Here is a 105,000-nt window from a genome sequence, read left to right as displayed (position 1 = left end):
TCCCTAAGGTTTAATTATTGCTGAGCCCAGATCCTGTGGAAAAGCAGGGTGTGTTCAGATGATGTGCTACTTCTCCCCCCACCCACCCCCTTGAATCCCTCTGCTCTGGAATCTTCTCTTTTCCAGACGAGGGGATGAGGCTGATGTAACCTCTTTGCAAAGTGAACGACCGCAGAAACAGTGTCCGGGTGAATAATACACAACATCCTTCTTGGTGAAAGTTGGGGTAGGCGTAACAGGAGGGAACACTTTGAGGAGCTCAAAATGAACCCGGAGCTCAGTTTTGGGTAGCTCATGGTTAACCCTCTGGAACATCGTAACTCACATGGAATAGAGAATAACAGAGATGGAAGGGACCTTGGAGGTTTTCTAGTCTAACCCCCTGCTCAAGTAGGAAACCCTAAACTATTTCAGACAGATGGTTGTCCAATCTTTTCTTTAAAACCTCCAGTGATGGAACACCCACCACTTCTGGAGGCAAGTTGTTCCACCGATTAATTGTTCTCACTGTCAGGAAATTTCTCCTTAGTTCTAAGTTGGTTCCCTCCTTGATTAGTTTCCATCTATTGCTTCTTGTTTTGCCATCTGGTGTTTTGGAGAATAGGTTGACCCCATCCTCTCTGTGCAGCACCCCACCCACCAATATTAGAAGACAGCTATTTAGAATAGATTAGAGCTGGAGGAGACCTGGTCCAGCCTCCTTCTCAAGCAGGAGAACCTACCATCTCAGAAAAATGGTTGTCCAATCTCTTCTTAAAAACATCCACAACCTCTGGAGGGAAGCTGTTTCACTGGTTAATTGTTCTCACTGTCAGGAAGTTTCCCCTTAATTCCAGGTTGCTTCTCTCCTTGATTAGTTTCCACCCATTGCTTCTTGTCCTGCGTTCAGGTGCTTTGGAGACTAATTTTGTCTTCCTTTTTCCCGTTTGCCCTCACCTCTTTTATTTCTTCCTTTCCCTTTCCCCTTTCTTATTCTGTTTTAGTTTGTATTAATATTTACTCTTGCTTGTAAAGCATTTGATAAAATTACATTTAAAAAAAAGCTCTTATCTGATTTGCTTGGGCTGTCAGGTGTAGCACTTACGGGCAGTTGGATGTGCGGAGGTCTTGCAAAATTGTTGTGCTGGGGTGTCTAACAGATCCTGAGAAATTGGAGAAAGAAACAGGAATGTTACAAAAGAGAAAAATTTTAGCCCGGGCAAGGGAGACACACGAGGAAGAAAATCAGAGAAACTCTCCGTATAGGTTGATTGGGAGAATTGCTTTGACGGGCTTTCAAGATTCTGTCACATTAAGCTAGTAGCAACAAAGATATTTTTGAAGAATCTAAGTGGGTCTTGTTTCTTGAGTTTATTAACCTCACAGGACCTGCAAAAATTGGGAGGCGGATTGAAGTGCTGAGAGACGGACTGCCACAAAGAAGAGGGAGTCAAACTATCCTCCAAGGCACCTGAGGGCAGAACAAGAAGCAATGGGTGGAAATTAATCAAGGAGAGAAGCAACTTAGAACTAAGGAGAAATTTCCTGACAGTTCGAACAATTAATCAGTGGAACAGAAATTGCCTCCAGAAGTTGTGGATTCTCCAACACTGGAAGTTTTAAAGAAGAGATTGGATAACCATTTATCTGAAGTGGTGTAGGGTTTCTTGCCCAAGAAGGGGGTTGGACTAGAAGACTTCCAAGGTCCCTTCCAACTCTGTTATTCTAATATATATATATATATGTTTTCGTAGATTTTCACGGGTGGTAGGTATGCTGGTCTTCTTGTATTTGGGTCAATGTAAGATTGAGATTGTCTTGGCAACATTTCAGCGAGGGCTCACTCGCCATCTTCAGGCTGGTGTTTTTGGCTTGAAGTGTGATCAGAGCTGCCATCTTTCTATAAATCTTGGTGTATGTGTGTGTGGAGTGCTGGCTTTGTTTCAGTAAGTGGAATGATTGGTTGTGTGGTTGTATCATGATTGGTAGATTGGTGCTGATTGGTGCTGGCTGTGTGTCCGTTGTTGTTTTGTGTTGTAATGGCCTGGGTGGTGGGTGGGGCTCGTTTGTTGACTAGGGGCTGGTTTCCAGATGTCTGGTAGGCGGGAGGTATCGTCATGTTTATTCATGTTGTGGGGGTGTTTCTCTATTTCGATAGCTTCCATAATCATTCTCTTGTTGAAGTGTTCAGTTTTGAAAATTAACCTGGTTTCTTCAAAATTAATTTCATGTCCTGTAGCTTTCAGGTGCTGGAAAAGGGAGGTTTTTTTCTTTTTTTCTTACTGCGTTCTTGTGTTCTGCGATGTGTGCATTTATTCTCCTGTTCGTTTGTCCTATGTATGTTGCAGGGCAGATTTTGCATGGTATTTCATAGACTCCTTGGTTTTCTAGCTGGATTTTGTCTTTGGGGTTTCTTAAGATGTTGGCTATTTTTTGGTCAGTGTTGAAGGCTGTCTTGATATTGTGTTTGTGGAGAATTTTGCTGATTTTATCTGTGGTGCCTTTGATGTACAGGAGGAGGGCGATGCCGTTGTCCTGTTCTGTGTCTCGGTTCTTGGGGGGAGTCTCTCTCTTTGGATTAGGTTGGTAAAAAAAGAAAAGGGGATGTGAAAGGGGAAAGAAAAAAAAAACAAATCACAGTGATTTCCAACATTTTTTTTGGTGCAGAAAAATACAGGATAAAGTCCATAATCCACAAGCTTTTTACTTCTATATGATGACACTAACCTCTAAAGAGAAACTTGAGATGAAAATTGGGCTGGGAAGAAAAAGATATTTTAAGGGCTAAAGAGAAATCCGTTTATCCTTTTTTTATTAACAAATACCTTACAACGTTTGTCCATCGGATGACCCTGGGGAAAACTGATAGCAAACGACATTAAGCAATAGAACGGAGGATTAAAAATTCATCAGTGTCCCAAAATACGAAGCCGGCTCCTGAAAGTTATCACTTCCGTTGTCCTTGGAAAAGAAGCAAGCAATTGGATCCTTCCCTTTATTAATTCATTCTAGAGTATTTATAGCGTATATATGGGACGCGGGTGGCTCAGTGGCTAAGATGCTAAGACAATTAATTGCCTCCAAAAATTGTGAAAGCTCCAACACCCAAGTTGGACTAGAAGACCTCCAAGGTCCCTTCCAAACTATTCTAATTCCAATTGCTGCTGCACAAGGAATGGGTAAGCTGAACACTGTACCATGTTCTCAGGCTATCTACTTAGAAAAGTCTATGTGTGGGTGCAAGGATCTTCCCCCCCCCCAAAAAAAAATTCACAAGGACTTATTTTACCCACCTTCTGAAATCAGCAGAAGAGATTTTGTTTCAAATTAGCAGTTAGGGGTAGTGTTTTTTCATCCTTGGCCATCTGTAAGATGCATGGACTTCAGCTCCCAGAATTCCCCACGAGCTGTTTTAGGACGCATGGACCAGAGGCGGTATTCGGCCGGTTCGCTCCGGTTCAAGTGAACCAGTAGCGGCAGTGGGTGGCTCCTCCCACCTGTCTAGATGTCATCACGGACGTACTGCTCATGCACAGGAGGTTCTAAGCGCCGTGCGGAAGCGCTTCCAATTCTGAACTGGTAGAGAAGATAAGAGAGAACCATTACTGGTGTGGACTTCAACTCCCAGAATTCCCCAGCCTGCTGGCAGGGGAATTCTGGCAGTTGAAGTCCACACACCTTAACATGGGCAAGGTTGAGAAATACTGAATTATGTTTGCAAGCAGGGGTGAAATCCAGCAGGTTCTGGAGAACCGGTAGCAGAAATTTTGAGTAGTTTGGAGAACTGGTAGCGGAAATTTTGAGTAGTTCAAAGAACCGGCAAATGCCAAATTTGGCTGCCCCCAGAGTGGGGTGGGAATGGAGTTTTTGCAGTATCCTTCCCCTGCCACACCCATCAAGCCATGCCACGCCCACCAAGCCATGCCCACCGAACCAGTAGTAAAAAAAAAATTGAATTTCACCATCGGTTGCAAGGTCTTGGAGACAGTTAAATGCTTGTCAGACTTTGCCATTTCAATTCATTCTTATTTTTCCTGGTCCCAAAAATGTGTTGGGCCAGGTGGTAAACAGATGAATAATTGCACACCATTTTAAGCAGCTAGTCCTGTTGTTTGGCACATTGCTCTCTCAAAGGGAAAACAGTTGCTTACCATCAGTTTGAGGGACTTTATGTGCATTGGGTAGCAAAGTCAGGGTGGCATTAGAAATACCTGGCTTGATCATGGCTGAATGTGATCTTTTCTTTAGGATATTTGCCTGACTCTTCCTTTTTCCTTGTTATTTTTTTTCCATAGAGGTTCTCAAGATTGAGGTTTGTTTAAAAATAATAATAATAAAAAAAAAACTTGTGCTAAAATTGCCCTGTATCATATGGTTGGGTACTATAAACAGAGCAGAGTTAGTTGAGCTTTTCCAAGCTTTGCACTAGCCATCTGGTTAGTCCTGGATTCTTCCCACCAGCAATTAAACAGATGAAAATTGTTGGCTGTTCTGTATATTTATTTAGCAATATTCAGAGCTCAGGAATGTAGATATGCAGCTCTCTTAACAAAGAATTGAGCAGGAAAAGACCGCTCTTAGCTTTGTTATATACAGTCAGGAGGGCTACATAAGAAGTTAGTTAGTTAGTTAGTTAGTTAGTTAGATAGATAGATAGATAGATAGATAGATAGATAGATAGATAGAACCAATAAATGAGAGAGAGAGAGAGAGAGAGAGAGAGAGAGAGAGAGAGAGAGAGAGAGAGAGATGATGGATAGGTAGGTAGGTAGGTAGGTAGGTAGGTAGGTAGGTAGGTAGGTAGGTAGAACCAATAAATGAGAGAGAGAGAGATAGAAAGAGAGAGGGATAGATAGATAGATAGATAGATAGATAGATAGATAGATAATAGATAGATAGATAGATAGATAGATAGATAGATAGATGATGGATGGATAGATAGATAGATAGATAGATAGATAGATAGATAGATGATGGATGGATAGATAGATAGATAGATAGATAGATAGATGATGGATGGATAGATAGATAGATAGATAGATAGATAGATAGATAGATAGATAGATAATTGATAAATGGGAGAGTGGGAGGGAGGAGAGAGAGACAGACAGACAGACAGAGACAGAGATAATAGATAGAAGGGTGAAGTTGATTACACCATGACCAAGTTCAGATTTAGCAGATTTATAGGATCAAATGGTCACTTGTGTCTCTTCAGTTGATAACTGCCACTTACACCTTTGACATTTTAAATTAGGACGGTGTGACACCAAATCAAGGCAACTATTTCCTCCCTCTCTGAGTTTTTTTAAAAATAAAACATAAATAACTTGGATTTTAAATTTGATAAATAAATGAAATAGTAATGATTTGGGGAACTAAATGCAAACCAGGAGATTTTGGTCCTGTCTTAGGCGTTAAAGCTAGCTGGGTGACTATGGGCCAATCCTTTTTTTTTAATGTACACTGAGAGCCTATGCACCAAAGACAAATTCCTTGTGTGTCCAATCACACTTGGCCAATAAAGAATTCCTATTCCGTTCCATCAGGAAACTATGAGTTCTAGTCTCTCCTCTTAGGCACAAAACTGTCTGGATGACTTTGAGCCAATCACCAGGAGACTGTGAGTTTAGCCCTGCTTTAGGCATGAAAGCCAGCTGGGTGACTTGCAACCAATCATGTTCCTTCATCTCAATCCACCCTTAGAGTTGCTGCTGTTGTGGGTAAATTAAGAGAAGGAAGGAGTATTAGCTACGTTCTCTGCCTTGAGTCACTTAAAAATAAGTGGCAGGAGAAAATAATTAACTAAATAACCACCAAGCCCTACATTAGCCAAGCACACAATGGAATCTGATGTGCTGCCTGTCCCCTTCCCCGCCGTATGGTTCATGATCTTTTATGAACCCAGAAAAAAGTGGCTTTATCCAGTAAACGGGGGGGGGGGGGGTTGGACCCTGTTGGAGTACAATAGGTGACGAAGGACACTGTTAAAAAGATGCAAGTAAAATTTCCATTGGAAGTATTTTGCTGGATGGATGGATAGCAATGTCACTGATACCATAGAGGATGCGATTCCTGCACCAGCTGTTCACGTTTATCATTTATGACTCCCTTTTGCTGTCACGGGCTTCTAAATAGCCCTTAATTGCTTGAAATCTCAAGGTAAGCAGATGTCCACCAGATATGCAATTTTCCCGCCTCTCTGGAAACTGGAAGGCAACCAGCTAAATCGAGCTTGCTGATTACCAATTGAACTTAGGAGAAACTTCCTGACAGTTAGAACAATTAATCAGTGGAACAGCTTACCTCCAGAAGTTGTGAATGCCCCAATGCTGGAAGTCTTTAAGAAGATGTTGGATAGCCATCTGTCTGAAACGGTATAGGGTTTCCTGCCTAGGCAGGGGGTTGGACTAGAAGACCTCCAAGGTCCTTTCCAACTCTGCTATTGTATTGTATTGTAATAGCACAGACAGGACTGTGGGGTTTTTGATGCTCTCTGAGCTTGGTTGTTTTCTTGCAGACATTTCATTACCTCAGTAGGTAACATCATCAGTAGTAGAAGGAAGCATGGTTTCTTCTCTGATTGTATACTAGTGACTTGCCCTGTCAATTTTTATGGTAATGTTTCCTTCATTAGGCTGTTGTTTTATTGTTTGTTTTTTCTGAGTTGGTAGTTCTTTGATTGGGGTATTGTTTACTTCTTGATTGTTGGTTGGGTATCAATCTTGTTATTAATCTCTACTTGGGTGTTGATTGCTGTGAGGAAGTGTTTTGGTCTCTGGTTTCCTTTTTGGCTTTATTTATTGTCTCTTTTGAATGATGTGTAGATGTTGTTTATATCTATGTGCCTGTTGATGGCTGACAGACAAACAGACAGGGCAGTTCAGCCCAGAGGGATACAAGTGGAACAGAACTTGTGCAAAAGTCCAAGTAACAGATGAGAGGGCTTTGGTTCAGTACCATGGAGAGCAACCCTTCCATCATATCATTGACAAATCACTCCCTCATAAACCTGAAGCAACGATTGATATTTGTAGCTAACTTAGGCTGAATCAGGTTTTGTCATCCCCAGAGGTAAACCAGACTTGGAAATCAGCTCCGTAGAAAAGTTCAAACTAGTTTTCTTGAGATTGTCCATCCTTTCCCCATGAAAATAAGACCTCCCTGGATAATAAGCCCAATTGGGCTTTTGAGTGCATATGCAAAAATAAGCCCTCCCCAAAAATATTGCAACACAGCAGCAGCCATGAGGTGACCTCACTCGCCGCCTCCTGCACCTCAAAAATAATAAGACCTCCCTGAAAATAAGACCAAATGCTTATTTCGGGGGTCAAAAGAAAATAAGACGCTGTCTTATTTTCAGGGAAACACGATATAATAATAGAATCTTATTTTCTTTGTAACAACCTTCCTCCTGCAAATGGAGGATTTCTTCACTGATAACCCAGGTGTTTGCTGTTGGTTTTCTGCGCAACCATCTCCCAAATCTTTTTCAGTCCTGGAAACAACAATTCCACATTCTGGAAGTCCTCTTTCTTGGCTTTTATAACTCGTTGTCAAAGTCCAATTCATTGTTTTCCTCCTTTTTCTGTAGATGCTAAATGCATCTTGTGTGATGAATGATGAGAGCAAAAGAGCTTACCTCAAGACCATCTTGTGGAGCATAGAAGTCTGAGGAAGAATTAATTATGAGCCACAAAGTTAGCGTTGGTGCTTATATAGATACCTAGATTTTGCTTGTCCGATGGTTGCAAAATGAGATCACAGGACACAGCAGCTGTCATAAGTATGAGTCATTTCTCCTTCACTCTAGATTGCTTCTTTCCTTGATTAGTTTCCATCCATTGCTTTAATTGTTCTCCCTTTCAGGAAATTTCTCCTTAGTTCCAGGTTGAATCTCTCTTTAATAATCTTCCACCTGTTATTCTTGTCTTGGCCTCAGGTGCTTTGGAGAATAGGTGAAACCCCCCTCTTCTTTGTGGCAGCCCCTCAAATATTGGAAGACTGCTATCATGTCATCCCTAATCCTTCTCTGCATCAGATGAGACATACCGTATTTTTGGGACTATAAGACGCACCATTTTGTCTCCCAAAAAGGGGTGAAAATGTGTGTCTTATAGACCAAATGTTGCCGAAGCCCCACCTACTTGCGGGCCATTTGTTTGAGCTCTGCACGCCCCATACTTGGGCCTTTTTCAGGTTTTCTTTGGCACGCTTTTAGGCCTTTTTTTGGTCCCCTTTCCAGGCTTTTTTCAGCCTGTTTTGAGGCTTTTTCTGGCCTGTTTTTGAGGCTTTTTTCAACCCCGTTTTTGAGGCTTTTTGAACTGTTTTTGAGGCTTTTTTCTGGCCGTTTTTGAGGCTTTTTCTGGCCTGTTTTTGAGGCTTTTTTCAACCCGTTTTTGAGGCTTTTTTCAACCCGTTTTTGAGGCTTTTTGAACTGTTTTTGAGACTTTTTTCAACCCGTTTTTGAGGCTTTTTGAACTGTTTTTGAGGCTTTTTGAACTGTTTTTGAGGCTTTTGGGGGCTTTTTTTTTAAAAAAAACCAGCCCAACAATGCCTCAAAAATGGGCTGAAAAAAGCCTCAAAACAGGCCCCCCAAAGCCTCAAAATGGGCTGAAAAAAGCCTCAAAATGGGCCCCCAAAAAGTCTCAAAATGGGCTGAAAAAAGCTTCAAAACGGGCCCCAAAAAGCCTCAATATGGGTCGAAAAAAGCCTTAAAAAATGGCCGAAAAAGTTTCAAAAACAGGTTGAAAAAAGCCTCAAAACAGGCCAAAAAAAGCTGCAAAAATGGGTAGAAAAAAGGCTGGAAAAGGGCTGAAAAAAGTTCCCCACAAAGGGCTGAAAATGCAGCTCATGGAGGCCAAAAATCTTTTTGTTGTTGTTTTCCTCTTCTAAATTTAGGTGTGCCTTATACTCAGGTGTACCCAGTTCCCGACACCGTTCACCATACACTTTATCTCTTTTGTGTTATAAAGACAAATCTTGATGTTACTTTATTACTCATACCATCACAAGATCAGCCAAGCAATCCATTCCGATCATAACCCTGGTCTCTGGCATGCTGGGCATTTCTGACACGAGGAGAGAATCTCAGTCCCAATGTTCCTGGCCCCAACCTTTCAAGGGGAGGCTAACTTTTTTTTTAAGGCTACCGTTATCCCTTATTATTTATTTCCACGGTGCACTCAATCCACTTTAATTAAGAATTAGAAGCTTCACGATTACTCACACCGCAGGAGGACAGCATGATGGACGAGGGAAGTCTAGGAAAATGGAGTCATTCATTTTTAATAAAGGAGAAGCATACATCACCTAGGCACGGAAAAGACAAGGTAATAAGGATTGCAAGGGGGAACTAATGGAATGCAGCAGGGCCCTTCCTGGAAAGAAGTTGGATAATTTTTTAAAAACATTTTTTTTTTTGCAAAAAAAAAAAAAAGTTAGAGAAGGAACACTGTGTCAACGCTGAAGAGATACGTATTCTGGCCTCTAAATAAAATAGAATAACAGAGTTGGAAGGGACCTTGGAGGTCTTCTAGTCCAACCCCCTGGAGCATTCACAACTTCTGGAGGCAAGTTGTTCCACTGATTCATTGTTCTGTCAGGAAATTTCTCCTCAGTTCTAAGTTGCTTCTCTTCTTGATTAGTTTCCACCCATTGCTTCTTGTCCTGCCCTCAGGTGCCTTGGAGAATAGTTTGATTCCCTCTTCTTTGTGGCAACCCCTGAGATATTTTGAGACTGGTATCATGTCTCCCCTGGTCCTTCTTTTCATTAAACTAGACATACCCAGTTCCTGCAACCGTTCTTCATATGTTTTAGCCTCCAGTCCCCTAATCCTCTTTGTTGCTCTTCTCTGCACTCTTTATAGAGTCTCCACATCTTTTTTACATCGTGGCGACCAGAACTGAATGCAGTATTCCAAGTGTGGCCTTACCAAGGCATTATAAAGCGGCATCAATACTTCACGTGATCTTGATTCTATCCCTCTGTTGATGCAGCCTAGAACTATGTTGGCTTTTTTGGCAGCTGCTGCACACAGCTGGCTCATATTTAAATGGTTGTCCACTAGGACTCCAAGATCAAGATGTACTCTAAGAAGAGGAAACAGTTCAATCACCAACAATCTTAGAAGAAAGAGCTCAACCACGAGCCGTCTTAAAAGAGAAACTAAGTTGTCTAGTTCAGGGGTCATGAACCTTTCGGACCTCAGGGACCACTAAATTCATAATTTTAAATCCTGTGGACCATTAATATGAATTAGTGATGGGATGGGGTCCTTCAGGCACTTAGCTTGGCCTCCTGTTAGCGGAGAGAAGCGCCCGGGATCAATCCTAGGTTTGCTGTCCATTGCAGCTAGGAATCTCAAATACGTCAAGAATGAATGTTTGTCTTGTAGCCAGCCCATGCGCTAGAGTGGCCCCCTGCAAACTCTGTCTTTTGAGGAGCCTGGCCGAAGTCTTGTGCGCCACTCACTGAAGCGCCTGGACTCCCAGGGAGGGAGGAGGGATGGACTGGAGCTACTAAACAGGCAGCCAAGCTAAGTGCCTGAAGGACCCCCTCCCGTCAGCGAGCGGTAGTACTGTATTTTTCAGAGTATAAGACGCACTGGAGTATAAGACGCACCAAGATTTTGAAGAGGCACATTTAAAAAAAAACACTTGCAGATCTCCCAAAAATGGCCCATTTTTGTCAAAAAAGGGCATGCATAGCCTTTAGGAGGCTTGTAGAGTGCTCCTGGGGGCTGGGTAAGCAAAAACAAGCAAAAAATGGCCTGTTGTTCGTGAAAACAGGCCCATTTTTTTCCAAAAAAAGGGCATGCATAGCCTTTAGGAGGCTTGTAGAGTGATCCTGGGGGCTGGGGGGGGGCAAAAACGAGCAAATTGTTGCCCTCCCCAGCCCTCCCCATCCCCCAGGAGCACTCTGGAAGCCTCCTAAATGCTTTGCACGGCCATGTTTGCAGAGGGCAGGGTTTCGGGAGGCTAAAAATGCTCTATTCAGTATACAAGAGGCACCCCGATTTTCACCCTCTTTTGGGGGGGGGGTAAAGGTGCATTTTATACTCCGAAAAATAATTGCTTCAGTGGGCCTATCCGGCCCAGGGGCCGTAGTTTGAGGATCCTGATTTAGTGCAATATAAAAAACGTAATGCAAAGATTTTTCATCGTTTCTGTTTCTGTTTCTTTTCCAGCTGGTGGGATTTGTGTACGCCTGTTACGTTGTCAGTGTCTTTACAGAAGAAGAAGACAGTTGTGAGTACCTGCCCGCACAGTGTCTATTGATTAAATGACTTTCTTTTCAGTGTTTCAAGGACTGTAGCTGAAGACGTCGGTACAGGAGAAGAGATATTGTTATCAATGGGGAACAAATTGGTTCAATGGATATTTCAAGACAGGCGTTTTTTTTTTTTAAATGAGCCGAAACAAAAGGACGATGCTTTTCTAATCCACTTGTCCTCCCTGTCTATGGAGATTCTCTTGTCATCCGGGTTTATGGCGGTTGCAAAAGGTGCTTTTTCAAAAGGCAACTGGACTAACGAACAGAGGGCTGCAAGGAGTAGAAATCCTTCCGTCCTCCACCATTTAGTCAGAACCGAAGAAGCTCCTTGGTTGAGGAGCGAAACGTCTTCAAGGGAAAAAACAAAGCCCAGTTGTCTTTTGCAAAAAGCCACCTTTTGGGACAAGTTGTTCTCAAATTAAAATGTTTACAGAAAGGCATCCGTTGGTGGGATAATCCGCAAACTACATCGTAGGGGGAGGGAAATGATTTGCAGAAAATGTGCTTGTTTAGCAGAATTGGCCTTTAGGTGTCATCTACTGGGTCGTCTTTTAAGTCTTCAGTACATTTTATCGTATACCGTAATTTGGTAAACCAGGTAAAAAAATGAAAGAGGGTAGGTTGGAAGAAAGCAGGGTGAAATTCAAGCTTTTTCTTCCTTCTTTTTCTCAAAAACTCTTCAAAGAATTCCCTGACTTTATGCAGATGGGCAAGTGATCACCGAACACTATTTTTAACATGAATGTTAACAGTCAATATTAGATTTTAACTACCTATAATGCAGCCATTTGCTCCTTCCTTCCTTCTTTCCTTCCTCCCTCCCTTCCTCCCTCCCCTTCCCTCCCCATCCATCCATCCATCCATCCATATAGAGGAACTATAGGAGGCTGAATATGGAGGAAGAATACATTCATAGGCAAATAGCGCAATTTGAAGATGCATTAAAGAACAATCTGATGTTGGAATATAGGGAGGGAGGGAAGAGAGGGAAGGAGAGAAGGAGAGAGAGAGAGATGGATGAAGGAAGATGGGAAGGAGGGAGGAAGATGAGAGGGGGAGGGAAGGGAGCAAGGGAGAGGGGGAAGGAATGAAAGAAGATGGGAGGGAGGGCAGGAGGGAGGAAGGAAGGAAGATGAGGGGGAGGGAAGAGAGCAAGGGAGAGAGGGGGGAAGGAAGAATATGGGAGGGAAGGCAGGAGGAAGGAAAGTAAGGATGGAAGATGAGAGTGGGAGGGAGGGGGCGAGGGAGAGAGAGAGGGAAGGAAGTAAAGGAAGGGAGGAAGGAAGGAAGGATGGAAGGAAGGAAGTTAAGCAGAAGTAGATTCTACATCAGCCAACTTGAAATTTTGTTTTTGATTTTTTACACCTGAGTTTGGAATTCCTCTCTCAGCGTGAAAGTGGGGGGGGGGGGGCAAACTTTGTACCTGGGACACTTTCTCGGAGACTCTGCGATTGCTGCCTCAAAGTATATTGGCTGGCTCAGTAGATAATGGTCTTAGATCACTAATCCTCCGCTAAACAATGCATTAGCTTCAATTGCTCTGTGGCTATATTTTCTTCCAGCAGATCAGAGAACGAGTATTAGAAAACATGGGATTAGGGTTTAGAGTATGTCAATTACTTTTCAGAATTGCCTAAAAAAAAAACGTGTTCTTGATCGGAGAGGCTTTTATTGATCCCAATGGCAACAGAGCTGACCTCTGGATTTCTAGGGCTTTGCAATTAATGGCTTGCATTGTTCTCACCCTGAGCCAAGATAAATAACGGTAACTAGAGGACTCTGAAAGCAAATTGCATCGCATTTCATGCGCCTAAAATGATTTAGCGGCCAATTGGAGACAGCATCATCGTTTTTGAAAGGCGATGTCTCAACTTCTCAGACATTGTCTGGACCTGGGGAGGCAAACCTTTTGGGAAAACTTTGTGTTTTGCTTTTTAATTTGTTTTTTCAACCTTTTTTGAGCCAACCGTCTTCCTCAAGGAGGGATCCTGGGTGGTGTACAATGAAACGTTAGCATAGAAAAACACCACACAGGGAGTCCTCAAAATACAACAGCTCGTTTAGGGGACCATTCAAAGTTACAACGGCACTGAAAAAAGTGACGTGCCCGTTTTTCACGCTGACCACCGTTGCGACATTAACCCATGGTCACGGGATCGAAGTTCAGACGTCCGGCAACCAGCTCGTATTTATGACGGTTGCATCTCGGGGTCGTGTGAGATCCCCTTTTGCGACTTTCTGACAAGTCAAGTGAAGGGGGAAGCCAGATTTGCTTAACAAACGTGTTACTGACGTCACAACTGTAGCAATTCACTTAACGACTGTGGTAAGGAAGGTTGTAAAGTGGAACAAAACTCACTTAACCGCTGTTGTGCTTAGCAAACGGAAATTTCTCAGTCTCAGTTGTGGTTATAAGTCGAAGATTACCTGTATCCTCACGAACATTCAGAAGGGACCCTAAGGGCAACGTCGTGGCCTGTTGGACGCTGGCCCCTCTAACAGCCGAATCAGAGGAGAGGGAGGCGTGGGAGACAGGGTCAGCATCAACGCAACTTGAGAGCTCCGAGGGGGAAGAGGGAATGGAGCTGGCAGAGAGAGAGAGAGAGAGAGAGAGAGAGAGAGAGAGAGAGAGAGAGAGAGAGAGGTGAAGCCTGGGCCGTCCGTCAGCCCTCAGATGGAGAGTCAACAACCCCCAGGTCTGGAGGTGGCTGATGAGGAAGAGGAGGGACAGTTGGGTCCAGTGCCTGACACCTGAATGCACAGAAGGCAGAGGAGAGGAGAGCAGTGGAAATCTATGGGCCAGTCCTTGAGAAGGAAGAACCACCGCTGTTAGGGAAGCCTCACCCTAACTCTGGGGACAAGAGGCAGGGGGCAATTTGAAATTTACCCAGCACAGCACTATAATTCATTTGTTGGTTGTCTTTCTCCAAATTAATAGAGACAGAAAGAAAATTTAAGTAGCTTTTTTTCTTTCTTCCGTCCGCATCTCTTTGTCTCATCTCCTCTCTTGTTCACTTGTCCATTTAATAAATGGGCTGGCATTTTGGAAGGACAACGACGTGGGGCAGGAAGCGGAATTGAAAAGAGAAGAAGGCAGTTGAGTTGGAGGGGGGGGAACAATCTGTATTTCTCAATAACTTCAAATGGAAAAGCAACGATGTGGCGATGATTTATCAAGAAATCCATAGTTCATTTCAAGCCGTTTCCTCTGCTCTCGTCTTGCAAGGTGCCAAGTCACCCAATAATTTATACCTTTAAAAAACCACAGATATTTCAAACTCTGGAAGGACGTGGCCTTCCACTGACCAGAACTAATTGGCGGTGCTTTTATTCTCTGCAATTCTTTGAAATTGTTCCTTTGATACGAAGCAGGAGAGACAGAGAGGCACCTGGTCAGGTGATGTCAGCCCCACGGGATGGGCCAGACCAGAAACATCAAGTCCACAAAGGGGCCCCAAACTTATTTTATGGAGACGAGCGGTTATAATAGAGTCTTAGGAGTCTAATTCCCCTGCAGAAAAAGTGGCATATAAATCTAATGTTGTCACGGGGGACACCCTCCCGAAGACTTGGAGAAATGTTACGATTTAAATATTGTTTTTCTGATCCAGCTCTGCAAACACGACAAACCCTCTGTAGTTAACCAATATTCCCTTTATTTGGAGCAAAAAGTTTCTCTTTCCCCCGCAGGCTAAGCGGTCCGTCCGGCAGGGAGATGAATAGTTGTCTGCCACATCTATTCATCTCCGCCCCCTGCCTTTTATCCCTAGAGCTAGGGTGGGGCTTCGCTAGCAGCAGTGGCTCTTTTTTCCCAAGGACTGGCCCATAGATTTCCACTGCTCTCCTCTCCTCTGCCTTCTGCACATCCGTGCGTCAGACATTGGACCCAGCTGTTCCTCCTCTTCCTCAGCTTCTGGGAAAGCCTAGGTCAGAACAACAAGAAGCAACTAATGGAAACTAACTAAGGAGAGAAGCAACCTGGAACTAAGGAGGAATTTCCTGACAGTGAGAACCGTGAATCAGTGGAACAATTTGCCTTCAGAGGTTGCGAATTCTCCAACACCGGAGGGGTTTAAGAAAAGATTGGACAATCATTTCTCTGAAATGATACAAGGTGTCCTGCCTGAGCAAGGGGTTGGACTCAGAGTGAGATTCAGCCATTCGCACCACTTCAGGAGAATCGGTTGTTAACTTTCTGAGTAGTTTGGTGAACCGGTTGTTGGAAGAAATCATTAGGGAAGAGAACCGGTTGTTAAATTATTTGAATCCCACCACTGGTTGGAGTAGAAGACCTCCAAGGTCCCTTCTGTCCCTGTTATTTTGAAAAAAAGTGACTTACAACTGTTTTTTACACTTACAACCGTTGCACCATCCCCAGGGTCATACGATCAAAATTTGGGCACCTGGCAACCGGATCACATTTATGATGGTTGCGGAATAACCACATTTTCTGAGATAGTATAGCGTTTCCTGCTTGAGAAGGGGGTTGGACTAGAAGGCCTCCAAGGCCCCTTCCAATCTGTTAATTGTTGCCTGCTCTTCTGTTAATTAAACGGCTTGAATAGCATCCTATGATTAAAGTCTGTATCTGCAGGCTTTCATTTTGTAGACGCAGGCATTGCTTGTTTGCAAACGATTTGGGGGAAATTCCTAGCGCTATCAGGACCGAATTATTTAAAAACATGGGACAATTAAGTATGTGTTTAATTCTCCTGTGAAAATCATTGGGGCCTTTGCATGCTTCAATGAGTTCATGCCCTTTTATTTTGCACCCTTTGCTTTCATTTTGTGTTTTACGCCTGCGTCTTTTTCGTGCCCTCTTCCCTGCTGTCCTCCTCATCTTCCTTTCATTGTGTTTCAATTGTGCCATTGTTATTGCTTGTGTTGTGGATTTTTTTTTCTTTCTTTCAGTTGATTTCATTGGTGGATTTGACCCATTCCCTCTCTACCATGTTAATGAAAAGCCTTCCAATCTTTTGTTCAAGCAGACGTACCTGTAAGTATGCTGTAAGGAGGCTCCGAGGTTCTTTCCTTGGTGGTTCTTGAAATAAATCAGAGAATTTTATTAGGGGTGACTACAGGGTGTGGTTTTTTTAATTTAAAAAAAAAGTCAAAATGGCTTCCATAAGGGTACAATCTAAGTTTCACAAAGATACACTGCCCACAGAAAATGGGTAGAACTTGGATCTGTCTAGCTGTTTTTTCTAAATCTGTCTTTCTAAATCTGTCTTTCTAAATCTGTCTTTCTAAATCTGTCTGTCTGTCTGTCTATATCTACCTCTGCCTCGCTCTCTGTTTTATCTCTCTCTATCAATCTATAACATAATGTATGTCTGTCTGTGTGTCTATCAGGTGTTTGCACATAACATAGCTGCTTACATGTAAAATCAATCCATCAATCACACACTGATGTTGTTAAATATACTGCACTATATTTTGATAGTAGGCCCTGTAATGTTGTATTGATTCGTTGTGTGTAATAAGGACACATATTGTGCATTTAGACATTTGGAAATGGTTGTGAGTAAATCTGTCTGTCTGATGTCTATCATCCATCCATCCATCCACCTATCATCTATCCTATCAATCTATCTATCATCTATCTATCTATCTATCTATCTATCTATCTATCTATCTATCTATCTATCTATCTATCTATCTATCATCTATCTATCTAATTATCTATCTATCATCCATCCTCTATCTATCTATCTATCATCTATCTATCTATCTATCTATCTATCTATCTATCATCTATCTATCATCTATCTATCATCTATCTATCTATCATCTATCTATCTAATTATCTATCTATCATCCATCATCTATCTATTTATCTACCTATCTACCTATCTATCTATCTATCTATCTATCTATCTATCTATCTATCTATCTATCTATCATCTGTCTTCCTGTCTATCTGTCTTCCTGTCTGTCTGTCTACGTACCTACCTACCTAAACTACCTACCTATCTGCCTATCAACGACAGATGATAGCTAGCTAGCTATTATCTATGGTCTGTATCTCTCTCTATCATCTATTTGTCATCTATCGATCTGTCTATCATCTATTATCTATCATCTATCAGTTTGACTCTATCTATCTATCTATCTATCTATCTATCTATCTATCTATCTATCTATCTATCTATCTCATCTATCAGTCTGTATCAGTGTGTGTGTGTATGTGTGTGTGTCATTTATTGGTCTATATCTATTTATCAATCTTTCTGTCAGTTTGCAATCTATGTATCTCTCTCTCCCTCTCTCTCTATTTATAGCTATCTATCTATCATCTATCTATCTATCTATCTAATCTATCTATCTATCTATCTATCTATCTATCTATCTATCTATATCTATCATCTATCTTTCATCCATCCATCTATCTATCATCTGTCTGCCTGTCTATTAAATATCAATCACATTTTTAAATAGGTGGAGCTTGGACTGACCCTTGTAGCCACCATCTTGACTTCCGCCTAAGGCCACTTCTGAATCTTGTGATCACAAAGATTCCCCAACTAATTTCATCCGTTCTGCCAACTTTTTTTACTATGAAAATCCTGCGCAGACCAAGGGACTGGATTCGATTCTTCTATGATTCTAACCATCCATTTGGTGTTGCGTCTGAGAAAAAGCTTGCAGATTCATTTTCATTTTGCCTTACCAACATCAAACGATGATTAATAAAGAAATAAAAAATCAATAAATTATGGTTGTAGAGTGGAATGCAGTGTAAGAATGGGGTTACTGAGATGCATTATGGATAGAAGAGAAAGAGACAGGAGATGGTGAGTTCTAGTCCCGCCTTAGGTATGAAAGTCAGCTGGATGATTTTTGGGCCAGTCACTCATTCTTAGCCTAACCTACCTCACAGTGTTGTTGTGGGGAAAACAGGAGGATTATATTATTATAGTATCTATATATATTAAAATGTCGGTGAGTGTGTTTGTGTGTGTGTGTGTGTGTGTGTGTGTGTGTGTGTATTTCAGCACGCCACAAGCAATTTTAACCAAACGTGGTACACAGATGACTTACGCTCTGGAGAAAAATACTGTGGGTCAAACATTCCTAACACCCCTCGGATGTGTGTTCTGTTAAGATACAGCCTGTTGTGCCTTAAAATGGCTTCTACTGTACAGCGCAGTGGAGTTGCCATGGTAACAGCTTCACACTACTCCACAAGGGGGCTTCCTCTGGTAAGGGGGAAAAGCCAATATTAGAAATTACGTTTGGCTCGGACACTTTCCCCCTATAAATAAACACCTGGGCAACTCCGGGTTATCATCTAGTTATTTATAAAGTAATAAAGGCAGGATAAACATCTAATAAATAAAAATATGATGAGAATACTGAAAAAAAGAAAAAAAGGTAGGCAAACCTACAATTCATCATATTGTCTGTTCACTTTCCAATACAGTATAAGAAGAGAAAGCATCCAAATTTTCAGGGATCCTATTAATATTTCTGGGGTAGCTTCTGCAAATGCACTTGGGCAAAATTTAGAATATAGCATTTCAGGAAGAGTCTCCTTGTTGGCAAAGTGGGTGGCAAACAAATTTCGTTAATAAATAAACGAGGGGGAATGCGGGATATGGCAGTCACCCAGCTGCCCTCTTCCGAATTAGCTGGATGGAATGCAAAGCCTGTCAGACTTTTGGCACACAAATTGCATTCCTCTTGCATTCTCTTCTAGGCGCTGCGCTTAATGCCAGAGAGAAGGGGAAGGCTGAGCTAATTTGACAGAGGTCTAGCAATGTGGGATTTGGAGAAAGAAAGAAAAAGAATGGAAAGGAAAAGGGGGGAAAAGGGAAGGGAGGGGAGGCAGGAAGGTAGGAGATGGGATGAAGGAAGAAAGGGAAAGAGGGAAGGAAGGAAGGGGAAAAGGAAAGAAAGGGGAAAGAAGAGAGGGGAGGGAGGAAGGAAGGGAGGGAAGGAGGAAGGAAGAAAAGAGAGGGGGAGGAAGGAAGGAGGGAATGTAGGAAGAAAGGAAGTGTTGTGGCCTACCAGTGGCCAGCGGAGCAGTAGAGTTGGACAGTGAGGAGGTTGGGGAGGAACATGGGCCAGTCCTGGCGGCTGGGGAAGGCTTGGACGAGGCTTTGCATCAGAGGCAGAAACGGGGCCAAGGCCGTCTGGCAGTGATCAGGTGCCTTCGGAGCTAGACAGCAGTGAGGCAGAGAAACAGCTGGAGCCTGTTCCCAGTGTGCGCATGCGCAGAGCAGCCAGAAGAAAAGAACAGCTAAATCAGGGTCGACTTAGGAGTAAAGTCACAGGTAGAAGGTAATTGCCGCCCCCCCATAGGAAATAAAAGAGATCTGTTGAAGATCTGTCTGTGAACCTCAGAGACTCTGTGCCCAGCCTTTCCTTGCACAGCACCTCATTTGGAAAATATTCACATGGCAGCTTTCCAAGTCAGATAAGGTCCGTAGTCATAAATATTCCTTTGAAAGTCTGTTTGCCAGGCCTTGGCTGAAGGTGAATGAGAGGGATTCACATCCGTTTAATAAAAGGGGTTTTTGTCAGGACCAGGAATCTTCCTCATGCTTTTTGGGGAAGCCCAGATCAGAACAGGAAGGAAGATTGGAAAGAGGGAAGTGAGGAAAGGAGCTGGGCCAGTGTCTCGGGGCGTAGAGAAAGTCCCGCGTCTCCCCAAGCGACCAATGCTCCGTGTCGTAATGGGCTCCAGGAAGAGGAGGGGATGCCGTCTCCCCCACTGTGAAGTGCGCTAAATTTAAGTCTGCTGTGCAAGGCGCTGCAAGAGCAGCAAGCAGGCCATGGAGGCGGTGAGAGCACTGGCATCAGCTGCAGCTCGGCTCGGCCAGGGTCTCGGGGCAGAGAGAAAGTTGCAGGGCAGCCCAAGCGACTGAGGTGGGCACAGCACCAACAAGGGCTGGAAGAAGAGGTGAGTACAGGTGGTCGCATCACTCCCGTGCTGGAATATGGGGCAAGTATCCATCTGCTGCCATCGCCCTGGCCTTCTCAGGCGAGGAGTGACTAGGAGAGGGAGGGGCGGGGCCAGCCAGTGGTGGGTTCAGCTGGCAGGAAGCCATAGCAGGGGGACAAAAGAGCTTCATTTATTTGGGAACCTGAAATGACTCTTGATTTAAATCACATGGTAAAAATCATCCAAATTAGAAGAAAAAAAACAGCAAAAGGTTGCAGGAGGTTGTGGCAGCTGGAAACGGAGCTCAGGCGGGCCACGAGCGGCCCTGCCAAGGTTCATTTTCACCGGCAGAGGCACCTCCGGCCGGTACTTCGCTGTTTCCGGGGATGCCCTGCGGGCCAGAGCTAAGCACCCCGTGGGCCAGATCCCACCCACGGGCCTTGAGTTTGACACCTCTGCCCTGGGAGTTGGGGAGGAGGAGGAGTTAAATACTCTTTGAGTTTCAGGATTGAATACCTTCCAAATTGCTCCTCATTTGGATGGAGACAGCCGGAGATTAAATATTGATTTTTTTTTCCCCATGCAAAGTGGGGCTACATGATGCCTCTGTGGAGCAATGGGAAAGCTGCTTGCTTTACTAATCCGGGACGAAAGAAGCTCAGGGCCAAAGCAGGAAGGAAAGAGGGGCTTCCGGATCCAGGGGGAGGGGAAAAAAGGAGGGGGCCCGGTCGTTTTGCAAGCAAGATAGCATAAAAATATTGGTGATGAAGAATCGCTGCATGCTTACATCCTGGAACCAGCGGTGGGCTGCAGGGGAATTGCAGGGGTTAAAGGAGAACCTCTAGCTAAGATTCTGTGCCGTTCAGAGAACTCCCAAATCTCACTCCTAGCTGGCCCCGCCCCTCCCTCCCTGCCCCTCCCAGGAATCCCCACATGGCCCATTTTGGATGCAGGTAAGTGCAGGGCACGCGCGGAGGCTTGAGGAGGGCAAAAAACTGGCCTACCTGAAGTTCAGGAAGGCCAGAAACAGGACTGTATCCGGCCTCCAGAAGGCCTCCGAAGCCTGGGGAGGCCATTTTTGCCCTTCCGGAGGCTCGAAGAAAGCCTCTGGAGCCCGGGGAGGGCAAAAATCCCCCCCCCCCCCCGTGGTGCAGGAGGCTGACTAGACCCACCATGCCCACAGCAACCGGGCAGAGAACCCCTTGCTAAAATTTTTGAAGTCCATCCCTGCTGGAATCATATGAGCCCTGAGCACAGTGGTAAATAGGACCCTGTCAAAATGCCTTCTCGAGGCACGATGGCTGGCGCTTCGGCACTGCTCACCGACGCAACCAAGAGAGTCGAGCATTATAAGTAGCAGTGAGTTTGACACCAAATGATTCCCTTCTGTGGGGAACACAGAGTGCAGAATTTAGCAGATGGGCTGCCGATTGCAAAACCTGCCCTGGAAAACCGCAGGGATTCTACACTCGGCAAACTGACCGGCAGCCATTGTAAATGAGTGTAGTTTTCGCTCCTCTAATTCTTGCAGGTTTCTGGTGAATAAATCCCTTGCACGTATCATGAGGACTTTAGTAGAGCACAATTCTTTCTAGCATGTCTAACGGTCTCCCAAGGGGTGCTGCAAAAGGAAGGAGAGAGTGGGGGGGGGGAGAAAAACCCATCACTTATCCTGGCTGGATCTTTGGATTTGCACAATGAAGTCACTTCATGGTTGCAAAACTGAGCAGAATAATAGAATGGGAATAGGAATAAGAATGAATATAACAGGAAAATAAATAGGAATAGGAAAAGGAATAAGAATATAATAGATTAGAATAGAATAGGAATAAGAATAGAACAGAATAGGAATAGGAATAGATTAGATTAGGAATAGGAACAGAACAGAACAGAATAGAACAACAGAATTGGAAGGGACCTTGGAGGTCTTCTAGTCCAATCCCCTGCTCAGGCAGGAAACCCTACACCACTTCAGACAAATGATTGTCCAGTCTCTTCTTAAAGCTGCCAGTGTTGGAGCATCCACAACTTCTGGAGGCAAGTTCTTCCACTGATGAATTGTTCTCCTTCCATTTTAAAGAGCACGCCTCCATGGAATCACTATCCCCTACTTGCTGCTTCAGGCCTGCTGGCATTCCAATATCTCAGGGGCTGCCTATTCTCCAAAACACCAGAAAGCAGGACAAGAACCCATCCATGGAAACCAATCAAGGAGAGGAGAAATTTCCCATCAGTGAGAAGAATTAACCAGTGGATCGGCTTGGTCTCCAGAAGGTGAGGGTACTCCTTCACTGGAGGTTTTCAAGAAGAGACTGGATAACCACTTGTTTGGAACGATGTAAGGTCTCCCGCTTGAGCAGGGGGTTAGACTAGAAGACCTCAAAAGTCCCTTCCAACTCTGTTGTTTTGTTAAGAGATACTTTTTAGAATCTACAAGATTCTGTTAAGTCAGGGGTCGGCAATCTTAAACACTCAAAGAGCCACAAAGATCCTAACCCAGAAGCCCCCCCTTCAATTCTGGAGCTGACTGGAAGTCCGGTTCCCCCACCATAGAGTCTCCTCCTAGTGCGGCATTCTTTTTTCCTCTCCTGACCATAGGTCTGGTTCCCCCACCATAGAGTCTCCTCCTAGTGCGGCATCCTTTTTTCTCTGCTGACCAACAGTCCGGTTCCCCCACCATAGAGTCTCCTCCTAGCTCGGCGTCCTTTTTCCTCTACCTGTCCTAACCGAAAGCCCTATCAATTGTGGAGCCGACCGGAGACAGAGACCCGCAGCAGAGGGATGAAGAGCCGCAGGTTGCCGACCCCTGTGTTAAGGTAACATTGCAATACATTTAGACTTACCATATTTTTCGGGGTATAAGACGCATCTTTTTCCCTCAAAAAGGAGGGTGGAAATCTGGGTGCATCTTATACATGGAATACAGCATTTTTTTGCCTCCCGAAACCCCACCCCCTTTGCAAAAATGCCCATGCATAGCCTTTAGGAGGCTTCCAGAGTGCTCCTGGGGGCTGGGGACGGCAAAAATGAGTGAAAAATGGGCCATTTTGTGCTCGTTTTTGCCCCCCCGCTGCCCCCAGAGGTACTCTATAAGCCTCCTAAAGGCTATGCATGCCCTTTTTTTTTAATGGAAAATGGGCCCGCTTTCATGAAAAACAGGCTGTTTTTGGGAGGTCTGCAGAGTGCAAAAACTTTTTTAAAAATTTGCCTCTTCAAAATTGTGGTGCGTTTTATACGCCGAAAAATACGGTACTTCTGGATTTTGAGTTCTTTTTATCAGGTCTGCCTCACAAGACTGGCAGCAGCCTTGCGAGTCTGAAAATGCATTTCTCCCCCTTTCCCACCTTCACACGCCCAAGACATTAGGGAGGGTCCCTTCCGTGACATTTGCCATGCGTCTTGTCTGCAGTTCTTCCTCCTGTCTCCCAAAACCGTCTTCCCGTGTCTTTACACATCCTTGACACACGTTAACAACTTCCAGGAGAGTACGATGTTGCATGAACAATGGTGGCAAAGTGTGCAGATGGCTGGCGGTCTCTCACTCTGGGATCCCCTCTGTCTTCTCCTCTAAACTCTTTTTTTTTTGTGTGTGTTCACACTTTCTCCTAGGCCTGCATAAATGAGAAGGACCCAGTGACTGGATAGGCGGGAAGCATCCATCCCCATCCGAAACGCCAAATGTTCGGCCGGGTACTGTTGGCAGCCAAGGAATGGGAGATGCCTTCCACGTGAAAGAGCACGACGCCTCCATGGGATCACTATCCTCTACTTGGTGCTTCAGGCTTGCTGGCATCTGCTCAGACAATGCCTCATTAGTGGATTTCTAGGTTTTGTTATGAATGAATGAATATTTCCTTCTTTCTCTCTCCTCCCTGCCCAAACCCCCTACCTTCACTCCGTTGGGACTATGAAGAGAACCTTTGGAAAATACATATTTGACTCTTTTCTTCCGTATGACAATGAAATTGCATCGCCTCTGGATATTTGGAGGCATAAACTTTTGTCATTATCAGTGGACTACTTCTCACTCCCCTTCCAACCTCCTCACCTACCCTGAACTATCTCCAACTTTGTGGTTTCTTATTAATGGACAAGCTGTTAATTAAAATTATCTGTATCTGGGAATTCTTCTAAGTGTCGTAGGAAATAGGATTTGGAATAGCCTTAAGATCCCCACTCGCTCTCCAACTATTCTTCACTTAGGACAGGGGTGTCCAAACTTGGGAACTTTAAGACTTGCGGACTTCAACTCCCAGAATTCCCCAGCCAGCATGGCTGGCTGGGGAATTCTGGGAGTTGAAGTCCGCAAGTCTTAAAGTTCCCAAGTTTGGACACCCCTGACTTAGGACAATTAAAATTGATTGGAAGCTTCGCCAGGTTCTAGGCCAGGGCTCAGCAATCTGCAGCTCTGGAGCTCCTCTGCTGAGACTCCCTGTCGCCAGTCGGCTCCACAATTGATCGGGCTTTCGGTTAGGACAGGTAGAGGGAAAAGGCTGCCGCACTAGGAGGAGACTCTCTGGTGGGGGAACCAGCCTTCCGGTTGGTCCCAGAACTGAACCCGTGGCTTCCAGTTAAGACCTTTGTGGCTCTTTGAGTGCTTAACGTTGCCGACCCCTGTTCTAGGCAAACACATCAGGGCCATAGACAACCGGCCAATTTTAGCTCCCCTCCATTGTCTTGACGTACTCATGATTTATTGCATTTTCATTTAAAATAAATATGTGTTAGTTGAAAGGTGCTTTGTCAAAAGACAACTGGACTTTTTTACCCCCCCCCCCCCCGGACGACATTTCGCTTCTCGTATAAGAAGCGTCATCGGTTCTGGGGGGGATGGAGGGAATCATGTTTCTTGACATCTTCTGGTTGTTTGCATTCTCTCTGAGAGCCATTGAGGCCTCTTGAGAGTTGTGGCCTCAGGGTCACCTGAATTAGAGTGCAAACCGGTACGGAATCTTCTTGAAACCGCTAAAAGGACTACCTTGTAGGCATGAGATATGTGGTGTCTTATCCCTCCCTCTCTGTTGAGGAGGGGGCTGTTCAGTTTTAACCAGGGGTGGGCTTTTCTCTGCCCAGTTGCTGGGTGGGCGTGGCCATTGTGGGCGTGGCCTAGTTGACCACCTGCACCATGGCGGGGGGGGGGGGGGCTTTCTGCCTTCCCTGGGCTTTGGAGGTTTTCCTCAAGGCTCTCCGGACACCGGAAATGGTCCCATTTCTGGCCTTCCTGAACTTCGGGTAGGCCCGTTTTCACCCTCCCTGAGCCTCCACACATGCTCTGCACTTACCTGCATCCAAAATGGGCTGTGTGGAGACTCCTGGGAGAGGTGGGATGGGGTGGGCGGGGCCAGCCAGGAGTGGGGTTTGGGGGGTTCTCCGAACTGCACAGAATCTTAGCTAGAGGTTCCCTCGAACCCCTGCGGACCACCAGCAGTCCACCCCTGGTTAACACAGATGGCCTCTTTTATCCCTCTTTCAAACCAATGGTCCACATTCTGGATAGATAGGACCATTGGTTTGAAGAAGGTGGACTTCAACTCCCGGAATTCCCCATCTTGCCACCTATCTTAAAGTCGCATACCCAGCTGAGGAATTCTGGGAGTTGAAGTCCACCTTTCTTGAAAGTTACCAAGTTTGAGAAACACTGTGTCAGCGTTCCAAATATCATCCAGAATTAAATCGGAGTCCAAGGCATAGCTTTCATCAAAGTTCCAATTTAGTAAGAGAGACATGTTGGTACAAACTGTGGAAACCCGAATCTGAAGGCTTCCTGGGTTTCCACCCAGTTGAAAGTTCAAAACCTTACCCCCACACCCACAAGTCCATCACATGGTCCAATCTTCTACTGCCACACTGGCATTTCCACCCATCCAGTTCCGGTCAGGTGCAGAGGTGCGGAGACAAAGAATGACCTTGGGCTTCTAGAAAGACATTTTTTTAATTTTGACAACAACACATTCTACTCCTTGCGATTCCCCCCTCCCAATTCCCCACTAATGGAAAAAGCATAGAAAAATAAGAGAGAGTGTGGCAGGCCAAAGATCCTAAAAGGAATATGACTGCAGGCCTGACACACTGATTTAGGGGAAGGATTAAACTTATACACGTAGACCACAATACTTCATACACTGCACAGGTTGTGTCAATGTTGGACCCATAACATCTCTACCACCTTTTATTTGGAGATGTCAGAAACTGGATCTGGGACCTTTTGCATTTTGTGTTACAAAGTTGTGTGAGCCAACCGCAGATATTCTAGCACTGGGATGGCAGAGCTGCAGTTTCCTACAATGGATATTGCAATGAACCTTTAAGGATGAAGATGGGGGACAAGAAGAAGGGAGAATGCAAAAATGGCACATGGTTTTTAATGGCTGTGGTAGTTAAAATCCCCATGAATTGAGACTGACTCTCTTACGTTGGCATGGACATAACTATACAGGTAGTCCTCAACTTACGACCACACCGAGCCCAAATTTTATGTTGCGAAGGGAGACATGTGTTAAGGGAATTTTGCCCCGTTTTTACGACTTTTCTTGCCACGTTTGTTAAGCGAATCACTGCAGTTGTTCGATTAGTTACATGGTCGTTAAGTGAATCTGACTTCCCCCTTGACTTCGCTTGTCAGACGGTTGCAAAAGGGGATCACGTGACTCCTGGATACTCCAACCACCGCGCGAGTGCCAGCAAGCAGCTGCAGAAGAAGGTGAGTTTCCCCCTCCCAAAAAATAAGACCTAGTGCCTTTTTTTGGTGGAAAAATATATATAAGACCGGGTCTTATTTTCGGGGAAACACGGTATCTAGGTTGGTGAACCTGTGGTCAATTGTGCAATCCAGAGTTCTCCGTGCTACAATTCTGACCGCCCAGTTCTTCTATAACCACAGCCTCCAGGACATCATGTATCACTCCAGATTTTATTCCTCTCTTCATCACCATATTTTTTATTTTTTAGTTCTACTAACCCAGGTATTTTCTCCCAATCCTGTTGATGTCTCCTCCTTTTGTGATCATAGATAAAACGTTGGCCATGTAAGCGACAGCATTAAGAGACCTGGAATAAAGTTTGATGCATTCTTTATACCTTTGGTTCTGCACCAGAAGATTGAAGAAGGCCGCCTACATTTTGGACACTCATAAATTATCCCCGATTTGCCGCAGGCATCCAACTCATGATCAAGCAGGTTTGACATTATGGGAATCGCAGCCGATCAAGATGGGGAAGCTATAATAAAGTCAATAAACTTGATTAAAATCTCAGAGCCTCTCAATTGGATCCAGCTTTGAAAGCAATTTTAGATGGCTCGCTCAGAAGACCTAACCACCTTGATCTGCAGAAGCATATAAAATTATTGTACAGTGTGACCTGTAAGGTGATGGTTATTGTCTAACTTCTATTAGATCTTTATAGGGTCTTGTGTAAATCTCTAAAGACTTTAAGGCTAGGTAATGCACCCAATAATGTTCTTTATCTGCCTTTCTTCTCTTCTTATAAAACAAAATTAAACCAATGCCCACCATATCACCCCCTGAAAACTAACCCTCAGTTGCTCTTTCTTTCCGGAACACAATTTCTGGCAGTAAGAAGACCTCTAGTGTTATATGGGGCAAAGAAGAGAAATCTTCCCAATGGAGAGTATTCTCATTAATTGCAGAGTGTTGGGTGCAGTGATTCAGAGCAGAATTGCAGGACAGCCTCTGTGTGTGTGTGCCTGTGTGTGTGTTTACGAACGCAACCACAAAACCGCTCCTTCAGTCTCAACGCTGGCGGGAATACTTCGCTTTATGTTTCAAGGAGAATTCCTGGGCGATAGGATGCTTGATTTGTCCTTCAGCCAAGAATTGCAAACTGGACCCAGTTTGCTTTGGGAACTAAGCAGTTGCCAAAACTTCAGCCAAAGCGCTAATGGGAAGGATGATAGATCCTTTGGCTTGTTTGCAACTAAAAAGAAATGTTTTGTTTTGGGATGTATGTTTTGGATCCTGGCCAAGGAAACAGATCGTTGCGAATTGCAAAAGACACTCTGGGTTTCATTGTGAGTGTTGAAGAGAGAGGTGGAACTTGCTTTTTCTGGGTCCCTAAGCCCCCACCCCCCCACCCCTGCTAAGCCCTCGGAAAAATGGGCCATAGGATTTCTCTCCACAGTGAGGCAGGAAACACGACAATTGTAGTATAAAAGCAACGGTCAGTTTCTAGACCAGCGATGGCGAACCTTTTTTGGCTCGCGTGCCATAAGTGGGGGGAGCGCAAGGGGGTCATGTGCGGGCGTGCCGCACCCATAATGCAATACACGACCCCCAGTGCGCATGTGCACACTACAGGCACTCCCCCCCCATTTTTACATGCTTTTTTCACCCTCCCCAGGCTCCTGACGCTTTATAGGAGCCTGGGGAGGGTGAAAACAGCCCCCCCGCCCTCCCCGGATTTCCGGTTTGCTCGGAGGATCGTTTTGAGCGCTCCGAAGGCTTCAGGGACCGTCCGGAGGCTTCCCTGACGCCTTCAGAGCACTCAAAATGACCCTCCGAGCAATGGACTGTCTGGAGGCTTCCCTGATGCCTCCGGAGGGCGTCTGGGGGGGGGCGGGGGAGGCTGTTTTCACCCTCCCCAGGCTCCTATAAAGCCTCTGGAGCCTGGGGAGGGCAAAAAATGGCTTTAAAAAAGGGTGGACTCAGCTGGCCAGCGCGCGCATGCACGCTGGCCAGCTGACAGGGCAGGGCCTCTCGTACCCTGACAAATGGCTCCGCGTGCCACCTCTGGCACACGTGCCATAGGTTCGCCATCACTGTTCTAGACTGATAAAGATTCCGGATATTATTGGGCAATGAGTCAACCAGAAAAATAGAAATTGGAAGGGATCTTGGAGGCCTTCTAATCCAATCCCCTGCTCAAGGCAGACTTTATACAGCTGTGTTTTCCCGAAAATATGACCTACCCTGAAAGTAAGTCCTAGCTTGATTTTTTTTTTACATGTGCATCCAATATAAGCCCTAAAGGTAAAGGTTCCCCTCGCACATATGTGCTAGTCATTCGTGACTCTAGGGGGCGGTGCTCATCTCCATTTCAAAGCCGAAGAGCCAGCGCTGTCTGAAGACATATCCGTGGTCATGTGACCGGCATGACTAAACGGAAGGCGCACGGAACGCCGTTACCTTCCCACCAAAGGTGGTCCCTCTTTTTCTACTTGCATTTTTTACGTGCTTTCGAACTGTGAGGTTGGCAGAAGCTGGGACAAGGAATGGGAACTCACTCCATTACACGGTGCTAGGGATTCGAACCGCCGGATTGCCGGCTTTTCTGATTGAAAAGCTCAGCGCCTTAGCCACCACGGCCCAAATATAAGTCCTGCCACCCAAAATAAGCCCTAATTAAGACCCCGCCCACTCCAGGGTGCATGGGTAAAAATTAAGCTAGGGGGTAGATGGGGGTGGTGCAGATGCCCTACTGCTTACCTTGGCACAGTTGCAGCCAGGCCTCGCACATCCCGACACCTGCCTTGCCGATCCATTTCTTTGGCAGCTGGCAAGGTCAGCGTTTTTATTTATGATGGTTGGAATGTCCTGGGATCGAAATAACACAAAACTAGGCAGGACGGGACAGGATGATCAGAGAGATTTAAGACAAGAGAGATGATAAGAAATCAGATGCTTGGCAATTGACCCATATTTATGACGGTTGCGGTGTCCCGAGGTCACGAGATCCCTTTTGGTGACCTTCCGACAAACCTAACACCTGGGTTACTAAATGAACAGATGCAATGATTCACTTAACAACGTTGGCAGGAAAAGTAGTAAAACGGAGCCAACATCACTTAAGAAATGTTTCACTTAGCCACATAAATGTGAGGCTCAATTGTGGTCGTAACTCAAGGACTACCCATATTGTCTGTTATCCATGAAAAGTCTCTGTTGCCCATGAAAAGTCTCTGTTACCCATCAAAAAAGCTGCCACCTCCCAAGATTCTAGGAAAAATGTTAGAAAGACTATCAGAGATTTTTCACTCTTACGGACTCTAGCTCGATCTTGTAGATTAATCCTACATGGGAAATAGTTCAGGGACTGCATTCAGTTCTGGTCGCCACGATGTAAAAAAGATGTGGAGACTCTAGAAAGAGTGCAGAGAAGAGCAACAAAGATGATTAGGGGACTGGAGGCTAAAACATATGAAGAACGGTTGCAGGAACTAGGTATGTCTAGCTTAAGAGACAGAAGGACTAGGGGAGACATGATAGCATTGTTCCAATATCTCAGGGGTTGCCACAAAGAAGAGGGAGTCAAGCTATTCTCCAAGGCACCTGAGGGCAGAACAAGAAGCAATGGGTGGAAACTAATCAAGGAGAGAAGCAACTTAGAACTGAGGAGAAATTTCCTGACAGAACAATTAATCAGTGGAACAACTTGCCTCCAGAAGTTGTGAATGCCCCAACACTGGAAGTCTTTAAGAAGATGTTGGATAGCTATTTGTCTGAAACGATATAGGGTTTCCTGCCTAGGCAGGGGGTTGGACTAGAAGACCTCCAAGGTCCCTTCCAACTCTACTATTGTATTATTGTATTGTATTGAATTTTTGTAATTCCACCCAAGCCTATTGCCTTTATAAAACTTGCTACAAGGAACTCTGTGAAAACCATGCCTGGAAAATTTTCTCCTCTCCTAGAAAAATGAAATATCCTAAGAAATATTAAAAGGGCAGAATATTATATTTCCCTGGATGAGAAATGGAAAAACATGTTTTTAGGAAGGAAAAAGACTCACTCTTAATAGTCCCCACCTTCCTCAATAGCTCACAGCAGATGTCCCTATTTAAGAGATAAAGAGATAGCTAGGTCTATTCGTAGGCAAATGCCTTCACCCAAAATCCAGCAAAGGTAGGCTTAGCCCTCTACCCATCTCCCCACACGGCACTTGGGAAGATCACATCACCCAGCAAGGCTCAACCAAGCCTGGGACTCAGGACAGCCTACAGAGTTGCCTCTGCATGACCCCATGGGAGTCTGACAACCAATCAGAATGCAAGATCAAATTCAAAAGCCCAGAGAGGGCATAAAACCCAGGGACTCTCAGCATCTCCCTCCTTTTTTTTCTTCACCCAACATCTTCAAGCCATCTTTCCAAACAGCCACCATGTCTCCAGTGTCTTTTTCCCCACATGGAACTGAACCCAGGTGGACATTTCTTCTAACAGGTTTTAGCAGCTGCCAAAAAGCATAACAGAAAAGTCGAAAGATATTTAAAACAGCTCTTTTAAGTGATAAAGAAAAGCAAAAGAAGAATTTCGGGCTTCATGCCTCCTGTAACATACATTTCCTCTATCTCTAATTAATAGGTAGATATTATCTATTAATTTTATCTACTAATATCCATTAAATCTTATTTGGCTTGTTTAAACGTTCCCTCTCTCCCTATCGAGGGGGTGTAACTCGTGAGGTCCTCCGGCATCTGTCTTAGAACTTCTGCTTTTAAATAGAACGATTTCAGGATCTGGACTCTGGATGTAGCTTAATGGAACAGTGAAGCTTATTGATGGCACTAAATTATTCAGAGTGGTTAAAACAATAACGGAGTTGCAAAGAGCTCCAGAAGGATTTCAGCGCATTTAAAGGCGTGGGTGTCAAAATTGCAGCTGTCGTTCAAAGCGAGGGATGCACATTAGTGCCAAAAAAAAAAAAAAAACCCCAACCCAGTTGCAGCTGCATAAGGTAATGGGGAAGAGAGTTAGTAGCGGCTGATGAGAAATCTCAGAGTAACGGTAAACAGTTCAATGAAGGTGTCGATACAATCTGCATCCAGTGGGGGGAAAAAATCCCGTGGCAAGTTAGGGATAATAAGAAACGGTGCTGAAAATAGAGACGTCGATAGGATAATGCCCTGATATAAATCAATGGTGCATCCGCAATTTTGGAATGTTATGTGCCGTTCCGGTCACCGCACCTCAAAGGGGATAGGCTGGTAGGCCTCGACTTACAACCATCATTAAACCCACAATTTCGGTCATAAGACGTGATGCTCCTAAAGCAGATCACCACACAGCTATGAACAATTTTATAAAGGGTTGCTGTTGTTTTTTTGCAGCCGTCGTTAAGCGATCATTGCAATCCTTAAGTGAACCCCCTGCTGTTATGGGGCTTTTTTTTCTCCGTGCGATGGAAAATGGAAGTAAATGTCAATTTCTACACCCACCCACCCCTCAAAAAAACCTAATCATAAACATTGGCTTTCTGACTTGAGGGTGCTCGAACCGTTGTAAATATGGGTCAGTTGCCCAGCGCACAAAATGTGGTGGTGTGACCCCGGCGGGTGAGGGGGGCACGAAACTTTGAATATGGATGATAAATCTGTTTTTCAGGGTTCAGAGATTGACTGGCTCAAAGTCAGCCAGTTTTCATGCATAAGGTGGGACTATAACTCACAGCCCCCTGGTGATTGGTCCAAAGCCCCCCAGCTGGCTTTCATGCCTGGGACTAGAACTCACGGTCTCCTGGTGACTGGCCCAAAATCCCCCAGCTGGCTTTCATGCCTGGGACTAGAACTCACGGTTTCCTGGTGACTGGCCCAAAGCCCCCCAGCTGGCTTTCATGCCTGGGACTAGAACTCACCGTCCCCTGGTGATTGGCACAAAGCCCCCCTGCTGGCTTTCATGCCTGGGACTAGAACTCACGGTTTCCTGGTGACTGGCCCAAAGCCCCCCAGCTGGCTTTCATGCCTGGGACTAGAACTCACCGTCCCCTGGTGATTGGCCTAAAGTCCTCAGGTTGTCTTTCATGCCTGGGACTAGAACTCACCGTCTCCTGGTGATTTGTCCAAAGTCCCTCAGTTGTCTTTCATGTCTCAGACTAGAACTCACTGTCTCCTGGTGATAAGTCCAAAGTCCCCCAGTTGTCCTTCATGCCTGGGACTAGAACTCACAACTAGACGGGAGCAAACCTTTTAATCCACCTCCCCCAAGGGGGCTCATTTGCAGAGGTTCTGACCTTGGGAAGATTTGTTATTCCTTTCGGAGTTTAAAATTGGCAATTTGCAGGTTCGATGACCTGTAAACAACCTTCAGGGACGCTCTGGCTCAGCGGTTAAAGACACTGAGCTGGTCAGCTGGAGAGCTGACAGCTGGGTTCAAGGCCCGGGCTCCATGCAATGGGGTGAACTCCCATTCCTGCTCCACCAGCTCCTGCCCGTCTCTAGCAGTTCAAAAAATGCAAACATGAGTAGATTAATAGGTACCAATTTGGTGGGAAGGAAACAGTGTTCTGTGCGCCTATGGCAGGGGTGTCCAAACTTGGGAACTTTAAGACTTGTGGACTTCAACTCTCAGAATTCCCCAGCCAGCCATGGCTGGCTGGGGAATTCTGGGAGTTGAAGTCCACAAGTCTTAAAGTTCCCAAGTTTGGACACCCCTGGCCTATGGTGTACAGCCATAATGGCCCCATGACCATGGAACCATCTTCGGACAATGTTGGCTCCCTCAGCTGAGAAAAAGAGATGAGCACTGTGCTGTAGAGTCAGACATGATTGACAGAGAAACCTGTAACTTTTCAACAGCATTCTTCAAATTGCAGAGGGAGGTTGCACGGTTACCTTTTAAAGGCTGTGCAGGTGCTACTACAAATTTAGAGCCATTCTGAATTGTAACAGCTTTTCGGGGCGGCGTTCAATTGCGGGGACAAGGACAGGGGACCTTTTTCTTCCATCGAGTATTATTAGCTAGTGGATTCTGCCCTCCAGTGGAAAAAAACTATATATATAATGTATTTGTGTTATTACAACCCCTGGTATGGCCAAATATGGGAGGGAGGAAGAGAGCCTGTGACTTAGTGCCAATTACATCGGCCTAATATGCAATACAGCCCTCGTTCGATTCCCAGTAAGGGTATGGCTAGCTGATGAGACCTAAATAGGTTGAAATAGATCTATACTAGTCTCCCTTTATTTATTTATCAGCATATATATATGCTGCATATCAGGGGTTGTAACAGGCATACCAGGGGTTGTAACACAAATACATATATATATATATATGTATACACACACATACATACATACATACATATTCCCCAAAGATTTTTGCACACTGTCTCTGCGACTCAACTGCCATACCAAGAATTACAATTAGAAAAAAAAAACCAGTCTGTATGTATATAATAGGAGGGCCAACTGCAAGTGTTTCAAGGGGTACGATAAAAAGTCAAAGATGGTGACTGTGATGGTGTGATACACACACACACACACACACACACACACACAGTCAGGCACAAAGAGTCACAATTATATAAGTTCCAGTTAAGAAGATTTAATGCTCAAGCCTATACAGAAGGTCAGCATTAAATCGGTTGCTAGAAAAGGATCGGCAGAATTCAAAGGGGGTGGGACTTGGAGTGTTTGTGGCCATGTAACGATTCTAGGCTAAGTCCTCTTTTGACTCTGCCCCAAGTTTAAGGGGAAATTTTCAGATACTGGGAACAATTGATCAGTGGAATAGCTTGATTCCCAGAGTTGCGGGTGCTCCATCAATGGAAGCTTTCCAAAATAGACAGGACAGCCACTTGACCTGGATGGTATAATGTCTCCTGCCTTAAGCAAGGGGTTGGACTAGAAGACCTCCGGGGTCCTTTCCACCCTTATGATTCATATGAGAAACTGACTATTAAATGTCTGCAAATAATGAATACAGGTGGTCCTCAACTTACATCAGTTCATTTAGTGACCGTTCAAAGTTACAACAGCACTGAAATAAAGTGACTTTTGACTGTTTTTCACTCTTACGACCATTGCAGTATCCCCATAGTCACACGATCAAAATTTGGATGCTTGGCAACTGACTTGTATTTATGACAGTTGCAGTCTTGCAATCTTGCGATCACCTTTTGTGACCTTCTTACAAGCAAAGTCAATGGGGAAGCCATATTCACTTAACAACCATGCTACTCGCTTAACAACTGCAGTGATTCACTTAACAATTGTGGCACCAAAGGTCGTAACATGAGGCAAAACTCACTGAACAAGTGTTTCACTCAGCAACAGAAATGTCGGGCTCTTGTGATCGTAAGTCGAGGACTACCTATAATGAATTGGTGGGGTTGGACTAGAAGACCTCCAAGGTCCTTTCCAGCACAATATTTCTATGTTCTCTTCTCCTACACTATGGTTTTTATACAAGTCCATACCTCTGCTCTCTTGATTTTTTTCACTAGAAAAAAATCTAGCTGTACTAGATTGTACTATAGCTGTACTTCTCCCATCATATACATATACATACATACATACATATATACACACACATACATATGTGTGTGTGTGTGTGTGTGTGTGTGTGTGTTCCAGCATAACTATGGAACGCCTCAAGCAATTTTCAACAAAACTTGGTACACAGATAACTTACTCTCTGGAGAAAAATACAGTGGAAGTAAGACACCCTTAACATCCCTCGGTGTGTGTGTTCTGTTAAGATACAGCCTGTTGTGCCATAAAATCTCTTCTACTGTACAGTGCAGTGGAGTTGCCATGGTAATGGCTTCACAGTACTCCACAAGGGGGCTCCCTCTGGTAAGGGGGAAAATCTAACATTAGAAATTACCATATGTTTGGTCCAGACATTTTCCCCCTATAAATACATACCAGGGCAATGCCAGGTTATTGGCTAGTTGTAAATATACTGTAACTGAGAACTATTGAATTTTTTAATGTCTACTGCAGGTTAGGGACCCAGAGTCCCATTTCCAGAATATGTGTGATGTGGGCTAAAGTAAACTTCTCTCAAGTTCATACTTCAACTGACAACTCCATTCTCTTCTCTGAATAGAAGTGATAATTGCAATAAATCCAATGAGAACACTGCAGTTAGGTAGCTGGAAACTACCTTGTTTACTAGCCACCATAAAGAAGGCACCAAAAAACCCTCCCTCTCCTACTGGCCATCTATTTTTACTGGTGGATTCAAGTGGTTGTGAAAATAAGGTCTCTAGGACCTCCTCAAGGCTGTCTGATCAATCAGCGACTGCTATATTTACACAATACACTCCAATTGTTCAACCAGCAATCCATTCTCCAGTTTCATATAAATACATTAAATAAGCTCACCAGAGGTTGGATTTGTACAGGGTGCTAAGCAACCAGAGAACAAATAAGCTGTAACCAAGGTTAAAACAACCCAGCATGTTGAATGAATGCAACTGCTTGGTTTTCAACTGGCTTGGCAAGAGTGTATTGCATAAACACAAGGAAGGAGATCTTTGCCGAGGGAGTGCAAACAAGGTTTGTCCTTTGTGTTACTTTAAGGTGTAAATACTTTTGCAGATTGAAAATCTCTTTGTGGGGATCATAAGCCTGAATAATTTTTGCAAGACAGCATTCTAACACAATTGTTACTTTCCAGATGTTATTCTTTCCTTCTACGGATTTTATTTTGTATTACCGTATTTTTTGGAGTATAAGACGCACCTTTTTCCCTCAAAAAAGAGGGTGAAAATCTGGGTGCACTGAATACAGCATTTTTGGCCTCCCAACCCCCCCCCCCCCTTCACCAAAATGGCCATGCATAGCTTTTAGGAGGCTTTCAGGGAGCTCCTGGGGGCTGGGGAGGGCAGAAATGAGCAAAAAAATGGGCTGTTTTTTGCTCATTTACCCCCCCCCCCCCAAGCACTCTACAAGTCTCCTAAAGGCTATTCATGCCCTTTTTTGGAAAAAAAACCCGCCCATTTTCACGAAAAACAGGCCATTTTTGGAGGTTTGCAGAGTGCAAAAAAAATTATTTTAATTTGCCTCTTCAAAACCTTGGTGCATCTTATACTCTGGTGCGTCTTATACTCTGAAAAATACGGTACGTGTACCACCCAAACCCATAATTAATAATTGGAGTCGATTTGATCTAGTGAGTAAGGCACAAGGCTACGGAGTGGTGTGGTGGCCTAGAGGTGGAGCCACACAATCAGGAGACTGTGAGTTCGATCCTAGGTAGAGGCAGATATTTCTCTCTCTGGGCACCCTGTGAATATATCTGCTGTACAAAACTCCGCACTGGCGACTGGAAGGGCATCTGGCCATTGAAACACTCTTGTTTGCTCCATTCAGTTGCCCGGACTGCACCCCGCAAGAGATTATGGGGTCATTAAATGAAGATGATGATGATTAAGGCACAAGGCTAGAAACTAGGAAACCGTAAGTTCTAGTCCCGCTTTAGGCATGAAAGCTGGTTGGGTCTGTCTGTATTCGTGTCAAGAGCACCGTCAAAGCTAACTACTGGTCCTTCCAGGTTGGAAGGTTTGCTTGGTGATAACACGATTGCCCAGGGGATGCCCGACTGCCAAAAGTAATGCAATCTTCAGGGATGCTCCTTTCATGCTCATCCCCCCCTCCCCAGCTGGTTGGGTGAATTTGGATCAGTCTTTTTCTCTCTCAACTTATGTCCCAGAGTTCTTGTGGGGAAAATAGGAAGAGGAAAGAATATTAAGACATGTTCGCCGCCTAGAGTCATTTATAAAAATAACAAAAGGTGGGAAAGAAATAACAGAGTTCAGATAGTTTATATATTTAATGCAATAATAAATCCATAAATGGTTACAGAAACGATTAGAAATGGTCCCAGAAAGGCAAGTTATTTTATTCTCTTTAAAGGGAAACCATCGCAAGTCAAAACGCACACAAACTTTTCACTCCAAATCATCTGCTTTAAAAATCTTACACAAGTAAGAATCGGGAACAAGCATTTCCAAATATGTTTTCAATCATTTCTCTACCACCCCCCTCCCCGGCCACTCCATGAAGCTCCCAATCTCTCCGCAAGAGAAACCTTGAAATATGGTTTTTAATCTTTCATCTCTGAAATCGAAGGAGGTTTCAATGAAGCTACGTCCGCGAGATCATCGGATGGGGTGGAGGGTTCAGAGAAAGGAAGCCGAGTCTCTTTTTGGAAATGGGCAGCCTGGCCAGCCAAGTCAAATAAATAATTTAATCAAATAAATAAATGAATAAATAAAGCACCCCAGTATATTTATTTATTCAAGTCCTTGTTTGGTTCCTGTTCCCTCCTCGGGCAGAGTCGAGTCTTCCTGGGCCCAAGGAGATCGTCCAGAGGAAAGGTTAAGTGGCTGTGTGATTGTTCTGAAAAAGGCAAGAAATGTCCCGGTGTCAGATTTTGCCTGCCGTTTCTCAATCTTGCCTTACATACAAGATAACCCTCGATTTAACGACCGTTCAAAAGTAATAACATCACTGAAAAAAAGTGACTTACGGTATGTTTTTCACGCTTGCAACCATTCCAGCATCCCCATGGTCATGGGGCCAAAATTCAGACATTTGACAACTGACTGGTATTTATGAGTTGTATGCGATCCTCTTTTGCGACTGTCTGACAACAGCAATAGCACTTAGACTTATATACGGCTTCACAGTCCTTTCACAGCCCTCTCTAAGTGGTTTACAGAATGAGCCTCTTGTCACCCCAACAATCGGGGTCCTCATTTGACCCACCTCGGAAGGATGGAAGGCTGAGTCAACCTTCAGCCTGGTGAGATTCGATCTGCCAAACTGCAGGCAGCCGTTGATCAGCAGAAGTAGCCTGCAGTACTGCCCTCTAACCACTGCGCCACAGCGGCTCTCAATCAAAGCCAATGGGGGAGTCTGATTCACTTAACAACCATGTTACTGACTTAACAACTGCCCTGATTCACTTCACAACTGCGGCAAGAAAAGTCATAAAAATGGGGCAAAACTCACTTTGCAACTGTCTCACTTAGCAACATAAACTTTACAATACAATAATACAATAGTAGAGTTGGAAGGGACCTTGGAGGTCTTCTAGTCCAACCCCCTGCCTAGGCAGGAAACCCTATACCGTTTCAGACAAATGGATATCCAGCATCTTCTTAAAGACTTCCAGCGTTGGGGCATTCACAACTTCTGGAGGCAACTTCTGTTCCACTGATTCATTGTTCTCACTGTCAGGAAGTTTCTCCTTAGTTCTAAGTTGCTTCTCTCCTTGATTAGTTTCCACCCATTGCTTCTTGTTCTACCCTCAGGTGCTTTGGAGAATAGCTTGACTCCCTCTTCTTTGTGGCAGCCCCTGAGATATTGGAACAATGCTATCCTGTCTCCCCTGGTCCTTCTTTTCATCAGACTAGACATACCCAGTTCCTGCAACCGTTCTTCATATGTTTTAGTCTCCAGTCCTCTAATCATCTTTGTTGCTCTTCTCTGCACTCTTTCTAGAGTCTCCACATCTTTTCTACATCGTGGCAACCAGAACTGAATGCAGGTTTTGGGTTAATTGTGTTTGTAAGTCTGAATTGGGGGGAATGAATCACAGTTGATAATTTGGTATACGCCTGTCTAATTTTTCCATGGCTATCGCACCATCAAGACAATGTGATAAAGCAATGAAAGCTTAACTAGCCGCCAGGAATCTATTGGCTGAAACAGAGGACATTCAAAACACCGTGGACTAGCTTGGTGGGCAGGAGTAGATTGGGGTAAACATCTTTGAGCTCCTCAATTAAGGGGAAAATGGTAATGGAAGGGAAAGCTGTATCTTTCCATCCTGACCCTCAATTAAAGTACCTCAGGCCTTCCAAGCCTGCATTAAGTACTACTTATTAGAGAGCACTCTGCTTTATACCAGTAGAAGGAACCCAGATCAACAGGTATAACATTAGACTGGTAATCAAGTAAACAATAAAAAACAAAAGAAGAGAGAATCAAGCTATTCTCCAAAACAGCTGAGGATAGAATAAGAAGCAATGGGTGGAAACTAACCAAAGAGAGAATCAACCTAGAACTAAGCAAAAATTTCCTGACAGTGAGAACAATGAATCAGTGGAACAGAAATTGCCTCCAGAAGTTGCGAATGCTCCAATACTGGAAGCTTTTAAGAAGATGTTGGATAACCATTTGTCTGAAGTGGTGTAGGGTTTCCTGCATAAGCAGGGGGTTGGACTAGAAGACCTCCAAGGTCCCTTCCAACTCTATTCTATTCAATACCCCAATCAAGGAACTATCAACACAGACATATAAGTTAACACTAAACAGCAGCCTAATCAAGAATCCACTAAGCACAGATGAGACAAGCCACTACTATATAAAAAATAAGATCAAACCCCACTCACCTCCCAGCACTGATGATGTTACCTAGTTTGGTAATGAAATGTCTACAAGAAAAACCACCAAACTCAGAGAGCACCAAGGTTCTCGCGGATTAACAATCTCTTTATTCTATCTTTTTTATTATTCTAACTTTGTTCAACTTGAAAGTAGCCCCTATAAAAAGTCATTCCGATTCCCTACCCTGGGAATTCGCCCACATTCGGAGGCTGCCAAGTTCTGCTCCTGTTAAGGATTCAATGCTTTCACTTACCTTTCAGGTCAGGACAAGAAGGCCTTCATGCTGTCCCGAATGGCCCCTCTGCAGATGGGGCAGCGCCTCAGATTGGGAGCACATTCAGCGCACACCACTAGATGGCCACAAGGAACCAGCACAATGGACACATCTTTGTCCATGCACACCTTGCACATCCGTTCCTCTTGAAGCCGGCGTAGTTTTTCTTCCATGCTGGTGGTGGATTCTGAAAAGAGAGGAGAGATCGTTTAGGAAGGCAGTTGGGAGTTGGATTAGCAATAGCAATTAATACAATAGTTGAGTTGGAAGGGACCTTGGAGGCCTTCTAGTCCAACCCCCTGCCTAGGCAGGAAACCCTATACCGTTTCAGACAAATAGCTATCCAACATCTTCTTAAAGACTTCCAGTGTTGGGGCATTCACAACTTCTGGAGGCAATTTCTGTTCCACTGATTCATTCTTCTCACTGTCAGGAAGTTTCTCCTCAGTTCTAAGTTGCTTCTCTCCTTGATTAGTTTCCACCCATTGCTTCTTTTTCTACCCTCAGGTGCCTTGGAGAATAGTTTGACTCTCTCTTCTTTGTGGCAACCCCTGAGATATTGGAACACTGCTATCATGTCTCCCCTAGTCCTTCTTTCTCTTAAGCTAGACATACCCAGTTCCTGCAACCGTTCTTCATATGTTTTAATTGGACTTCTATGCCACTTCACAGTGCTTTTTACAGCTCTCTCTCTCTCTAAGGGGTTTACCGAGTCAGCCTGTTGCCCCCCAACAATCTGGGTCCTCATTTTACCCACCTCGGAAGGATGGGAGGCTGAGTCGACCTCGCTCTGCACTCGCAACCTAGGACTACGAGACACATTGAAAAGTTTGACCCAGTGATCATGAGCTCAACTTTAAATTTATGGAGAACATATTGGGATATTGTTTGTGCACATAGGTCAAGCAGCTGCGTCCCATTTTTCTGGGGGAAAGTTGTTATATATGGAGTTATTGTCTTGCATAAGAAGCTTAACAACTAGATTCACCAAAATAGTATACAGTATGTACCAACTTTATCTCAAAGGTGCTTTTTTTTAAAAAGGCAACAGCGCTTTGTTTTTCTTTGAAGACATTTTGCTTCTCATCCAAGAAGCTTCTGCGCCTGTGCGCAACAGTGAAGGGATACAGGGCAGAAAAACATCCTGCAGAAAGCACAGCTTCACAACACGGTCCTTTCAGCAGTTCCAAGAAGGCTCCTCACCCATTTGCACCACTCAGGTGACCCTGAAGACACAGATAAACCTCCAAGTGGCCTCAACGACCCTCTAAAAAGGATGCAAATGACCAGCTGTCTGCAAGGAATATAATGTCAGGCCTGCAGTTATATTCCTTTTTAGGATCTTTGGCCTGCCACACTCTCTATTATTCATTATGCTGTTTCATTAGTGTAGTAATTGGGAGGGGGAATAGAAAGGAGAGGAATTGTGGAATGTGTTGTCGTCATTCCTTTCTAGAAGCCCAAGGTCATCTTTTGTCTCCGCACTTCTGCACCTGACCGGAACCAGCTGGGTGGAGATGCCAGCGTGGCCGAAGAAGATTGGACCATGTGATGGATTTATGGGTGTGGGGATAAGATCATGAACTTTCAACTGGGTGGAATCCCAGGAAGCTTTTAGATTTGGGATTCCACAGTTCGATGCCAACATGTCTGCCTTATTAAATTGGAACTTTAAGGATAGCTCTGCCTTGGACTCTGATTTAATTCTGGATGATATTTGGAACGCTGACATATAAATCCTTCCATTCCCCACCATCCAGTCAGAGCTGAAGGAGCTACTTGGATGAGAAGCGAAATATCTTCAAAAGAAAAACCAAAAAGTCTAGTTGCCTCTTGAAAAAAGCATCCCATGAGCTGGATGGGAATCTCCATAGACATGTACCAACTTTATCCATCAAATGTCATAGATAAAATGAACTATGAGTTTTATCATTCACCATGTTGTCAAGTAACGGTGAAACACATATGTCGCAGTGCTTCTCAACCTCAGAGACTTTAAATGTGTGGACTGCAACCCCCAGAATTCCCCAGCCAGCACATTAGGAAGCCTGAAGCTAAAGAAGAATGCTTTTCAGTAGCATTCACCTTTAGCTTCATGCTTCCTAATGCTTTGTGTTACGTAAGAACAGTGCTTGTTCTCGTGTTTTCCAAGAAGAAGTAAACCCTAGCTGTTCTAAGAAGTAGAAGAGGAAAGAAAAGAAGAGGAAGACCAGATGCCAGGATGGATGGACTCAATTACCGGGGGGAAAAATGGCTATCCTGTTGGAAGACCTGAAGGACATCGTTGGGGATGAGTCAGAGCCTTTATTGTTATGGTACATCATGTATACAACGGAATTGGTTAGATCCTCCTGGAGAAAAATTATCTCCATGGTTGCTAAAAGCTGTCACTGACTTGATATGAGCGTGGCTGGGGCCCCTCCAATTAGCGTTCCATCTACCTGCTCAACCCGAATGGGACAGGCTAGAGGAGTTGTGCTTATGCCTAGTTGCTTGACAATCGATCATGATTCCAGGTTAATACCATTTAATTTGATTTAGACTGACAAGTATTTCATTAACTTGAACTCCCCTTGCAGTCTGAAAGCAATCGGCAGTGGTCTGCCGATTGGATACGCGGAGAACATTGCAAATCAATTCAACAAAAGCCAACATAATTGTCCTGGTCCTTCACTCCCATCCCACACAAAGGTAATTCGGAAAAACAAAGCCAGCAACCTGGCATCTTACAGAGGCATTTTCTCCTGCTGAAGAGAAACTGGAAGTCTCTTTAAGAAGAAACTGGACAGTCACTTGTCTGAAATGGTATAGGAATCTTCTGCTTGAGCAGGGGGGCTAGACTAGAAGACCTCCAAGGTCCCTTTGAGCTCTACTCTGAATAATGTTCTGATTAAACAAGGGACTAATTTAAACACTTGTTGACATCACTCCTGCTCCTTCTGGCTTTGTTACTGAATGGAAGGAAAACTATCAAACGATCAATTCATTTAAAAGACTTGAAGAATTCAGGATCCAGGAAGAAGGCGGCTGAAAGAAAGGCTCTAAAGGCCACCAATTTTTGTACTTTGCAGCTAAGGCAGAAATTATTCAGCTTAATTTATTCAGCTAAAATTAATCAGCTTCAGCACTTGAAGACCAGACAAGGAACAATGGATGGAAACTGAACAAGGAGAGATTCAACCTAGAAATAAGGAGAATTTTCTGACAGTGAGAGCAATCAACCCATGGAACAGAAGTTGCCTTCAGAAGTTATGGGAGCTTCATCACTGGAGGCTTTCAAGAAGAGATTGGACTGCCATTTGTCAGAAATGGTGGTAAGGCAGCGATGGCGAACCTTTTTTGGCTTGCGTGCCATAAGTGGGGGTCGTGTGCGGGTGTGCCGCACCCATAATGCAATGCATGACACACACACACACACACCCAGTGCGCATGTGCACACTACAGGCGCGACACCCAATTTTTTGCATGCTTTTTTCGCCCTTCCCAGGCTTCAGAGGCTTTATAGGAGCCTGGGGAGGGCGAAAACAGCCTCCCCCGCCCCCCCGGAAGCCCTCCGGAGGCTTCAGGGACCTTCAAAATGCTCGGAGGGTCGTTTTGAGCGCTCCGAAGGCTTCAGGAGGCTTCCCTAAAGCCTTCGGAGTGCTCAAAATGAACTTCCGAGCAAACAGCAAACTGGAAGTCTGTTCCCGAACTTCCGGTTTGCCCGTAGAGGTGGTTTTTTGCGCTCCGGAGGCTTCAGGGAAGCTCATGAAGCCTCTGGAGGGCCTCCGGGGGGGGAGGGGGAGGGGGAGGCTCTTTTAACACACACACCCAGGCTCCTATAAAGGCTCTGGAGCCTAAGCAGAGTGAAAAATGGCTTTAAAAAAGGGTGAACTCAGCTGGCCAATGCACTGGCCAGCTGACAGGGCAGCGCCTCGCATGCCCTGACAAATGGCTCTGCGTGCCACCTGTGGCACGCAGAGCCATAGATTCGCCATCATTGGTATAGGGGGTGGGGTGGGGGTTAGACTAGATGACCTGCAAGGTTCCTTCCAACTCCCTTAATCTGTTAATCTAATTCTAATTCATGTACACCACCTTTGTGTTGACACAGAGGAGAAAAGATGCTTTCAAATTGATCTGGAATGTGGAAGCACCCAAAGTCACGACCAGTGATTTGATTTCTAGCAATAGCAGTAGATGGTCCACTTCGGGGGGAGGGGGAGAGAATCTCTGTCAGGATATGGAACTGGAGATACAGTCTTAGACAGAACAACCAAAGAGAAGGACAGCACTCATAGCAGACGACTGCAAAATGAGTCAACAGTGTGGCCTGTGAAGCTGTGAAGGAAAACAAAATTCTGGGATGTATCCCTAGAGCAGTGTTTCTCAAACTTGACAACTTGAAGATGTCCGGACTTCAACTCCCAGAATTCCCCAGCCAGCATTCGCTGGCTGGGGAATTCTGGGAGTTGAAGTCCAGACATCTTCAAGTTGCCAAGTTTGAGAAACACTGCCCTAGAGGGACCACTAGCAGGATAAAGGATATCCTAGTGCCAACAAAAGTGCCTATAGTCAAGGCTATGGTTTTCCCAGTTGCAATATATGGCTGTGAAGGTTGGGCCATAAGGAAGGCTGAGTGCCAAAGAATGGAGGCCTTTGAACTCTGGTGCTGGAGAAGACTCCCGCGAGTCCCTTGGACTGCAAGGTGATCCAACCGGTCAGTCCTTGAGGAGATCAACCCTGACTGCTTTTTAGAAAGCCAGATCCTGAAGTGGAAACACAAAGACCTTGGCCACCTAATGAGAAGGAAGGACTCACTGGGAAAGATTGAGGGCAAAAGAAGAAGGGGATGACATAGAATGAGATGGCTGGATGGATGGAGTCACGGAAGCAGTAGGCATGAGCTTAAATGGACTCCAGAGGATGGTAGAGGAGAGGAAGGCCTGGAGGAATGTTGTCCACGGGATCGCGATGGGTCAGACATGACTTCATAACTAACAGCAACAGCAACAAAAATCCCACTTTATGGGGCGATGGGCAGATGCCATGTGGAATACTGTGTCCAGTTCTGGAGACCTACTAAAAAAAGATATCGATAAGATCGAGAGAGTCCAGAGACGGGCAACAAAAGTGGTGCATGATCTGGAGGACATAACGTGTCAGGAGAGATTGGAGGAACTGAATATGTAAAAAAGATGTGGAGACTGTAGAAAGAGTGCAGAGAAGAGCAACAAAGAGGATTAGGGGACTGGAGACTAAAACAAATGAAGAATGGTTGCAGGAACTGGGAATGTCTAGTTTAATGAAAAGAAGGACCAGGGGAGACATGATAGCAGTCTTCCAATATCTCAGGGGTTGCCACAAAGAAGAGGGAGTCAAGCTATTCTCCAAGGCAGGAGAAGAAGCAATGGGTGGAAACTAATCAAGAAGAGAAGCAACTTAGAACTGAGGAGAAACTTCCTGACAGTTAGAACAATTACTCAGTGGAACAGAAGTTGCCTCCACTGGAAGTCTTTAAGAAGATGCTGGATAGCCATTTGTCTGAAACGGTATAGGGTTTCCTGTCTAGGCAGGGGGTTGGACTAGAAGACCTCCAAGGTCCCTTCCAACTTTGCTATTGTATTGTATTGTATATGTACAGCCTGGAAGACAGGGGGACTTAATTGAAAGCTTTAAATATATTAAGGGAATGAATAATGTTCTAGAAGGGAGTATTTTCAATATTAAGCCAAAAACACAAACATGGGAGCATAGCCTCAGAATGACAGGTGTGAAGTTCAAAAGTCATGTTAGAAAATATTCGTTCACCAAAAGAGTCGTAGAAGCTTGGAACCAACTTCCAGCAAAGGTAGTAGGTCAATCATCAGTAGCTGAGTTGAAATGTGCTTGGGATCTACACATGTCCATCATCTGACAAAAATTTAAAAAAATAAAATTTAAAGAAAAACCCTCAAAGGGCAGACTCAATGAACCACTAGGTCGTTTTCTGCTATCAGTTGTCTATGCTTCCAATAGATACTAGTAGCAAATAATAGTTATTTGCTCCTAGCGTTTGCTACTAGTAACACAACTTGTTACTTTTTCTTTGCCATTGTTCTCCACCTGCAGGAATCTTTTACCTGGCTCACGGGAGCTTTCTGCTTGTGTATGTCTTCTCACTCTCCAAGGATCAGGTTCTCTTTCCATAGACTCTGTACGAATATGTGGAGAATAAGAGAGAGCGTTAAAAGACAACGCTTAGAACTGCCTTCGTTCAAAAGAAGATTCGCGGCTCAAAGACATTTGCAGAAGTCGCCTAAAATAAGTACCTATACAGTTGTCCCAAGGTGGCTTTTTCAAAAGGCAACTGGACTTTCTTTGCTTTTCCTTGGAGAGGTTTCACATTCTCATCCATGAAGATGGATGAGAACGGAAGCAGCTTCTTGGATGAGAAGCGAAACGTCTTCAAGGAAAAACAAAGAAAAATCCAGTAGCCTTTTGAAAAAGCACCTTTGGGGACAACCATGAGAATCTGTGTAGACGTTTCCCTACACAGTTCAATCTTCAAAGGATGCCATCAGAAGAAACTTCTGAATATGTGCTTTGTGTTGAAATACTCGCCAAAAATAACAAGATCCTTCCCTCGATTTTGGATTATCTGCGCACCCATATGCCACCCTTCCATCAACAGTGATTTTCATTTCTGCTGGAGGCAAGTGGTGCGCAGTGACTTCTTGGAAACAATGGCAACAGTGGAGGTGCAGCACATAATGGATAGTTATTCATTGTTGTAGTTTTCTTTAGAGGTTTTTCCATTTGCTGTTAGAGCTAAAGCTGCCAAGAATGGGAGTTTAGGGAAGAATCTACATGAGGAATAGTCACATTACTCAATTCACATGTTACAACTGGTGTATTAAACAGATTCAACTTTTTAAAAAACCCATACAGCTGTGTAAATTACAAATTTCCAAAGTACGTATTTTCTATATAAAGCTTTGACTTTGACTAAATATGATACTTAAACTGCCTTATGCGGCATTCAGTTTTGGTCACCACGATGTAGAAAAGATGTCGAGACTCTAGAAAGAGTGCAGAGAAGAGCAACAAAGAGGATTAGGGGACTGGAGACTAAAACATATGAGGAACGGTTGCAGGAACTGGGTATGTCTAGTTTAATGAAAAGAAGGACTAGGGGAGACATGATAGCAGTCTTCCGATATCTCAGAGGTTGCAACAAAGAAGAGGGAGTCAAACTATTTTCCAAGGCAACTGAGGGTAGAACAAGAAGCAATGGGTGGAAACTAATCAAGGAGAGAAGCAACTGAGAACTGAGGAGAAATTTCCTGACAGTTAGAACAATTAATCAGTGGAACAGAAATTGCCTCCAGAAGTTGTGAATGCCCCAACACTGGAAGTCTTTAAGAAGATGCTGGATAGCCATTTGTCTGAAACGGTATAGGGTTTCCTGTCTAGGCTGGACTAGAAGACCTCCAAGGTCCCTTCCAACTCTGCTATTGTATTTAAGGCTTACATCCCAATGCTTTTTTGTTACCTTACGTGGAACTTTTGAGTTTGTTTATTCCAATCAAGTATTTCAGTGCATCTATTCTCTCCATTTTCTCCTATTAAGTCAGGGGTGTCGAGACTTGGCAACTTTAAGACTTGTGGACTTCAACTCCCAGAATTCTGGGAAGTCCACAAGTCCACAAGTCTTAAAGTTGCCAAGTTTCGACACCCCTGTATTAAGTGGAAGAGTGGGCTGACCTAGTCCATACCACTCCATATATATGTAAACACGCACGAATAATCTAATTTTGATGGATAATGGACAGTTTATAAATCTAATAAATAAAAAATAATCTGTGAACTGCAAGCCAGTGTGGCAATGCAGCTTTCAAGATGGGAGAAATTTACTTACACTTTTGTCTATGGAGATTGTTAGTCATCCAGGTCATCCTACTCACGAGGGAGGCCACACGCTGGACCTTGTCTTTGTCTCTGGCCAGTGGACGAGTGATCTGGGAATAGGGGATCTAGCCATTATTCCCCTGTCATGGTCGGATCACTCACTTCTCCGGCTTGACTTCCCTGGTGCTACCCCCCACCGCGAGGAGGCAGAACCGGAAGGCATTAGATGGTTCCGCCCCAAGCGCCTGATGGAACCAGATAGGTTCCAGACGGAGCTTGGGCCACCTCCTGTGGACCTGACCCGCCCCCGAGTAGAGGACCTGGTGGACGCATGGAATAGTGCGACTACCGGGGCCCTAGACCGGGTGGCGCCTTTGCGGCCTCTCCTGCGGCGACGAACCACCCTGGCCCCTTGGTTTACTGAGGAGCTAAGGGTGATGAAATGCCACAAGAGACGCCTAGAGAGTCGTTGGAGATCCTCCCGTTCCGAATTTGACCGAGCACAGGCACGAGCCTATTTGAGGACGTACCTCGTGGCACTAAGAGCGGCCAAACGTCAACATTGTGCCGCTCTTATTGCGTCCGCAGATAACCGCCCTGCCGCCCTGTTTCGGGTGACTCGCTCCCTCTTGTTTGAGAGACCGCGGGAAGCCCCTTTACAGGGCAGAGCAGAGGAGTTTGGGAAATATCTACAGGACAAAGTCGCTCAAATCCGGATGGGATGGGCCCCTTTCAGTGGTCCAGTAGAGACGCCCGTGGCGAGTCTTGAGGGACCGCTTTGGGAGGAGTTTGACTCGGTTGCCATCGAGGATTTGGACAGGTTGCGTGGACGTCTGCGACCCACCACATGTTTATTGGACCCGTGTCCCTCCTGGCTTGTACTGGCATCCTGGGAGGTTACGCGCGACTGGCTCCTGGGCCTAGTGAACGCCTCGTTGGGTGAGGGGTCTCTACCGGCCGCCTTGAAAGAGGCGGTGGTGAGGCCCCTGCTCAAGAAGCCTTCCCTGGACCCAACGGACCTAGTCAATTATCGTCCAGTCTCCAACCTCCCTTTTTTAGCGAAGGTTGTAGAGAGTGTGGTGGTACAGCAGTTCCCACGTCACCTGGAGGAAAATGATTATCTAGACCCGCGCCAGTCCGGCTTCCGACCCGGGCACAGCACGGAGACGGCCTTGGTCGCATTGGTTGATGATCTCTGGAGGGCCAGAGATAGGGGTTGTTCCTCTATCCTGGTCCTATTAGATCTCTCGGCGGCGTTCGATACCATCGACCATGGTATCTTGTTGCACCGGCTAGAGGGGCTGGGAGTCAGGGGCACCGTCTTACGGTGGTTTGGCTCCTACCTCTCTGACCGGACGCAACGTGTGTTGGCAGGGGAGCAGAGTTCGACCCGGAGGTCACTCACATGTGGAGTGCCACAGGGATCGGTGCTCTCGCCTCTCCTGTTCAACACATACATGAAACCGCTGGGCGAGATCATCCGTGGTTTTGGGGTGGGATATCATCTGTATGCTGATGATACTCAGCTATACATTTCCACCCCGAACCACCCCAATGAGGCCGTCGAAATGATGTCCCGGTGTTTGGAGGCCGTACGGGTCTGGATGGATGGCAACCGACTAAAACTCAACCCTTCCAAGACGGAGTGGCTGTGGCTTCCGGCCCCCCGGTTCAACCAGGTGCTTCCATCTCTGGCCATTGGGGGCGTGCAACTAGCCCCCATGGAACAGGTGCGCAATTTGGGCGTCCTCCTAGATGCCTGGCTGTCCATGGATGACCATGTAACAGCCGTGGCAAGGGGGGCGTTCCATCAGGTCCGCCTGATGCGCCAATTGCGCCCCTTATTGGACCGGGATGCCCTACGCACAGTCACCCATGCGCTAGTGACGTCTCGCCTGGACTACTGCAATGCTCTCTACATGGGGCTTCCCTTGAGATGCACTCGGAGACTACAGTTGGTCCAGAACGCGGCCGCGCGGGTGATTATGGGGAGGACTAGATACTCCCCTGTAACACCTCTCCTGCGCGAGCTGCACTGGCTTCCTGTGGTCTACCGAGTGCGTTTCAAGGTTTTGATTATGATCTTTAAAGCGCTTCATGGCACAGGACCTAGTTACATGCAGGATCGCATCCTGCCCCACACATCCCTACGACCAATTCGCTCACACAGAGAGGGACTTCTCCGGGTGCCGTCCGCCAAACAGTGTCGGGGGGCGACACCCAGGAGCAGAGCCTTCTCTGTGATGGGCCCAGCCCTGTGGAATGACCTCCCCCGTGACATCAGGATTATTTCCGATCTCCGCTCCTTCCGTGTACAGTTGAAGACCCACCTCTTCCAATTATCTGGCCTGGCTCAACCGTAATTTTTCATATTCCTCCTGACTGTCTTTTTTAAATTTTAAATTTTTATTGTATATTGGGTTTTTTATTATTGGGGTATGTTAATGGTTTTAATTGTCTAAATGTTGTAATCTATTACCTCCTCCGTGCATGTAAGTCTTTGTATATATGTATGTTTATGTGTTTGTACACACGTGTTACGTTTTATATGTCCTAGTGTACGCCGCCCCGAGTCCTGCCTGGAAAGGGAGCGGCTAATAAATTCAAATTTATTATTATTATTATTATTATTATTATTATTATTATTATTATTATTATTATTATTATAGTTGTCTCAAAGATGCTTTTTTTTTTAAAGGCAACTGGATGGTTTTTTTAGGAAAAAGTAGATGTTTTGCTTCTTATCTGCTTCTCAAATGTCTTCTTCCTCAAACAACAGTCTAGTTGTCTTTTTTTTTAAGGCACATTTGAGATACCTACACTTATTGGCACCCAACAAAAATGGGAACCTTTGTTTTGTTCCTCTAGTAAAGAGAGAATTTTCCAGTTTTTGCTCACAGATAAGCTAAGTGACATAATACAGATGGAAAGAATGGAGTTCGGTAGTGTCCATGGTGAAAATGTTTTTTACCTGCAGAGAATACTGACTTATGAAGAGGAGAATTACACCTCTTTGTCCATGCAAGGTTTTTTTTTTTTTTGAACAGGTCTGATTGATAACGGAAGTATATACTCTTGTTAGAGAGACCCCATGCTGTCATTCTACTTATATATTTTACATAACAAACATGCTCTGGAAATCACTAGTTGCTCATCTTTGGAGATGGCCTTAGTCTGCACCAGGCTTTTAACAGCATGTCAAGGGTTACAATCACCCCACATGATTGAAGCCAGGATTTTTTTTAAAAAAAGGACAAGGGGTCAGGTCAACAACTACATTTAAATCAGAGGGGATTCCCTGTTCAAAAAAAAAAATGGGAGACAACAATCTCCAGGGAAGTCACAGAAAACACAAGTCCACTGAAGTGTGCTTAATGCGTGCTTAAAGTGTGCTTAATGTGTGCTTAAAGTGTGCTTAATGTGTGCTTAAAGGAGCAAGATTTTACAGGCATATATACTGCACCTGGCTTAAGGAAAAGAACAAGGATGAAGAGATACTCCAATGAGGTATGTTTAACTTAAGAGAAAGAAGGACTAGGGGAGACATGATAGCATTGTTCCAATATCTCAGGGGTTGCCACAAAGAAGAGGGAGTCATACTATTCTCCAAGGCACCTGAGGGTAGAACAAGAAGCAATGGGTGGAAACTAATTAAGGAGAGAAGCAACTTAGAAATAAGGAGACATTTCCTGACAGTTAGAACAATTAATCAGTGGAACAACTTGCCTCCAGAAGTTGTGAATGCCCCAACACTGGAAGTCTTTAAGAAGATGTTGGATAGGCATTTGTCTGAAATGGTATAGGGTTTCCTGCCTAGGCAGGGGGTTGGACTAGAAGACCTCCAAGGTCCCTTCCAACTCTGCTATTGTATTGTACTGTATTGTATTGAGGGCTTTAAAACTTATTTCTCCAAGCTTCAGCATCCCATTATACTAAACTGTCCCACAATGCCCTGATCTTTACCTCCATGAGCATTCTTCTTTTTAGTATTTAAATTATTATTAGTTTATCAAAATATAAAATACAAAGAAAAATGAAAGTAAAGGGAAAGTGAGGGAGGGAAAAAAAGAAAGTGAAAAAGTGTAGAGTAAAAGGGCAAAAATAAATAAAAGCATTGACTTGCAACTCCTTTTAGCACGGTAGAATAAGGTAATAACACACAGCCTCAACTTTCTGTTAATACATATTAATATAGGCTAGTCATTTCTCTAACAACAAAACTCGTTTCATTACAAACATTACTGTATGATCAGAGCAGATGAGAGTCGGTGGTAGGTCTTGTGCCTTCTGCTTGGCTGCTAATTTGATCCCAAAGGGCCAGTGGGTTTCAATTTATTTTACTACTGGTTTGCTCGTGCGTGCTGTGCGCACATGCGCAGAAGCGTTCAGGTGAGTGGGTGGGTGGAGCCTCCTGCCACCACTACTTGTTCACCCGATCCGGGGGGCAAAGTAGCAGAAACCTACCTCTATGGCCCTTGTTCAAACACAGTTGGGTAAGAGCTTCCATCTCTTGGTATTCAGCCTCAGGCCCACCCCAGGATGGGGGGGGGGGGAAACCCACCAAGAGAGCATTTTGCACCACAGTGAACAAGGGTGGGCAAACTGGCTCCCATTGCAGTTAAATAGCAAATGCTATATGACCAAGCAAACCAAGCTAAGGGTGGTATTTTTGCTTCTAGCTTTCCTCTTTTTTGGGGATTGATATTCTTGCCTAAATTCTCACAATATTTAGCCCTGGCATCTTATCTCCTTCAGGTTTAATACCCACCTTTGTGCTGCGCTACTCATAAATGTTCCCCTTCCTTGAGCTCTAATATTTGCATACTGTGTTTCTGGGCAATAGATTGTGTTGCAGCTTTTAAAGAGGGAGAGTTGTTCTTTCTATACAGGTAGTCCTCAACTTATAACCACAATTGGGACCAGAATTTCCATTGTTAAGTGAGCAATTGTATGACCATTTTTTGCTGTGGTTGTTAAGCAAATCAGGCTTGCTTCCCCCAATGACTTTACTTGTTGGAAAATATCTGGGAAGGTTGTAAATGATGATCACATGACCGTCCCACCCCCCCACCCCCATTGAAACCATCATTAATACAATTGCCAAGGGGGCTGAATTTTGGTTACATGACTGTAGGGCTACTGCAATAGCTTTAAGTGTGAGAACCAACTTCAAGTCAGTTTTTTTTCCCCCAATGCTGTTTGAAAGGCTCTGAGTTGTAAAGTGAAGGACTACCTGTTGCTGATACTAAAAAAATCCCACTAATATACAATACAATACAATAGTAGAGTTGGAAGGGACCTTGGAGGCCTTCTAGTCCAACCCCCTGCCTAGGCAGGAAACCCTATACAATTTCAGACAAATGGCTATCCAGCATCTTCTTAAAGACTTCCAGTGTTGGGGCATTCACAACTTCTGGAGGCAACTTCTGTTCCACGGAATAATTGTTCTAAGTGTCAGGAAATTTCTCCTCAGTTCTAAGTTGCTTCTCTCCTTGATTAGCTTCCACCCATTGCTTCTTATTCTACCCTCAGGTGCCTTGGAGAATAGTTTGACTCCCTCTTCTTTGTGGCAACCCCTGAGATATTGGAAGACTGCTATCATGTCTCCCCTAGTCCTTCTTTCTCTTAAGCTAGACATACCCAGTTCCTGCAACCGTTCTTCATATACTGTTCATATACTGTTGCTGAAACTAAACATGTACATTATAGGGTGGAAATAAGTAATCCATCCATCTAGATTGTCTAAAATGCAGGATTATGGGATACTGTGCAAATAGTGCTGGGGTGTCCTCCTGATGTTAAAAGACAGTTGCCTAAGAAGTCAGCACTAACGATAATGTTACCCAAATTAAGCAAGACTTAAACCTCTTTTCTATAAGAGCACCTACCACGAGAGCTTTCAGAATAATCTTCAGGCCAATGCAAGTCGTCTTCCTGAAAACCAAGACAAGATAGGTGTCACCAAGGAGAAAACTGTATTAATTGCTAAGGTATATACAGCCACCAAACTCACAGGTTCTGAATGGCATAGAGATTAAAAGCAAATATTAAAAACAAAACAAAGGTTAATTGTCACAGCAAAGATACAGTACAAAACCAGGACGGAGCCCAACATTTCCACTGCTAAGACAGTCAGTTGTTAAGTGAATTTTGCTCCATTTTACCACCTTCCTTTCCATACTTTCTTGTTCAGTGAATCAACGGCAGTTGTTAAGCTAGTAACGCCGCTGTTAAGTGAATCTGGCTTCCCTACTGGCTTTGCTTGTCAGGTCGCAAAAGGGGATTCCTAGGACCCTGGGACCTCGTGACCATCAGAAATATGAGCCAATTGCCAAGCCTCTGAATTTTGACAACGTGATGCTGCAACAGTTGTAGGAGAAACAGTCATCGGTAATTGTTTTTTTTCCGGTGCTGTGGTTAATTTTGAATGGCGACTATAAACAAATGAGGAAGGGCTGTGGGTACTTTACCTAAAACAGGCACTGAATGCCTGATGAGCAACTCCGTGACCCATTCCAAGGTCTCGGGGAAAATACAGATGTTCAGAGATTATTTAAAGACTTAGCAGGTTGGGGTAGTCTAAAGCTCTGGAGCAGTGTTTCTCAACCCTGGCAACTTGAAGATGTCCGGAATTCAACTCCCAGAATTCCCCAGCCAGCTGGCTGGGGAATTCTGGGAGTTGAAGTCCTGACATCTTCAAGTTGCCAAGGTTGAGAAACACTGCTCTGGGGCAAGTGGGGGAGGGATATTTTTCCCAAAGGGCAGGTGTTGTGCCAGAGAAAACACACTCCCTAGGTCCCGTTAGATACCATTGCTTAACAAAAAGGACATACAATAGTAGAGTTGGAAGGGACCTTGGAGGCCTTCTAGTCCAACCCCCTGCCTAGGCAGGAAACCCTATACCATTTCAGACAGATGGCTATCCAACATCTTCTTAAAGACTTCCAGTGTTGGGGCCTTCACAACTTCTGGAAGCAACTTCTGTTCCACTGATTAATTGTTCTAACTGTCAGGAAATTTCTCCTCAGTTCTAAGTTGCTTCTGTCCTTGATTAGTTTCCACCCATTGCTTCTTGTTCTACCCTCAGGTGCCTTGGAAAATAGTTTGACTCCCTCTTCTTTGTGGCAACCCCTGAGATATTGGAACAATGCTATCATGTCTTCCCTAGCCCTTCTTTCTCTTAAGCTAAACATATCCAGTTCCTGCAACGGTTCTTCATGTTTTAGTCTCTAGTCCCCTAATCCTCTTTGTTGCTCTTCTCTGCACTCTTTCTAGAGTCTCCACATCTTTTTTACATCATGGCGACCAGTACGATGAAAGATATGATATCATCAGATCTTACTGGGATGGCAGAAATGTGAAAGAGAGGCAGCCTCTAAGAGGACAGTCTTCATCACCCCATAATCCCTTGTGGAGCGGAGTCTGGGCAACTGGAATGTAGCTAGCAGAGTGGTTGTAATGGCCGGATGCCCTTCCGGTCACCAATACAGAGTTTTGTTCAGCACGTATATTCTCATGTGTACCCAGCGAGAAAAACGTCTGCCTCTATCTAGGATCGAACTCACAGCCTCCTGATTGTGGGGCAAAAGCTCTACCTCTAGGCCACTGCCCCACTCCAGTCCTAAAGAAAGGACAAACAGCCCCTTGAATGACAACCAGGTGCTTATGGGTCATCAGTGCAGCTTGCAGAGCAGAGGGGTAACATAGGCATAGCGGAGGCGCCCATCGCTGCTTGTGCTCCTGCATTCTGGACCATCTTCCACGTGGTCTCCAAGGATAGCTCCACCTACAGAATCCATTGCAATAATCCATGTGCAAGGGGACCAACGACATGCTTCCACCTGATTTATTACCGACATGGAAAATATCCAGCACCCAAAGGACTGTGGGCTCATCACCACTGGTGCTTTTTTCCGGGTTATTATTATTATTATTATTACTTGAACTTATTAGTCGCCCCCTCTCCCCACAGGGACTCGGGGCGACGTACAAAAGTATTATATAGCGTACAGAGGAGGTAAGAATAAATAAATAAGTTACAATACCTAAAAAAGTTAAAACCCCAGTGAAATTAACCCTTAAAAACTAAAATTCCAATTAAAAATGCCCTGGGCTGGAGAGGTTGTAGAATTATGCCAGGTCAGCTAGTCGAAACAGGTAGGTTTTCAGCTTCATACGGAAGGAGCGAAGGTCGGTTGTAGTCCTGATGTCTGGGGGGAGGTCATTCCAAAGGGTGGGGCCCACTACAGAGAAGGCCCTACTTCTGGGCGCTGCCCTCTGGCACTCTCTGGAGGACGGCACCCGGAGTAGTCCCTCTCTGTGTGAGCGGACGGGTCGCAGGGATGTATGGGGCAGGACGCGATCCCGCAGGTAACTAGGCCCTGTGCCATGGAGCGCTTTGAAGGTGGTAACCAGTACCTTGAAGCGCACCCGGTAGGCCACAGGAAGCCAGTGCAGCTCGCGCAGGATAGGTGTTATATGGGAGAACCTCGATCTCCCCATAATAACCCGCGCGGCTGCATTCTGGACCAACTGCAGTCTCCGGGTGCACCTCAAGGGGAGCCCCATGTAGAGAGCATTACAGTAGTCCAGGCGAGACGTCACCAGCGCGTGAGTGATTGTGCGCAAGGCCTCCCGGTCCAAAAGGGGCCGCAATTGGCGCACCAGGCGAACCTGGTGGAACGCCCCCCTCGCCACGGCCGCCACATGATCTTCCATAGACAGCCGGGCATCAAGGAGGACGCCCAAATTGCGTGCCCCTTCCACCGGGGCTAATTGATCATCTCCGATGGTCAGCGATGGCATATGCTGGTTGAACCGGGAAGCTGGAAGCTTAAGCCTTTTCATCCAGATCTAAGCAGCTTCCAGTCACTGGGGAAAAGACCCTGAAAGACTCCTTTGGTCAAGTTATACAGATCTTATACATCGATACATCTGAATATCATCAGTGCACTAGATCCCTACAGCATAGGATGATCTTATCATATAGATATTAAAGGAGAAGGGTGAGAGCACTGGGTCCTGATGCACCCTGTAATCCAGGAGCATTGGCTGAATCTCTATGCACTGACAGCCATAGAGAAAAAACAGAACCACTACATCTCCCATCCTCAAAGCCTTATGTTCTGACCTAAGCTTCCCCAGCAGCACGAAGCCAAGTCCTCGTCCCTATAAACCCCTTTTATTTAATTTACACTGAATTCCTCTCCAGCCAAGTCTTTCCTCTCCCGCAGTCTTTCAAGAAAGTTCACAATTACCGACCTTTATCAGGCTTGGAGAGTGGCCGGGCCGATATCTTTCAGATGCCGCAATACTTAGCAGGAATGCAGGAATGAACTAATGGTCTCCTGCAAACTCCACTCCCCTTTTGCTCCTCTGTTATTCCCTATGGGAGGGAACATTCACCATCCACCTGTGGCCTTACTCCCAAGTCCCAAGAAAAACGGAGGAGGAGCTTCCGGCGATGGCGGTCGCCTGTTTGAGCTCCTAGCTTACCGGGGAGCGCCCAACAGGGGTAGGAGGTTGCCGCCGGTCCCCATGGCATCGGGGGGCTGAGATTCGGATAGCCCGACCACCCTGGCGTGTTTGGGGCTTGTTTTAGCCTACCAGGGGTGGTCGGAGAAGCTTGGAGGCAAAAGGAGCGGAGCGGAGCCGAGAAGCCGAGGAAGGAAGCCGCGAGGCAATGGCGGCGGCGGCGCATCGCAGCTGCGCAGCGCGGCGCGAAGTTTGAAAGAGTTTGAAAGAGCTTGAAAGAGGAAAGGGGAAAAGGCAAGCCAGCGGCACCAGAGAGGAAGGGGAGGCAATGGAAGTTCGGGAGCCGCCTTACAACGCTAAAGGACACCAGAGGACACCGAATGGTGAGCAGAATGGGGAGGCAGCAGGGAACGGCACTGGGAGATGGCTGCGGTATTGGGTGTGTGGAAAGAACCGCAGCCAGGGACTCCCCCATAACAGCTGGCCGTATCCTGGCTGCTCCCATGCTCCCGGGAACTTGCTCTGGTGTCTTGATAATCTTGGAAGCGTTTCCCCAAACTGCTGCGAATGTTAAGAGAACTGAGAACTGAGACGCCGGATGGGGGGGTCAAGGTGAGGATGTTGGGAACCAGTAAGAAGAAGAAGAAGACCTTAAATAATGGTTGGGATGGCCTGGAACCTTAGAGGTCACTGGAGACCCGTGTTAGGGCCATGGATGAGCCTAACTGACTACCCAGACCAGACTAACTGACTGCCCAGACCAGACTAAGACTAAGAACAGCTGGGCTTAAAAAGGCCACCTCCCATTCACTAAGGAACCCACATCTGTAACATCTGTAACTACATCTACTTTTAACCACCTTGGACTGTCCCCCATTTGCTCCACTTTGGGAATATTTGAACATTTCCCCCCCGCCCTCTTTCCAAGTACTATCTGGATACTAAAGCCTCCAGCTTTAGTATCCCATTAAGACCTTAGCCCTCCGGCTATTGACTTTTACTACCTGCACCCTTACCCAATTGGGCTTTAATATTCTATCAATTTATTCAAGGTTAGACCTGCTCCGCCTGCGGGAGGCCCCTCTCTCGCAGGTATGGCCCTTGGCTCTTACAAGGGCCTGCCTTGATGACGGGTTTGTGAACCCCGAGAGGTGGAAGAAACGGAAGCTGAGGGGATTTTTAGTCAAATGTTTTACATTGTTTTTAGGGGGTTCCAGGGAGGGGGGGTGGGTGGGTCAGACCAGGAGCGATGTGAGAGCCGGGCCTCCAGGTGTGGTCGCGAACAGAAGGGGCGGAAGGGAGGAGGAGGGGGAGGACACCATTCCTATACAGGGCTCTTTAATTCCAACGGTCGCAGGGAGGGGCAGATACGAGGACAGCTTAAGAACCTACAGTCGGTTGGGAGACCGTGGTTGCTGGTTACACCCGGTCGCTTGTACCAACCCCCGCGTTCTAGGTGGTCAAGAGTTACAGACCCAAGGCCTGAGGCTGCTGTTATGCAATGCGAGGTCCGTTGTTAACAAGGCCCCCCTCATTCACGATCTAATTTTAGTGGGGGAGCCGGACCTCGCGGGAATAACGGAGACCTGGTTGGGCCACGAGGGAGGTCTTCCCCTCGTCGAAATGTGCCCACCAGGCTACCGAGCATTTCACCAGCCCCGGGCCCAGGGAAGGGGCGGTGGGGTGGCAGCAATTATTCGGGAGGACTTAGAGCCGAGGGAGTCTACTGTGCCACAGACGTCCGGATGTGAATCCCTTGTTGTGAAATGGGGGCCTGGGAGACAGTTGGGCCTGCTGATAGTATACCTGGCTCCTCGCTATACATCAGCGGCCCTGCCTGAACTCCTCGAGCTGATCGCATCGGTGGCGGTTGAGACCCCCAAACTTTTAGTGATGGGGGATTTTAACCTGCCATCGATGGGAGAAGCATCAGAGGGGGTTCGGGAGTTCATGGCTTCCATGACAGCCATGGACCTGACTCAAATGATTCAGGGCCCGACACACGAGGGAGGACACACTCTGGACCTTGTTTTTGTCTCTGGCCAGTGGCTGAGTGATCTGGGAGGAGGGGACTTAACCATCACTCCCCTGTCATGGTCAGATCACTCACTCCTCCGTCTTGACTTCCCTGGTGCTACCTCCCGCTGCGGGGAGGCGGAACCGAAAAGTTCCAGATGGTTCCGCCCCAGGCGCCTGATGGAACCTGATAGGTTCCAGACGGAGCTTGGGCCACCTCCTGTAACCTTGACCCGCCCCCGGGTAGAGGACCTGGTAGTTGCGTGGAATAATGCAACTACCGGGGCCTTGAACCGGGTGGCGCCTTTGCGGCCTCTCCGGCGGCAACGATCCACCCTAGCCCCTTGGTTTACCGAGGAGCTAAGGGTGATGAAGTGCCGCAAGAGACGTCTAGAGAGTCGTTGGAGATCCTCTCGCTCCGAATTTGATTGAACACAGGCACGAGCCCATTTAAGGACGTACCTTGTGGCATTGAGAGTGGCCAAACGCCAATATTGTGCCACTCTCATTGCATCCGCGGAGAACCGCCCTGCCGCCCTGTTTCGGGTGTCCCGCTCCCTCTTGTTTCAGAGGCCGCAGGAGGCCCCCCTACAGGGCAGGGCAGAGGAATTTGGTAAATATCTGCAGGATAAAATCGCTCAAATCCGGAGAGATTGGGTTCCTGTCAGTGATCCAATGGAGACGTCCATGGCGAGTCTTGAGGTATCGATCTGGGAGGAGTTTGACTTGGTTGCCATCGAGGATTTGGACAGATTGCGTGGACGACTGCGACCCACCACATGTTTATTGGACCCGTGCCCATCCTGGCTTGTACTGGCATCCTGGGAGGTTACACGAGACTGGCTCCTGGGCCTAGTGAATGCTTCGCTGAGCGAGGGGTCTCTCCCGGCCGCCTTGAAAGAGGCGGTGGTGAGACCCTTGCTCAAGAAGCCTTCCCTGGACCCTTTGGAGCTGGCCAATTATCGTCCTGTCTCCAACCTTCCCTTTTTGGCGAAGGTTGTAGAGAGTGTGGTGGCCTACCAGTTTCCACGACATCTGGAGGAAAATGATTATCTAGACCCGCGCCAGTCCGGCTTCCGCCCCGGTCACAGCACGGAGACGGCCTTGGTCGCGTTGGTGGATGATCTCTGGAGGGCCAGAGACAGAGGTTGTTCCTCTATCCTGGTCCTATTAGACCTCTCGGCGGCTTTTGATACCATCGACCATGGTATCCTGCTGCGCCGGCTGGAGGGGCTGGGGGTCCGGGGCACCGTTTTGCGGTGGTTCGGCTCCTACCTTTCTGACCGGACGCAGCGTGTGTTGGCAGGAGAAGAGAGGTCGACCCTACGCCCCCTTACTTGTGGGGTGCCACAGGGGTCGGTCCTCTCGCCACTCCTCTTCAACACATATATGAAGCCGCTGGGTGAGATCATCCGTGGTTTCGGGGTGGGATACCATCTGTACGCTGATGATACTCAGCTGTACTTTTCCACCCCGAACCACCCCAACGAGGCCATCGAAGTGATGTCCCGGTGTGTGGAAGCCGTACGGATCTGGATGGATGACAACCGACTCAAGCTCAACCCCTCCAAGACGGAGTGGCTGTGGGTACCAGCTCCCCGGTTCAGCCAATTAATTCCATCATTGGCCATTGGGGGCATTCAACTTGCCCCCGTGGAGCGGGCGCGCAATTTGGGCGTCCTCCTGGATGCCCGGCTGTCCATGGATGACCATGTGACAGCCGTGGCAAGGGGGGCGTTCCACCAGGTTCGCCTGGTGCGTCAATTGCGCCCCCTACTGGACCGGGACGCCTTACGCACAGTCACTCATGCGCTGGTGACGTCTCGCTTGGACTACTGTAACGCTCTCTACATGGGGCTTCCCTTGAAATGCACCCGGAGGCTACAGTTGGTCCAGAACGCAGCCGCGCGGGTAATTATGGGAAGTACTAGGTACTCCCATGTGACACCGTTCCTGCGCGAGCTGCACTGGCTTCCTGTGGTCTATCGGGTGCGTTTCAAGGTTTTGATCATAATCTTTAAAGCGCTCCATGGCTCAGGACCTAGTTACTTGCGGGATCGTATTCTGCCCCATACATCCCTGCGACCAATCCGCTCGCACAGAGAGGGCCTCCTCCAGGTGCCGTCCACAAGACAGTGTCGGGGGGCGGCACCTAGGAGTAGAGCCTTCTCTGTGGCGGGCCCAGCCCTGTGGAATGACCTCCCTCCGGATATTAGGAATACCTCTGACCTCCGCTCCTTTCATATTAAGCTTAAGACCCACCTATTCCAAGCAGCTGGCCTGGCTCAACTTTGATCTAACCATATCGCTCCTGACGGGCTTTTACTGGGTATTTTAATTATATTTAATTATCTAGGGGTTTTTAAAGACTGTATTTTAATTGTTTTATTTATCAGCCGACCTCCTCCGTATGTATGTCTCGGTATATGTCTCTGTTATATGTTTGTTTTGTCCATATTTATTTCATATGTTTCATTGTACGCCGCCCCGAGTCCTTCGGGAGAGGGTGCGGCTAAGAAATAAATATTTTTATTATTATTATTATTATTATTATTATTATTATTATTATTATTATTATTATTATTATTATTATTATTATTACAAGTCGACCCCTGTTCTTTAGCTGTTCCCTTCGTCTGGCAACTCTGCACATGCGCACACTGGGAACAGGCTCCAGCTGTTCTTCTGCCCCACTGATGTCTGACTCTGAAGGCAGCTGATAACTGTCGGACAGCCCTGGCTCCCTCTCTGCTTCCAACACAAAGCCCTCATCAGAGCCTTCCCCAGTCTCCAGGACTGACCCACGTTCCTCCCCAACCTCCTCACTCTCCGAATCTGCTGCCAGCTCTGCTGGCAAGCCACATCATCTTAGACCAGGGGTGTCAAACTCACATTGTCACAGTGACATCAGGTGACATATCAGGACTTTTTCCCCTTCACTAAACTGGGTGTGGGTGTGACCAGTGAGTGACATATCCGGCCCATGAGTTTGGCAGCACTGCCTTAGATCTTCCAGGAGGATACTTGTACCATCATGGTATCAAAAGAGATCAAGAACAATCAGTATAATTGCACCACCCCCATCCCAGCTCCACCAAAGATCCACAAGTACAACCCGTGTTTTCTCCATAGGATGACCCAGCCTGAAAACTGATTAAAATGGGTCCAGATAATCCCCTTCTTTCAGTGGAGCCACAATGGGATCACCTTTTCAACAATCTTATTCAAATAGGGAAGCTTGGAGCTCGGATGAAAATTCTCCAGAACTATTGTACCCAGCAAAAGCTTTCCGAGGAGAGGCCTCACCGCTTCTTCCTTCAAGACAGGCAGAACTGTCTTCTCTCTTAAGAATTAATTTATCACAGCCCAGATCCAACCACACATTTCCAGGGAGTCCATCAAACAAAGAGGGACATAGATCTAAATCCCAAGGGCCTGGATTAACAGACCCTGTTGACAAAGAGTCAATCATTTCCTAAGTGACACGGCTGTCCCTTTGGGCCTGATCAGTCACCGGTTAACTCAGAGCAGATCTGAGTGTTTGTCCAATGCCTAGAACGTTTGTTCAATAGTCTTGTGACCCTTCCGTCCCTCAAATAAAGAAAATAAGTCACTTGCAACAGAGCTGCTAATCAACTATCTGTATGGATGGAAGAAATGCATTTTGCCGTTTTAATTGCTGTGTAAAGTCTTAATATGACTTCCATATAGTAGTGTGTGTTTTTCTCAAATGGTTCTCAGAGTATCTTTCTTTTTTTTTAATGCCCTGAAATTCATCACGAAATCAGGGAATCCCAAAGGTCATTATGGGAGCAATCCAATCTGAGATCCTTATCACACCTCCCTTCCAGACAGGGGACAAAGGCCTTCACAGGCTGAACAGGGGGGGGGGACGGACGGTTTTGGAACCTGCCCAGAACATTAGTCAACCAGAACACACCAATTTAATAGGTCAGTGGCGGCTAACCTTTCTGCTCTCACGTGCCGAAATTGCCCGTGTGACAGCACACACACACGGGGCCCACACCCATAATGTGCCCCGCCTCCTGTGCATACCTGCATGACCCCCCCCCCCATGTTCCCCCTGCCCCTGTGCATCCACGCGATCCCCCTGCCCTGTTTTGGACCGCATCCCCCACCCCATGACCCGTTTTGGGCCTAGCAGGCCTCCCTGAAACCTCCTAAAATACAAAATGGGCCACAGAGGGGGCACGCCACACACCCCGCGCATGCCCGTGTTAAGCCCCACACACACACATGCGCGTCTCCACATGCACGGCAGAAATCAGCTGGCCGGTAGGAGGCAGGCACGTATCCGCAGTGGAGCTGAGCTGGCTGGTCTGCAGAGAGGGCCATAGGTTTGCCATCCTGGTAATAGGTCTTACCTCCCTACCTGGAAGGGCAGCATCAGCAACCCAAACAGCAATTAAAGAGAGATTTGAACATGACAAAGAAGTGATCGTAATATCCTTCACTTTCCGATTTTGTTGCAGCTGCTTGGAGTTTAAAAAAAAAAGAAGAAGCAGAGCTAGCACAGGACCACCTGTGGGTGTTGGGCCCTCAGCAACTTCATGGGGTCTCTGGCTGTCATAAAGGTCACGGACCCCTTAGCCATATCAGACACGAATCCAATTAAAGTCTCCCAGTACTATTATTATCAGTCTTGGGGAATTCCACTGCCAGCTTACTGATGTATTCAAGCAGTCTGGTCAAGATGTCACTGTCCAGGAAGGAGGACGTAACAGTAGCCACTAACCGATTTGTTCCCTGGGACCCAGCTTTAACCTTGCATCCAGTTAGCTGCACTGTAAAAGCTTCCAAAACTTCCTAGATGACAAACTTTCCCCCCCCACCCCCACGGTGCCAAACCCCAAAACCCAGCTTGGATATACTGTTATCTCAGGAAGGAAGGAAGGAACCCCCTCCAACCCCTTTGTGTGTTTGATATACAACACGCCAGGGCAGCCGTTTTACCTACGATAAGGGAGCCCCCGTTAGACATATTCAGACACGTTAACAGCATTGGGCATTATTTAAGCTACAGTCAGACAGGAGAGGCAGGCATACTCACCAACATTACATTAGATTGTTGAATGTGATTTATGGAATCTCTCCCCAAGTACTGGAGCAGAAATGAACATCTGTAGAAGTTGGGGTAAGGAAGAAGATTGAGAAAAGGTTAGTTGTAAATATTGTTTGTTACTTAGTATCAAATTGGATATTTGATATCAAAAGGATATAAAACGTTATCTTCCATTGGATCTGTCTATGGCAGGGGTGTCCAAACTTGGGAACTTTAAGACTTGTGGACTTCAACTTCCAGAATTCCCCAGCCAGCATGGCTGGCTGGGGAATTCTGGGAGTTGAAGTCCACAAGTCTTAAAGTTCCCAAGTTTGGACACCCCTGGTCTATGGGGATTCCCAGTCATCCAGGCCACGGTTGTCCCAAAGGTGCTTCCCCCAAAGCCAATTGGACTTTGTTTTTTTCTCTCCTTAAAAGTGTTTTGCTTTTCATTCAAGAGGCTTCCTCAATTCTAACTGAATGGTGGGGAAGGGCCGTGGCCAACACAATCCTTCAATCCAAGGAGAGCGTGCTGCTTTCCCTCCTCCCCTATTATCAGTTACATCCAAAAGATCATTTGAACCTCAGGTTCAAAAGAGCCTGCCCGTGTCAGTTCCTACAAGATATGGAGGATGGAAGAAACACAGGTACTTCAGCATGGATCACCTTGGAAACCACCTGACGTGCTCTACCCAGGGATCATCGTTTTGTTCCCAGTTCCTCAGGGCACCACCACAGTAGAAACACCGCACATAATCTTGTTGACCTGAAAACGTCCATGACAAAAAGAACACGGGTTGGTCAAGAGCAACAGAGACAAACAAACAAAAAAAATCATTGCCAGATGCTTGAAGATGCCCAGGACCCCCACTCAGAATTAAAACTATGGCAGGGATCAATTACTACCCGCACTGCTATAGCCGAGGCGGTGCAGTGCTTAGAGTACAGCACTGCAGCTGACTGCTAGCTGCAGTTCGGCAGTTCAAATCTCACCAGGCTCAAGGTTGACTCAGCCTTCCATCCCCCAGATATCAGGACTATCACCGACCTCCGCTCCTTCCGTAAGAAACTAAAGACCCACCTGTTCAATCTAGCCGGCCTGGCCTAATTCCTAATTCCGAATTTTAGTTCCTCAAGCCTGCATTTTTAAAAAATTTTCTAGGGGTATATTTTTAGTTGTTTTTTAATTTAATTTTTAATTTTTACTTTTTGTACAGTTGTATGAGGTTTAATTCGTTTTTAAGGGTATGGGATATTCGTCTTTTGTATTCGTTTTAATGACACACCTGTACACCGCCCCAAGTCCCTTCGGGGAGAGGGGGCGGTCTAGAAATATTGAAAATAAATAAATAGAACCCCAATGCCTCTATAAGCCATGCAGAATTAAGCCATTCCAACATGGGAAATGGTGGAAGAGGAGCGCAGAGGTTAGCCGGACAGACTGAATTCTATTCCTAATGACCAAAGCCTGAATTATCCCCCATTTTAGTTTGTTTTGCCATTTCAAGAGGCGCTCACAAGCCTGCCCACCATTCACCAAAACGTTGCACCCAAGAGTCCAAAACTGATGGCAGGTTAGAGAAAATTCTGCACCCGTCAATTCCCTTCCACGGTAAAATCCTTGCCTTTCTGGTAATTGCTCGCTGGACAGAGTCACTTGTTGAGATGGGCACCTTTACAAATTAAATAAATATTCAACTGAAGCTACGGCTGTGGATTATGTTCCATAGGGTGCCAAATACTTAAAGGAGAATGGGGAGATGTACTGCACCTCTGGAAGAAAGGATTCCTCCCAGAGGAAAGAGAAAGTCTGCAAAGCCTCTACGTCTTAGGTCCAAATTGCAAACAATTTCCCACACAATCCACACTATACCACTTTATAATGCCTTGGTAAGGCCACACTTGGAATACTGCATTCAGTTCTGGTCGCCACAATGTAAAAAAGATGTGGAAACTCTAGAAAGAGTGCAGAGAAGAGCAACAAAGATGATTAGGGGACTGGAGACTAAAACATATGAAGAACGGTTGCAGGAACTGGGTATGTCCAGTTTAATAGAAAGAAGGACTAAGGGAGACATGATAGCAATGTTCCAATATCTCAGGGGTCAAAGAAGAGGGAGTCAAACTATTCTCCAAGGCACCTGAGGGTAGAACAAGAAGCAATGGGTGGAAACTAAGCAAGGAGAGAAGCAACTTAGAACTGAGGAGAAATTTCCTGACATTTAGAACAATGAATCAGTGGAACAGAAATTGCCTCCAGAAGTTGTGAATGCCCCAACACTGGAAGTCTTTAAGAAGATGTTGGATAGCTATTTGTCTGAAACGGTATAGGGTTTCCTGCCTAGGCAGGGGGTTGGACTAGAAGACCTCCAAGGTCCCTTCCAACTCTACTATTGTATTGTATTGTATACTTTCTGCTCTTTAACAGGGAACCATTTGCAGGTTGCTGTAGACCACATCTAACAGCAACTGTAAATTTTCCTTTTTAATGGCACACTTTTACTGTAGGTAGGTCTCCATTGGAACAAAAGTGCCACACACTACAAATGAGGAGATTGTGAGTTCTTGGCCTCCTTTAGGCATGAAAGCCAACCAGGTGACTTGGTATGAATTATTCTTAACCGAATCCACTTCACAGGGTTGTTGTGGGGAAAATAGGAGGCAGGAACATTAGCTATGCCTCTCTGAGTTATACAAAAGTTAGTGGTTAAGGCAGCAGGCTTGCTGTAAACCTCCATTAAAGCCTTCCAAGTGTGTTTCAACTTCCCACTTAGTCACGAAACCCAGCAGGGTGACTTTGGGCCAGTCCCTCTTTCTACCCAACCCGCCTCACAGGGTTGTTTTTATGGAGAAAAAAGGAGAAACTTGTGTGTTAGATATATTCATCACCTTGAATTATTTATAAAGCTGGAATACAAATAAATTTAAATATAGATTTAATACAGACATAAATAAAAAATAAAACATTAAGGCCACCAGTTTCATGAGCTACTCCCAGGCTTTCAGGAATAACGTACGCCGTACATTAACGTAGATGGAACCTGGGTCATACCCATCAAAAGCAGTTCTCACATACCTGTATAGAAGAAGCCTGCTCTGGCCAACAACTGGGGAGACATTGGAGAATAAGAGGGCCAATTCTCAAACGACACCAACCGATCTCCTTCTGTCTCCATATATGGGTATTCTGGTTGACCACCTACGGGGCTCTCCTCCACATGTGGCATGCCAAAAAATTGCCCATCTACAGTGTCTTGGTGTTCTTCGCTCCAAGGCATCTGTTGGATATTTCCTACAATTTTGTCCTGGACATACCAACATGATGGGAAGAATTTCTTGTGCTCTACCATAGGATCCTCTTCAGCTAACCAATTGTACAACAACCCACCACAGCAGAAACACTGGACGGTGTCAGCAGGGCCGACAAAATAAAAACCAGCAGCTGCCAAATCAGTTGGAGTCACAGGAACGCTGGCTGGCCAGAGCCGAAATGTCTGAAGACGCTTAATCTCCGACTTCATGCTGGATCTTGACCAACGCAAAGGGGTCCACTGAGTGTCCTCCGAAGATGAGCTGCTTCCCTCATCCTGGCTTCCCTCTGGAGAAAAGCTATCTCCCATTTCCCAGCTGCTGGACAGGAGACTAGTCAAAACATTAGTAACGAGCTGGACGCCCGATGCGATGCAATGTTTGGACACCGTACCAGCCTGCATTTCTAAACCCTTTCTGACTCTACCCACTGTAAATTCTGGAAAACTCTGAACTCAGAGGCCAAACAGACTCCCGAACAGCAGATGCGAAAAGGATGCTGGGTTTTCTAGAGGGTGCCAATTTGTTGGGGTTGGGACAATGACAGCTTTTCTGTCCAGTTCTTCTTGGGCCTGGAGAGGGAAGGAAGAAAAAGAGAAGCTTTAAAAAAACCAAGCCTTAAAATCAGCTTCAAGCCTAAAATCAGTTTTCTGGGTGGGATATATTAGGAGACAATCATGGTCTCCAAAATTTGCAGGAAAACCTTTCAGAAAGAACTTGTTTTTAACCTTTTCATTCTTTGTATACATGGTTAATACGGGGAGGGGTGGGAAGGGACAGTCACTTGGTGACTCATTTTCTGAGTAATCATGCTTAGTGGTTATTCCATTTACAAAAGCATGGAATGTATAGAACAGTTTAGAAAGGATTCTCATTGAATATTTCAGCTCCAATTCCACATGTCAAAAGAAAAAGAAAAACCCAGGGGAAACACCCCGTTCCTTTTAAAGGAATCTGCTTTTTGACAAACCAACCACAATGTGCTTAATAAGACAGTTAGCTGCATTAACAGATACATCCACTTAATAATACAATACAATAGTAGAGTTGGAAGGGACCTTAGACGTCTTCTAGTCCAACCCCAGGCCTAGGCAGGAAACCCTATACCGTTTCAGACAGATGGCTATCCAACATCTTCTTAAAGACTTCCAGTGTTGGAGCATTCACAACTTCTGGAGGCAACTTCTGTTCCACTGATTCATTGTTCTAACTGTCAGGAAATTTCTCCTCAGTTCTAAGTTGCTTCTCTCCTTGATTAGTTTCCACCCATTGCTTCTTGTTCTACCCTCAGGTGCCTTGGAGAATAGTTTGACTCCCTCTTCTTTGTGGCAACCCCTGAGATATTGGAACATTGCTATCATGTCTCCCCTAGTCTTTCTTTCTCTTAAGCTAAACATACCCAGTTCCTGCAACCGTTCTTCATATGTTTTAGTCTCCAGTCCCCTAATCATCTTTGTTGCTCTTCTCTGCACTCTTTCTACAATCTCCACATCTTTTTTTTTAATTATTATTATTAATTAGATTTCTAGACCGCCCCCTCTCCCCGTGGCAACCAGAACTGAATGAAGTATTCCAAGTGTGGCCTTACCAAGGCCTTATAAAGTGGTATTAACACTTCACGATGATCAGAAACAATTTTTTTTTAAATTTTACCTCATACAAATATATAAATAAATCTGAAAATAAGGCTATCACCTTCAAAAAAATAGAATCTTAGATATTCCTTTCCACCACCTAGTCAAAACACAGCAGCCTACCTCATATGTTGCAACGAGCCACAGCTTGTGGTTTCCCAAATAAACCACAATTTACAGTAGAGGAATTGCAACGGAGGCACATTTCACTGATCTCTTTTAAGTCTAGCGTGCTTTGGCTTAAAAGTTTGCTTGTCTTACGGACCACAGTTAAGCTCATTGCACAAAGCCGGCCAATTTTGTCTTGTGAAACAAGCTGCATTGTAGCAGAAGTTGTAAATTATATCCAGGAAAAACACATATGGAAGCTAACCATGTAGCAGCCTATGGAACAAGCCAGCTACACCTCAATCTTAAAACCAACAACACAAATAATTCACAACACAGTGCTATTATTCTTACACTTACCTAAGTGGAACTGAACATATATTAAAAAAAAAAACCCTTCTTCAGCCACAAACTAGAAACACAACTAAAACACTGCCTTCTGGGCTGCCTTTAAATTCCTAACCCCACCCTGGTAATTACTTAACTTGTGTAACCAATGAGCCATTTAAAGCTGCACCCACTTTTCAGCCTGATTTATGGATACAAACTACTATGGTGTGGTTTAGAGGTTAGAGTAATCAAATATCTACCTTAATTCTGCCATGGAATTTAGTGGGTTGGCTATGCTGTTTTAATCTTATTTCAACGTAGACACTCTGAAATGGCCCCGGTAGAAAGGGGAACTAGATTAAATTAGATTTTGGTCACCACGATGTAGAAAAGAGGTTGACGCTCTAGAAAGAGTGCAGAGAAGAGCAACAAAGATGATTAAGGGACTGGAGAGTAAAACATATGAAGAACGGTTGCAGGAACTGGGTATGTCTAGTTTAATAGAAAGAAGGACTAGGGGAGACAGGATAGTGTTCCAATATCTCAGGGGTTGCCACAAAGAAGAGGGAGTCAAACTATTCTCCAAAGCACCTGAGGGTAGAACAAGAAGCAATGGGTGGAAACTAAGCAAGGAGAGAAGCAACTTAGAACTGAGGAGAAACTTCCTGACAGTTAGAACAATTAATCAGTGGAACAGAAGTTGCCTCCAGAAGTTGTGAATGCCCCAACACTGGAAGTCTTTAAGAAGATGTTGGATAGCCATGTGTCTGAAACGGTATAGGGTTTCCTGCCTAGGCAGGGGGTTGGACTAGAAGACCTCCAAGGTCCCCTTCCAACTCTGCTATTGTATTGTAAATTATAATGTTAAATAGTCCCTAATATTTCTATAGCTGAATTATTACTCCAAAAACTGATCTTTCATTTGCCAAATGCTGAATTTAGTTCCGTTCCCCAGTCAAATGACAACACTCAATTTAAGAGAGGGAACAGCAGCAAAATGAGGTGTGGTAAAGGCCATATGGAAGAAACCTTAGCCACTCAAGATGCGCAAACTCAAGGAGCAATTCATTATCCTTTGCCCAAATAATTCATGATATCAAGTCAGGGGCCAAACATCTTGTTATGGACATTTATGTTTGTCCTGGATGTTTTGTCAGTTTTGCACAATGAAAGCATTTCGTCCAAGTGCTTTTTGAGCGAAGAGGCTAGTGTTTTGCAGCGTAAAATGATTTTGTCACAAAATCATAACATGATTATTTTCAGGACACTTTTTAGAAACTATATGACTAGTATTTGCCTATTAAATAAGATTAAAAAGAAGACCACAGCTATGCCTTGTGTTTGACTGAAAGGTCTATCTAACGTTAAACCTCAGAACATGGGCAACTGTTCATAACTTTCTTTCCACAAGTATTGGTTTGAGTTCAAAAATGTCAAGATTTTTTTCTCCTATTAGAATCCTTCCTAAAACATTTGCCGATGTTGCTTTACATTGGCTGATTTGCTCAGTTCACACATTGATAAGAGAAGGCCAGGTTGTAATAATCCAACACAGGTAGTCTTCGACTTACGACCACAATTTAGCCCCAAAATTCCATTGCTAAGCAAGACAAGTGAGTTTTACCCCATTTTAGGACCTCCCTTGCCAGTTAAGTAAATCTCTGCTGTTGTTTGTTTGTTTGTTTATTGGATTTATATGTTCAGTTAGTAACATAATTGTAAAGTAAATCTGTCTTCCCCATTGATTTTGTCAGGGTGCAAAAGGTGCAAACATGATCCCAGGATGCTGTAACAATTATAAATACATGCCAGTTGCTAAGCATCCAAATTTTGATCACATGACCACGGGGATGTTGCAACAGTCATCTGAAAAACTCTTATAAGTCACCTTTTTTAATGCCATTGTAACTTTGAATGCTCACTAAAGAAATGGTTGTAAGTTGAGAACTACCTGTACTCTTACTGGGGGGAAAGTGTCTCATATGATATAGGATTACTATATCTGGCCTGTAAGAATCCAGATAGTGAAATGATAGCAAAGAGATATAAACTTTTTTAGCTTTTTATTATCAATTAATAGTCTTCTGGATCTTTGCAGCCTGATACAAACCAGCAGGACGTAATAAGTTTTCCTGTGAATTAATTGTATGTATGGAGCAAAGTCATATGCTGCTTTGGCTGAAATCAAGGGTACAACTCTCCTTGGCTAACACTTTGGCTTCAACAGCAACTCACTATTGAGTTATAAATCCAAACTATCATTTCTTGTCATTCCCAGCATATATTAAAACCACGTTCATATACAACAGATAAGACTGAACTTTTGGGAGGATTAGAATATTCCCAGATCAGTGGTGGGATTCAAATTTTTTTACTACTGGTTCTGTGGGCGTGGCAGGGGAAGGATCTATCTGTAAAATCTCCATTCCCTCCCCATCCCACTAACCTGCTTTCCAGCTCTGTTAGACCCAGGCAATCAGCTGGGACTCAGGAGGCAGCGAATAGATGGGGCGGAGCCAGCCAGAGGTGGTATTTGCTGGTTCTTCCAACTACTCAAAATTTCCCCTACCGGTTTGCGAGAACTGATCAGAACTGGCTGAATACTACTGTCCCAGATGTATTATCAGCACTTCTGCATCGGTGGTGAAATTCAATTTTTTTTACTACCGGTTCTGTGGGCGTGGCTTGGTGGGCATGGCAGGGGAAGGATACTGTAACATTTCCTCCCGATCAGCTGGGACTCGGGAGGAAGAGAATAGATGGGGGCGGGGCCAGCCAGAGGTGGCATTTACCGGTTCTCCAAACTACTCAAAATGTATGCTCCAGAACTGGTCAGAACCTGCTGAATACCACCTTTCTTCTGCATGAAGTAACTTGATGCTCTGAGATGGCTTGGAATCAGAAATGTTTCTTGGCTTGTACAATTTACACTGCTGAAGTGTGATCCACTGGTTAGTGTTGTGCAGATTTGGTTTGTAAGGTTAACTAATTGAACCAGGGTTGTTGTTTTTTTCAAAGGATGGCTTTAGGCCCCTTTGGAGATAGGGTGTTGGTGATGTGTTGGTCATGTGATGACTGTCTGTAACCTTCCCAGCTGGTTTCTGACAAGCAAAGTCAATGGGAAAAGCCAGATTCATTTAATGACCATGATACATTTAACAACTGGCAAAAAATGGAGCAAAACTCACTTAGCAATGGAAATGTTAGGCTCAGTTGTGGTTGTAAGTTGAGGATTACATGTAATTGGACTCTGAAGATAAGTTTTTTTTAAAAAGTTGACCCTTATATTCCATTACCCTTCAAACACCTGTGATGATTACAATCTACTTATCTTTATCTCAAAGTATTTTAAAGTGGTTTGGGATATAGTACAGGTAGTCCTCAACTTATAGTGTCCTGGGGTCATGTGATCAACTTTTGCAACCTTCTGACAAGCAGTCAATGGGGAAGCCATATTCACTTTACAGTGGTGTTACTAATTGAGCAACTGCGGAGATTCACTTAACAACCGTGGCAAGAAAGGTCATAAAATGGAGCAAAATTAACATGTCTCACTCAGCAACAGAAATTTCGGACTCAATTGTGGTGGTGAAGTCCAGGAGTACGTGTTTTATATATAATGGTATTCCTAACAGTTGCATTGTTCCAGGGTCAAGTGATCACCATTTGCAAATTTCCCAGCCAGCTTCAACAAGGGAAGTCAATGAAGGAATCCAGGTTTGTCTCACTTAGCAACCAAAATTTAGGGCTGTTGTGATTGTTAAGTCAAAACTACCTTATTTTGTGCATTGTGGCTACTGCAATGTGTATCGGCTTGACAAATTCAGTGAAATTTCAATAGATCAAGGTTTTGCTTCAGGAGTTAAGTCCCTCCACACAACATGCTGAGCCTTGCAGATTCTGAATCTGGACTTATTGGACTGGCTGAATCCAGCTGTCTGTGTCGTAGCAGGGTGAATTGTAGCTTCAGCATTAGCTTTAAACCCAAGTTGTATGTAGTTGATTATGAACCATGATTAAGCAAACCATGGTTTAGTACAATGTACTGTCCTGCTTATCATCCTAAATGGGACTAGTGGGATGCAAAACAAAATTGATGATTATGTTCATCAGGGAACTCATTAATGTTCTTCAGAAGATTAACAGAATTGGAAGGGACCTTATAGGTCAGTGATGGTGAACCTTTTTTGGCTCGTGTGGCAAAAGGGGGTGTGAGCGCAAGGGGGTGTGCGCGGGCATGCCACACCCATAATGCAATGCGCACGACCCCAGCTTGCATGCACACATGACCTGTGCTCCCCCCTCCATTTTTGGCATGCTTTTTTCACCCTCCCCAGGCTCCAGAGGCTTTATAGGAGCCTGGGGAGGGTGAAAACAGCCTCCCCTGCCCCCCACTCCCCGAGACCCCTTGGATGCTTCAGCAGCTTCCCTGAAGCCTCCGGAGCACAAAAAATAGCCTTACGGGCAAACCAGAAGTTTGGGAACAAACTTCCGGTTTGCTCGTAAGGCCAGTTTTAGCCCTCCGGAGGCTTCCCTGAAGGCTCTGGAGGACAAAAAACTCATAGGGTCGTGTTTTGCCCTCCAGAGCCTTCAGGGAAGCCTCCAGAATGCCCCTGAAGGCTCCGGAAGGCTAAAACCAGTCCTACGAGCAAACCGGAAGTCTGTTCCTGAATTTCCGGTTTGCCCATAGGGCCGGTTTTTTACGCTCTGGAAGCTCCCGGAGAGCCTCGGGGGGGGGGGGGGGGGCAGAGGAGGCTCTTTTTGCCTTCCCCAGGCTCCTATAAAGCCTCTGGAACCTATGGAGGGCGAAAAATGGCCTCAAAAGAAGACCAAAGTCAGCTAACCAGTGCGTGCATGCGTGCTGGACAGCTGACAAGGCAACGCCTCTTGTGCCCTGACAAATGGCTCCGTGTGCCAACTGTGGCACTTGTGCTATAGGTTCGCCATCCTGGTTATAGGTTATCTAGTGCAAGCAGGAGACTCTGCCTACACCATTTCTGACATATGACAGTCCAGTCTCCTCTTGAAAGCCTCAAGTGATGAAGCTCCCACAACCTCCGAGGGCAAGTTGTTCCATAGGTTGATTGATCTCAGTGTCACAAAATTTCTCCTTATTTCCAGGTTGAATCTCTCCTTGGTCAGTTTCCACCCATTCTTCCTTGTCTGGCCTTCCAGTGCTTTGGGAAATAGCTTGACCCCCTCCTCCTCTCTGTGGCAGCCTCTCAAATATTGGAAGACTGCTCTCCTGTCTCCCCTGATCCTTCTCTTCACTAGACTAGCCATGCCCAGTTCAGTGGTGGGTTCCGGATCCTGGTGCAAGCGGTAGGGTGCAACGGGGCCCGGCGTCCGGCACATGAACACATGCAGCACATGCACACATTTTTACCTCCTGCGACGCTTCAGCTGCTTGGTGGAGCGCCACGCAGGCGACGTACACTCTGTGTGCATACGTGGAAGCGCCGAAGAGCTCAAATACAGATAAGGGTTCCGGAGCACCGGACTGGAATGGTACCCAGTGCTCCCGGCAGGCACCGGTACACCCGTATTGGGGCGTACCGCCTGCAACCCACCACTGGCCCAGTTCCTGCAAGTGTTCTTCCTGTTTTAGCCTCCAGTTCGCTAATCATCCTGGTTGCTCTTCTCTGCACTTTTTCTAGTCTCAACATCTTTTTTTTATAGTGTGGTGATCAAAACTGGATGCGGTACTCTAGGTGTGGTCTTACTAGGGCTTTATAGAGTGCTATTAGTACCTCACTTGATCTTGATTGTATCCCCGTTAATTTAGGATTGCGTTGGCTTTTTTGGCTGCTGGCTGATATTTAGTTGGTTGTCCACTAAGACTCCAAGTTACTGCTATTAAGCCTGGTTTCATCCAGTCTATATGTGTACTTTTGGTTTTTCTTACCTAAGTGTAGGACTTTACTTTTCCTTATCCCAAAATCCAGTTACACAAACCATGTTAGTGTGCTCTTTGTGTGAACTCAACCATCGGCTGGTTCTCCTTAATAAGGCCAGAAAAAGGCAACCTTTTTTTTTCGCTCCTCGGGACTATTGAGGAACCAAAGTTCAACAGGTAGCATTCGGCCACATTGCCGGGGCACACCTGTTGAACTTCTACCTGCCAAGCGACATCAGAAAGGAAGCAGCCTCAAGTGGGAAAGAAGCCATTTCCCCACGCCCATCCTCAAAATGAGCGTGAGGGCTAGACATGGGTGTGGATGTGTGTGGGTGTTATTTTGGGAGACAGAGATCGGCCATGATATCGCCCCCTCAGCTTTTTTTGTCATTCCGATTGGCTCCGACTCTTTCCTGAGCCCACCCGCCGACCTTGCCAATCACCCGACCTCCACGGAGGATTGGGCGGGAACTTAAAATCTGGGCGGGCTTGCGTTAGAGACACCTCTCGGCCTAACGGCCCTCTCGCTCCTGCGCATGCCCAGTAGGTGATGCCTTCCTCTCTCCTTCCCCCCTCCACTCTTCGTCGGCGAGCGCGCGGTGGCCCTTTGCTTCCCCCCCCTTTTCTTCCCTTCCCGGCATGCTCCGCGCAGCCGAGGCGTTGACGTCACCGGAGCCCGGTCTCCGCCGCCATTGGAGTTCGAAGGCTCCTTCGGCTGCCTGGGGGAGTCTCCTTTTGCCTTCCGGCCTCTCCGTGTTTTTCTTTTTTTTTCCCCAAGGAAAGGCGAGGATCCAGAAATCTCGAGGCTAAGAGCCGGGGAAAGCGAGAGGAAGGACCGGCGAGCGCGCAGCAGCAACAGCAGCTGGCCTTTTTTCCCCCTCCGTCCCCCTCATCTCCTTCTGTGTGTGTGTGTGGAAGCGAAGGATGTGAGGGGAGAAACGAGCGCGCGCACCGACGATCCAGCGCGCGTGCGCGCGGCGCCCTCTTTTCCCTCCCCCCTCCCTCCTTTCCCTTGACCTAACGCTCCCGCTCCCCTTTCCTCACTCCCCCCGCCTTCCCACGCACCCCCGCGCGTGCGCATAGGCCCTCTTCTCGGGGAGGGGGGAAGAGGAAGAGAGGGAGGGAGGGAAAGAGAGAGCGCGCTCGTGCCTGGCCCCGCCCCTCCCCTCCTCTTCCCTTTCCCCCCTCCCAGCTCCCCTTCCCCTTTATTTCAGGGCGCATGAGAGATGTCTGCCACTAGCGTTGACCCCCAGGTAAGTCGATGGGAGGGTGGGTGGGGGAAGGAAGACCAGGCCGCATCCCTCCTTTTTTTTCCCTCCTCCTTTCCAGCTACCCTTCTTTAATTCCTTCCCTTTCTCTCCCCCCCCCCCCCCAACTCGTTTCCAGCTCTGCTTTCCTTCCTTGGCGCTCGGCCAATCCTTCTTTGGGCATAACGCGCTTTTTTCCCCCCATGGATGCGGGGAAGGCGCTCTGCTTCCTTTCTCTGCCCCTCCGCCAGCTCCCCTTGATCGAAGCCAGGCTTCGCCAGGGAGCACGATGGGAGATGTAGTCCAAACCAAACGTGTGGGGTTGGGGTGTGGGGAGGCAGCCCAGCCAGCGAGGTTCAAAGGAAGGAGAAAGGCCCTTTCTTCTCTGCTCTTTGAACGAACGGCTTTGGCTTCCCCGTCTTTCCTTCCTTCTCTCCCTTTCTTCTCTCCCTCCCTCCCTTCTCTCCCTCTTTCCCTTCCTCCCCTCCCTTCTCTACCTCTTCGTTACCTCCTCCTCTCCCTTCCTTTCTTCTTTCCTTCTCTCCCTCTCTCCCTTCCCTCCCTCCCTCTCTCCCTTCCTTCTCTCTCTCTCTTCCTTTCTTTCCTTCTCTCCCTCCCTTCCTTCTCTCCCTCTTTCCCTTCCTTTCCTCCCTTCTCTACCTCTTCGTTCCCTCCTTCTCTCCCTTTCTTCCTTCTTTCCTTCCCTCCCTCTCTCCCTTCCTTCTCTCTCTCTCTGTTCCCTCCTCTCCCTCTCTTCCTTCAGGCCTTTGTTAAATAAGAGCCTCCTTGGCCCTTAAAAGATTACCCACCCCTACCTTTGATTTTGGGCTGCTTGGCTCCCCCCATCCCTTTAAGGACTGCTATAGAGACTGCTTTGGAGGACTGGGCCCGGTGGCTTTGAGTGTCCGCTTAATGTCAGAATATAAAGAGAGGGGACGATCCTCCTCCTGAGTCCAAGAGAAACCCTGATGGGGCACATCTTTCAACAGCACCTTGGATGGTGGATCTGAATTTGGACTCTTGGGTTAGGTCAGAGCAAGCCATCCAAAGCCATTTTTAGATAGTTGCTGAAGACCAGATCCCCCTGGATATTAAGTTTCTGTATCCTGAGCAGTTTTAAGCTACTATTTCTGCAGGAATGTTCTTGCCAGCTTCAAGCTTCCTGTTTCTCTTCTAGGCCATACTTTTATTTTCTTTACTGTACTTGATGTCAGTGAGCGCCTTCATGTTTCTGTTCTGAGCATCAAACCTTATGCAGACGTTTTAATAATTTTTCTATAATCGTCCCTTCTTGTGTGTCAGCTGTTTCAGTCTTCATAGACCCAGGCCCTCCCACTTTCAGTTTTAAAGATCAGTCTCATTCTAGGAGTTTGGCTTTTAGATGGGAATAAATATTCCCATCTAATTTTGTATCCCAAGAAGAATTTTTATTAAAAAAAAAAAAACGAAAACTTCTCAAAGCACTATTGCTCATGACTGCAAAAGTATATCTTTGCCCTTATAATTGCTTTGTGGTATTTAAATAGTTCAATATTATTTCTTGTAAATTTACTGCTGCTGTAAAATGAATAGTATAAGCCACATGTTAAGGCAGTGTTTCTCAACCTTGGCGACTTTAAGTCCTGTGGACTTCAACTCCCAGAATCCCCCAGCCAGCACAGCTGTGTTAAGGGATCTGAGTCTCAGACATCATGACTTGCCCAAGGCGACATAGGTGGTACTTAAGTTTGTTTCTGAATCATTTCTTGGTTCTTTACATGCTGCCCTTTCATTGTATCAAGAGAGACAATTCCTAGGACTTTTTTCTTGATATTTTCATTCCCCCCCTCCCCCGTTTCTCTTTATATACTGGAAGAGCAAATACATATGTCTATGTGCATATTCCTGTTGAAATTCAACTTGCACATTGGATAATATTTGGACGCTTGGAGTGTTTGCTGCCTTTTCTAGGTCCTCCAGGAAAGCCATTCCTTTTTCTTTTATATGTTTTTATCTAGTAACATAAAATGCATATTAAGGGATTGTGAAAAGTTTTGAATTCAAACCCTTTAGGAAGTCTTTCATGGTCAAAACAACTGTTGAAAAAGAATATTTAGTGCACAAAACACTTCAGAGTGGTAGGCAATGCCCACTTCAGATGCAAAACAGATTTGGGAGGCATTTCAGATTTAAAATATACTGCATATCAATATTTTCTGTACTCTAATTCTGAATTATTCTCCATCCCATTTATTTCCTCTTTAACAAAAATACTGAGTCCTCAATATTCACATTACATTATATTATTATCATGTGGCTATTGTTTGTTTCCAATCTCCTGAAAGGCCACGATACCCTGTTAACATTTGTAAACGGATTTAATAAATGCAAATAATTTCAAAATCATGCTATATTTAATGAAAAACATAACACTTGTAGAATGTAAAATTGAAGCCAGAGAAAATCTTGTGGTTGAGAATTACCTAGTTTTAAATATCTAAACAGACTCATCTGCCTTGAATATATAACACACTATTGTATCACTGTTGTACATTTTCAATAGATGATAGTTTGCTTTATTCTGAGTTCTCAACAAATGACAAATATTTGTTTTGTCTCTTTTATTGTACCCTGTGCTATGGCATGACAGAGAGCAAAAGGTCAAGATAATAAAGGTAAGAAAAGTTCTACTCTTAAAGATAGTTCTTCTGATAGCAGATTTATATGAATGTATTCATACACATGTTTGGTTGTAAGTAATTCATTAAAAAATTTAAAAGCCTCTGTTTTGTTATTTCTTTATCACTCTCAGTGAGGTTTATTCCTATATATAAATTCAGTCCTGTAAGTGTCTGTGCAGCTTACTGGATTTTTACCCAAGATTTCATCTTAAATTAATATCTATACTTTCCAGAATAAAAACCTCACAAAGTTAAAACAAATTTAAATCTTCAAAATAATTAAAACAATGTTCTCTGTAGGCACTTGTTTCTCATACCCTTTTACTTTTTAAAAGTCAGAACAGTCTCTTTGAGTGGTTTTTTTCCCCCCTTAAGAAAAATCAAAAGTAAAAAATAATAAATTTCCAAGATGGTAATAATTTTGTACTGCAAGTACAGCTCCTTCTTCTGTCATTGGAACATTATGAGATTATAAATCATGAGTCTTGACACATCATCCCTCTTTTTCCACTGAAGCTATTTTTGGAGCACTCCTTCCAAAAAGTTGAACATGTTTGGGAGTGCAAGATGTAGAGATTATATCTGAAATAGCGATATTTGCTGGGGGAGTTCCTGAAAGGGAGTAGATCAATGGCAAAATCACCAATCCTGTTCAACCTGCTGTGAATTTGAATATAATTAAGCACATCTTATTAGTAATAGCAAACTAGTCCTGACATTTTAGCATCAAAATGCAAAAGTAAGATAACATTTACATGTTCAAAGAAATGCTCCTTATTATGAAAGAGATTCTATAATATGTTTACATTGATAGATAACATGGAATTTTAATTTCTCAAAAACGTTTAACATCACGTATTTGTAGTATATACATATACAAGTAGTCCTTGACTTACAACCACAATTGAGCCCAACATTTCTATTGCTAAGCAAAACAGTTGTTAAGTGAGTTTTATCTCATTCTGCAACCTTTCTTGCCCCAGTTATTAAGTGAATCACTGCAGTTGTCACGTTAGTAACCCGGTTGTTAAGCGAATCTGGCTTCCCCATTGCCTTTGCTTGTCAAAGGTCACAAAAGATGATCACATGACCCCAGGACCACAACTGTCATAAATATGAGTCTGGATTTCGATCACACGACTACAGGGATACTGCAATGGTTGTAAATATGAAAAACAGTCATAACTCAATTTTTTCATTGCTGTTGTAACGTCTAAACTCACAAACGAACTATTATAAGTCAAGGATTACCTGTATATGTGTACGTATAAAAAGGTAAAGCATCTGGTGGTTGTGTTTATAGCATAGTTTAATTGTTTATTTCATATTGTTAACTAAGCTTTTCTCGTAACAGTATGCAGTATAAACTACATATGCAAAATGAAATATCATATACAATTAAAATCAAATTACTCCTCAGTGCAATAGTACTAAAGCGAAATTAATTCCATAAGCTAAAGTTTAGTTAGCACAATAAACTCGACACAATATAAAGGTAGTCCTCAATGTAACAATTGAGCCGAAAATTTCTGTTGATAAGCAGGACAGTGAGTTTGCCCCATTTTATGAGCTTTCTTGCCAAAGTTATTAAGTGAATCACTGCAGTTGTTAAGTTAATAACACAGTTGTTAAGTGAATCTGGCTTCTCCATTGACTTTGCTTATCAGAAGGTCACAAAAGGGGATCACATGATCCCAGGACACTGGAACAATCATAAATGAGTTTTGATCAAGTAACCACAGGGATGCTGCAACAGTCATAAGTGTGAAAATGATCATGTTACTTTCAATAGTCACTAAATAAATGGTTATAAGTCAAGGACCACCTATATGTAAATGTTGATCAATATAATATATATATATATAACTCATATTTTTCTGATGATTGCAGTGTACATATTCATTTCTATTAATGACTGTCAATTTTTCTTTTCCTGTTTACCACTTTCTGTATCGTTTCTATGGAATTTCGGTATATGTTTCTGTACATACATAAATCTATTTAATTGCATTCCTATAACTGCCTATAACTCACATGATGACATTGGGCGGCATTCATAATAAAACAGTAAAAATACATAAAAACCATTAAAACAACCAATTTGAAATCAAAGTTTAAAAAAATCACATTGGGGTCTTGGATGAAATAAGAGAATGCCATAGCTTAGAACATACCTAGCATTTGTCTTCATTATTTGTTATGACAGAATGCAGTCCAACAGGATGTAGTCCATGATTGGCAACTTGTGTTTTGTAAAAAAAAAAAATCTGTGCTAATGGTTTATCACATTGAGGGACATGTAAAAAGCTTATTAGAGTGAAATTGAAAAGGTTGCAGAAACCACTATAAGTTACTAAATGCTACCCTCTTTCCCTGAAAATAAGACCTCCCTGGATAATAAGCCCAATCGGGCATTTGCGCGCATGCACTAAAATAAGCCCTCCCTGAAAATATTACAACACAGCAGTAGCCATGAGAGGACCATGTTCGCCGCCTCATGCACCTCAAAAATAATAAAACCTCCCCAAAAATAAGACCAAGTGCTTATTTCGGGGATCAAAAGAAAATAAGACCCTGTCTTATTTTCAGGGAAACACAGTATTAGCGCTGTGCATATCATCTAAAAGAAAGAAGTCTGCTTATTTAGATCAATCTAACTTGCCACTAACAAGTGCTATACAGAATCCATGTCATACTTTAAGGGTTGAGCTTTATAAGGGCCATTCATTCAGCATGTTATTGATCTTTTTCCTGGCATGCTAGCTGACTTGGTGGCCTCTCAGCTTTGGCTTCCTGCTTACACTAAATGCTCCAGCTTTCCTTTCCTGGACAAATACATTTTAATTCATTCTGTGAGTCTTACTCTTGATCTTATCAAACTGTTGCTGGTTGTTGAAAAACCTGTTTTAGAGTATTCAGTAACTGTCATTTAGATAGTTTTTATAAGGAACAATGGTATCTTGAGGGCATATGGAAGTGTTTTTCATCATGTTGAAATCTGACCTTTTCCCCGTCTCTAAATAGATAATGCTGTGGAATAAACACAGTTACTTGTGTATACCGTCCTGCTTTAGAAAACAGATCTTTATTGAAACTTCAAAGTGTGCATGTTATAATTGCAGCTCTTTTGTTTCAGTGCAAAATGGTTCTCTTCATCAGAAGGATACAGTGCATGACAATGATTTTGAGCCTTATCTTTCTGGACAGTCAAATCAGGTTAGTCTATATGCCTGAAAAGTGATTTGATTTTTTAAAGGGATTTTAAACACATGTCAGTTGGAAGCAGTGAAATTTGTTTAAAAGGATTTTTTTTTAATGAATCAAAGGCCACTTATAATTCATGTTATTCTTGTTGAATACATATTATTCTCATTGAATTTATAATAATAGCACTGGTTTAAGTAAATCCACATTAGCCCTGAATATTATGACTTCTTTATACAGTACTCATATCCAAAGTAAAATTATTTTTCTTGTGGGTTAAATTTGAAACTGCTACCATTTTAGAATATTTAAATGGGATTGACTGAATCAGGCTTAAGTTGATATTTCCAATTTTTATTAAATTACGTAGTATCTTTCTACTCTGTAATCCAGCTTTAGGACTTCCTATTTCAAATTTTATTGGCTTACTTATTGATCATATTTATATGCCCACCCACCTCATGAAAAACTTGACAATAAAAAACCATAAAACAGTGGCACAAATGCACATAGTTAAACATTGTTATCGAAAGGCCAAAAAAGAGAGCAGAAGATATTAACAACAATGGAGTCGCTCAGCACCTCACCAGTCCCTTGAGGCCCCAGGCCTGATGACACAACCAGGTTTATGGCATGGAGCCGTGATGTTCCATAAGGTGGGCACCACTGCAGAAAAGCCCCCCCCCCCTGTGGGTTCCACCAAATGTAGCTCTTTGGAAGATGGCACCCATGGCTTACCTCTTCTGCTAGATGCGATTGGTTCTTCTTGTTGATAAGAACTCTTTGTCTTATGGCTGGCTTCTATATCTGCTCTAGTCAATAATTGACTTAAAATGGGCTTCAGCTTCACAGAATAGGTTAACGTCACTCAAATAATTTTGAAAGATTTGCGTGTATTTGCCAATTCAAAGGATATGCTAGTCTTCTGAAAAACTAATGTGTAGTCAATAGTGATGTCAGGATTCCAAGTAAAACCCCCCATGAAAGAAGACGTTGAGGTGTGCGTTTCCTCAAAGCTTTATTTTATTAGAGATGTCCTACTGGCACATCTGGGGAAACCTGAATCCGAAAGCTTCCAGGTTTTCCCCACCCAAACGAAAGTTCAAGTCCCTGCCCAGCCACCCCCACATGTCCCTCACGTGGTCCAATCAGGCACTGTCCCAACTGGAGATGCCTCCCAGTCACGCCACTCCAGGTGCAGGGCAGGATGTTCTTGACTCTCTGAGAAAGGAATGTTATTTTGACTATATCTACTCCTCTCCATTTAATCCCCCCTCCCAGTTTCCCACAGCAATAAATGTGGCAGGCCTGAAGGTCCAATGCAAAAGACGGCTTCCAGGCCTGACAAGCATCCGCTCACAGAATAAATCTCCTATTTCATGCACTGCTCGGGTCTACCTTGAAGGTTAGGCCAATCCTCTAAAGCAGGGGTCCCCCAACCTGTGGCCCGTGGGCCACTGGTGAGGGGTTCGCAACTGGGCCATGGAAACAGCTGGTACGCACACACGCATCCTCGTTTGCATGAGCAGTGTGCGCACAATCCATTTGTGTAAGCAAGAGGCACATGCACGCTGCATTTGCAAATGCAGTTGCACATGGACTTGCTGACCACTTGCACAGAACCATCCCCCCCCCCCCCCCCCCCCAGCCAGAAACATTGGGGAACTCGGCTGTAAAGCAAATACTAGGGCAGCGATGGCGAACCTTTTTTGGCTTGTGTGCCATAGGTGGGGGAGCTCTTGGGGGGGGGCGTGTTCGGGCATGCTGCATCCATAATGAATTGTGCGACCCCCCCTGTGCGCATGCGCGCGTAAGCCCCCCCCCCCATTTTTTAATGCTTTCTTCGCCCTCCCCAGGCTCCAGAGGCTTTATAGGAGCCTGGGGAGGGCGAAAACAGCCTCTCCCGCTCCTTCGGAGGCAGGGACCTTCAGGAGGCTTCCCTGAAGCCTCTGCAGGGCTTAAACCTACCCCATGAGCATACCGGAAGTCTGTTCCCAAACTTCCGGTTTGCCCATAGGGCCGTTTTTTTACGCTCCAAAGGCTTCAGGGAAGCCCTTGAAGCCTCCAGTGGAGGGGGGGCAGGAGAGGCTCTTCTCGCCCTCCCCAGGCTCCTATAAAGCCTCTGGAGCCTGGGGAGGGCGAAAAATGGCTTTAAAAAAGGCTGAACTCAGCTGGCCAGTGCGCACATGCACACTGGCCAGCTGACAGGGCAACGTCTCGCGTGCCTTGACAAATGGCTCCGCGTGCCACCTGTGGCACAAGTGCCATAGGTTCGCCATTCCAATACCAGGGCATTGTGCCGGGGAGCATTTCAAGCTGTAGAAAAAGGTAAACAGAAGAGATAAGCTTTCAGAGAGATTGAGTGAAGATAGCACTGGCTACATGATATAATACAAAGACTCCTGATTCATGTGCAGAGTTTAAGAACAATGTGAGAGTTTGATGAACATTGACAGAAAATGAGCCAATGTAGCTTGCAAAGGTAAATTTGCAGAAAGTATTGCAAAAAAATGATGCTTCTGGGATCAGGCTAGAAGTGAAATGACCTGGAATCACTTAAGTAGAAAGACGGTTTCAAAAATAGCTAGCAAAATGGACAGTTAAGCAGTGGGATTTTAAATAAGTAAGTTGAATCAAGAATGAGCGTGGAATGGAAAGAAAATTAATGATTACGTGAGCAAACAAAACATGAAACAAAGAGACTGTAACGATGATTTTAAAAGGCCAGAATTTGTGTGGTTGTAGGAAAATAAGTAATGCGACATATTAATGAATCAAATGTGGAAGTGTTATTATATTCCTTAATTGGAGTAGATGAAAACACTCTCTGGTTCCTGCATTTAGTCTTCAGGAGCTTTTTTGAAATGCATAATTTGCACAGAGGAATCTACTTTGTTTCAGATCAGTACATGCTTTAGTCAAAGAATCTACAAATATTTGATTTTACTAAGATTTAACATAACGGCATAATGTTACATTGTTTGAGAACAGTTCAAAAGCAGTCAGGTTAATTTAGCTCTAACATAATATTAGTGTACTGTGAAAGAAGTTAAAAATAACTTCTCACTTATCCAAACGGCAGATTCTCAAACAAAACATGTCTACTCAAATTGCTCTGTGCCTTGTGATTAATCCTTGAAGCAGTCGGTGAGAAACCATGTGAAAGAATTGTCCTGCCTTAATTTTGAAAGAGTTCAGAAGCAAGAGACATGTTTTCAGGTTTAAGGCATTTACAGTCTTTTATCAATAAAAGAGAATATTTGTAACTCAGCACTGAATTGTGGGGTCCTTGGCGCTCTCTGAGCTTAGTGGTTTTCTTGCGCATGTTTCATTACCAAACTAGGTAACATCATCAGGGCAAACTCCACTTCCTTCTAGTGCTGATGATGTTACCTAGTTTGGTACTGAAACGTCCGCAAGAAAACCATCAAGCTCGGGGAGAACCCAAGGACCTCAACGTCTTTTATCTTGTAGAGCAGTGTTTCTCAAACTTGGCGACTTGAAGTCCTGTGGACTTCAACTCCCAGAATTCCCCAGCCAGCTATGCTGGCTGGGGGATTCTGGGAGTTGAAGTCCACAGGACTTAAAGTCGCCAAGTTTGAGAAACACTGTTGTAGAGTATATTTGAAATTTCCTGAATATTTTTCTAGTTTAAATAATGTGGTAAACAACTGAATCTGACATTGCGGCTTTGTCGTTTAACAGAGCAACAGCTATCCATCAATGACCGATCCTTACTTGTCCAGTTATTATCCACCTTCTATTAGCTTTCCCTACTCACTGAGTGAAGCTCCCTGGTCAACCGGAGGAGACCCTCCTATCCCATACCTCACAACCTATGGACAGCTGAGTAACGGCGATCACCACTTCATGCACGATGCTGTGTTTGGACAGCCTGGCGGACTGGGCAACAACATTTATCCACACCGGTTTAATTTTTTCCCTGAAAACCCTCCTTTCTCAGCATGGGGAACGAGCGGCTCTCAGGGGCAGCAGACCCAGAACTCGGCTTACGGAAGCAGCTACAGTTACCCGCCCAGCTCCCTTGGGGGCACCATTGTGGACGGGCAAACGGGATTTCATAACGATACTTTGAATAAAGCGCCCGGGATGAACAGCATCGAACAGGGAATGGTTGGACTGAAGATCGGCGGGGACGTCACGACTTCCGCCGTGAAAACCGTAGGCTCAGTGGTCAACAGTGCCGGCATGGCGAATGCCTTGTCTGGCAACGTCGGATCGAACCTCAACCTGCCAGTATCGAAGCCAACGTCCTGGGCTGCTATTGCTAGCAAACCTGCAAAGCCCCAGCCCAAAATGAAAGCGAAAAGCGGGCCCGTAATAGGAGGGGCTTTGCCTCCGCCGCCTATCAAACATAACATGGACATAGGTACTTGGGACAATAAAGGCCCCATGCCCAAAATCCCAACTCCTCAACAACCGATCCCTTCTCCTCAGTCTATCCCACAGCCACAGATCATCCAGCCAATTGCTGCCCAGCCACCCCCGCTGACCCAGCTGCCCTACCAGAATCCTCAGCCGCCGCCCCCTCAAAACCGATGGGTGGCCCCTCGCAACCGCAATGCAGCTTTTGGCCAAAGCGTAGGAACCGGTAACGAAAGCAACCCGCCTGGGAATACCCCAGCGAACTCCATCCCTGGTGGAGGAGGAGGAGGAGGAGGCGAGTCCCACCCTGTTCTCGAAAAACTGAAAGCCGCCCACAGTTACAACCCCAAGGATTTCGAGTGGAACCTCAAAAACGGACGCGTCTTCATCATCAAGAGTTACTCTGAGGACGATATCCACCGTTCCATCAAATACTCCATTTGGTGTAGCACAGAACACGGCAACAAACGTTTGGACAGCGCCTTCCGCTCGATGAATAGTAAAGGCCCGGTCTATTTACTCTTCAGCGTCAACGGCAGTGGACATTTTTGTGGCGTAGCAGAAATGAAGTCGTCGGTGGACTACGGCACCAGTGCCGGCGTGTGGTCCCAGGACAAATGGAAGGGGAAGTTTGACGTCAAGTGGATCTTTGTGAAAGATGTTCCCAACAACCAGCTTCGACACATCAGGCTGGAGAACAATGACAACAAGCCAGTGACAAACTCCCGTGACACTCAGGAGGTGCCCTTAGAAAAAGCGAAGCAAGTGCTTAAAATTATTGCTATGTACAAGCACACGACCTCCATCTTCGATGACTTTTCCCATTACGAAAAGCGCCAGGAGGAGGAAGAAGTGGTACGAAAGGTAAACTGGCTTTAGAACATTTTAATTCAGTTGGGGGAAGAAGTCCACCCTGGAGGTGAATGGGAATTGAGTTTGCAAAGGGACTGTGTTTTTTTTTTTAAAGAAAAGAAAAAAAACCCAACTTATTTCGAAGATAAGATATTACACGTCCTTCAGATTTAACCCATAAGGCTTCAAACCCTACAGCTTTCTTTCTTTTCTTTTTTCAAATCTGCTTTATTGTAATAGGCCAAAAATTGGAGATGTGTCTGCTTTGTTAAATATGGCTTAGTTTTCAGTGCTGTAATGGATGGTACAGGGCTTGTAGTATACAGGTAGTCCTCGACTTACGACCACAACCGAGCACAGAGCTTCTGTGGCTAAGTAAGACATTTGTTTACTGAGTTTTGCCCCACCTTACAACCTGTTGTTACAAGTGAATTCCTGCAGTTGTTAAATTGGCAATGGGGGCATTAAATTCATCTGGCTCCTCCGTTGATTTTGCTTGTTGGAAGGTCACACAAGGAGATCCCATGACCCCGGGGAAACTACAACCGTCATAAATAGGAGTCAGTTGCCAAGGGGACTGAATTTTGATCATGTGATCATGGGGATGCTGCAACGTCTGTAAGGGTGAGAAATGGTCACAAGTCCCTTTTTCCCAGTGCCATTGTAACCTAGAACAGTCACTAAATGAACGGTTATAAGTCAAGGACTACCTGTAAGTGAAATATAAATCGCTCACCCATGCACGAGCAAGATGTGTTTCTGCTTTAAAGAGACGTCTACGAAAGACACCTACGATTGGCAGGGTTTTTTTGTTCCTTATTCTGGTTGTTAATTGAAGGGAGGGCTTAAAAAGTATCCATGTGGAAATGAAAGCCTTTTTTACGCAAATTGGATGTTGGTATCTCCTTAGCACAGGCATGCAAAAGCTTACAAATCCAGAATGCCACATTTTGTCTAAAAGCAATTATTTGCTATTCAAAGTGGTCTGTTTCAATCTTTTCTTTTTCGAGATGTTTCAAGCTCATTATGCTTTCAGAATTATTGAGCAAGCCTGTTTCAAACACAGAACAATTGATCCAACCTTGACGGTGAAGTATTTTGAATTTGAAGTTTTGTACAACACTCATATTTGAGAAAAAAAATATATTAGTGTACTTCTCAATGACAGGAGCTATTTTCATATGTGTAAAATTGATGTGATTGTGACATTATTAATACAATATGATAGTACATCCTCAAGCATTATGGCAATGATAGATTTAACCAAAACCAAATGAACCATAAGGTTTTAAAAGGAAAGGACTATAAAGACTATAAAATTCACCTGTAAATGAAATTATCAAATATCTCTTGAGGGCATTAACAACTAAGCCATAGCACAAAATAGAAGCATAGACTGTTCAGTTTCTCCAAAATGCTGCGATGTAAGAATTTTATCCTTATTTTTTAAAAAATTGCAAATCCACAGTATGGTAGAACTCACGAGTTTTCTCAGGAACATGGCATAAAATAAAAATGGAGGGTAAAACAAGTACAAAAGTCAGAAGTGTGAGTAAACTAGAGTTACTGTAACATTGAGTTCATTGTTAAAAATGAGACATCCGGGGAATGTTTCTGTATATTTATATTAAAACAGCCACATTTAGGTGCCTATTAGGCTTGCAGAATTATTTTTTTTATCAGTTACAATGCTTGGTCCTACTGCACTATATTGTATCTCAGCTGCAGGTTTTCCACTGGTGTCAGGCTTATAGTTACTGGTTTTAAGAGCTCTTTGATCTACACGTTGCCCAGGTAGATTGCAGCATCGAATCAAGTATGGCTTAGCTTCCTATTTGAATAGGACATTAACCGGAAAGTTGGAGATGTATTTTGACTGTCAAATATAGATAAAGAGCAAAGGCAAACTACAGGTACTCCTTGACTTACGACCAGAGTTGAGCCCAAAATTGATGTTGCCAAGCGAGATAGTGATTGGGTGAATTTTGCCCCCATTTTACAACCTTTCTTGCCTCGGTTGTTAAGTGAATCACTGCAGCTGTTAATTTAGTAACATGGTAGTTAAGTGAATCTGGCTTCCCCACTGACTGCTTGTCAGAAGGTCACACAAGGGGATCACATGACCCCGGTACCCTGCGACCGTCATAAATGTTGAACTAGTGGCCGAGCATCCAAATTTTGATGGTGTAACCATGTGGGGGATGCTGCCACGATCGTGGGTAAAACAGTCATAAATCACTTTTTTTTAGTGCTGTTGTAACTTTGAATGGTCCTCAAATGAACTCTTGTCAATCAAGGACTACCTGTAGTTTCATGTCACCCTGGGAAAGTGGCAGAAATACATGCGGGTGGTCCTCAAACTTGGCAACTTCAAGACTTGTGGACTTCAACTCCCAGAATTCTCCAGCCAGTATGGGAGAATTCTGGGAGTTGAAGTCCACAAGTCTTAAAAGTTGCTAAATTTGAAGACCTCTGGTATATGCCATCAGGAGTGGAGTCCAGTTGAAGATAACTTGTTAGTTTGTGAACTGTAGATAAGACCAGAGTATTTCTGTCCTTTTTGTAAGCTTACTTGAATTACCTGAAATTTCAGGTGGTACCTTTACTTCACAAATCCCCTTAGGAACGGAAGAGAATGTCTTCAACTGAATATTTGCTTGTAGAGTTTCAGTATGCCAGCACCAGCTTCAATTGTTGACACTGAAGCACAGAACAAAATGATCTCGCATTGCAATAACGGCGTGACAGGTTATTGTATTTAAATGGCATTATTTATTTTACAAAAAAGGTTATTTTTAGCTACACCATTAACTTATCAAATATTTGCAAATAATTTACGGAATACAACAGAGCAATTAGATTTAGGCTGACAAATTAATGCATATAACTGATACCTACGGGGGTGGGGGTGGGGGTGGAAGCAGGTTTCTTGGTGCAAAATAAACTTGCCTTCTGGATAGCATTTTCTGCTTCTTTCACCTTAAAAGACCACCATGGATTGTGGCTTTGGAGTTACTGTAATGTAAAAGCTTCTGTGTAGTTTTTTTTTTTTTAAAAAAAAAAAAGCACGAACATGCTTTAGGCCGTGAAGTGTGTGGCTGCAGTAATTTTTTTCTAAGGAGTGGTCATCAGCCTGAGCAATCTTGGAAGATTACGTATTTCGAGTACTATACTTCCCCGTTTTTAAGATCCGATTCAGTTTCAGAAGTGATGCAGAACCTGCAAATAGCTGAGACTATCCTTGAAGGCATGCAGGTCTAAAGTATTCAAATATTTGCATGGTTTATCTTGTTTAGGATATATATTTTTTATCCTATTGATCAGCCAAACGGTTTTTGTTTCACAAAGGTTTTAAGGCCTTTAAACATTTAAAAAATGGAGTTATCCAACTATTTATTAGTCTAAGCCCTTTGCAAACATGAAATCAATAGGAATGAGAGGATGTTGAATGGGAAGTAGATGCTATTCCATCTTGTTGAAGATCATATCCAAACAGAAGCCATCACTTGTTCAGGATATTGGAGCTACCATTTTTAAAATTTTGATTTCAGAAAGTTTTCACAGAAAAAAGTCCCAAACCACAAATATGGAAATTCTCAGTCATCGAGGTCATGATTTATTCCAAAGGTGCTTTTTTCAAAAGGCAACTAGACTTTCTTGTTTTTGCCTTGAAGATGTTTCGCTTCTCATGCAAGAAGCTTTTTCAGTTGAACTGAACAGAGAACTGAAGAAGCTTCTTGGATGAGAAGCGAAACGTCTTCAAGAAAAAAACCAAAGTCCTGTTGCCTTTTGAAAAAAGCACCTTTGGAACAAACCATAAAATGTTTTTCTGCCCTTAAAGTAACAGGCTTGTGAAATGATGTACTTTATCATACCTATTTCTGATGAGAAGAAGGCTACATTGAAGATTACAGTTCCTTATACAAACATTTGAAATGTTTTTGCATTATATAATCCATTCATATCTATTTTCTGACGTGCTGTGAATACCCCTCCCCCAAGCAAAGGCAAAGTTAAATGTGGATTACATCACTTTCCATCAGCAGAGTCCCTTTCCATTCCATAGAGTTCTAAAAACTATAAAACATACTCCTTTAAGCCTGGTTTTAAGGTGTTACTTGTAATTTTACAAAGACATGTACTTCTCTATATTTGGAGTATTCCTTACTTTTACAGAAAACACTGCCTTTTAGGTATCCTAGTTTAGCTTTAGGAGTTAAAATTATAATAAAAAGCTATATCGTGGTATGTTTAAAATATATAGCATGGCATGAAAGCAGTTTCCTTGTGTTTTATTATAAGAAAATCTTGTAACATCCTATGCAGGCCACAGTGTACATGCAACAAAATATAAATTTTCAAAGATTGGGTGTCCCATTGTTTTAGGGCAGTGTTTCTCAAACTTGGCGACTTTAAGTCCTGTGGACTTCAACTCCCAGAATTCCCCAGCCAGCTATGCTGGCTGGGGGATTCTGGGAGTTGAAGTCCACAGGACTTAAAGTCGCCAAGTTTGAGAAACACTGTTTTAGGGTGACGCGGCTTGTAAAAAAAAATTAAGACTGGTAAAGAGTTTTTATTGGGTTTTCGCATTCTAATTTCCTGTTTTTCTCTTTGCAGGAACGTCAGAATCAAAATAAACAATAAGAATAAGCATATATGGTTTGCTATATATATATATATACATATATATATATATATATACATACTAGAACTGATATTAAATTTGATTATGAAAAATTGAAACTTTTTTTTAAAATGCCTTGGTGCTGTGTATTCTGGCATCAGGAGATTATAAAGCTTTCAGCTCCAATATGTTTTTTTGCAGGGGAAATTCAAATCTTGCATCTTTTAAGTACACTGTAGTGGGAGAGGTTGGGTTTTGTTTTTGTTTGCCCAGCTGAATATGCATTAAGTTGTAATCTTTTCTATGTAAAATGCTGTAGAATCCATTAATAAAGATGTTTCTTGTTTTTTTTAATTTTTTTAAAAAAGTTGATTAAACAGGTTCATCTACAATTGAAGATTTTGAAAATATTAGCCTTTTTCCAAAGACCTTTAATTGTGGCACAAATTATGTTTCTAATCTGAAAAGTCATTGCTTTTATATTTATGTACCACAGATCCCCTTTGTCTCGCCATTCCCACCGTCAGTTTGATTCCTAAGGCAAGTAGAAACAAAAATACCAGTTTTTTTAAAAAAAATTATTTCAGAAATAATCTGTGTCAAAAATATTGACCATTTAATTTAGCAAGCTCAGGTTATTTTATGAAGTTCAGCTTTATCTGTCACGTTCATTATTTTTTGAAAAAGTTTTGAAAGCATACTTCTGCCTTCCTTACAGAAAATCAAAAAGGCGTAATTCACTGGGGTAATTTCGCATACAAGAAGTATAAATGGGATTTCAACACAAACACAATTGTACATTTTCATCATTTGCAATTATTCTTTTGTGGATATTGCATGAGAAATATTCCTCATGGATTGTACTTTACGTCTTAAATTATTTTGTCTATAATTGGTGAACATCTGCGTTGTATCATATCTTGCAAGAAAAAGCTGACAAGGCCCCTACCCTATTTTTTTGCTTTATCTGTAGCTTTTAATCATTTAAAATATGTGTTCAACATCGCAGGAGCTTGGGCAAAATGTGGCTTTTAATCCCCCCTCTCGCTTTTTAATATTAAAGTCATTACTTTCAATCTGTCCCCCCCTTTTTCCCCCTACTCACCCCCACAAGGAAGTCACTTAAGATTTTATACTAATAATGGTGAGCTTTAATCTTGAATCTTAGTTCAGACTCATACGATGGATTATGCTTCAGATGTTTAAAATTGATTGTGTGTGCGCGTGCCTATTTTTTCTGTTGGATGAGTAAAAAAACAAACAACTGTTTTAAGAAATGAATCTTCTGTCATGTTTTTGTGGAATGAGGAAGCTGTCGGAAGAAATGGCCATCAACCGGAGTTTAAAAAAATATTTTTTTTTTAGCATGAATTCTTGGTGCTCATGCCTGTTGCTCTAGCACATTGAATGTGCATGTGTTTAATTGTAGAGGATCTTTTACTTATATTAGAAAGCAGATATCTTCTGAAAAACAATATTTACGCAAGAGGACCTCCAATTTAAATGAAAGTTTTAAGCTGTATCATTTAGACTTGTATTTAGAACATATAGCTTTGTCTGTTACTTCTGGTGTAAGAAGTAACGGAGCCGCATCAGATTTAACTTTTTCCTCTAGCAGAATACAAGCCTTAATAAATAATACCTACTTAGCAAGTGTGACGTTCTTTCATTTCTCCCCCCCTCCATTTATTTAGTCTTAGGCTCCTGCCAGTTCTTCGTACCACTTTCCTTCTTCACTAAGATGGGTTAAAAAGATGATAGAGACCTTCACGTTAAGGCTGGAAATGGCATTGACTGCTTCTAGGACTCAGAACTTGGTTTGGTTATGCTCTCCTAGGTGCCCTGCTCCAAGATGAGAGGGCAGTACTAAGCACACATGAATAAGACGAGTTCAAATCACCAGGACCGGATGGATTACACCCCAGGGTTCTGAAGGAACTGGCAGACGAGATCTCAGAACCACTGAATTATATCTTTCAGAGATCCTGGAGCACCGGGGAACTACCAGAGGACTGGAAAAGAGCTGATGTGGTTCCCATCTTCAAAAAAGGGGAAAAAACAGACCCAGGAAACTACAGACCTATCAGCCTGACCTCAATACCAGGAAAGATTCTGGAAAAGATAATCAAGCAACGAATTAGCAAACACCTAGAAGCAAACAAAGTAATAGCCAAAAGCCAACATGGGTTTGTCAAAAACAGATCATGCCAGACTAATCTTATTGCATTCTTTGACAAAGTGACAAAATTAGTGGACCAGAGGAATGCCGTCGATATAGTTTACTTGGACTTCAGTAAGGCATTTGATAAGGTAGACCATAACCTACTACTAGATAAAGTAGAAGAATGTGGGTTAGACAGCATCACCACCAGATGGATTCGTAACTGGCTGACCAACCGGATTCAACGTGTAGTCCTCAATGGAACTGCATCTTCATGGAGGGAAGTATGCAGTGGAGTACCCCAAGGCTCTGTTTTGGGCCCAGTACTCTTCAACATCTTTGTCAATGATTTGGATGAGGGAATAAATGGGGAACTCATCAAATTTGCAGATGACACCAAGCTGGCAGGAATAGCCAACACTCCAGAAGATAGGCTTAAGATACAGAAGGATCTTGACAAACTTGAACATTGGGCACTAATAAAATGAAATTCAATGGTGAAAAGAGTAAGGTTCTACATTTAGGCAACAAAAATGGAATGCACAGATACAGTATAGGTGGTACCATGCTCCATAGTAACTGTGAAAGGGATCTTGGAGTCCTAGTGGACAACCATTTAAATATGAGCCAGCCGTGTGCAGCAGCTGCCAAAAAACCAACACAGTTCTAGGCTGCATCAACAGGGAGAGAATCAAGATCACGTGAAGGGTTAATACCACTTTATAAGGCCTTGTGGTAAGGCCACACTTGGAATACTGCATTCAGTTTTGGTCGCCACAATGTAGAAAAGATGTGGAGACTAGAAAGAGTGTAGAGAAGAGCAACAAAGAGGATTAGGGGACTGGAGGCTAAAACATGAACGGTTGCAGGAACTGGGTATGTCTAGTTTAATAGAAAGAAGGACTAGGGGAGACATAGCAGTCTTCCAACATTTCAGGGGTTGCCACAAAGAAGAGGGAGTCAAAACTATTCTCCAAGGCACCTGAGGGTAAAACAAGAAGCAATGGGTGGAAACTAATCAAGGAGAGAAGCAACTTAGAACTGAGGAGAAATTTCCTGACAGAACAATTAATCAGTGGAACAATTTGCCTCCAGAAGTTGTGAATGCCCCAACACTGGAAGTCTTTAAGAAGATGTTGGAGAGCCATTTGTCTGAAATGGTATAGGGTTTCCTGCCTAGGCAGGGGGTTGGACTAGAAGACCTCCAAGGTCCCTTCCAACTCTGCTATTGTATTGTACCTCTTTCACTACAGTATCTAAGTGTCTATGGCAGTGATGGCGAACCTTTTTTGGCTCGTGTGCCACAAGTGGGGGGAGCGCAGGGGGGTTGAGTGCGGGCGTGCCGCACCCATAATGCAACACGCGACCCCCCCATTTTTACATGTTTTTTTTGCCCTCCCCAGGCTCCAGGGGCTTTATAGGAGCCTGAGGAGGGCGAAAAGAGTCTCCCCCGACCCCCCGGAGGCCCTCCGGAGGCTTCCCTGAAGCCTTCGGAGCGCTTAAAACCACCCTCCGAGCAAACCGGAAGTCACTTCTGGGTTGCTCGGAGGGTGGTTTTAAGCGTTCCGAAGGCTTCAGGGACAGTCCCTGAAGCCTCCGGGGGGGGGGGGGAGGCTCTTTTCACCCTCCCCAGGCTCCTATAAAGCTTCTGGGGCCTGGGGAAGGCGAAAAATAGCTTTTAAAAAGGTGAACTCAGCATGCGCGCTGGCCAGCTGACAGGACAGCGCCTCGTGTGCCTTGACAAATGGCTCCGCGTGCCACTTGTGGCACCCGTGCCATAGGTTCGCCATCACGGGTCTATGGGGATTCTCAGTCAACCAGGTCATGGTTGTCCCAAAGGTGCATTTTTTCAGGAGGCAACTGAACTTTCTGGTTTTTCTTCGAAGAGGTTTTGCTTCTTATCCAAGAAGCTTCTTCAGTTTTTCATCCAAGAAGCTGCTGCTTCTTCTTCAAAACTGAAGAAGCTTCTTGCATGGGAAGCGAAAGCTCTTCAAAGAAAAAAACAGAAAATCCAGTTGGTTCTTGAAAAACAGCACTTAGGCTGAAAGTGAGAGGAGGCAGGCAAAAAACGGGCCTACCAGAAGTACCGGAAGTCCAAAAACACAGGCCTGCTCCTGGCCTCCGGAAGGCCTCCAGAGCCTGGAAAGGGAATAAATGGGCCTACTGGAAGTACCAGAAGTCCAGAAACGGGCCGGGAGTTTGGTGGAGAAGAATTCACTGTCAATTAAATAAAAGGGGTTTATCGGGTCAAGGACTCGGCTTCGTGCTGCTGGGGAAGCCTAGATCAAAACAATAGCCTTGGTGCCTATAGGGCAGGGGTGGAGTTCGATCCTAGATAGAGGCAGCTATTTCTCTCTGGGCATAATGAGAATATTTCTGCTGAACAAAACTCCGCATTGGTGACAAAAAAGGCATCCGGCCAGAAAACATTCTGACACGCAAAGTCAATGGGGAAGCCAGATTCACTTAACAACTGTGTTACTAACTGAACCACCTGCATTGGTTCATTTAAGAACTGTGGCAAGTAAGATTGTAAAAGGGGGCAAAGCTCACTTCATGAATGTCTCACTTAACCACAGAAACGTTGGGCTCCATTGTGGTCGTATATCAAGGACTAGCTGTAGCAGGGAATATTCTAGGCAAATCTACATTTATTTAGAAGTGTTGCTACAAAATGCACACAGAGGTCGTTAGGTAAAAAGGATATAAGGTAACGGTAAAGTTTCCCCTCGCACATACGTGCCATTCGTTCCTGACTCTAGGGGGCCCTGCTCATCTCCATTTCAAAGCCAAAGAGCCAGCGCTGTCTGAAGACATCTCTGTGGTCCTGTGGCCGGCATGACTAAATGCTGAAGGCACACAGAACGCTGTTCCCTTCCCACCAAAGGTGGTCCCTATTTTTCTACTTGCATTTTTACGTGCTTTCAAACTGCTAGGTTGGCAGAAGCTGGGACAAGTAATGGGAGCTCACTCCATTACATGGCGCTAGGGATTTGAACCGCCAAACTGCCGACGTTCTGATCGACAAGCTCAGTATCTTAGCCACTGAGCCCTTTTAAAAAAGGATATAACAAGATACTAAGTCATTTCTGCAGCATTTTTAAAAGTGGGGAAAAAAACCCAGAGATTTGATAGAAGTATGACAATCCCACTGCGTATTGGATTTAATCTGATTCATATAGTCCTATTTTTGAATGCATGCTATTCCTGCTATAAATGCAATACAGGTACAGGAATTATTTCTGGGGGGAAAAAAACTTACATCAGACATTTCCAGGTTCACAAGCCCTGGAGTTTCACAGACCTCAAATCTCTGTGTTTTAAGAAGCTGTTTCTGTGTTAATGGCAAAGAAAACAAGTTTGCTGCTATAAGAGAGGTCATATAAAATACACCAGGTGAATTGAAAGTGCAATTCATGAAACATTTCACGAGTGATAAATTGAAACCTTGATTTATAATAAGATCCTAAGGGAAATTTAGTCTGCCTCGGTTGGGAAAAAGGATGATGAGTAATGAACAGCTACATCATTCTAAAGCAAGTAATTAGAATAGAAACTTTCTCTAGTCGAAATGTTCTTCTTTCCAGATTAAGTCTTCACATTTAACAGCGAAACGTCGGCTGTATCTGGAATAGAAAACAGATAAATATTTATCAACCATGGAGCTATTGAACTGATAGAAGATATTTAGGAATAACCAGGGTGATAAAGTGAGGGACGCAGTGGCTCGGGGCTAAGACGCTGAGCTTGTCGATCAGAAAGGTCAGCAGTTCAGCGGTTCGAATCCCTAGCGCCGCGTAACGGAGTGAGCTGCCGTTACTTGTCCCAGCTTCTGCCAACCTAGCAGTTGGAAAGCATGTAAAAAATGCAAGTAGAAAAATAGGGACCACCTTTGGTGGGAAGGTAACAGCATTCCGTGCGCTTTCGGCGTTTAGTCATGCCGGCCACATGACCACGGAGACGTCTTCGGACAGCGCTGGCTCTTCGGCTTTGAAACGGAGATGAGCACCGCCCCCCTAGAGTCGGGAACGACTAGCACATATGTGCGAGGGAAACCTTTCCCTTTCCCTAAAGTTAGGTCTGTACTTTGTACCTCTTGGTTGTGCTGAATTCAGAAACACATTGAAATGTTAACATGCTTTTTAACAACTCTTTCTAATTTGGATGTCAGATTAGAGATGCACAGAGTAGCAACCATCACTTCATAGTTTTAATTGACTTCCTTTAATCTCTCTTTTTTCCCCCCTCAAGGATGTTACCGACTGCCCATTATGGCCGTAAAGTCGTAATGGTTGTAAAACAGGTGTGTCATATGACTGATTTTATTACATTTTTGTGGTGGTCATTAAATTAACCTGTGGTTGTTAAGTGAATCCACGGCCATTAATCAAACACCACAGTTGCTAAGCAAACCAGTGGTTTGCTCTGGATGCGGTTTCACCCAAAACCGAAAATAACTGCTGGTTTTCAACAAGGCTATAAAAAAATGTTGGTCATGTGACCATGGGGCTCTGCAAATGGGGTGTAGTGCTGAGTGGCTAATGTATGGTCATGTGATCATGGGGGGGATGACTCACAATTTTGGATCTGGTCAAAAGTCCCCTTTTTGAGGTCCATCGGAACTTCAAACGGTCACTAAGTGGCTGGACATAAATCAAGGATACGTTCAAAGTTTCAATGGACTCAGAAAAGTGACTTGTTGGAATTCCTTGTTGGAATGCATTTCTATGCAACAACTACAGTAGTATTCAGCCAGTAGATGGCAATGTTTACAAGTTTGGATCTATGGTATATCTACGCTCTTTTGTTCTAAGCGGAGTTTCCTGTTACAATTAAACAGTTGTGCAGTAAAGCACATGGTGACTGTATTCTTTGTTTGCTCTGTGGTGCTATATATAAATAGAATTTCTAACATGACTTAGGGCTGTTTCAAACTTCTGACCTGTGCAGCATGCCCATGGTCAAATGATCACAACTCAGGCCCTGGGCAATTGGTTCATCTTTGTGACGGTTGCAATCTCCCGGGGTCACTTTCTGACTTTCTGACAAGCTAGGTCAACGGAGAAGTCAGCTTCACTTAATAACCGTGGCAATAACTTAACAACTGCAGTGATTTACTGAACAACTATGGCATTTGTTTGCCTTTTAATGACCCCGTAATCCCTTGCATCGGGATGGAGTGAGGGCAACTGAATGGAGTTTACTGGCCAGATGCCCTTCCTGTCACCAATGCAGAGTTCACTGTTGATATTTACTCATTGTGCCCAGAGAGAAATATCTGCCTCTACCTAGGATCGAACTCACAGCCTCTTGATTGAGAGGCAAGAACTCCACCTCTAAGCTACTGCACCACTCACTGAACAACTGTGGCAATAAATGGCAATAAATAGCGCAAAACTCACTTAGCAACTGTGTCAGCAACAGAAATTTGGGGCTCAGTTGTGGTCGTAAGTTGAGGATTGTCCATACAGAAGTTCCCTCAAAGAGTATTGAGTCACAGCCGAACGATCCTTCTTTTTCTTTCTTGTCAGGGTCCATTTTGCTTTTAAAAATCTCAAAAAGTGAAAAAGTGAACCAAATTTGGAGCTATTCTGTTAATAACAATACCCCGGTGTTACCACCATATCCCTTGCTGACCTCAATGGCAAGAAAGCTTATAATTTGAAAATGGTCCTTAAGAGAATAAAACATTAAGCGTTTCTCGGCCAATAAATTCCAGTTTAGTCCCCGGATTCATTTCTAAAAAGTTACAGTTCCTCCATTTCGCACCGTCCTATCATTTTTGATGAGTTCCTTGCTCGTTTCTTCATCCTGCACGCCAGCAGCTCGTCTCAATCCCGTCCTATCAATATATCGATTTTAATTCCCTGAAAGGGTTTTGTTTTAGGCCTATTAATTTTCATTTGGAGCTGAGACTTTGCAAAGTTCGCCTGGACAGTTTAATCAAGAGGAGGCTGGCTCCTGGGGAATCTGTAGCATTGTCCTTCTTATCTATTCGGATGATGGAACCAAACAGGAAGGTCTCCAGACAAAAAAAATGTCAAGATGGCAACTGTGGCGGTCAGGAGGAGGTGGAGGGAGGGAGGGAGGAAGAGGGGGACTGAGGGATACAAGGAGGAGGAGGATGGGGGGAAGAAAGGATGGAGGAAGAGGGGGACAGAGAGGGAGGAGTACAAGGACGAGGAGGAGGAAGAGAAAAAGGAGGCGGAGGGAGGGAGAGGGAGGGAGGAAGATGGGGACAGAGAGGAAGTACAAGTATGAGGAGAAGGAAGAGGAAAAGGGAGGAAGGGAGGAAGGAGGAGTGCAAGTAGAAGGAGCAGGAGGAAGGGGAAAAGGAGGAGGAGAGGGAAAGAAGGGAGGGAGGAAGATGGGGACAGAGAAGGAGTACAGGTAAGAGGAAGAGGAAGAAGAAGAAAAGGAGGAAGTGGGAGAGAGGAAGATGGGGACAGAGAGGGAGGAGGAGTACAAGTAGGAGAAGGAGGAAGAGAAAGAGGAGGAGGAGGTGGAGGAGAAAGGAAGATGGGGACAGAGGGAGGAGTAGGAGTACAAGTAAGAGGAGGAGAAGGAGGAAGAGGAGAGATGGGGGCAGAGAGGAAGGAGGAGGTGGGAGGGAGGGAGATGGAGAAAGAGAGGGAGGAGGAGTACAAGTAACAGGAGGAGGAAGAGGAGATGGAGAAGAAAGCAAGATGGGGACAGAGGGAGGAGTAGGAGTACAAGTAAGAGGAGGAGAAGGGGGAGAAAGGAAGATGGGGACAGAGAGGGAGGAGGAGAAAAAAAAGAAGGGGGACACAGCCAGAGTGCTAAGAAACACTTGGCCTTCCAGGAGGCTAAAGACCATCCTTGGAAAGTGTTTGGTGGGAATTTTCAACACCACGTAGATCTCAAAAGTCGCCTTCACAACCATCCAGGTTAACTGGGAAGGCAGAGAAATTCCTTGGCTCTTTAACGCCCATAAAATTGCCTGGAAGGTATTTGACAGCCAGATCCTGGTCCCTAAAGCACTCTTCCCATTTATCACCTCTACATCAAGGCCCAATTTGGCCCAAGGCTTACCTGGATCCCGTTTCCCCACCCCCTGGGTCCTAGGACAGGGATGGCTAAACTTTTGGTTGTCATGGGCCATAATGCAATGTCCATGCGCCCTCCTCATGCACCCCCATGCTCCCCTCATCCCTGCGCATGCACATGCGACCCACCTGCATGTGCCCTGCCCCCTGCCAATGCACGCATCCCCCGCTTCCCCAACCCCACGCATGCACACGTGACCTCCCCACATGTGCACCCCCCCATGCATATGCGGCAGAGACTCGAAAACCAGCTGGCCGGCTGGAGGGGGCACGCGTATGCGTAGTGGAGCTGAGCTGGGGTGACGGCTCGTGTGCCCACAGAGAGGGCCCTGTATGCCACCTGTGGCCCGTGTGCCATAGGTTCACCATTACGGTCCTAGGACATTCCCCCAGTTGTACTGCAGGGAACTGGAGATAAAACTGGGACTGGAGACTCAAACAAATGAGGAACAGTTGCAGGAACTGGGTATGTCTAGTTGAATGAAAAGAAGGACATGGGGAGACATGATAGCAGTGTTCCAATATCTCAGGGGTTGCCACAAAGAAGAGGGAGTCAAACTATTCTCCAAGGCACCTGAGGGTAGAACAAGAAACAATGGGTGGAAACTAATCAAGGAGAGAAGCAATTTAGAAATGAGGAGAAATTTCCTGACAGTGAGGACAATTAATCAGTGGAACAGAAGTTGCCTCCAGAAGTTGTGAATGCCCCAACACTGGAAGTCTTTAAGAACATGTTGGATAGCCATTTGTCTGAAATGGTAATGGGTTTCCTGCCTAGGCAGGGGGTTGGACTAGAAGACCTCCAAGGTCCCTTCCAACTCTGCTATTGTATTGTATTGTACCTCTTTCACTACAGTATCTAAGTGTCTATGGGGATTCTCAGTGAACCAGGTCATGGTTGTCCCAAAGGTGCATTTTTTCAGGAGGCAACTGAACTTTCTGGTTTTTCTTCAGTTCTTCATCCAAGAAGCTTCTTCTTCTTCTTCAAAACTGAAGAAGCTTCATGGATGGGAAGCGAAACCTCTTCAAAGAAAAAAACAGAAAATCCAGTTGGTTCTTGAAAAACAGCACTTAGGCTGAAAGTGAGAGGAGGCAGGCAAAAAACGGGCCTACCAGAAGTACCGGAAGTCCAAAAAAACAGGCCTGCTCCTGGCCTCCGGAAGGCCTCCAGAGCCTGGAAAGGGAATAAATGGGCCTACTGGAAGTACCAGAAGTCCAGAAACGGGCTGGAGAAGAATTCACTGTCAATTAAATAAAAGGGGTTTATCGGGTCGAGGACTCGGCTTCGTGCTGCTGGGGAAGCCTAGATCAAAACAATAGCCTCGGTGCCTATAGGGCAGGGTGGGTTACTGCCGGCATTACTGGTCGTTCTGCACACGTGCGCATTTGCCCCTAAAAAGGTCTGCGCATGGGCACAACACAGTGGTGGGTTTCAAATTTTTTTAGAACCTCTTCTGTAGGTGTGGCCTGCTTTGTTGGAGTGGCTTGCCGGCCATGTGACTGGGTGGGAGTGGCTTGCCAGCCATGTGACTGGGTAGGAGTGGCTTGCCAGCCATGTGACTGAGTGGGAGGGGCTTGGCAGTCATGTGATTGGGTGGGCATGGCCAACTTGTAAAATGTGGTGAAACTCACTTAACAACGCTCTTGCTTAGCAACCAAAATGTTGGCTCAGAAACTCTGGCATTTGAAGCACCCAAGTCTTAAAGCTGTCAAGTTACAAGACCCTTGCACCCCTAACCCTTTAGGAAAAAAAAGCCCAGAGGTGTTTAAACTTGATAGCTTTAAGACTTGTGGACTTCAACTCCCAGAATTGCTCCTCCAGTCATGTTGGCTCAGGAACTCTGGCATTGAAGCGCGCAAGTCTTAAAGCTGTCAAGTTAAAAGACCCTTGCACCCCTAACCCTTTAGAAAAAACCCCCAGGGGTGTTCAAACTTGACAGCTTTAAGACTTGTGGACTTCAACTCCCAGAATTCCTCCTTTAGTCATGTTGGCTCAGGAATTCTGGCATTGAAGCGTGCAAGTCTTAAAGCTGTCAAGTTACAAGACCCTTGCACCCCTAACCCTTTAGAAAAAAAAACCCAGGGGTATTCAAACTTGACAGCTTTAAGACTTGTGGACTTCAACTCCCAGAATTCCTCCTTTCGCTCTTCATCTTGATGATGTGCGGACGGGCGGGGGGGAGGGAGCTGGAACCGGTTCTAAACAGCCCTGTAGATTTGTGGAACCTCTTCTATAGAAGAGGTGAGAACTGGCAGGAACCCACCCCTGGCACAACATTACAAAAGGGGGAAAAATACATTTTTGCCATGAAGATTGTTCTGCGCATGTGCAGAACCGAAAATCAAGATGGCGCCACTTTGGATAGAACCGGTTCGGGCGCATGTCCAGCCGAGTTACTATTTGCTCGGCTGAACCGGTTTGAACCGTTAGGAATCTACCTCTGCTACAGGGGGTTTCAAGATGCTGTGTGGACCCACTCAGTATTGGGTGAAAAAGGGGCCACCAACGGAGCAGGGGCTTCTCTGATGTCGAAATGAAAAGGACACCACACCCTCCTTCCACCCAGGTGGCCCCTTTTGAATTCCCCCTATTTCCCACCGCTGCAAAAA

At 44.8% G+C, this 105,000-nt stretch overlaps 3 protein-coding genes across 9 annotated transcripts in view; 2 read left to right on the top strand and 1 right to left on the bottom strand.

Annotated features, from left to right (window-relative positions):
- Nucleotides 1-24,864, top strand: part of NKAIN4 (sodium/potassium transporting ATPase interacting 4) — a gene marked incomplete at its 3' end in the record, with an annotated part of 125,508 nt that extends 100,644 nt beyond the window's left edge. Inside the window, exons 5-7 of one of the 4 annotated variants that reach the window (XM_081949827.1) lie at nucleotides 11,169-11,229; nucleotides 16,166-16,250; nucleotides 23,751-24,861. In XM_081949827.1, coding sequence (XP_081805953.1) covers nucleotides 11,169-11,229; nucleotides 16,166-16,250; nucleotides 23,751-23,760 — 156 coding nt within the window. Of the gene's footprint in view, nucleotides 1-11,168; nucleotides 11,230-16,165; nucleotides 16,255-17,692; nucleotides 19,052-23,750 lie in introns of those variants that run through there. The other 3 variants (XM_081949826.1, XM_081949829.1, XM_081949828.1) reach the window with 3 other exon arrangements.
- Nucleotides 24,865-37,638: 12,774 nt separating this feature from the next.
- Nucleotides 37,639-70,476, bottom strand: BIRC7 (baculoviral IAP repeat containing 7). The gene is made up of 8 exons (XM_081949770.1): nucleotides 70,324-70,476; nucleotides 67,989-68,793; nucleotides 65,579-65,678; nucleotides 64,922-64,991; nucleotides 54,249-54,294; nucleotides 46,593-46,664; nucleotides 40,471-40,678; nucleotides 37,639-38,222 (listed from the first exon to the last, which is right to left on the bottom strand). Exons 2-7 carry the CDS (start codon nucleotides 68,623-68,625, stop codon nucleotides 40,479-40,481), a joined length of 1,125 nt encoding a protein of 374 aa, XP_081805896.1. The 5' UTR covers nucleotides 68,626-68,793; nucleotides 70,324-70,476; the 3' UTR covers nucleotides 37,639-38,222; nucleotides 40,471-40,478.
- Nucleotides 70,477-76,633: 6,157 nt separating this feature from the next.
- Nucleotides 76,634-94,811, top strand: YTHDF1 (YTH N6-methyladenosine RNA binding protein F1). Of its 4 annotated transcripts, none has more exons than XM_081949712.1 (6): nucleotides 76,634-76,732; nucleotides 76,968-77,442; nucleotides 80,066-80,090; nucleotides 83,233-83,312; nucleotides 87,006-88,550; nucleotides 91,132-92,814. In XM_081949712.1, the coding sequence occupies exons 2-6, from the start codon at nucleotides 77,416-77,418 to the stop codon at nucleotides 91,159-91,161; spliced, it is 1,707 nt and encodes a 568-aa protein (XP_081805838.1). In that variant the 5' UTR covers nucleotides 76,634-76,732; nucleotides 76,968-77,415; the 3' UTR covers nucleotides 91,162-92,814. The 4 variants fall into 4 exon arrangements, 3 of the variants coding, with proteins under 3 accessions (XP_081805838.1, XP_081805837.1, XP_081805839.1); XR_014175123.1 differs by lacking the exon at nucleotides 76,634-76,732 and adding an exon at nucleotides 93,156-94,811 and having other exon boundaries at nucleotides 76,756-77,442; nucleotides 91,132-91,286; XM_081949711.1 differs by lacking the exon at nucleotides 76,634-76,732 and having other exon boundaries at nucleotides 76,756-77,442.
- The last annotated feature ends 10,189 nt before the right edge of the window (nucleotides 94,812-105,000 follow it).

The sequence above is a fragment of the Natrix helvetica genome (genome assembly GCF_964273705.1).
Source record: "Natrix helvetica genome assembly, chromosome: 3".
Lineage (NCBI taxonomy): Eukaryota > Metazoa > Chordata > Lepidosauria > Squamata > Natricidae > Natrix > Natrix helvetica.
This window is presented reverse-complemented; position numbering and strand designations above follow the sequence as displayed.

What these genes read in the sequence shown, in the direction of transcription:
- YTHDF1 (XM_081949712.1), top strand. Translation starts at nt 77,416, where the DNA reads ATGTCTGCCACTAGCGTTGACCCCCAG. An exon ending in TTTCTGGACAGTCAAATCAG is followed by an intron (nt 83,313 to 87,005) that starts GTTAGTCTATAT and finishes GTCGTTTAACAG; the next exon opens with AGCAACAGCTATCCATCAAT. An exon ending in AGGAAGAAGTGGTACGAAAG is followed by an intron (nt 88,551 to 91,131) that starts GTAAACTGGCTT and finishes CTGAAATTTCAG; the next exon opens with GTGGTACCTTTACTTCACAA.
- BIRC7 (XM_081949770.1), bottom strand. Translation starts at nt 68,625, where the DNA reads ATGCAGGCTGGTACGGTGTCCAAACATTGCATCGCATCGGGCGTCCAG. An exon ending in CACGTCAGGTGGTTTCCAAG is followed by an intron (nt 64,992 to 65,578) that starts GTGATCCATGCT and finishes CAACTTCTACAG; the next exon opens with ATGTTCATTTCTGCTCCAGT. An exon ending in AGAAAGCTCCCGTGAGCCAG is followed by an intron (nt 40,679 to 46,592) that starts GTAAAAGATTCC and finishes CTCTCTTTTCAG; the next exon opens with AATCCACCACCAGCATGGAA.